Genomic DNA, 142,760 nt, shown 5'->3' with positions numbered 1-142,760 from the left:
AAGCTTCTACTCTTTTGGAGGTATGAAACTCCTATGCTGATGCCACAGCAATCTCCCTGGGCTGCTGCTGTCATTGCAGAAACACAACTCTACCTGTTTCTACTGTTAGAACATTGTCAGCGTCCTTCATATGTGCCAGTTTCCAAAAAAGGAAAGAAGTTTGTACTTCCAGCTCAGTCAGAAGCAGGGCTGAGCTCTGATATTCTGCTGCATCTGATGGAGGAAGACTCGACATGTCCATGTTTCAGTTGTATGGCTTGCATTAGGAATCAAACACCCTGCTAGACAATTATACATAAAATACACTGCCATTAACAGGGAAATCCTGAAAACACATCTGAGATTATCTGTAGCAGAAATCAATGTCTATATCACATTGCAGTAACTAACGCAATACAGGCCTTGAATCTCTGCTACAAGTAAGCTACCACAAAACAGCTGCGCGGTAGCCTGTTGTCACAAGTTAACCATGTGTTTAGTAAAAAGGCTTTTCTGTGTTACATGTTGCTTTGCATTCAGTATTTTTCATTTGAGCTGGACACAGTTAACCTATATCCAACTTTCATAGGCGCTGGCATCACTTCAAATCATGATAGCTTCTGAAGACTCAGACTGCCGTGGCTCATTCCTAGGATTTTTCTGTGAATTTACTGGGGGCTCCTTGAGTGTCACATAACTATGCACGAAATTATAAGTTTGTGACAGGATTCAAGTCAGTAGACACTTAGGCCTCTATTTTATAAAGGGCACCTAAGTCATACCTAAAGTTAGGCATGCTTTAGGCATCCAATGTAAGTAGTTAATGAGCCAATTAATGGTTTTAACAAGCGATAATTGGTACTTAGGTGTCCAAAGGACATAAATGCCACTTTGTAGATGCAGCCATAATTTCATGGACACCCATGTTTAAAACTTGCGCCTAACTCAGTAGGTGTGGGTGTGGAATGGGCGTGGTTTGGGCAATGACTCAATTTGAGCGTCCTTTGATTTATTTACATAACACTGAGCGACCTAAGGCCCATATTGTAGGCAAATGAAAACCAAGTGTACTTTGAGCTTAGTTTGGGTTTCAAATAGATCTGAACTTAGGCACTCTTTGGATGTTCTTGATGCGATCTGCTAAATAGCTCTCTGGGATTTATTTTTGCTTTAGCAGATCTCTAAGCTATCATATCACAGGGCAGTCAGATACACCTGCCTGGAAGCTGCTATAGCTCAATCGGTAAAAGCCCTGGGCTCCTTTTCCAGAGGTCATAAGTTTAAATTCTAACCAGCTCTCCCAGCACATATTTTAACTGTGACATTCTATCTTGCAGATGCATCTTGATGATCTCACAATGAGATCACCATTGTGCAGCTGCAAACCTCCGTTTGCAATGAAGTAGAAGCCATTCTAAGGTTTTTTTCTGTTTTTAAGCTTTTGCAAATGAAGTTATGTATGCAATCTATATATTTTTGTCATGTGCTTTATTTGCTGAATCCACCTGTTTTAAGAATGACCTCATTGGAACAATCTTTAATGAGAAAAAAGGGTAGCTTTTTAGCAAGAAACATAAAGCTGTTTTTTTCATGTGCTGTGCTTCAATTAATGGATTTTTCCCTCTAATTAGCAAATAGCATTACTGTTTACCCAGAAAAATTGAAGGTTTTGCATGCATTATCTTTGTATTGATATGCCCTGTTTCTGTGGTGGCTTATTAAATTATTTTGAGCTTAATCAAGCAAAAATAAAAACCCAGAGAGCTATTTAGCAGATCACATTAAGGACGTTTAAACTGTGCCTAAGTTCCGTCCATAGCACTCAGGACTATCCGAAGCCTAAACTATGCTCAAAAGTAGACTTCCTTACAATGCCTATAAGACCTAATTTTACAATTGATATGTAGCTTGCTAGCTCACTCAGTAGCACACTGGTTAAACCTACAGCCTTCTACCCTAATGTTACTGGTTCGAATCCCAGTCACTCTGTCTGACAGAAGAGAAATAAATAAAAGCATTAAACAAATCCAACTCCCAGTATTACAATTATAATGAAAAACAACATAAAATTGCCATTCTAATGACATAATAATAAAATATAACATTAAGGACATTGTTTGGATGTCTAAATCTCACCTAAAACCTGATTCTCTAAAGGATGCCTAACGCCTAAACAGTGCTGAACTCCGCTGAATGCGATTCTACAAAGAACGCCGTAACTTAGGCACCTAAATGGCGCCTAACTTTAGATGCATTTTCCAGAATCAGGGCCTTAAGGCTCTCATTTTATTTTCTAATATTTAGAATCTGTTAATTTCTGAATTTCCACCAACAAATTGCATATAGTTACTGCAATGTTATAGAAGCTCAGTACAACACCCAGCCTCATTAACTGAACTGCCAGTAATTTCACCATGCCTGTTCTGTGATAAATGCGTTCGTTCCTAAACTTGCACTACTCAGAACACCTCACCTGAGCTCCTCCTAAACAAGGTCAACATTATAATGGGACACAATAAGCAAAACTCTATGGGGGAAAATGAAGTAATGGGATGGAAAGATCACAGCAAGAGAACTACAGTAAGAAGGATTATGGTGTGCAATATTCCAGTTCACTTTGTACGTGATTTAGGACCAGGCATTATAGCTTTAAGCCTACTCACAAACCAAAAGCAAACAGAAGCTTATTTCCAGCACATTCTCACTGGGTCTGTGCAAAATTTTTACCTGGACAAAGAAATGTTTAAAAGTACAGCATGTAATAATTTTCTTTTTAAATAAACTGGGTATAAAGCACAGTTACAAATAAGAATGTCCCTATAAATGGTGGTGCTCAATAGTTCTGTAGTGCCTAGCAGAGTGGAAGAAGTAACCACCTACCTATGCCTTCCCCCAGCCTAGTATTCAGCACTTCAGTTCCAGCAGTGCAGTCAAGTTACTGAAAGTTTGGTGGCTTAGCGTCTGTGCTCCCGTTGTTTGGTTCCTGAGGAAGGGGCAATGGTCTCTAAAACCAAGCCTGATCAGAGAGTTTGATAAGAAGTTTTTCCCTCTCCCGATGTTTATCATCAGTGCCTTAAGAATGGGACAGTTTGATTCATTAAGCTCTGTTGATTTTTGTCAGCTTGTTCACTTTAACTCTTTAGGCTGGAGGTGAGGGGCAGGAATTCCACTGTTATTTTGTGAATTAGATTTATAGTAATTGCACTATACAAGTTCATGCACTTTAGGCATGCTTTAGGCGTCTTTTATATTTAGGCACCATGTAGGCTGCGATGTCGAGTTGGTGTCCTTTTTCATGTGTGGCTTGAGGGTAATATTTTGTATGTTAAGGCCTCGAGGTATGAAAGTAAGGTTTCTACTTGTTTGCAGGATTGGTTTTCGAGGTTGAGGTCTCCTAGGATTAAGTTGAAGGTTGTTGTTAGTGAGTTTAAGTATATAAAATCTTCAAATTTTGGTTTTGCTGTGTTCCAGTTTCCTGGAGTGATGTAGCAGAGCATGCATGTTAGAGTTCCTTTGAGTGATGTGCTTGAAAGTTGACAGGCTAGTAGATCCATGTATGGGGTGGTTGTTTTGTCCTGTATTTTTATGTTTATGGTGTTTCTAGCTATGATGGCAATTCCTCCTCTTTTATTTTCTCTGCAGACCATTGTTATTTTGTGACTCTTTGGGCAGACTTCCATTATTCTGGGGTCTGAATCAGAAGTAAGCCAGGTTTCTGTGAGGAAAAGGCAATCTAGGTTTTCTTCTACTATCCAGTTTTTTATGTGTTCTGTCTTGGGGCCTATGGCTCTGATGTTCACGTATGCACGTGTGAGAGTAGTGTAGTCTGTTGCGAGTTATTTTTGGGTAGATGAGTGATATTTGGTGGGGTTGTGTTTTGGTCTTGTAAGGGTTTGTCGGTCTTCTTGTTGTTTGTGAGGTGGGTTGGTAAATGTATGTCTGATAGTTTGAGTTTCTGTCTATTGTGAGTCGCTCGATTGGTTGGGTAATTTGCTATAGTTGGTATTGGGGAGATGTTTGCTGTTGCCTTCCAGTTGGTTAGGAACAGGGTAATCAGTAGGATAGCTTGTAGGTGCTTGCGTGGTGTAGTTTTCACAGTGGTGCTGAGTGTGGTGGATATTGTAGCTATCATAGTAGTGCTCAGTGTGGTGGATATTGTAGTTGTGGGGAGGAAGATCTTTTCTTCGCTTGTTGCGAGTTGTTGGTCTGTGTCTTTGGAGATGGGTAGTGTTGGGTTGTAGGTGAGCAAGGACTGGATTGGTGGCTTAGAGAGAGTATTGGTTTGGACACTTCTTGGTCACTTCACAAAGGTGCTCGCTAAGGTATATTTGACAGCGTGCCGAATGGCTGCGCGCCATTAGACTCTGAGCCTTTTATCTGGCTCAGCGACTAGCAGCAGTGGGGAGGGGTGGACTGCTCTCCCACACCCAAGTCCCGTAGCTCCTGGTCTGGCGAAGGAAGAGGTGAGGGCGGCAGGGCCGTAAGTTTAAACTTGACCCTCTGAGCCTTCCAACTTGCTCAGCGACTCACAGTGGTGGGGAGGGGCGGACTGTTCTCCCACACCCGAGTCCCGTAGCTCCTGGTCTGGTGAAGGAAGAGGTGAGGGCAGCAGGCCGTAAGTTTAAACTTGAGTCGCTGAGTCTTCCAACTGGCTCAGTGACTAGTACCAGTGGGGATGGGCGGAGTGCTCTCCCACGCCCGAGTCCCTGGTCCGTTGAAGGAACAGGTGAGGGCGGCAGGGCAATAAGTTTAAACTTGAGTCATTCTGGAGTCTGAATCGTAAGTTTAAACTTGAGTCATAACATACACGCACTAACAGAGAAGGCATCCAAAGTTTTATTAAAATTTGATTTAATCACTTATCTAATTTCTAAGTGAGTTTACAATATTAAAAAAAGAGAACATGAATATAATAAAAATGCAATTAACAATACCATTAATACTTACAAAAAGAAAACTACGGGCATTGAAAGGAAACTAGTATTGATATCTCGCTGAGAACCAGACAAGAAGAGACTCCACACCATTTTTTATTAAATTGTTAAATTAAGAAAATAGAATGCTAAACACCGAAGAGACATTATTGCCTTCATACCCATGCTGTGTACTTGGTTCTTCTTCATCCTCTTGTTGCATATGCTCAATGAGCTGTTGCTTCTCTACTGCTGGCTGCATCCGCATCATAACCAGACTTTCATAGTCACGTTCTGGGCAAATAGGTTAACATGCACACATTAACAGATAGGCCGCCCATAGGCTAACTTGCGCGCACTAACAGATAAGGCGCCCATAGGATAACATGTGCAAATTAACATATAAGGCACCCATAGGATAACATGCACGCACTAACAGATAAGGCGCTGAAGTAAATGCTGCTTTGTTTACCTCATTGGAATAACTACGAGATGGCATTGTATCTTCCAAAACAGACAATATTGTTTTATTGTTAGTATAAAGACTTACAAAATTACAACAGCAAAGGCATAGCAGAAAAATATATTGTCAGTTCAGAATATGCAATGGAGAGAACTAGCACTCATATGCTTAGCAGGGAGCTAGCAGTTCCCTGCAGCATAAGTAAGTGAATCTTTCTGGCTCTACCTGTGATGCTTGTGTTTTTATATAGAGAAATTCTTCCTTTGTTTCAAAAAGCACATTCTCGAACTCTGGTCATGTACTTCCCTATTGGTACAAAAATGTATACCTAACTATTCCTCCCCTCAGTCCACGCCTCTCTCACTTCCCCCCCAGGAGGGCGAGGGGGCCCTTGCAGAAGCAGAGAATTCTTCATGAACTTTTTTCCTCCAGCTCTGAGATCCTTATCACTTTGCAGATGCTAATTTGTGGTTTTACAATTCTGTGCATCTTCAGGATGGCGTCCTTGTATGCTGAAAGTTGGCAAGGGTGACCTTTCAACACCCCAGCTGTGCTTGGCTCCCATAACTAACTTCAGAGACAGGCAGCAAATGTTTTGGTACCAAGTTCTCTTATCTCTCTACACCCACATCGTCCTGCAGGGATCCTTGCTCATTATAAATGTTTTATGGCTTTCCAGGTTGCCTGGCATATGTGAAGTCATACAGCACTGATAACAGTTCAGCAGGACCTTGGAGAAGTATCCTCCCAGCAGGGAATGGAGACAGGAACTTTGTAGCACAAAGGCCAGCTGGGTTAGCATTTCAAAGGATACATGTGTTCATAGACAGCAAGGTACAGGCTGGGCCTGGCTATGGGAAAATTTATGTTTAAAATGTCTGAAGTGTCCAGCATATACAAGTGAGGCCAGTATGTCCAGCTTATCCATCTGTATGTCCAGGTTTTCCATTTCAGTGCCCATAGGCTAACATGTGCACACAAACAGATAAGGCATCCAAGGTTTCAAGATTTTATTAAAATTTGATTTAATTGCTTGTCTAATTTCTAAACAAGTTTACAATATTAAAAAAGCATGAACATAATAAAAATGCCATTAACAATACAATTAATACTTACAAAAAGAAAATTACAGGCATTGAAAGAAAACCAGTATTGATACCTGGCTGTATGGTAACCTTGTGAGAACCAGACAGAAAGAGACTCCACGCCATTTTTTATTAAATTGTTAAATTAAGAAAATAGAATGCTGAATATAGAAGACATTATTGCCTTCATGTCCTTGCTATGTATTAGATTCTACTTCATCCTCTTGTTGCATATGCTCAATCAGCTGTTGTCTCTCTGCTGCTTGCTGCATCCGCATCATAACCAGACTTTCATAGTCACGTTCTGGGCACATAGGTTAACATGCATTCACTAACAGATAAAGCGCCCATAGGCTAACATGCATGCACTTATAGATAAGGCCCCCATAGGTTAACATGCGCGCACTAACAGATAAGGCCCCCATAGGTTAACATGCACACACTAACAAATAAGACACCCATAGGATAACATGCGCACACTAACAGATAAGGCGTCCATAGGATAACATGCGCACACTAACAGATAAGGCATCCATAGGATAACATACGCGCACTACCAGATAAGGCCCCCATAGGCTAACATGCACACACTAACAAATAAGACACCCATAGGATAACATGCGCACACTAACAGATAAGGCGTCCATAGGATAACATGCACACACTAACAGATAAGAAATCCATAGGATAACATACGCGCACTAACAGATAAGGCCCCCATAGGCTAACATGCGCGCACTAACAGATAAGGCATCCATAGGATAACATGCGCGCACTAACAGATAAGGCACCCATAGGTTAACTTGCGCGCATTAACAGATAAGGCACCCATAGGATAACATGCGCGCACTAACAGATAAGGTGCCCATAGATTAACGTGCGCACTAAGATAAGGCGCCCATAGGATAACATGCGTGCACTAACAGATAAGGCGTCTATAGGTTAACATGCACACAGCAAGCACACAGTAACAGATAAGGCATTTATAGGTAAACATGCATGCACAAACAGATAAGACACCCAAAGATTAACATACGCGCACCAACAGATAAGGCGCCCATAGGATAACGTGCGCACTAACAGATAAGGCGTCCATAGGTTAACATGCACACAGCACGCACACAGTAACAGATAAGGCATCCATAGGTAAACATGCATGCACAAACAGATAAGACACCCAAAGGTTAACATGCACGCACTAACAGATAAGGCGCCCATAGATTAACATGCACGTACTAAGATAAGACGCCCATAGGATAACTTGCGTGCACTAACATAAGGCGCCCATAGAGTAACATGCGCACACTAAGATAAGGCGCCCATAGGATAACATGCACGCACTGATAAGGCTGATAGGTTAACATGCACACAGCATTCATGCAGTAATAGATAAGATGCCCATAGGATAACATGCACGCACTAACAGATAAGGCGCCCATAGGTTACCCTGCGCGCACTAACAGATAAGGCGCCTATAGGTTAACATATCTTTCGATCCGAATCATTTGGGGCATCCCGTATCCAAGCGCACCATGTCCAACTGGTTGGCCTCTTGTATTTCTGCTACGCTCAGGCAGGTCTCCTACTGCAGTGTCGGGTGACAGGGCATAAAGTCAGAGCGATGGCAGCGTCTGTTGCTTTCCTCAGGTCCACGCCTACAAGGCTGTCACATGGTCTTTGGTTCATACCTTCACATCACACTACTGTCTGGATACTTTCTCCAGGCAAGACGGCCAGTTTGGCCAGTCTGTGTTGCGTAATCTGTTCTCCTAACTTGCCAACTTTCCCTCCTCCCCTTTTCGGTTAGTTTGGAGGTCACCCACATGTGGAGAATATGCTGCCTGTTTGTCCTGGGATAAAGCACATTTACTTACCGTAACAGGTGTTATCCAAGGACAGCAGGCAGATATTCTCACAACCCACCCACCTCCCTGGGGTTGGCTTCTTTGCTTGCTATTTGAACTGAGGCTACGAGGAGGAGACGCGCCCCCTAGCTTGAGTGGGAAGGCACCCGTGCATGCGTGGTACTCTCACAAGCTTGAAGAGCTTCAAGCAAGTTTGCTTGCAAGAGTATCTGATCGGGGCTCCGTAGATGACATCACCCACATGTGGAGAATATGCTGCCTGCTTGTCCTGGGATAATATGTGCTACTGAGCTGACAACCAGCTGCTGCTCTGCCCACTGCAACTGAGGAGTGATTTCCATGGTTGCTGCTATACTATGATTCCGCTCTACTTGTTGAAGTAAGTTAAGATAGACATGGACAACGCCACACTTGCTGCTGTGAAAGGTCAACAATTCTAGCCTTATTGCTTAGGCCTCCAGTCTGTTGCAGAACCAGGAAAACTGATGCATCCCTTCAGCTATCTAGCCTTGACAATGGGCTCCCTCACTGAGGAGCCTGGCACTCATCATAAGCACTACTCAAGCAGGAGGTTGAGCAGCATACCCCTGAGTGGATGCTCATGGGTTGCCAAAATTCTAGTGACCTGTGGGCTTCCAGCTGTAGCCTTCTCTCATACTCCTAAAAGCATGGGGGACCATCAGGAAAGGAGAGAGAACTGTAGAAGGTTGATGTGGGCCCATGTCCAGGGCACAAGCTCCAGGGCCTCTACTCTGGACCCTAATAACTACAGATAATCCCAGATGCTCAGAACACCTGCACTAGAAACTCCTGCAGATGAGAAAAAAAACTCCATTCTCCGGAGACAAGCATGGGAAATGCAGTTTGACTTGCTGGTGAAGTCCCTGGACTGAACCTGCATGACGGAACGCTCCCCTTGATAAATAGGGTTGCTTGGGTTTTTTTTTTACTACTGGGCATGTGTGGACTACCTTGCCTCTGGGACTCCACCCTCCAACTGTCAGTTTCCTAACAGGTCACAGCTCTTCCCTTCTCTTTGCCTCTTCAAAAAAAAAAAAAAAAGAAACCCAAGGATTATTTTAAAACTGACAAAACATAATGAGAGAATGATGTCAGCAACTGCGACCAACGTTAAAAAAGGGAACAAACGGCTCCAGGGGCTAACAAGACACCTCCCTTACCAGTTTGTCTGAAGCTAGCACATGGCCAAAAAAAAATAGGCCCAAGACTCCTGCTTCTGCAAGGTAACTGAAAGGGAGGCCTCCTACGGGTACTGTGAATGCCTCGCAGTCTCCAATCTTGACACATCTGAAAGGAGGTAAGGTTTTATCTTCTCCTTAAAAAAAGAAAAAGGCAGCTTACAGAAGTCTCTGTATCCTTTCTGATAGCTCTATTCCTCAAAAACAGCTTTCTATACCCATTTTTCTGTCCACAGAGCCCCACAGGCACAAGGCTTTTTAGATATACTCTATTTACTCTGTTTCTCATTTTTACAGGATGCTTGAGGGATATGGCTACTCTGTTCCTTCAGCCTTCTCCTGCTCTGGCTGTCTCAGAGGATATTCTACAATGTCATAACACTATGAACCAGCAACCACTGCCTGTCCATTTGTGCCCAGAGTTTTCATCAAAGGTTGCAGATATGGCACATCACTCTGCTTTCCACCTCAATAACTGATTCACCAGAGTTCGCTGTCCCTCCTATTCAAGGCAAACCTCACTGCCACTCCTCTCCTAAAACTTTTTTTCAAAGGTGTCTAGTCTGTTAAGTCTTATTCAGGCTGTCACACCACCTAATAAGCAAGATTTTCATGCAATTTTTCAGTCCCTCACACTTCATCTAAGGGTCTTAATGCACTGTCAGCCTCCCCAGTGCTACAGGATGTGCAGCTGGCTCACTGGATAAGCCCACATTCAGTCTCCCAAAACTCCCTGAAGGTTAGAACTCAAATACAGAGTTCAGAAAGTGCCAAGACATGAGAGCAACAGCTACCACATTTTTCTATGGTTTCAGAGTCTGCCATTCACAAAACAAAAACCTCTTAATCTTAATACAACTCACATCCCATCAAATGCAAATCCTATATTCCAGCATTCCATCCTACAACCCTATGCTGCAAAGGATACGACTTCTCACATTTCTGCAATGGCCATTGAGCCAAGTCGCACAGCCAAGTCGCACTATCTGGGAGGTAGTTAGTTTGGTGGAAAACTAGAGTTTTCAGTGTCACAGCTTACAAAGGGTTTTACAGCCATGCGTAAGCTCTCCATACATCCTATGGATCAATCTCGGCCTTATCGCAGATCTAGTAATTCTTCAGCTTATCGCAACTGTACTATCCTCGGAGGTACTTTACTCTTTATATAAGGACTGCTTCTATAAGAACCCAGCCTTCTTCTTTCCTCACAAACAATGTCCAAGGGAGCATAAACTGCTGTCAGCTACCCCAGCTTCCTCCATTGAAACAAATCCTATTTTTTGACCCTCTACCAGTAGGGGGTTGGTTAACCAGTTTCTTCCCAGCATGACATCACCACAACAGACTTACATTTTCAAAATAATTCTCAGGAATACACCCCCAATTTCCTTCCAAGCCATCCTCAATCTTATCTTCCACCTACATCCAACATTCCGCATCCTCCTATGTCTCAATTAACAAGGAGATTTCTCGGTTACTTCAAAACACTGCCATAAACCGCATAGAATTTAAAGGTGATGCAGTCTAGAAATGGATTGTTAACGTTGCAGATTTCTGAGTTCAATTCCTCGACAAACATTACCAGAACAATGTACTACTTTTGACCTCTCATCGGCACCACGTGTATTCACAAAGTGATTGGAGGTGGTAGTAGCCGAACTCAGAAGCTATCATAGCATGGTATTTTCCTTACCTGGATGGATGGCTCCTGGTTACTCACACTAGGGAGCAATTACTTCTTACCATTCAGAGCCACACTGCACTATCTACGTGCACTAGCTTTCATAAGTGATTTTGACAACTTGAACCTCAAATTGATGCATTGCCTCATATATATTGGGGCTCAACTAGACATGGTCTCTGCCAGACCCCCTCGACTGGAATAGTGTCATCAGGCAATCTCACCCTGCTGAATCTAATGGGACAAGCTTCCACTCTCCCAGCAAACGAAGTATTACACCTCTTGGGTCACATGGCTATATCCCTTGTTCTAGTTCCACATGCCAGGCTCCACATGCGACCCCTGTAGGCACTTCAAACTCAACTGGACTCAAAGCATTCAGCCATTCATAAATTTGATTCCGCTGCCACCCAAGGTAAAAGTTTCTTTTTCTTGGGGGGGATTCACTCTCTGTGCCGCAAACAAACAAAGAGGTCTTTTTCAGTCTCCACCTCCTCTTCTCACTATTACCACAGATGCTTCAACCAAGGGTTGAGGAACACACCTCATTCATTTTCAGACTCGTCACTGGTCAGACAGAGAACTCAATCTTCTAGAACTTTGAGCAATTTACTATGCACTTCGAGCATTCAGTTCTGGGATTCACACCACCAGACTGTTGATTCAAACCGACAACCAGATAGCAATGTTCTATCTGCACAAACAGGCTCACGGTTCTTACCCCTGTACAGAGAAGCCTACCGTCTATGGACCTTTGCACTCTCTTTGACATGTGAGCGGTATACATTCCATGGAAGTAGAACATCATTGCAGATTCTCTAAGCCAGAAACTCGATCTGCAGGAGTGGATTGTAAACCCAGAGCTGGTACAACACATTTTTTCAACAATGTGGCACTCCCACAATAGTTCTCTTCATTTCTGCAGTCAATACTCAGTGTATCCAGAATACTTCCTATGATCTACCTCTCATGCAATCATCAGAGGCGCTTTCTCAGTTCCATGGAATCTCAATCTATTCTACATTTTCCCACCGATTCTGTTAATCTCCAAGCTTCTTTATAAAGCCATCAACAAGAACACCCAAATAGTTCTTATTACACCCCGCTGGCCTACATTAATTCAGTATCCGATACTCTTGGACTTTCTTGAGGTCCCTCCCCCCTTTTTTTTTTCCTGTTAAGGGTTCATCAGTCTCTTTTGTCCCAACAAAACAGTCGCTTGTTACATCCTACTCTTCGCAGTCTCATCCTCACTGCATAGAGATTGAAAGGACAGTCCCTGCTAAGATCCCAATCTTTGCACCAGTAAAGCAGGTTCTCTGAGCAGCAGGGAGACCATCTACAAGAAAATCTTCTCAAAGTGGAAGCATTTTTTCCATATGGGCACACTCCAGGTCAGCTCCATTGCCCAATTGATCATTTTATCCTACTTGCTTCACTTATCAGCATTGAGATTCAACACCAATTCTGTACAACTCCTTTTCTCAGCCATTTCTGCATACCATTCCTTGCTGGATGAGAAACCAAGCTCACATCTTGTTGAACCTTTGGAGTCTGCTACATTACCCTTTCTTACTTGGAAAACAGCTTTTCTAATAGCTCTTACATCAGCCAAAGACTTAGTGATTTACAATCGTTAGTCCGTTATTCTCCATACTTTAAGCTGCCATGCACTCCTCCAAAGCTTTTTCCAATAGTAGCAGCAGACTTCCATATCATTCAGTCTATAGTATTGCTATTATTTTTCCTCCTCCACATCCTTCCTCAGAGGAATAAAGTCTTCACTCACTGGATGGTAGGAGGGCACTTTTGTTTTGCCTAGACAACACTGCTCCTATCCGTATTACAAACCAACTTTTTGTCCCCCTCAATTCACTTACTCAGGGATATGAAGTCTCTATAAGAACTATGTCTTCATTGGTTGTTCCCTGCCATCTCTCTTGTTTTTTGCTATGCTAGAGCTCGTTTATCTCCTCCAGGGTAGATTAGAGCACATCAAGTATGTGCTACAGCTTCATCAATTGCACATTTAAGATCTGTCTCAATTCAGCATATCGGCAGAGCAGCAATTTGGTCTTCTGTTCATACTCTCACTAAACATTATTGTTGGGATCTTACTTCAGCGCCAGTTATGCAGTTGGACACTCAGTCCTCTGAAATTTGTTTATAAGTTTATTTCCTCCACCCATCTCAGTACTAGGCTTGGGACTCACCAGCAAGTGGGACTGTATTTCCCCTGCTTGTCTCCGGAGAAAGCAGTTGCTTACCTGTAACAGGTGTTCTCCATACACATCAGGGGAATGCAGTCACACTTGCCTGCCCGCCATCCCCTCTTATCTGATAGTTCTATAAGCTAGTGACATAACTGACAGTTGGAGGGCAGAGTCCCAGAGGCATGGTAGTCCGCACATGCCCAGTAGTAAACCCCCCCAAAAAACCAAAAAACTACTGTATCTAGGGGAGAGTTCCACCATGCAGGCTCAGTCCAGAGACTTCACCAGCAAGTGTAGCTGTCTACGGAGAACACCCGTTATAGATGAGCAAGTTTGCTTACCCTGTCCATTGTCAAGAACACTTTGCCTCTTGTGGTATCTAATCTCATCCTCAGGGATTTCAGGACCGGAAAGGAACAAGCCTGCTTTTGACATAATTGATAATTGAGTCCAGCCTCTCCAGCATCTAATCGCTCCACTCATATTTATACATTCCTTAGTTCTCTCAAAACTTGATTATTGCAAATCTAATCAAAACCTATCTCTTTGATAAATTTCTCTGATTCCCTCCCAACCTTGTTATCCCTGCCTTGTTCTCTGATACACCTCCGGATATTCCTGACTACTCCCGACTTGCTAAGTTAAACTGAATGTCTTGTATGTTACATTGCTGTCTCGTATGTAACATCGCTATCTTGTAAGTAACATCGCTGACAATGTACAGTCTCTTCCTCTGTTAATCGCTCTGAACTGTCATGGTACTGCGGTATAAAAAAATAAAGTTATTATTAGTCTTCCAAATTATCAACTTTGTTGGCTACAATTAATTCAAATACTACAGTATGGTTACTTTACCATTGTTCTAAATTTGATCATGTCACTCCTCTTTTAAATGCTGAACACATTCTTCCTGTTTCTTATCAGATTCCATTCAAATATAACATTCTCACTTTCCAAATTCTTTCCAATGGCCTTCCATCTTTTCCATTTGTCTACTTAGACCAATATTCTACCAAGAGAACTCTTTGGTCTTCATCTCAGTATTTATTGACTGTTCCTTCCAGTTTAGGCAGTTATTTTTGGATGTGCATAGAAACTCTTCTTTCTGTCATAGCTCCTAGACTCTCCCTCTATATCTTTGTACTAAGTTATTTTTTTTAACATCCAAAGCTCAATTAAAAGCTTATTTTTCACAGGCTTACAATATATAGCTTTTTTTTCTTGTTTACGATCAAGATTATTTTAAATGATTCTTTACTCAATTCTCCTTATGTTTTCATCCTGACCCTTAACTTTTCCTTATCATTTTTGACCAATATGTTTCAGTTTTGTTAGTAATAATATTAATTTATTGTTTTGTGTGTTTGTTATCCTCTATCCTTTGTTTTGATTGTAAAGCGCCTAGATTTTAACCATGGTTTTATAGTGGTGGTATATCAAATAAATAGATCTTGAACTTGTAGGAGTGGACCTGTACCCACTCTTATGTGAAAGTTAAATTTAATTTTTATTTGATACCAGCTTAGAGACATGCCATTCTAGGCTATATCACAATAACCCCCTTCACCCTCCCCCCCCCAAAAAAAAAAAAAAAAAAGAGAGGAACAGCAGGTCACGGAGAAGAGAGAAGTACAAATGCTTGATAGAAGAGAAAGAAGGCAAGAGGCATAAAATTGTAGTTCCTATAGGCTCAACACACAACCACCACTTTTGAAAACATTCTGGGGGCCACTGACAACTTGAAAGGCAGTGCCCTGAACTGGAAATGGTCATCCAGCACTCAAAAGCTGAGGCAACATTGATGGGCAAGCTGAATTGGGATGTGGAGATAAGCTTCCACCAAGTCCAGAGTTTCCATGCATAACCTTAGCATTTACAGTGCTGCATTAATGGTTATTGGACAGAAAACAGAGGGTAGGATCAGTGGCATAGGAAGAGGCGGTGGCACCCATGCCATGCACCCTCCCTCTTCCCCGCTGCTTAAGCACTCCCTGCAAACCTCTTGAAATGTTCACCGGTGCAACATCTTCCACCTGCTACTTGTGCCGGCCTCAGCTCCCTTCCGACATCAAATCTAGACCAAAAGCTTACCTTTTCAAGGTTGCTTTTAACTCCTATTCACTTGTTCAGTACCCATGTCTTTTTTAAATCATTCCCACCATAAGTAATTCTCAGAACCCTTATTTGCCCCGTTTGTCTCTCTTAATTAGATTGTAAGCTCTGTCGAGCAGGAACGTTCTCTGTGTATGTCTAGTAGCAATATATATGATTAAATAGTAGTAGGATAGTAGATTCCCATCCACCAATTCCTCCAATGGTGCCTCCAGCATCTTGAAGAATTTTACCTGGGAAAAGAGGAATGGCAGTTCTTCCTACCTCAAAAGGCAAATAACTAGCTGTTATCCCAAGACCTAAAAGTTGACCACACCCTTCTTCGATAGGCCCCCGGGACTTTCCAGAGGACATCCTCCCCCTTTGAGATTGCTCTCCCCTGTTTCAGCTTGGCATATAGGGGAAGGGAAAGGAGTATAGGGACTTGTATACTGCCTTTTTGTGGCTTTGGCATTTCAAAGCTTACATTAAAAGCGTTGGGCACTGGAGGATTAAGTGACTTGCCCAGGGTAACAAGAAGCAGCACTGGGATTTGATTTCACAACCTCTGGGTGCAGAGGAAACAGCTCAACCAGTGAGCCACAGCCCTTCTGTGGTCTTTTAAAATTGCCATGTTACTCAGCAGAGGGGAAAAAAATCTTCCAACACTACTGTCAGCCCAATAACCCCTCCTGGGCTTTGGTATCTTCTGGTGTTACATCTGCTACAGCCATGAGCTAACTCCACTACTTCTCCATTGCAGGGAGAGCAAAAGGAGCTGCTGGCCAAACTGAGGCACTGTGTGCTGCAGATGCTCACCCTGGTCAGACATATCTAGGTTGCAGGACCGAGTGTAGCTGCCAGCAAACTGTCTCTCCCACCCAGGCAAGTCCAAGACATGCCCCAACCTGTTCTTTGCCCCTTGGAGCTCCTGCAGATTTGGTCCCAGCAAAGTTTGTGTCCCCAAACAAAAGAGGGGAAAAAAAGAAGGGGCTTGGGAACAGGTAGGGAAAAAGGGAGAGAGCTCACAGACAATACCAGAAGGGACTCTCTAAAAGGCCTCTTCCCCATCCATTAGCTGGGATCCTGTGGAACCTTCACTGCCAGATCCAAGCCAACCAGGGAAAGGCTGTAGCCCAGCCCCAGCTAAGCAGCTGTGATTCCATACCTCAAATCTGGCAAAAGTCTTTGGGGAAACCTTGGGATACTGGCCCATTCAGGAACATGGGCCTTGACCCAAGCCTCAGAGAACCAGAACCTGTTGCATCAATCCAGACTGCAGTTCTAAATTTAAACATTCCCAGCCTCCACCTGCTAGAGAACACAACCCATTAATCTGGACTAATCTAGCAGGAGGGAAAAGAAGGTGGGAGTTACTTACTTGCAATAAGTTCTGTCTTCAAAGAACACCTATCAGTAACCCATCCTCATCCTCATGTTAAACTCATTAGTTTAATGATAAAACCAGATCATGTTGCATGTTCTCTGAAATAAAATCAGTCTTTTCAGAGTTCAGAAAATGCATTCCCTAATTCCACAGTTGGTGACATCACACATCATGTCCCTATTGGGATGTTACAGAGAACACCTAGTACAGGTAAGCAGTTTATTATCTGGGTGTATGCATAGGCCAGGGTTGTCAAAGTCCCTCCTCAAGGGCTGCAATCCAGTCAGGTTTTCAGGATTTCCCCAATGAATATGCATGAGATCTATTAGCATACAATAAAAGCAGTGCATGCAAATAGATCTCATGCATATTCATTAGGGAAATCCTGAAAACCTGACTGGATTGCAGCCCTCGAGGAGGGACTTTGACACCCCTGGCTTAGGCAGATCCATCATGTCACATGATCTTTCTTGGCCACTCATGGTGCTTTAATTCATAAATCCAGTCCTCCATTCTCCTGCATGGCTGTAAACTGGCAGCTATTGGGAAATGAGTGCAAAGAAGATATTCCAGAATGCCATGTCAGAGCATATGTCTTTATTTTTATATAGCTTTTTTATTTTTTTTTTATTTTTACATTTAAATATTATCTTAAATACAGCATTATCACAATTTTAGAGAACCTAAAAGGCAAAAAAAAAAAAATGAAACAATTTTTTTTTTTTTTTTAAATGGACAAGACGAGCTTTGGATGTCACACTGAAAATAGCAGTTGTGCACAGTATTCTTTGAAAGAACTGTGAGACTAAAATAAAATAAAACGTATTCATTACTACTGCTAAGGAGTTGGAGGTACAGGGAAAGCAGGGGCTACAAAAAAAATGAGACCCAGGAACTGGGATAGTTGCTGTTTTTTTGTTATATTTTCTTTTTCTCTCCCACCCCTCAAAAACAGGCAAGTTTGAATTAGTTTCTTTTCTGTACAGCAGGTTACTAGAACCAGCAAAGATTACTGTCTGTCTTACTACATCACTGACCCAGAAAAACAAAATATATTTAGCACATATATTTCACTCCAGGTATGTATAGTGTGGCACCAGCATTAGTGTCACAATGAAAAGTAGAAACGGAACCCTGTCTACGGCGTACTTTCCTCTACAATGTTTCAGAACAGCTCAGGCAATGGCTGGAAAAGGGCGACCGGGCCTCAAAGCAGCAGACTAAGCACCAGGATGATTTCAGGGATAAATATCAGGAATTTTTCAGGGACAAAGGATTTTTTCTCAGATAAAGGGATCTCAGCATTAAACAGTGAGCCATGTGCCTGACAGCGCTACAGAAATAATAAATAGTAGTAGTAATAATAGGACTTTCAGCCTTCAAATGCATTCCTTCCGGACTCTGCAATGCTACTAAAATGATTTTAACAGGCACTTCAACCTAGCCAAGTTGCATTTAAAAAATAAAATTTCTCTTCACAGAGCAATATTTATCCTCAGAAGCAGCAGACTAACTTCACTTCTGAAAGATATTTTCTCTTTAATACCAGAAGCCTGAATGCTGTACAACCAGTTATCAGTTGAGCCAGTCAAAGAGCTGCCAGGGAGCACATGGCTCTTGGTGGTACTATACTGCCCTCCAGTGGCAAATGAATATCCTCTGGGTGTACACTAGAGAATGACACAGGGACATATTGCCCGCAGGAACTCAATTTCCCTCTCCCATCCCCACGAGTTTTGTTGCTGTCCATGTCCCATTCCTGTAAGCCTCAAACACTTTTGATTTTAAAGTGTTTGAAGCTTGTGCAGAGGAGGACAGAGCTTGCAGGAATGGGACAGGGACAGGGACAGGAAAAGAACTCGCTGGGACAGGACGGGAAAATGAATTCCCACGGGGACAGGGAAAAATTTGTCCGTGTGTCATTCTCTAGTCTACACTAAGCCCTGAACCAGAGAGAAAATACCTTTTATAGTGCTGAGCTCAAACTATCGCAGAAATGGATTTGTCAGTTAAATTGAGGCGTCTCTTCCCTAATCCCCCAAACATGAATTGTGTATATATTTACCCTATCCATCCACACAGAGTCCGAGCACAGGACAACCCCATGTACTATAACACCTTGAGTTTCATTTAACCTTCATCTAGGGCACTGATATTCTGTTTCTCATCAGTTCTAGACTTCCGATTGGGGAGAGGGTAGCATTTTCATTATCTCCATGACATGCACTTGGCTGCTATAATCTATCCATCATGCAGAATGAGGGACACTTTCAAATCAATTCCCAACACTATTATCATACTTTCAGAGAGCTCTTTAAACCTCTAAATTCACATAATTCACTCACTTCACCTTCAATCCCTCAGTAGTGACTCTTTTCACACAGGTACACAGGCTGTGACTTGCTCGCTATCACACCTGACATGGGCCATGTTTCAATAAATTTCAGCAGGAGGTAGTCCCAAACTTAATGCAATACTGCAAATATAAAACCATCACTATCCAAATTCTAGTGGTTATAACTCTACCACTAACAATATAAAAAATAAAAATGAAATACCTACTTCAAACTACACCTAAGCATGAGTACTCTATCCTTACCCCATGTCTCAAATATGGTGCTCGACACTAAAATGCCACCCTTTGTACAAACACTGATGGCACACAACCAGTCAGCTGTGTACAGTACTTTCATTTTAAACACACGACAACAGCTCATCCAATTCGAGATATAATCCATCAGGGATTTTTTTTATCATTTAAAAGTAGCCAGCTTTTAAATGATAAATAACATTGGATTTTCACTTTAAACTCTGTGGTCCCTGATGGATTAAATCTCGAATTGGATGGGCTGTCATTGTGTTAAAATGAAAGTACTATACACAGCTGACTGGATGTGTCATCAGTGTTGTACAAAGGGTGGCATTTTAGTGTCGGGCAAGAGAAAAGAACAGGGGAAACAAAACCACAAACACAAATACACAAAATAAGGAGTGGAATTGTCCTAATGAGACTGGTGAACACAAGCTGTTATAAAAAAAATGTCTTTTTATTCATTCATCCAATAGTTCAAATGGCTTTATTCATCCAATAATTCGACATGTACATGTTTCGGCCAAACCGGCCTGCTTCAGGAGTCTGTCTTGAAAGTAGGTAAGGTACGTGCGACGGGGTCAAGCGCTGGTAAACGCAGGGCTCTAACAGCTCTAACTTTCATCCTGGAGGAGGAGGCGGGAGCATCACGCGCACTGTTAGAGCCTTCGCATGTACCGTGCCAACTTTCAAGACGGACTCCTGAAGCAGGACGGTTTGGCCGAAACATGTACATGCCAAGTCATTGGATGAATAAAGACGTTTGAACTACTGGATGAATAAAATAACATTTTTATAACAGCTTGTGTTCACCAGTCTCATTAGGACAATTCCACTCCTTATTTTGTGTATTTTAGTTTTGGGCGCCATATTTGAGACATGGGGTAAGGATAGAGTACTCATGCTTAGGTGCAGTTTAAAGTAGGTATTTCTTTTTTTTAAAATATTGTTAGTGGTAGAGTTATAACCATTAGATTTTGGATAGTGATGGTTTTATATTTGCAGTATCGGATTAAGTTTGGGACTGCCCCCTGCTGAAATTTATTGAAACATAGCCCAAGTCGGGGGGGTGTCCGTGACTTCAAGTTGAAGACAACTCACAATTTGAATGAAATATAAAGTCCTAGCATTAAGTTTAAAGATTGCTAAATGTTGAAGAGTGAATTTAAGTACTCGATAATGATAGCGAGCGAGTCACAGGCTGTGTACCTGTGTGAAAAGAGTCGCTACTGAGGGATTGAAGATGTGAGTGAATTATGCGAATTTAGAGGTTTGAAGAGCTCTGAAACTATGAAAATGGGAATTGATTTAATTTACCCCCACCAAATATAGTGCTTCCAACCTAACAATTTGAGATGGACTACCCTGTTTTAGGACATCCAGATTTTTCTCACAAATTGAAAATTAAAAGCCTGAACTGTGGTCAGCAAGAACCACTGATGCTAATTTTCCCTTCTGTACTACTGTATAGCATTCTTCGCGAAAATTTTGAAACATCATTTCTAGGAATATAGGCTTTACCCAGCAGTTTCTGCCAGCTATATCCTCTGGGGCTTGTAGAGCTCTGCTGAGGATCAGGCGCGAAGCCTGTAACAGGTTGTTTTTTTTTGGTTGAGACACATATTTGAGAAGATTCTAGGAAAGTGGGACTTCAGAGACCCCAGCAAACTAATTAGTCAGCAGGACTGAAAATTTGACATGAGCTCCCCCTCTTTTTGCAAGAGGAATTTAGCATTCCCAGATTCTGTAAATGTCTAAAGTTGTGGCTATTTGAGCAGATACGTGGGATAACGTCTTCAGTTTTCATTTGATGGGACAGATTGGAAATGGGGAGGGACCAGGTTCTTAAGTTTTATATGTCTATTTAGTATTGTAAAGTAGGACAACACAAAGCAGAGATGGCAAAGAATGGAGGTGCAATAAGTCAAATAAGCAGCATCTTTATTAACCAACACCACAGGTTTGTCTATCTTGAAGACAAACAGCAGCACTCCCACACCAGAAAAAGCCAATCAAATTCCAATATAACTCCCTTGAGGAAACAAATATTTGTCTATTTTGAAACAAGGTGCAGACAGATGCTATTCCTGAGAATGTCTATCAGCACCTTAATAGTAGCCAAATATTTGTTTCTTCAAAGGAGTTGTACTGGAATTTGATTAGAAAACTTACCAATAATGCTTTTTCTGGTCTGGGAGCTCTATAACAGGCATTGTATCAAACCCATGTCAGTAATAAAGATCTTGCTTTTTTGGCTTGTCCTTGTGAATTTCTTTGGATGTCCTTTTTGCTTTTCCTGCAGTATTGTAAAGCTGCCAATTTGATGTCTAGCAGTTTATCAAATTAATACATCAAATCAAATGGGCTAAAATGCAGGACCCTCCAGCAAAATACTGATTGGAGATTTGATTAGTTGTTAGGAATTAGAACACAGGCAAAAAGAAAAACGGCCACCTCCACCCCTCCCTCTCACCCTTTGCAGGTGGTTTATCTAGTGCAGGGGTAGGGAACTCCGGTCCTCGAGAGCCGTATTCCAGTCGGGTTTTCAGGATTTCCCCAATGAATATGCATGAGATCTATTTGCATGCACTGCTTTCAATGCATATTCATTGGGGAAATCCTGAAAACCCGACTGGAATACGGCTCTCGAGGACCAGAGTTCCCTACCTCTGATCTAGTGGCTTGTAATGACACCAAATTGTGGTGGCCCCTTTCAAAGTACTTTCACAACAATGTGACCTTTTGCCTTATAGTTGCTTAGTTTTCACAACCAACTTGTGTGGTCAGAAACTGTGAAATGAGGTCCATTTGAGTCAGATGTCAGAAAGGCAGGCAGCCAGTTTAAATCCAACTGAAGCTCCATGTGATCTTTGGCAAGTCACTTAACCCACCATTATCTCAGGTACAAACCTAGACTGTAAGCCCTCAGGGGACCAAGAAACACCTACTGTATCTGAACATAACTCAACTTGAGCTACAACTGAAGAAGCACAAGCTAAATCCAAACTCCCTTCCCTACTTAATTGACATTAGGTCTAGAGAGAGGACATCTCATGTTTCAGATTCCATTTTCTCTGTGAAAACCAAATGGCCTGAAATTATTACATTTAGAAAATCATAGTACAGTAAATCCACTAACTAGTTAAAAAGAATAAATAAAAGTCATCACTGTGTAAAATTGGATCCACAAGGCCTTGCAGGTCACATTGTACTGGACACTGCAATTCTCAGGTGTTTAAGGCAATAATCGTTAAGTAATATCCACTCCCCTGCAGGCTTTTAGTGATATATTTATGGTGTACTAGATCAGTGTTTTTCAACCGCTGTTCCGCGGCACAATAGTGTGCCGCGAGATGTTGCCTGGTGTGCCGTACGGTCAGGGCCGCCATCAGGGCAGTACCACCAATCTAGGGAGAGGGGCGGTCCGCCCCACGTGGACAGGAGAGAGCTGGACGGGGGACCCGCGGAGTTCAATACATCTCGAGCCGCGAGGCTCGTCTTCTGTTCCTGCCTGCCCTGCAGCTAACATATAGCCGATCGCAAGCGTTCCCTGATGTCAGCGCTGACGTCGGAAAATACTTCCGTTCGGCTATTTGTGCGCGGCAGGGCAGGCAGGAAGCAAAAGACAAGCCTCGCGGCTTGAGCTTCGTTTTGCTGAGAAAGTTGCAAAGATGGGCTGGGAGGCAAACACGGAACACAAAAGGGGGGAGGGAGTGCATTTTGGACACAAGGCATGAACTTGGGAGAGAGGAAGGGAGGGAAAGAGATGCTGAGGTGGGGGAGGGAATGCGTTTTTGGACACAGAAGAAATGGACTTGGGAAAGAGGAAGGGAGGGAAAGAGATGCTGAGGTGGGGGAGGGAATGCGTTTTTGGACACAGAAGAAATGGACTTGGGAGAGAGGAAGGGAAGAAGGGAGGGAAAGAGATGCTGAGGTGGGGGAGGGAATGAGTGTTTGGACACAGAAGGCATGGACTTTGGAGAGAGGAAGGGAGGGAAAGAGATGGTTGTGTACACGGGGAATAGAAGAAAGGAGAATTTTTGGTCATAGGGAGGGAGTGAGGTACAGATAGTGGCATACCAGGGTGGGGGGGGCGGTCTGCCCCACCCCGGGTTTACGTCCCAAGGGGGTGCACAGCTGGCCACCCTCCAGTGTTGTCCCTAGGCCGACAAACTGCGGCTCTTTAGCCACTTGAGTGCCACCGCCGCCATCGGGAACAGGCTGGCGCCAAGTTCTCCCTGCTTTTCCCTGTGGGGCCGGCCAACTCTCGCCACTCGCGTCAATTCTGACGTCGGAGAGGACGTTCTGGGCCAGCCAATCGCTGCCTGGCTGGCCTAGAACGTCCTCTCCGACGTTAGAATTGAGGACGGGTGGCGAGAGTTGGTCGGCCCTGCGGGGAAGAGAAGCAGGGAGAACTCGGTGCCGGCCTGTTCCCGATGGCGGCAGTGGCAGCCTATTCCCCAGTGGCGGTGGCAGCATTATAAAATACTTTCTTTGTGTTTATTTGATTCCTATATATTTATATATAGTCAATATAGGCACAGTTAAATTTTTTAACTTTTTCTAATGGTGGTGTGCCTCGTGATTTTTTTCATGAAACAAGTGTGCCTTTGCCCAAAAAAGGTTGAAAAACACTGTACTAGATGACAAAAAACAGAAATGTCAGTATGCCATTTACAACACTTTGCTGCACTCTGCTGACACAGGGAAAGTCACACAAAGCTGTAATCTACGAGAATCAGTGTACCAAGCAGCATTTCTAAATAAGAAATACAACACAAGGCCTGGCAAAAAACACATTGCAAAATAATAAGTATCCTGGGAACTGGAAGCAAAGCCAATGGTGCGGGTCATATAGGGCCAACCCTCTCCAGCAGCACCACTGTTACCAAAGCTCTGTCCTCTGGCTCCTGGGAGGTGTCTCTCCCCTCATCCCCTCCCCAAAATCACAAGCCTAATTAGGGTGGCCTTCCTCATGGGTGACTGACTCTTCCTCCATTCTTTTTTGATGCTACAGCTGCATTAATACAGTACCACCAAACAGGATAAAAGCATGCTTTAGAATTATTTTAGGAAAAGAGCAAGCCATCCCTAGGGTGGAAACCTTGGTTTCTACACGTAAGATGTAATTATTCACTTTTCCAAAAACATGCTCAGGGCAAGTTAACAATTCAAGTACCATTGGTAGGTCGCTGCTCACGAGATAATTTTACAGCAATACCCAAAATAACTTGCCCCAAGTCACAAGAAGCAACAGTGGATAAAAGCAAGATGTCAACACCGGCTTCCTCGCTCCTCACTTCATTGCTCTTTTAGGCCAGTCCTCCCTCTAGAATTAAATCTAGTTTTCATAAGGGATTTGTACAGCAGCTTACAGAAGGTCTATCATTCTCTCTGCAGTGTACTGTGTGAGAATTTTGCCTATAGAAATGAAAAACGTCTCCACACAATATCTCAAAATTTGCTAAATTTTGTCAAAACATTGCTGTCTTGCACTCTTAGGCTTCACCCCCTGTCTAGTCCAAATTTCATGGCTTTTTCGCTCTCCCCCCCCCTTACTCAGTCCCAGGATCAAACCTAGACTTGTCTCTCACCTGTCCAAGGTCTGTCCTCACTGCTGTCCTCCATCATAGCAACAGTTTGTTCTCCGGGCTCTGCGGCCATGGCTTTCTCATCTAGCCACACAAGCTGACCTTGCTCCCTCTCTCTTTGGTCAGTCGCAGCAATCAACTGCTGCCCCCCTCTTCCAACCTCGGGGGCCAAATTGTGCTACTCTTTGAGCTGCCTGTCACTGAATTTCTGTGCAATAAATTTAGAACTTTGCACAAATGGGGAAATCTATGCTAATTCTGCATTATGTGAAGTTAGATGTTTGCTTAAAAGGAGAAAAATTCACGTGCTGTTTGTGTTAAAAGAAAATGGTTTTAAGAGAAAGTAATTAATTCATTTGACACAAAGACCCTGAGGTCTAGGATGTTCAATGTACTTCCTTTTGCAGTATTATAGATCCCAGTTATCCTCAAGATTCCTTTCACTTCTCTGCAGGGATCCTTTGTGCTTATTCCAGTCTTACCATTTTTGCCATTACAATGCACCCTTAAGGCTGTTCTATGGGTTTCTTACCATTTTAGTGGAAAAAATTATTATTTAATGTTGCTTATAAGTCTAACCCATTGGAACTTCACAACTTTGAATTATTTGAATGTTTCTATCTTATACCCACTTTTCCTGCCCTGAGTATACATATTTAGGCCCTTAAATCTCATTGTACTTTTGCAACGTGGATAACTGCTGCTTTGGTAGGCTATTACACCACCTTGAGTAATGAGGTCCCTCGACCCAGGCTAGAGCACATAGCAATCCCTTCCCTAATCCTGCACATTTTTGTACTGAAATGTAGCTGCCAAGCATTGGCTCATGCCTCGAAAGTTCTTAGGTCCTGCTTAATTTTGTCTGTTCCGTCACAAGTGCTTGTTCTGTTGAAGAGGTTACCGTCGTCTGCAGAGACTAATCTTCCCTCTGGGAAAGCTTACCTGAAGCTACTGAGCAGAACTACCCCCAGCACAGATTCAATCACCAGAATGCCACCTATACCCTCTCTTTGCTAAACTAAAACTAAACTAAACCTTAAGTTTATATACCGCATCATCTCCACGAATGTGGAGCTCGGCACGGTTTACAAGAACTTAAAATATAGGAAGAGAAGGGAAAAAAAAGGTTTACATGAACTTATATATAGAAGAGAAGAGTAAGGGGGGATAGAGTTACATTTTAGTGAAAAGCCAGGTTTTCAGTTGCTTGCGGAATAATTGGAGGGAGCCCAGGTTCCGCAGCGGGGTAGTAAGGTCGTTCCAAAGACTTGTAATTCTGAAGAGAAGGGATTTTCCCAGTTTGCCTGCATAGCGAATACCGTGTAGAGAGGGGAAGGATAGTTTGGGCGGGTCTGGTAGAGTCAGGACTCGAGGAGTTATAAGATAGTGGGATTAAGGGAGGAAGGATGCCGTGAATGATCTTAAAAGCCAGGCAGGAGCATTTGAAATGGATTCTGGAAATCACAGCTCAGAGTTTGGCACCAAGTTTAAAACAAAAAGCCATAGAATATGGAGATAAAGATATACGTGATGATCTGGAGCAGACATGGAACTTTTTTTTTTTTTTTTTAGCATTGACTGAAATTTTATTTGGCTTTTGTGTTGTGCTGCTTGATCTGTGCACTGAGCAAAGCTAGGTTGTCTATTGCACCTCACAGCATGTTCTGTTCATCTCAAAACAATAACCAATGTCCAGCTCCATAAACCTCCAGATAAATCACTGCTCTACCCAAAAACGCTTCAGTACATGTCAACTTTGAATTTAAATACTCGAGGAAAAGAAAATGTATCTTATGGCCTTAATATCCCATTATCTCTATTCTCCAGGACAACATAACGTTTCATTTTCTAGTTTAGCTGGAAAGTGCCTCCATTAAGGTCATGTCAACTGTCTCACAATCTCTATAGAAGAAAACAAATCATGAGCTGAAATCGTGTTTGACACCACAAAAGACACTGCACCAATCCATCTCCTGAATGCTGCCATTTTTGTCCTCATGCTTTAGTTTGTTGGGAGCTTTGGGATAATGGGTTTTATTAGGATGTGCACACCTGTAAGCTCTTCTAATGTCCAGGGCTGGAGCGAAGTGAAGGCATGAGCAGCCAGAGGCTACCTTTCACTGATAAACCACTGTACACCAACAAGACATATCGCAAACTAGCAAAGGCTTAACAATAGCAGAGTTTGAATTATCAATCTATAAAACTCCTGGGAAGCTGGTAACACTAGAACTTGCTTTGCATTGTTCAGAACCCACTGTGCTTCCAAGTCTACGCTCTAGTATCTAACAATCAAAGTATGAGCGTGTCTAATCGATTGAGGAGTTCTCCCAGCAACACCATGGCTTTCTTCCAACTAGTTTCATACATAGAACAGGACTGGAATAGGAAGCCCACCTTACCCATCCACTGCCATTTGAGGTAATGGGAGAAGGGAGAAGTCTCCATGGATCTAAAGAACATTGACTGAGAAAGATTAGAGTAAGCAGGGTATTAATTATTAAGGGAAGGGCGAATCCACTAGAAAAGGAGGTGCTACTCACATGGTCATTTGTAAAAGGAAGCAGCAGAGACCAAAGGCCCGTTGGCTGGATATCATCAAGAATGACATGGGAATGAACATCGAGCAACTGAAAAAAGCCGTGGAAAACAGGGAAGCATGGTGAGGACTGGCCTACAGAGTATCCAAGGGTTGGACACGACTGAATGGATAGTAGTAGTATAAGGGACATGGGAGGAGGAATGATAGGAAGGAGGCGGGGTGATGTTACTACCAAGGTTGGAGGGGACACAGGGTGAGGAACAACAGGAGAGACAGAGTGATGGTTAATACTGGCAGTGTTGAGGATACTGGATAGGGAATGTTGGGAGGAGGCAGGGTGATGTTCATTACCAACAGTGGAGGGGACAGAGGGTGAAGAGTGATAAAAGAGGGAAGGGAAATGTTATTAGTGGAGGTTGAGAAGTGACAGGAGGGGACAGGATGATGTTATTAGTGGGGGTGTAAAGGACATGGAGTGAGGAGTGATAGGAGGCAGCAGGGTATTTGTTTCTATTGTCATATGCCTCACTTAGGCCCTCTTTTACTAAGAAGCAGTAGAAGTTTCTACCGTGGCCCAGGGCGCTAAATGCTCCGACGCTCATAGGAATTCTGTGAGTGTTGGAGCAAAGTCGGAGCATTTAGTGCTCCAGGCCGTGTTAGAAACCTGTGCCACAGTTTAGTGAATATATCCTTCCTCGGGCATGCTCTTTAGCCGTCTGTAGTGAAAGCACACTTTGCAAGTAGAATTGTGATTCCTGTGCTTGGTATGAATCAGAAATTCCGATTAATCTCACATATTTAGATTCTTAAGTGTAAGAACAAGCTTTCAGAAACTTTATACTCCAGTATTTTCACAGAATAAAATACTAAATTGTTATAAAAAGGAAACTGCTATTAATTTCATTTCCACTGTTAGAAGAATCGCTGTCAAAAGTGTTTTTGCTTTAACAGTAGTTAAGAATGTCAAAAGAGAAAACACAGACTGAACCAATATCCTATCCCTATTAATGCTGAAATATGTGCTTTAAACACAGGCATCAATGGGAGGGGTGGGTGGAATGGGGGGATGTTGTACTTTGTTATGTCATGTTCATTATTTGATGTTTGGTTTATTGAAAATTAATAAAATGTTTCAACACTAAACACAGGCATCAAAATGAACCACACCGTCCACACTTTTGGCTTTTTGCTCCAGTGTCCAGCAAGTCTCTGCTATGTGCTAGCCACAGTTCTCAGTCTCCAGGTATTTGAGTCCACCTCCTCTGTGTATCCATCTGTTTGATCATCCACTAAATTGCCCAGAGAGCTCTGGGAGGATTGGGAAACCTTTCTGAAGTATGTGAGAGAAAGCTACAATTAAAAATACTTACAGTACTTGTGGGATTTTAAAGAGAGAAAACTGCAGTATCTGATTTTCCACTAAATGCACTGAAGTACTTTTCCTCGATGAGAGGTATCTTTCTTTTTGTACCCAAGTAAAAAGTCTCCCAGTCACTCTAGGTTGCCATTAATATGTGCCCCCACCCCACTTCCCAGAGCAGTGACAGAAGCCTGAAGTGTTCCTCCAAGACTATGTTACAGGACAGGTTCAAACAGTCTCATGCTACATTTTGGATATGGCTCAGGGCGACAGTTCACAGTATATCAAAGTAAACACTCTGCCAATCTTACGTATATATTTATAAGACCTATACATGAAAGAGGAAAATGCAGATGTGGGATGCCGCCGCTCAGAGCTGAAATGGGGTGTGTACCATACTTCCCTTGTGTGAATGAAAATGATTTTTGGGCCTGAAGCCAGAGTTACCAATTAGTACCTTCTCATCACGGAGAGGTATGGTACTTTTACCTCTAACGCACCTCTGTGTATCACAGTTCCCAATTTTCTCTTTGAGAAATAAAATAAGTACTCCCTGGGGGGTAAAAATCAAGACTGGCTCAGTCAGTTTTCTGACAACGTCAACTTTCTTTGCAACCCTAGTGGGATCCATGGTTGCAGCAATTTCATCCTTAAAGCAACTGCAGCCACTCTAAGAGTAAAAAGTAATTAATCTGGAGAACAAGACGTTCCTATACTGTGGGTTTAAAAGGGCCTTGTGGATTATGAGTATAGATATACCCAATCAAGCCACTCGAATCCCACCAGGCTAACACGAGGGGCATTCAATAATTTATCTACCTGAGTATGAACAAAAGTAGCAAACATGTTGAAACAAGTCTGTGCATGTTGTGACATGTCTCAAGGTTACTCATGCACAGTTGGGTTCAGTGTGAGTTTGACATTCCAAGAGACAGGATGTCAGGAGAGTAAGAAAATTTGGAGCACTGTTCAGAGATAAAAATTCTCACAAAAGAAGGGAAAAAGCCAAGGAGATCCATGAATGCTTGACTGCAGTTTATGGTGAATCTGCCCCGTCAACCTATAAAGTAAAATTTTGGTGCAAGCAGTTTAAGTGGGGTAGAGAGTTCATTGAAGATGACTCTCACACTGGACGGCCTGTGGAAACAACTTCCACAGAAATGTGCAAGAAAGTTGAGGATTTAATTTTGTCAGACAGACGAATTAAGGCTTTCCTGAATAGCTGAAGAAATTGGCATCTCAGTAGGTACAGTTTGGAAAATAATTCATGAAATGTTGGACATGTCCAAGGTTAGTGCAAGATGGGTTCCAAGAATGCCAACGCCATGTCAGAAGGCCACAAACTTCAGTGCTGTCAATAGAACTTGGAGATGCTCCATGAAGACCAAGTGAATTTTTCTCATTATTTGGTGACTAGAGATCAGACTTGGGTCTATCATAGAGATCCTAAGTCCAAAATGGAATCAATGCAGTAAGAAAGCCCAAGTCATCCCCTACCCCAAAAAAGTTCAAGACAGAAAAATCTGCAGGCAAAGTCATGGCAACTGTCTTCTGTGATGATGAAGGACTTTTGCTTCTGGAGTTCATGCCACACAAGACAACCATAACCAGGGAGATTTACTCCAACACAATGATCATTTTGTGGGAGTCAATCAAGGCGAAAAGACAAGGAAAACTCGCAGCAGGCGTGCCGCTTCTTCACGACAATGCGCCAGTGCACATATCACAACAATCACAGGCTGCCTTCCGAGAATGTGGGTTTCGGCAGCTGAACCATCCACCCTACAGTCCTAACCTGACTCCCTTGGATTATTTCTTGTTCTGAGTTTTGAAGAAATCTCTCCGTGGACAGTGGTTTTCAAGTGATGAAAGACATCAAGGAAGCTGTGATGTCTTCGATTGAAGGTCAGACGGAAGAATTCTTTTCAAAGGAGTTAAAGGCGCTACAAGAAAAGTAGATGAAGTGTATGGAGCTATCAGGGGACTATATTGGAAAATAAAACAAAATTTTTTTGAAACTCTTTTCAGTCCTACTGAAGTAGATAAATTATTGAACGCCCCTTGTAGAAAACACATTGCATGCCGGCCCCTCAAAACTAATTCTATCCACAGAGCTCACAAATGTATTTACGATGCAAGTTTACAGAGTTCTGAGGGAAAGAAGAAGGACCAAGGTCACAGATTATCTGCTCCTAGATGGTTAAAAGAGACCTGATGCATGCAATCACTCTTTGGGGCTAGCCAGGACAAGAGTAGAGCAAGACTTCATGCTATGACAGCTCAATAACGGGAGTTTGCTGGAAAAGGCCAAAGGCTGTGCCAGGAACACTGAAAAGTAGAAGTTAATGCAATACAAAAATATGTCCGGGCTTGGCTGCAAGTTGCTCTTTTCCACAAAGAGCAGCTTCATTCTCCCCTGTTTAATGATCACTCTGGAAGAGCTCAGTCATGCCAAGAGTCACCAGAATGAGCTGCAACTCTTAACAAGGATGGGAAAAAAACCACCTGTAGTCTGTATGCTGGTAACACTGAACTAAAACAAGGATCATTACATTCTAGAAAGGCTCTGTCCAAGGTCCCCCCACCTCACCCAGCACCTGCCATAACTGAGCAACATTTCTTAATGCATTTTATCTATCAAGAATTTATACCCCCAGAACATCTCAAGAGCTCACCAGGTGAGGTTTGTAACAAAGTCAATATTAGATCTGCATTTTGGAACAAAAAAAAACCACGTTATTATTCTAGAAAGAGCAGCTGCTGTGTGTTTTTGAAATCTCACTGGACAATTAACATAAAAATAAATTAAAAGAACCCCCCCTCCCAAGAACCAGGGTCAGGAGGATTTGGGAATAATGTGCAAAATGGCAGTAGCCATCAACGTCACACGGCAAGGACACTTCCTTCAGAAGTATGCTCACCCTGAGGTGTACAACTTTCAGCGACTAAGCAGCCATTCTCCCGGGGCTGCTCCAAACCGTTTTGTTCCTCCTCCTGCCCTCCTTGAAGGTTCGTGGGTAGCCAGGATGCACAAATCACATTATCATCTGTGCTGCCAGTCACCCTACAGCTGTCCAAGCTGGGGAATTCCAGCCCTGAAGAGTCTTTACCAGTCTCTGCGCCACTGTCCACAGCGAGGTCTTTTGGAGGATCATGAGGTACTAAGGGAGTGACTGGCACAGGGTAAGCACCTAAATCTTTTTCTTTTGGATAACTAGAGGTCATTTCCTCTTCCAGAATGGCCTGACTTTTCACACCCAAGACTGAGTTCTGGTCTATCTGGTAATAAACTACAGGAGATCTATTCAAGTAAGCTTGGTCGCCCACGGATGAGCTTGGTTGGTCGGAATTGTCCGTGAAGCACAAAACAGAGGAACCAGGGGGCAGCTCAGTCTGAATGAGGACAGGTGTGGTCAAGCCCCCACAGACTCCTTCAGGCCCCGCTAGCGGCTCCTCCAGGATGCAGACTCCCAGGCTCTCAACACTGGAGTCCAGGCTAAGGCTGGAGCCACTGGTGGAGTCACCCTCCTCCTCCTTCAATCGCTCTAGCTCCTCTGCACTCTGCAGGTGCATGACGGCTGCCTCGTTCTCCAGGTGGTAGTTCTCGGCAATGAACTGCTGGAAATCTTGCGTCTCAGAGGAGTTGCTACTACCAGAGCTGTGAGGGGGCTCATCCCCCAAAGGTGGAGGCCGGGACTGTTGTCGCTTGTTCTCTAGTTCCAACTTCATGATAGTGTGGAGGTAATGAGTCCGCACCCGGATGGGGTTGAATTCAATTCGGCCTGCCATGTTGCCACAGCCATCTCTGGAGCACCCACATGGGAATGACATCCTATCTACCTAGAACAGAAAAGGAAAACCATGTCACTCACACCTGATCTCCAGAGCCACTGGATTTTGTTTGTTTGTTTTAACTTCCTTCTCCTCTCAAAGATTTGGGGCTTCATAATCACCTCTGAAGGAAAAGGAAGACTCAAACTGTCAAAGGATTCTGGGATACAAACTCTTTTAAAAGATGAGTAACTGAAGATGTTGGAGAGGCCAAAAATAAAAAGGAACAGAAGAAAATTTCCAAAGGATTCATAGAGGTGGAATAACAGGAACTAGACCAGAAGTGTCCAACTTGCGGCCCTGTGAAGTATTTTGTGTGGCTCTGGTTGAGGGCAATGCAGTGTTTTCCTCTGCTGCCCCCGGTAGTGCTGCCCGATTCATGATTCGAATCAATCCACCGATTCACTTCAGGTGAATCGATTCCAATCGATTCAAAACAAACAAACAAACAAAAAAATCAGCCTCCCAATTCACTTACTGACCCTCCCCCCTCGCCCCCTAAAGCAGGAGCGGCAGCGCTGCCTCTTTCTGGCCGGCCGCTGCTTTAGAGGGCGAGGGGGGAAGGTTAGTCGGGAAGTGCTGGTTTCCGGCTTCTCTCCTAGCCTCCCACGCATCCAGTGCCGGATTAAAGGGTGGGCCCGATGCGCTTCTACGATGAGTGCAAGCGGCAGTGGTGTTTCTGTGTTGCTGCTTGCCTGATTGCGACCCGCCTGCCGGCTCAATTTAATTCCGCTCGTTTCTGCTGCTCCAAAAGAGCCAGGCGCGTGCAGCGATTGCACGCCGCTGGCCCATAAGCATTCTCTCCGTCAGAATTGATGTCGGGGGAAGGCTTATGGACCGGCAGGTGCAATCGTTGCATGTGCCTGGCCCTTTTGGAGTTGCGGCAGCAGCAGTGGTGTGTGTGCTAAATGGATTCAGCTAGCAGCGGCTGCGGGCAGCGGGTGAGTGGCGAGAGGTGGAATCGGTGGCAAGTCGGCTTGGGGGAAGGCAGGCAGGCTTCGGGGGGAGAAAGGAAGGCCATGACTGGACCCACAGCAGCACAGCATTTCTTCTGCTGCCATCAGACTGCTGCATGATTTAAAAAAAAAAAAAAAGAGAGAGAGATCAAGTGTAGGCAGCCTCAGAGGAGAGCTGAGGGGAAGGAGGCAAGGAGTGAAAAAGTACTGAATGAAGGATGGGAATGAGAAAGGAGACAGGGAGAGAAATATAGGGTTGGAAAGAGGATAAAGAGTATTTGGAGAGAGGGATGGAGTGAGCAGAGAAAAAGGTCGGGTGGGAGAAAAGGAAAGAAAGAGAACAGTGAAGAGGAGAGGTAGAGAAGCAAGAAGGGGAAAAGAAGTAAATAAGAAAATGGGTACATGCGAGCAGGGTATGGTGGGATAGCCTGGGCAAGGGGGGTGCAGGCCTACAAGGGGGGCAGACCTTCAGGGATGGGGGGGCAGGCAGGTCTTCAGGGGAGGCCCTGGTGTAGAATTACACGAAGGGAGGGAGGGGGGTTCAAAGAGACATGCATATGGCCAGACTTGGGGGGGAATAAATAATGGGTCTAAAAACAGGAGAGGGAGAGAGATGGTGGACAATGGGATTTAGGGAGGGAAGGAACAGAAAGGGAGAGAAGTTGGACACAAGGGATGATGTGGAGGGGGGATAGAGATACTGGATAGGAGGGTAGTTGGGAAAAGAAAGGGAGAGATAGTGGACCCTGGGGTAGTGCGGAAGGAGGGAGAGATGCTGGATGAAAGAGTAGTTGAGAAAAGGTGGATCTGTGGATGGAGACGAAAAAAAGGAAAGATGCAAGACCTCCGGGGAAGGGAAGGAAAACAGAAGGGGAGGACAGAGATAGCAGATGGATGGTTAGCATGGAGAAAGAAGAAAGAAGGAGACCCTGGCAAGCAAGTTATCAGAAGACAACCAGAGCCTGGGACCGACAAGATTTGAATAATGACCAGACAACAAAAGGTAGAAAAACTAATTTTATTTTCTGTTTTGTGATTACAATGTCATATTTGAAACGTATATCCTGCCAGAGCTGGTGATAGACCGCAAACGTGATTTAACAAAGAGAGAAAAAGTCTTTTTTGTTTGTTTATTTTGTTTACACCACAGCGCCAGTGTGGTTAGAAGGCAAAGGGGGTGAAGAGGCTATAAAATAAACCCACCAGGATGTTTGGAAAAAAACACCCAATTGGGCAGGAAAATCGAATCGTAAAATCGATTCAATGGGCTGAATCGAATCAAATCTAATTTTTTTCCCTGAATCGGGCAGCACTAGCCCCTGGGGTGTTTACCGTCTTGCTGGCTCCCTCCTCTGTCTTGTTGCAGGGTTTGTGCATTTGTGCAGCCCCAGGAATTTTTTTTTCGGCCAATGCGGCCCAGGAAAGCCAAAAGGTTGGACACCCCTAAACTAGACCATCACACGCAGTGACAGTATCTATCTGTCATTATGATAATAAAAAGCAATTTGAGAATCTGATTTCATGCAAATTTTCTCTTATAAACAAACTATGGAAAAGACCATTAGTATAATATAAAACCACCATCCAGTTAGAAAGCTTGAGACCAAAAATGAAAAGTATAGCGAGTGTAAATGGCAGAAAAGGTATTCTGGTTCAATGTCTTGCTTTTTAAAGCGACGGAGTACCTGGCACTTAATCCCAGCCTGGCTGCAAGGGCAAGCTTCGGGGTCGCAGTAGAGTCGGCAGTCGCAGCCACACTCCTCCCGTGACAGGCGGATGGCACGCAGCTCCTGCTTCTCCTCTGCATCAATGCGGTGGACACCAGAGGCCCGGAGCAAAGCTCGCCGCCGCTTGGTGGGAAGTGGCTGCAAGAAGAAATAATCGTCCACCTCCACGCTCTCCACGTCGATGTCCTCATCCGAGACATCCTCCAGAGTAAGGCCCTCGGCTTCCTCAGATTCCACAGTCCCATTCTTGGTCAGCTGTGGGGAAAAAAAATGGAAGATGATGGGAATGGAATTGTGCTGTCCAGACATGCCAGGATTACTCAGCGCAAACCAACACTCTTGTTGGCATCTCTTATATACACACATCTACATACTGTACATGTATTTATAGTCAGTTGCATCTATAATGAACACATTACATCCAGCAAGGGACAGTGTGCCCTGTCCACAGAATGCATCTCAGCATAACAAGCTTTCTGGTTCTAAGTCCCAGTAGGCAAAGCTGCACTGAAGTCCTTCTTGCACTGCTAGGCAGACAACCCCCCCCCCCCACCTTCCCCCTTCAACCATCTGTGTCCCAGGGCTTTCCATTCCCTTGCACACCAGTAAATGAGAGCCGAGATAGATGCTTTCATGAAGCTGTCTCTCTGGTACAACCTTTTCTGGAACCAGGAAGCCGTTTTGGAAGTGATATTATGTTTGGGGGCGGAGAGGCAGGGGGGGCTGGTATATTTCATCATGCAAAGCATGGTAAGCTGCAGGTAGATTTCAGGTAGGCCTCCTGGGATATACATGTAACATGATGCAATGAAAGGTGCCTTCTGTATAGCAAGGTTTAATGAACTCTCCAGAGCAAGGAGTGTCTGTAGCCTCACTTGGTAATTATACAGAATCCAAATAAGGGGAAAATAAGGTCCACTTAATTATCAATATACACCACCCAATGGATCCAAACCCAATTGTTTGACTACTTAGATTGGTAATATCAAATTAAGACAAGGAGAAAAAAAGTCCTCACTGAGTGGAATAGACTGTTGAATTGAAAAATCTTTAGGCAGTTCTGTAATTCACCAGCTCAATCCAATCATAGGTCAAAAACCTAGAAGTCAGTTGGTGAAATGGGTGCGCTCCATTGGGATTTTTTCAAAGATAAGTTTTGTTGTTTTGTTTTCATTCAATGTTGTTAACATATTTTGGAGGTTTTTAACCTATGATTAGATTGAGCTGGTGAATTGCAGAACTGCATAAAGATTTTTCAATTCAGCAGTCTGTTCCACAATGAGGTCTTTTTTTCCTCCTTGTCATAATTTGATATTACCAATTTAAGTGGTCAAACAATTGAGTTTGATTCCATTGGGTGGTGTAGCCTCACTTGGCCATTAGCTCTAAACCAGTCACTACAGGAACTGAAGTGTGGTGCATCTCCCCACTGTTATTCTCCTTGGCCTTTTTTCCAGCTTTTCTATTCTGCAGACTTCGTAAAACTGAAACTTAAGATTTTAAGTTGAAAAGGATTCTATATCTTCAAGGGACACATTTCTTAGCTAGACATGAACACCTGCTTAGGCATACAGATTTTTCCCTTATATATTTAGCATCTTAATAAAGGGGACAATTTCTAAAAAACATGCCAGTAGTGGTTCAAGGAGTTACACGTGATCAGGAGGAGAATGTTTTGATATATCTCCTCAAGGTGCAGATCCATCAGCATGTTTATATCCTTTTAAACATCTATGGGTATTACTGGTAGATTCTATAGCTGGATATGTTCACTATATAAGAAACCTCGCAGCCAGATTTTGAATAAATTGTCTAACTTTAAGATTAAACTATTCAGTTATGCACATTACATTAGTGATTTTTATTCCGCCATTACCTTGCGGTTCAAGGTGGATTACAGAAGAGGATTTCTGGACATGTCCAGAGGTGTTACAGAGTAGAGCGGGTTGCTTCAGAGGATTGAAATGTTTCATTCGGTGTTAGTTAGTCTTCATAGATTTCTTGAATAGCAAGGTTTTTTATTTCTTTTCTGAAGGTTTTGTAGTCTGGGGTCGCGATTAGTAGATTAGAGAGTTGGTGGTCTAGTTTTGCTGCTTGTGTGGCTAGAAGGCCATCATACAGTTTTTTTCTGTTTGATGTCTCTGATTGGAGGGTATGTGAATGGTGTCTGGGTTCTCCTGGGTCTGGTTGTGGTAGTTTGGATTAGGCGGTTGTTCAAGTAGGCTGGGCTGTCACCATTTATGGATTTAAATAGTAGACAGTAGAATTTAAATAATATTCTTGCTTGAATAGGTAGCCAGTGTGAGTCAAGGTATGCCTCGGTGATGTGGTCGTGTTTTCTTAGTGAATAGATTAGTCTCAGGGCTGTGTTTTGTACTGTTTGTAGTTGTTTTATCATTGTTGCGGGGCAGGGGAGATAGAGGATGTTGCAGTAGTCAAGGAGACCTAGGACTAGGGACTGGACCTTGAGCTGGAATTGTTTTCTGTCGAAGAATTTTCGAACTTGCCTTAGGTTTCTCATGACCAGGAATGATTTCTGTATTGTTTTGTTGATTTGTGGTTGCATGGTGCAGCATCTGTCTATCGTCATTCCCAGAAGTTTTAGAGTGGGTTGAATGGGGTATGTGATTGAGTTTATTACTAGGTTTGTTATGGTTGGAGTTTTATTTTTTTCAAGAAGTATGAATTGTTTGGGTTCAGTTTTAGTTTGTGGTCTTTCATCCATGTTGCCACTGTTTCTAGAGTTCTGTGTAGTGTGTCTGTCATGATGGGTGTTGGTTGATCAAAAGGAAGGAGAATGGTGATGTCGTCTGCATAGCTATTATGATTTGGTTCCTATCTTTACTTCTTTTTCCCAGATTAATCGAATGGTTTCTGACATTTTGAAGGCCATAAAATTATGGATGGCAGAATTTAATTTAAAACTCAATATGGAGAAGAATAAATTCTTCTTTGCTTCACCGAATTTGAAGGAAGATGTTACATCAATTATCTTAAATGCTAAAACCTATATTGTTCACTCTTCCATCAAGATACTTAGTGTAATTCTGGACTGGAATCTAACAATGAAAAATCAAAAAACTACTAATCACAAAAGTAGTAAATATAAACCCTCAAATCATATGTGAAGAGGGAAAGCAACACTTATCTCAAATGGTATAACCCATGAACCCAGCGCTGGTTGAGAATGTACAACGCTGATTCATAGGTTATACTATTTGAGATAAGTGTTGCTTTCCTTCTTCATATATGATTTGAGAGTTTATATTTACAACTTTTGTGATCAGTGGTTTTTTATATTTTCTCATTATTATATAATATATTTCAATGATACAGCTCATGAAGTACACACCTGCAGATTTAGTTCTGTAGTTCTTTACACAAAATAGGTGAGGCAGGTAAGATGGGACAGGCATAGGTGATTAAAATTTGGAGTCAGGATGTGGACCTGAAATAATATGGAAATTATAAGAGGTCCTATGATCTGATCACTCACGATTATGATACACCTGTCTCTTATTGCAAGTAAATCTACTGTTTAGAAAAAGATAGTAGCTTATTTTGTCCTATATGGGAACAGCTAATATTGAAGATAGACACACTCAAGTTAGCCTGTGGTAGGCCTTTTTATATATTCTTCAAGTCTTTTGGAAACATCCATATTAGACCCAATTTTCTCTATGACATATGTCATTCTGGGTAGGATGATTATACAATAAGGAAGTCCTCTTCTTCTTGGTTAACCTTCTGCACAAAAGCAGTGACTAGGAAAATGGAAGCTTTAAAAACAGCAGCTAATATATCTCTTCACTGGCAGGAACACAGCACCCAAAGCATATCAATTTAATACATTTTTTGTTTGGGAGGGGGGAAGTAGGATTGGTGATGATGCTGGTGTGTAATTCATGCACCAGAAAGGCTAAGCCAGTCCTAGCTTTAAACCCTCCCCCCCCCACCACCCAAAAAATGCATCTCTGTTCTTAAAAAGTTCCCATTTCTCTAAGGACTCTACAAATCTGCATAACTGGGATGTCACAAGGACAGGGAGCGTGTCATGTAATTGGCTAATCGATGCCCAGAAGAGGAAAGAGCGAAGCACACCGGGGACATTGACCTGAGACCGAAGCGAAAATTGAAGAAGGGAAAGTCAGCAATCCTAGTGGGAGACTCGATCCTAAGGCATGTGGACAGCCACATAGCAGGAGGGAGAGAGGATCGACTGGTGACCTGCCTCTCAGGAGCAAGAACCAAGGACATCGTGGACAAAATTGGGAAGATCCTGGAAGGAGCGGAGACGGAAGAGACCGCAGTGATGATCCACATCGGGACTAATGATGTCAGCAGGAGAGACTACAGAAGGAGCATGCTGATAGAACAGTTCAAGATCCTGGGAATGAAGCTGAAGATGAGGACCCAGAAGATAGCGTTCTCAGAGATCCTACTGGTACCGAGGGCAGATGTGAAAAGGCAGGAGGAACTACAATCAATAAATGCATGGATGAGGAAATGGTGTGAGGAAGAAGGATTCCACTTCGTGAGGAACTGGACAACGTTCTGGGGCAAGAGCAAGCTCTACAGGAGAGATGGACTGCACCTGAGCGCGGAGGGAACAAGACTTCTATCAAACAATGTCAAGAGAGGAATAGAACAGGCTTTAAACTAAGAGGAAGGGGAAAGCCGACAGTCGACCTAGCGTCGATGATTCGGAAGAAGGTATCACGTGATGATACTAAAGGAATGCAAGGCTCGGAAGAAACAACGGACAAATTACAGGAGTCGACTAACCCAGAAGAAGAGGTTAGAAGGAGTGTACCAAAAGAGACGACATTAAAGACCAAAACACAGGGAAAGGAAATGAAGACACTTAAATGCCAGGATCTAAACTGCATATATACTAATGCAAGGAGCCTAGGAAACAAAATGGGGGAATTGGAAGCTGTGGCCAATGCAAAAGACTTAGACATCATTGGAATCTCTGAAACATGGTGGAATGAGGAAAGCAAATGGGATACAACACTGCCGGGATTTAAGCTCTATCGCCAGGACAGGTCAGGACAGAAAGGAGGTGGAATAGCCCTATACATAAAAGAAACCATACAATCGACAAGAATAGACACAGCGGAGACGACCAACAAGCTGGAATCGCTATGGGTTAAAATACCAGGTAGAAAGGGACATGAAATAAAAATGGGCCTATACTATCGTCCACCCGGGCAAACCGGAGATATCGATAAAGAAATGGAAGCCGAGATGAAACAAGAATGCAAAAACGGTTGCACAGTTATTATGGGAGACTTCAACTACCCCGGGATAGACTGGAGTCTTGGAAACTCAAAATGCGCTAGGGAAACAGAATTCCTGGAGGCTACACAAGATTGCTTCATGGAGCAGCTTGTTAGAGAACCGACGAGAGGAAATGCCACTTTGGATCTAATCCTAAATGGGTTAATGGGACCTGCAAAGGAAGTGGAAGTAGTGGGACCGTTGGGAAACAGTGACCATAACATGATCAAGTTCAAGGTTGAAGCAGGAATACCAAAAGGAAAGAGAACCATGGCAACAACTTTCAACTTCAGAAAAGGAAACTATGAAGCAATGAGGAAAATGGTAAGGAAGAAACTTAGGAACACTTCCAAGAAATGGAGGATGGTAGAACATGCCTGGTCTTTTTTCAAGGACACGGTGAGCGAGGCGCAAAATCTGTACATCCCCAGATTCAGAAAGGGGAGCAAAAAGAGTCGAATAAAGGACCCGTTATGGATGACTAAAATAGTGAAGGAAGCGATAAGTAATAAGAAAAATTCATTCAGGAGATGGAAAAAGGACAAAACTGAAGGGAACTGGATAGAGCACAGGAAGTATCAAAAACAATGTCACCGTGTGGTTCGAAAAGCCAAAAGAGAGTATGAAGAGAGGTTAGCCAGGGAGGCTCGAAATTTCAAACCGTTCTTCAGATATGTTAAAGGGAAACAGCCAGCTAGGGAGGAGGTGGGACCGCTGAATGATGGAGTCAGGAAGGGAGTAGTGAAGGAGGAGAAAGAAGTCGCGGAAAGACTGAACATGTTCTTTTCGTCTGTATTTACGAACGAAGACACAACCAACATACCGGAACCTGAGCAATTCTTCATTGGAAATCAAGCAGAAAAATTAACATTCATGGAAGTGAGCCTTGAAGATGTGCGCAGGCAGATAGATAAACTAAAAATTGACAAATCTCCAGGTCCGGACGGAATCCATCCAAGGGTTCTGAAGGAACTAAAGGAGGAGATAGCAGAACTACTGCAGCAAATATGCAACCTATCCCTGGAAACAGGCGTGATCCCGGAGGATTGGAAGACGGCCAACATCACGCCCATCTTTAAAAAGGGATCAAGAGGTGACCCGGGAAACTACAGACCGGTGAGTCTGACCTCGGTTTTGGGAAAAATGGCGGAAGCACTGATAAAAGAAAACATCGATGATCACTTGGAAAGAAACAAACTTTTGATAACCAGCCAACTTGGTTTCTGCAGGGGGAGATCGTGCCTAACCAACTTACTACACTTCTTCGAAGGAATTAACAAACAGATGGACAGAGGTGACCCCATAGACATCATATACCTTGATTTCCAAAAAGCCTTTGACAAGGTGCCTCATGAACGATTACTCCGGAAACTGAAGAACCATGGGGTGGACGGAGACGTACATAGATGGATCAGAAACTGGTTGGCAGGTAGGAAAAAAGGGTAGGGTTGAAGGGCCATTACTCTGACTGGAGGAGGGTCACGAGTGGTGTTCCGCAGGGCTCGGTGCTCGGGCCGCTGTTATTTAATATATTCATAAATGATCTAGAAACAGGGACGAAGTGTGAGGTAATAAAATTTGCAGATGACACCAAACTATTTAGGGGAGTTCGGACTAAAGAGGACTGTGAGGAATTGCAAAGAGACTTGAACAAACTAGGGGAATGGGCGACAAAATGGCAAATGAAGTTCAACGTTGAGAAATGTAAAGTATTGCATGTGGGAAGCAGAAACCCGAGGTACAACTATACGATGGGAGGGATGTTATTGAATGAGAGTACCCAAGAGAGGGACTTGGGGATAATGGTGGACAGGTCAATGAAGCCGACGGCACAATGCGCAGCAGCTGCTAAGAGAGCGAATAGATTGCTAGGTATAATCAAGAAGGGTATTACAACCAGGACAAAAGAAGTTATCCTGCCGCTGTATCGGGCGATGGTGCGCCCACACCTGGAATACTGTGTCCAGTTTTGGTCGCCATACCTTAAGAAGGATATGGCGTGGGGGTCACGTGATGTCGAGCTGCTGAGCAGACGTCGGTGGGGTAAGCTCCCGATCCCGTTCCCACCATCAGCTGTTTTTCGACCCCGGAGCGCCGCGATTTCGCCCCTGCATTTCGGCGATTACATCGCTGCCGCGTTTGTGAGGTGTTTGGAGGAGTTCGGGGCTTTATGACCAGCAGGCTGCCCCGCCGGGAGAGAGACCGCGGCCGCGTGGGTGAAGCCAAGATGGCCGACCGTGAGTCTCCACCGCCGCTCCCGGCGCCGACCGCGTGGGTGTCCGAGATTGTGGCAGAGGTGAAGCTGCTGCTGGAGGGATCCCTGACCTCAAAACTACAGCCTATCGTGGATAAATTGGACTCTGTGGACACTCGGCTGGAAACGTTGCAGGGAGAGTTTTCCTCCTACCAGCAGCGTCTCACCACTCTGGAAGATCAAGTGCAGCACTGTGAAGGGGATCACCAGCAAATGCGGGCTCAGCTTGTCGCCATGGAAGCTAAACTTGAGGACCTTGAGAACCGGTCTCGCAGGGGGAACCTGAGATTGATTGGCCTGTCTGAATCTGTGAAGGATGGTGAGCTCCATTCCTTTCTGGAAACCTGGCTGCAGCGTTCTTTAGCACTATCCACAGCGCATGGTCCCCTGAGAATTGAACGCGCGCATCGCTTGGGCCCGCTGGGTGAGCCTGGCTCGAGAGCTCGCACGGTCATACTCAAGTTATTGAACTCAGCCCATAAACAAGAAATTCTGCGAGCTATTCGTACTTCGGGACCCCTGATGTATGACAACTCCAGGGTGCTGTGTTTCCAAGATTATTCTCCTGCTTTGCAAGCCAGACGGAAGGAATTCACCCCCATTTGCTCCCAGCTGTACCAGATGAAAGTTCCTTTTGCTCTGCTGTATCCTGCCCGCTTGCGGATCAGACATGCTGGTCAGACCCGCTTCTTTACTGTGGCGGCTGAAGCTCTACGATTCCTACATTCCATGCAGGCACCAGACCCGGCTCCTTGACTGCTTTGGAGTTCGTTCTTTGTTGTAGGTTGCAATAGTTTGATGCACAGAGCTCTGGGGACTGCCTCAGCTTGTTATCTCCTGGAGGCCTTCGCACCTGCTGGCCTGCTCAGGCGGGGGCCTGATCGTTGCAGTGCCTGCTTTTTGCTGGCCTGACAGCCTTGTTCTGGAGCCTGGGGCGATGGACTGTTCTGGACTTTTGTGGGACATTTCTTTTTCTTCTTTCGGGGACTGTATGGATGGTGGGGGGGGAGAGCTTGTTGGTGTTGAAGGGGATGCTAAGTTCTGTATTGGAGGGGGAGGGGTACGTCCTTCTTGCAGTTGTTGACCGGTTGGGGGAGTGGTGTGTATGAAGAGGATACGGGTGGGAAGGTTTGCATGCGGGGTGGGTGGTTTGGGTGGCACATATGGAGGCTCGCTAGGCCACTATATACTGTTTACGAGCATTCTATTGTTCTGCCCTGTAGTGGTTTATTTTGCTGCCCAACCTGTTATTGGACATCTCACGTGTTCTTGGATCGGTTTCTGTATGGGTTGGGTAGGACTCAGGGGGCTTTCATTTTGGATGTGTGGCGGTGGGATTGTTGTGAGGGGCTGGGGGGTGGTTCTTCTTGGTGTGGTTTATTGGGAGGGGGAGTTGGGAGCTGTTCCACAGGACCCTAGGACCACTAGTGGGTCACATGAGGGATGGGGAAGGGGCGGCGGGGGGAGGGGTGGGGGGGTGGATATGCTGGGGGTTTCTTCTGTTCTCTTTCTATTCTTTCCTCTTTCTCTTTCTTCTTCTTTTCTTTTTCTCCTTCCGTATTCCTGGTGCCCTGTGGCTGGCTTTTATCCTTTGGTGGATGCTCGGGTCTAGATTGAGGTTCTGGGAGCTGGTCGCGGGCTGGGACGGCCTTGCTCTCGGTTTTCTTTCTGGATTTTTGCCTGATTTTTGTCTATATCCATTTTCTTATGAAGCCTCTTAGATGTATTTCTTGGAATATAAATGGTGTCACTTCGCCTATTAAACGACATAAGATCTTGAGAGCCCTGAACCGTCAGAGAGCTGATCTGGTCTTTCTGCAGGAGACGCATCTGTCAGCAGCGGAGCATGCTAAACTACAGACCTGGTGGGTGGGTCAGCATTTGGGGGCACCTGCGAGCAATCGTAAGGCCGGGGTTTTGATTTTGATTCGGAAGGGGCTACCCTTTGTTATTCAACAGCAATGGACGGATCCTGGTGGTAGGTACATCATAGCCAAGGTACTATTTAATCATAGGCCCCTGATTCTTTGTAATGTGTATGCTCCTAACACTTATGACTCTCGATTTTTCTCCTCACTTATTCGCCTACTGGGCCAACAGTCGGATGTGCCATTGCTCGTGGGGGGAGATTTTAATTGTGTTCATGATCCCTTGCTGGATAAATCACTTCCTGCTCCCCAGGATCGGATGCAGCCTACTAAAGGTATTTCTTTACTTTGTTCCTCCTTGGACGTTATTGATGTTTGGCGGACGCTTCACCCAGGTGAGCGTGACTACACTCATTTATCTAGAGCCCATGCGTCCTTATCCCGGATTGATTACTGGCTGACCTCTAGCGCTTTGTTTTCTCAGATTGAATCGGCCTCGATTGGTTCCTTTGACGTTTCCGATCATGCCATGCTATTGTTACTCTTGCACTTGGATGTCTCCCCACCGGGTTCTTTCCGTTGGCGATTTCCGCTCCGTTTGTATCAGGACTCGAGATTTCAGGAATTCTTGCTTCAGAAATGGTCTGACTATCAACTACATAATATGGACCATCGGGCTGATTCTACGCTTTTCTGGGAGGCTGCGAAAGCGGTCCTCCGTGGTGAGATTATGGCCTATTCCAGCCATCAACGTCGTGCTCGGGATAGGGAGCTTTTGCAGTTGGAACGTAGGATTGGTAACCTCCGTCGGCTTTATAGTCTATCTCACGCTTCCTCTTTGCGTTCCCAGCTCTTAGCTTCCCAGTGTAAGCTTCAGGAATTGTTGCATGCTAGAACAGTCAAGTCACTTGCTTATTATAGATATCAATTCTTTCGCCATGGGAATCAACGAGGGGCGCTTCTGGCAAAGGTGCTCCGTCGTTCGGCGGGACGTACACATATCTTGCAACTTCGAGCGGCAGGGGGGGGTTTGGTCCGGACGGACGCCGAGATTAATGCAGTGTTTTTTGACTATTATAGGAAGCTTTATTCACAGCAATCTGATTTAATGGACGGCACGGCATATTTGGATGGCCTCTCCCTTCCATGCCTGTCTGATAGGGCGGTAGCTAAACTTAATGCCCCTGTAACGGCAGAGGAGGTGGCAGGCGTCATACAGAAGGGGTCCTTGTTAAAGGCCCCCGGACCGGATGGTTTCCGGATGGAATTTTATAAACTCTTACTTCCTACGGTGGCTCCAGTCTTAGCTGATACCTTCACAGCAGCTATTCAACGGGGTGCCCTTCCGGAGTCTCTCACTTCGGCTCAAATAGTTGTGCTATTGAAACCCCATAAGGATGCAGCCCTCTCTTCTTCTTATCGCCCCATCTCGCTGCTGAATGTGGAGGCCAAGTTGTTCGCCAAGGTTTTGGCTAATCGATTGGCTTGTGTTCTTCCTGAGTTGATCGCTTCCCCTCAGGTGGGCTTTGTGCAGGGGCGTACGAGTGTGAAAAACATTAGATCTATATTGGCGTCTTTGGAATTCGTGGAGAGAACCCAACTTTCTTCTCTATTGGTCAGCTTCGATGCTGAGAAGGCCTTCGACCGGGTCTCTTGGAATTTTTTATTCGAGGTTTTAACTCGGTATGGCATTACGGGCTTTTTCCAGGATGCGATTCGGGTGCTTTATCACTCTCCTACAGCTTTTGTGTGGGCCAATGGTCTTTGTTCTCCTTCCTTCCCCATATGTCGTGGCACGCGTCAGGGCTGTCCCCTTTCACCATTGCTTTTTGCTCTGTCGTTAGACCCTTTGATCCGTGATATTCAGCTTAATGGAGCTATTCCGGGTATTCGAATTGGTTCTTCCGAATTTAAGATCTCGGCATTTGCGGACGATCTCCTGGTCCATATCTCGGAACCCGTGGTGTCTCTGTCCAATCTGATGGCCACTTTTCAAGAATATGGAGACTATTCGGGTTTTAAGCTTAACCTTGATAAATCTCTGGCGTTGGCCACATCCTCGGTCTTGCGGGATTCTTGGCCTGGATCCTTTCCCCTTCAATGGGCTTCTTCTTCGTTTCGTTATTTAGGGATTCTGCTGACGCCTCGTACTTCCGAGTTATATCGTGTTAACATTGATTCTTTATTCAGTTCTTCGGTTGAGTGTTTTGCTCGTTGGTCTCCTCTTCCTCTGTCCTTGTCGGGTAGGATCAATTTGTTTAATATGGTTCTTTTTCCAAAATGGCTTTATACTTTGCAGTTGCTCCCTTTATGGCTCTTGAAACGGGATGTTACCAAGTTACATTCTATGCTTTCTAGATTTTGTTGGGGGGGACGGCGACCAAGGGTGGCGCTGCGTTATCTGCTCGGCGCGTGGGGAGGAGGGGGACTGGGGCTACCACATTTTCGGTTATATAATGCTGCCTGTTTGATGCGTTTTTTGGGGGAGTGGCTTTCGGATCGTCGGGATTTTACTCCAAAATGTTATGAGAAAGAATTTTTTGCACCTTGGCATATTTTGTCTTTGGTGCACGCGCCCCGTTCTGCCTTGCCGGGGGCTCTTCGGGGGAGTTTGTTGTTGCACTCGCTGCGTGTCATATGGTCTTATGTGTTGGACTCCTGGAAGGGTACTCCCTCGACTACTAGATACTTACCTATTCAGGGGAATCTGCAATTCAGCCCGGGCATGGAGACTGCTAGTTTTCGTAAATTGGCATCCCGGGACTTCACGTTACTTACCCATGTTCTTCAGGCAGATGGTTCTTTAATGTCCTGGGATGCTTTGGTCCGGTCGGGTGTTTTCTCTGTGGGAGACTTCCTTGCGTTTCGGCAACTTCAACATTATGTTCGATCCCTCCCCCGAGCCGCTTTGGTTTTTCCTATTGAGAACAAATTTGCGGCGCTGCTGGATCCCTATTTGGAGGATGGGTTTACAGTTTCGGGTCTGTATAAGGATCTCCATCGATTATTGGGTCCGGCTGATCGAGCTGTCCTACACGCCCGTTGGTGCCAGGATCTGGGGATAGCACGAGACGCTTTGGATCTCCCTTCCTTGATTGCAAGACTCCCGGGAGTTTCCGTTAATGCAGATCTACGGGAGTGTCAGTTTAGGGTTCTTCATCGGGGCTATTTTACGAAAAGTCAGTTATATTATTCGGGTTACACGGACTCTCCTTTATGCCCTAAGTGCCTCCAGCAACCCCATTCGTTTATCCATGCCTTCTGGTCTTGTGTGAAAATCAAACGTTTTTGGCGGCAGGTTGTAACATATGTGGAGAGCGTCTTTGGTACTACATTACCTTTTTCTGCCGCTGGTCTCTTGCTGGATAAGTATGAGGCCTTCCGCTTGTCTGATTCGGGTCAGCGGCAGTTTATGAGACGGGTGGGGGTCTTGGGGAAGAAAGTAATTCTATCTGTCTGGATTGGGGAACTTTCTCCATCCTTTTGGGAATGGAGGAACCGTTTGCATGCTCTGCTGCTGCTGGAGTGTAAAGATGCGTCTTATAGCTTACGACGGAGGCGACTCTTTCTTCGGATCTGGGATTCTTACCTTTTTTCACTCTCACCACGGGCTAGAAGTGACATTCTAAATTCCTTGTGACTTTTTCGGAGACCTGGGCTTGTGTTCCATCCTTGAGGGGCGCCAGGTATGCTTCTTTCTCTTTCTTTCTTCTTCTTCTTTGCTCTCTTCCTTCTTTCTTTCTGTGTTGGTGTTCCTTATTGTCTTGGGCAGTGGGCTATCTGAGTCCAAGCCTACTGCACTCACTTTTTCTCGTTTCAGACTAGGGGGTTTGGGGGGGGGGGTGGTGTGGGTGGGATTGTTGGATCTCCTATTTTGTTTCTGCTGTTTTCCATTGTTACTGTGGTTCTGACCTATTGGTCTGTTCTGTGTTATTTGATAATAATAAAAATTGATTCAACATAAGAAGGATATGGCGTTACTCGAGAGAGTTCAGAGAAGAGCGACATGTCTGATAAAAGGGATGGAAAACCTTTCATACGCTGAGAGATTGGAGAAACTGGGTCTCTTTTCCCTGGAGAAGAGGAGACTTAGAGGGGATATGATAGAGACTTATAAGATCATGAGGGGTATAGAGAGAGTAGAGAGGGACAGATTCTTCAAACTTTCAAAAAATAAAAGAACAAGAGGGCATTCGAAAAAGTTGAAAGGGGACAGATTCAATACAAATGCCAGGAAGTTCTTCTTTACCTAATGTGTGGTGGACACTTGGAATGCGCTTCCAGAGGACGTTATAGGGCAGAATACAGTACTGGGATTTAAGAGAGGATTGGACATTTTCCTGCTGGAAAAGGGAATAGAAGGGTATAAATAGAGGATTACTACTCAGGTCCTGGACCTGTTGGGCCGCCGCGTGAGCGGACTGCTGGGCAAGATGGACCTCAGGTCTGACCCAGCAGAGGCATTGCTTATGTTCTTATGTTCAAAGGGAAAGGGGTGATATGTTATTCAGTTATTGTTGAGGGGGTGGGATGTGGTAAAGCCAGGACTGGCTCACCTGTGCCTTACAATATGGTGCTTCTTTGCCACCTCAAGCCACCCACACAAGAAAGTATTTAATAATGTTTTGTTTTCAAAATCTATAGCAAGGAAATCATTTTCCATATTCAGGACACAACTGGTCCTCACTTTCTCCTTTATACCATACCTTCATTTTCCGAGCATGGAGCTTTTCTTCCTTCAGGTGCTCCCTCAGGATGTCCCGGTGGTTCCCTTCCTGTTCCTTGGCAAATTCACAGAGTGTATACCTGCGCACAGCATTATGCCGCTGAGCCATGCCCAGGGAGCTGCCACCTTGGCTGGGCACGCTAGTGAAGCCCTGCCGGCGGGTGAAATAATAGACCGTCACCTGGTCAAAGCGCACGCTCTTCCTCCGGATCTGCTTCTGTCGCTTTAGGATGGATGTGGCTGCAGATGGGAGACAGAGTCCAACCATATCACAATTAATGCAACACATGCTGCACCTATAGGGAGCAATTCTGTAACACTGGTACAGGTGTTCTTAATGACTACTACTGTAAACCAGAATTAATGTGCCTACACTAGGCACAATAACTTAAGCCAGAGCCTAAAGGTGACATATACAAGTTTAAATTACAGTAGTTTGTATATAAAAGTCAGCTCTGCCCATGCTCCACCCATGCCCATGCACTACTACTATTAATCATTTCTATAGCGCTACCAGACACACAAAGAATAAGAAAACAGTCCCTACTCAAAAGAGCTTACAATCTAAACAGCCAAGACAAACAGGATGTCATGGATACAGTTAAGGGGAACGGTTAATCTGCTGGCTGGGTTGGAAGGCAGAAAAGGGTTAAGGATTGAAAGCTATATCAAAAAGGTGGGTTTTCAATCTGCTTTTAAACAAGGGAAGGGCCTTGATGGACAAACTTAAGTAATTTATTCCAGGCATAGGGGGCAGCTAGATGAAAGGAACGAAGACTGGAATTGGCAGTGGAGGAGAAGGATAATGCTAAGAGTGACTTATCTGAAGAACGGAGGTATATAAGGAGAGAAAAGCAAGGAGAGATATTGAGGGACAGCAGAATGAACACACTTGTAGGTCAGCAATAAGATCTGAGATTATAGAACAGCACTAAGGGTGCCACTGCTATCAACACACATCCTTTATAATAAAACCCTAAGCGCGCATGCGCACTTACGATGCCATGATCTCTGCCGCCGTGATGTGTGCTCCCATGCCGCACATGCGCACTGCCTGCCTTCTGCCCCAATCGCCTATGTCGTCTGACTTCCTGCGCTGCCGCTTCCGGGATGCCTCTTCTCACCCCCGGACCAGCAAACGCAGCAGCCGCGGGGCATTTGCTAGGCCAGCCCACTTCGATAATGCAAGGTGGGTCGGCCTAGCAAAATTCCCGAGGCTGCCCAGGCTAGCGGATGCTGGACAGGGGGAGCAGGTAATGGGTGCTGCTGGACAGGGGGGGAGGTAAAAGGAAGGGAGAAGGCCTGCTGCTGGACAGGGGGGAGGTAAAACGAAGGGAGAAGGGGTGCTGCTGGACAGGGGGAGCAATGAAGGGGTGCTGCTGGACAGGTATTGATGGACAGGGGGAGCAGGGAAGAGGTGCTGCTAGACAGGGGGGTAGGTAAAACGAAGGGAGAAGGGCTTATGCTGGATAGGGGGAGCAGGGAAGGAGTGGTGGTGGACAGCCGAGGAAAGAGAGAGACAGAAAGAAAGACAGACAGACAGCGGCCAAGGAGAGAGAGAGAAGACAGACACACACATCTATTCTAGCACCTGTTAATGTAACGGGCTTAAAGACTAGTTATATTATATTATGAGTAAACTTACGCATGAGGACAGCAGGATTCTATAAATTTAAGCATACAAGTGGCACTTAATTTTTGGTTCTCAAATCCAGTCCTCGAGGGCCACAACCCAGCCTGTTTTTCAGGATTTTCACACTGAACATGTTTGAGATCTATTTGCATTCACCGCTTGCACTACATGCAAATAGATCTCATATATATTCAGTGTAGAAATCCTGAAAAACAGGCTGGGTTGTGGATCTCGAGGACTGGATTTGAGGACCAAAAACTAAGTGCCACTTGTATGCTTAAATTTACAGAATCCTGCCGTCCTCATGCTTGAGGGCCTGAATGTAAAACCTCCATTGACAGGCGGTATAATTAAGAAATTTGGAAACTTGGACCCATGTAAAAAAATTTGAGAGAGAACTTTCAGAGCTGCAGGAGAGATGGGGATCTTATAGGGCAATATGAGAATATTTGTTTCTACAAGATTCATGTTACCAAGCCAGACAACAGACTCAGATACAACACAGAAAATCCATAGCAACAAAAGTCTTCCAAGAAATCTATTTTGGATGCACACATCTAGCTCGCTGAAGAACACTAAGGAATCCAATGCTACTAGAAAGCAAAGGGATAGGACGACAGGTCAAGGACAGCTTTCCAAAAGACTAAAAAATAACAAAGCATATGTAAAAAGTGTTGTGAAGGCCATTCTGGAAGATAACATGCAGCAGACTAGAAATTGTTACAGGCCAAATGGGCTTCTTGGCTTTTTGGTTCATTTTATTAAATTTTGCAAAATAGGAGGAGGAAGTGACGTCACCGATGCGAACGGGAGCTTGATCTGAGAGCTCCGTTCGGGCCCGGCGATAAACTATCAAATTCGCTGAGTAAACAGCGCAAAAATTTCATTTCGGGCAGCGGCGTGGAAGGAGCAGGACGCACAGACCCCATGGCAACACGCAAAAAGTTACCGCTGGAGAAAACCAGCCAGCGCACACTAGAACAGGCGCTGAGCCAGACGGCACGTGGGGGAGCGGGCCTAGACACCAGCAGCGGCGAGGCGGCGCACTTGAGTGGGGCTCTAGCAGCGGTGGCTGATATGCTGACTGAGCCGGTCCCGGAATGCTCCTCCGTGGAACCGCTCACAAAAGGTGACATGCAACGCTGGATCTCAGAAGTTAAAGCTGAGATTTCAGCAGTGGCGGTGCAGGTTCGAGAGGCGGTGCAGGAGTTACGCACGGACCTGGTAGAAGTGGGTACACGTGTGGAAGTTATGGAAATGCACATGGATACTTGTGAGGAAACTGTGACCGGAGTGCAGCGCTCCTTGGAAAGTGCTGCTGCGGACCATCAGCTTCTTTTGGACAAGGTGGAAGACCTGGAGAACCGCACCTGGCATAATAACCTGCGGGTCAGGGTCTCCCTGACCTACCGGAATATAAAGATGTGCGGGCTACCACTACTGCCTTGCTTCGTTGGTTGTTACAGAATGACACCCTGGAGCCGGGTCTTGAGCGTGCACATCGGGCGTTGGGGCCACGCACCTCTGATCAACCTAAAGATATCGTGTTGTGCCTTCAGAGCTTTGTGCTTAAAGAACAGATCTTCCGTCGAGCCCGAGAGTTGGGTACCGTGACCTGGGAAGGTCACCGGCTGGAGTTTTATCAGGACCTGGCGGCAGGCACACTCCAGAAGCGCTGGGCATTTCGTGAAGTGACTAAGGCTCTGCAGCGTAGCAACCTGCGCTATCGTTGGACTTATCCATTTGGAGTGGTCATCACTATTAATAGAATACATACTAGAGTCGCCACGGTCCGTGAAGCTCGGACCCTGCTGCAGCAAGCAGGAATTGAAGTTCCTGAAGAACCTGCTCCCTCCATGGGCACGGAGTCCAATCGAGGGGGACTTTCTACCGCCTCCAGATGGCAGCGAGTGGGTCGTGGCTCCCGGAGCGGGAGGGGAGGCCGTGGAGGGGGACCTTCACTTCAAGCTGCTGCTTCATCTTCGAGTGGCCTCCCTTGATGGCGGCCTGCCACCTTTTGTCTTGCTGTGCATTTTTTTTTTTTTTCTTCTACTATCGTGGGGGATACACTTCTTGGCGAGGTGCTTTCCACCCCTGGTGACTGTGCTCCTGAGTGTTTGTTATGGTTTGGAGCTTGAGAGGGACTCTTGTGGACTGGGCAAGATGGGGGGGAGGGGTGGCATGGAGCTGTGAGGGGACCTGATGGAGCAGTGGGAGGGTGGGGGGGAGAGGATTTTGAGGTGCTGTTCTGCTGTGGGGTGCAGGTGGGCTGGTGTGCTTGAGTCTGAGATAGTAGTGATTGTTATTTTGATAGTTCATATTTGGTTGTGGGATTTTGTGACATGGGCTTCGGGGATTGTTATCTTCCTTGCATGTTGGTGAGAGATCTGTGAACTCTCACATGGAAACGAGGGGGGAGGAGGGGATGGGGGGGACGGGGGATACAGGGAGGCCAATGTTTGGGTAGGATCTGCATCTAGTTGGTGGCTTTTCAAATATGGGTGGGTTTAGGTTGGTCTCTTACAATGTCCGAGGTCTTAATTCTCCCAATAAGAGAAGGGCTTTCTATAGGGAATTGATCCGTTTGAAAGCGGATGTCTGTTTTGTACAGGAAACCCATTTGCTCTCAACCCATGAATATCTGTGTCGGGATTCCCGCTTTCCCCAGTCCTTTTGGGCCTCTAAGGTAGGCACGTCTAAGAGAGGTGGGGTGGGGATCCTACTCCGTAAGGGGCTTCGGAGCGAAGTACAATGGGTGGTCAGGGATCCTCAGGGAAGGTATATTATGCTGGAAATTCTTATTGAGGGGTGTTTATATACCATGGTTAATGTCTATGCCCCCAATGAGGGCCAAGGGGCTTTCTTTCGGGATATGGTGCCTCGAATTCTTAAGTTCAAGGGGGGTGCCTTGGTGTTGGGTGGGGATTTTAATCTTACTGTTACTCCACGTTTGGATAATTCGGGGAGGGCGGATCATTATGGGAGGAGGGAGCGTAAGATGCTGAGGGAGGCGCTGATCGCTTTGAATGTGGTGGATGGGTGGCGCTGGCTACATCCTTTTGATAGGGACTACACGTATTTTTCGGGGCTGCACTCCACTTACTCAAGAATTGATGTTATATTTGTGGAAAGGGGATTGCTCAGTCGGGTGGAGTCGGCGGGGATAGAATCGATTACGTGGTCGGATCATGCCCCTGTCTGGACCAGGTTCTGCGGGGAGGGGGGTAGTTCGGGCCGAAAATTCTGGCGTTTTAATGACAGCCTCCTTGATGACCCGGAGGTTGTAGTACAGATTGAGGGGTGGTTACGGGAATATTTGGAGATGAACTTGGATTGCGGGGCCTCGCAGGAAGCGATTTGGGAGGGTCTGAAGGCTACCCTACGGGGTAGGTTGATTGCTTTGGCCTCTGCTCGGCAGCGTACACGTAGGGCGGCTGCGGCGGCCTTGATTAATACTATTGGGAGTTTGGAGAGTCTCCATAAGTGCCGACTTTGGGATGTGGCACTGTGTGGCCGTTTGTTCCAGGCACGGCGAGATCTTCAGGCGTTGGATTTGGAGCGCTACAGCGAGATCTTCAGGCGTTGGATTTGGAGCGCTTGCGCTTCAATCTGCAGCTATTGCAACAGAGATACTTCGAGTTCTCTAACAAGGCTAGCCGACTGGTAGCACATCGCTTGAAAGTGAGGCAGACACGCAATCAAATTTTGTCTGTTCGGGCGGCTTCCGGAGAGTTATTGCGTAAAGATGATGATATTCGAGCTCGTTTTGTAGAGTTTTATTCCCACCTATATTCTCCGGAAGGGGCTGGGTCCGCGCATGACATCGATAGCTATTTAACTTCGGCGGAGCTACCTAGGATCGCGCTAGCGGATGTGGCCCGGTTGGATCGTCCCCTTACGTTGATAGAGGCTCGGGGAGCTTTGCGCTCAATGAAACTAGGCAAATCGCCAGGGATGGATGGCTTTACAGTTCGCTATTATAAGCGATTTCAGGATTTGTTGTTACCTCCCCTGATTAACTTTCTAAATTCTATGGAGGGTGACTGTGTGCTTCCGTTTTTCATGCGCTTGGCTGGGGTAACAGTTCTAGCTAAGGAGGGGAAGGATCCCCTTCACTGTGCATCCTATAGACCGATTTCATTGTTGGGGGTGGATACGAAGATCTTTACGCGGATTTTAGCGGATAGACTGATGAGCTGGATTCCTCGATTGATACATCCGGATCAATCGGGCTTTGTGGTGGGGAGGCAGGTGGGGGATAATACTAGTCGGATTTGTAACCTATTCGAGAGGGCTAGGGGTGGGGGGCGGGAAGCAGTATTCTTGTCGGTAGATGCCGAAAAGGCTTTTGACAGGGTTTCCTGGCCTTTTTTGTTTCGGGTTTTAGATTTTGTTGGTTTGGGACCTCGTATGCAAGAATGGATTCACATCCTATACACTAGTCCTGTTGGATGTATTAAAGTGAATGGGGGTTATTCTGATATTTTCTCGTTGGGCAGGGGGACGAGGCAGGGATGCCCTCTTTCCCCGCTACTCTTTGCATTGACAGTAGAACCTTTAGCACAGAGGGTGTGGTTGAATCGGGAAATCAGGGGGATAACGGTTCCGGGTAGCAACTATAAGTTGTCCCTGTTCGCGGATGATCTTCTCTTCACGGTGGAGGATCCGGAGACCTCCCTGTCTACTATCTTGCGGGAGTTAGAGGAGTTTGGTAGGGTGTCGGGGTTCCGGGTTAATGTCGGGAAATCTGAGCTGCTTAATGTTAATTTACCCCCGGACAGAGTGAATTCACTTCAGGCACAGTTTCCGTTTCGTTGGGTACAACAGTCTATGCATTATCTTGGGGTCTATTTTGGCCCACCGGGAACGGAGATCTATGATCTTAATTTTCCCCCACTTTTTCGTCGTATCCAGCGAGATTTGGCAAGTTGGAAGGATCAATTTTTTTCCTGGTTAGGGAGGGAGGAAATAGTGAAGATGATGATTTTGCCTCGTCTTTTGTTCGTATTCCAGGTGTTGCCTCTCTGGGTGAACAGGCGTACGTTAGAGGGGGTGCAGCGGCACATTTTTTATTTTATTTGGGCTGGTCGGAGGCCTCGCGTGAGTAGGTCGGTAATGTGCTTGGGTCGGAGTGATGGGGGTTTGGCTGTCCCCAATGTGGTGAAGTATTATCAGGCTTCTCAGTTGCGAGCCCTGTTGGAGTGGCAAGCACAAGACCCGAAGCCGTGGGTGGAGCTTGAACAATGCGTATCTGCTGGGGTGCCCCTGTTACATCGGCCCTGGGTACCTGAGAGGATTCGGCCCGAGCGCGTCTTATCCTCAGTAGACACAGCCCTGAGGGTCTGGAATATAATCCGGAGTAGTTTGTTGCTGGGTAGGCGCCATTCTTGGTATACGCCACTGCGCCATAATGTGGCCTTTGAGCCTGGTTGGGGAGAGGGTGCGTTTGCTAGATGGGAGTCTCGTGGATTGGTATGTGTGGGTCAACTGTGGGATCCGATATTGGGCAGTATTAGGTCCTTTGCTGAGCTTCAGGACCGTTATGGTCTTCTGGCTCGGGATTTTTTTTCCTACTTGCAGGCTGTTCACTATTTGCGGGCCTCAGGGGCCCTACGAGACTTGCAGGCGGGTAAGACCCCCTTTGAGTTGTTGCTGGGCCCGACTCTCAGGAAGGGTGCTTTATCTGCTATATATCGGTGCCTTAATGGTCGGGGGGGCTCGGCCCTTGCCTTACATGTTAGCTTGGGAAGGGGATTGGGAGTCTGCTATTTTTTTGGATATTTGAGGGGATATTTGGAGGGAAGTGGCGTCGGCGGGCATTGCAGCTTTGTTGGTTGAAAATGGGTATAAAGTTCTATTCCGGTGGTATTATACTCCTCAGGTTCTGGCGCGTTGGCGCGGGGGGACGAGTGCTCTTTGTTGGAGGGGATGTGGGAAGGTGGGCATTTACCTGCATATGTGGTGGTATTGTGGGAGGGTGAGAGGTTTTTGGACTGAGGTGTTCTCTCGAGTTTCCCGGATTCTCGCCTTACAGGTTCCGGAAGACTGGAGACATGCCCTGGTATTTTGGCATCAATTGGATCTCGATTGGGGAGACTCTTTATTTTGTATGTTGGCTTTTACTTCTGCCAGGCTGGCCCTAGCATCTTTGTGGAATCAGGGGCGATCCCCCACTTGGCTGATGGTGGAACAGCGCTTAACTAACTGGCAGCTTCTTTATCAGTTGACGGCTTTACGACATGGCAAATACCATGGCTATGCTCATATTTGGCGTCGGTTCAGGACTTCTATAGAGCTTAGTGGGAGAGGGGAGTGGGGGGTTGGATTGGGTGTTTAATTGGGAGCCTGGGACTGGAGAGACCGTATTATGGTTATTTTTCTAGGTGGGGTGTGGTGATCCTGTACCCATTAGGGTGGTGTGGGCATTGTGATATCCCTGTGGGGGGGTAGGGGGGGATTTTGCTGTGGTATTGCTGGATTTGTGGTGGGTTTCTGCTATGTTGGGGTTATGATTACTGTGTATTTGCTGACAGCAATGTTGATCTTTGCCTTTGCGCTTGGCTGTGGCTATGTGTACTTGCTGCCTTCAGTTTATTTTTCAATAAAAGCTTTCATTTAAAAAAAAAAAAAAATTTTTTTGCAAAATAAATTACAATTTTAGTAACACTCACTATTATAACGCATGCTCATATTTGAAAAGATATCTTTTACTGGTGGTTTATAAAATAAAATTGAAAAAACAAAAGAAAACAAAAAGATACCATCTGTATTATGGATGTAAATTTGCTCAGTCATAACCTAGTTCTTCCTCTTCCCTGTCAACCTTTTCCTCCTCCTATTGGTGGGTGGAGAAAGAGATGAGATATTGGGCTACAAGTGGAGGGAGGGGAGATACTAGGCATGGTAGAACCACATGGGAGACACCGTGGAGGCTGTGTCAAGATGAGCGTAGTACTGGGAAGGAGGGAGACAGGAGAGCTGGGAGTGAGAAGAAGAAATGAAACATTTGATAGGTAAGTGAAATATAGGTGAAAGACTAAAGAGCAAGAGTGAAATTTGAGTTGGCAGACAGAAGAGAGTAAGAGAAAAATGTCAGTCAGATTTAGTGAGGGAATGGAAGAAGATTACAAAATACAATTTAATAAACTCGATATGCTTGCCCTATCAAAAAGGTCTAGGCATTATATATTTAAAACAGGAAAAGAACTCATTACTTATAGAAAAGCACACCCATCCAAACTTATGCTTGCAGAACTCGCCACCCTTAGCCTAATTTAACAGAAACATTGACCTCCCAGGTGTCTCATACTAAATCAGGGAAGGTCAGAGCCTGTCGTTTAATTTAAAGCCTGAAAAATCCCCATATTCTGTAAAGTTTTTCAGAAGAGCTGGAAAAGATGCCTTGGACTCTGACAGGTACACCAGAAAGTCATCTGCAAAGGCCACTATTTTGAAATGATGAGTTCCGATAACTATTCCCTGTATGCATATCTGGGTTAGTCTGGATATCTCTCTGTTTTGTCTTCTACATCTTAATCACTGGATGAACAACCGCCTGATTCCATGCAGACAGAACAAGCCCCTCCCCTCAGGCTTATACACATCAACTTATATAGTAGTGGCAAAGTTCCATGCCTAGGTAACAGCCAAGCAAAAGGCACTGGATCCAGGAGCTACCTTTCCCATTCAGTCTTTTCAGAAACCACAAAAAACTTACCAATGAAGGGCACTGAAATGCATTCCATTGCATGATTTTGGCTTCACTTAAGATCCTGGAACCTCCTATTTGATACAGATTGGGCTCCTCCTCTACATATGCACTTTGGGAGTGCAAACCATCAATCTCATCAATAAACAGGATGCCAACAAATTTGTCAATGCAGAAAGGGAACTCCAAAAAACTGCCATAAACTTCAAAATAGAAACCCACAAAGAGGCAGGAAAGTCAAAGGTTCAGAGAGTGGTCGCTCGAGACAGATGCCTGAAAAACACAACGCAAATACGTGCGTAAATCATGAATAATGGAAGTTAAGGTGCCCTCAGTGTGAAGGAACAGCGAAAAGAGACAATGCTCCAGCACTTCTGAAGATCAGGAGGCGCCCGATGATGGTGTGGGGGTGGTGGTTCATGACCTCCTCCTGATCTTCAGAAGCGCTGGAACATTGTCTCTTTTCGCTGTTCCTTCACACTGAGGGCACCTATACTTCCATTATTCATGATTTACGCACGTATTTGCGTTGTGTTTTTCAGGCACCTGTCTCGAGCGACCACTCTCTGAACCTTTAACAAATTTGTCAAAGCATAGGATATGTACATCTATCTCTATTACTGTCCATTAGCCTCCTAACTAATGAAAACAGCTTCCTATTGGAATTTGAAGCATGCTGCGTCAAGGAGGCATAATAAGCTTTCTTAGCCAACTTTACCTATGAGAAGTAATAATGCTGTGATTCCTTCAATACCCAAGCTTTCAAATGAAAGATCTGCCTCATGCGCATTTATGCCACATAGGTATTTAAATGTCTCTATCATGTCTCCTCTCTCCTACCTTTCCTCCAAAGTATACATATTGAGATCTTCAAGTCTGTCTCCACACATCTTATGATGAAGACCACCAATAATTTTAGTAGCCTTCCCCTAGACCGATTCCATCCTGTTTATATCTTTTTGAAGGTGCAGTCTCCAGAATTGTACACAATACCCTAAATGAGGTCTCATCAGAGTCTTATATAGGGGCACCAATGCCTCCTTTTTCCTACTGGTCATACCTCTCCCTATGCGCCTAGGATCCTTTTAGCTTTCACATCGCTTTTTCAATCTGTTTGGCCACCTTTAGATCATCACGTACTCACACAACCACGTCCTGCTCCTCCTTCATACACAAAAGTTCTTCACCCCCTAAACTGTACCATTCCCTTGGGTTTCTTCAGCCCAAATGCATGACCTTGCATTTCTTAGCATTAAATATTAGCTGCCAAATTTTGGACCATTCTTCAAGCTTTGCTAGGTTCTTCTCTGTGCTATTTACACCATCAGGAGTGTCTACAAAGATGCAAATATTACCTGATAACCCTTCAGCAATATCACTTACAAAAACGTTAAAAAGAATAGGCCCAAGAACAGAACATTGAGGCACACCACTGGTAACATCACTTTCCTCAGAGATATCTCCATTGACCATTATCCTTTGTCACCTTCCACTCAACCAGTTCCTGACCCAGTCTGTCACTTTGATGGCCCATCCCAATAGCACTCGGTTTATTTATTAGACGCCTGTGTGGAACACTGTCAAAGGCTTTGTTAAAATCTAAATATACTACACCTAGCGCACTCTCTATCCAATTCTCTGGTCACCCAGTCAAAGAAATTGATCAGATTTGTCTGACAAGACCTGTTTCGAGTGAATCCATGTTGCCTCAGGTTCTGTAATCCATACGGTACCAGAAAAGTCACTATTCTCTGTATTAAAAGCGTTTCCAATAACATACTTACCACAGAAGTCAGACTAACCAGCCTATAAGTTCCCTACTTCTTCCTTACTTCCACTTTCTGTGGACAGGGATCACATCTGCCCTTCTCCAGTCCTCTGGTACGACTCTTGACATTGAAAAGATCAGCCAGCAGAGCTGCCAGAACTTCCCTAAGTTCCTTCAGTAACCTCGAATGTACACCATCCAGCCCCATTGCTTTGTCCACCTTTAGTGTAGCTAGCTCTTTACGAACACAATCCTCTGAAAATCGATCAGGGTCTATTTCACCTCCATCCCTACTTGCATTTGTCTTCTGCAGTTCCGCTCCCAGCGCTTCAGCTATAAACACAGAACAAAAATATTTGTTAAGCAATTAAGCCTTATCTTGCATCAGCTTCTACATATTTCTCCCTTTCACCTTTGAATCTTACAATGCCATTCATGCACTTCTTCCTATCACTAATATACCTAAAAAATATCTTGCCCCCCCCATTTTACCATGTCGGCTAATTTTTCTTCCATTTGCATATTTGCTTTCCTGACTACTCAAGCAGCCTTTTATTAATTCCAGATATTTTTGCCTATCTTCCTCTTTCTGCAATCTTTTGTGGTTTATGAAAGCTAACCTTTTTCCTTGTCTTATCAGCTACTATGTTTGAGATCCAAAGTGGCCTTCTTTTTCTCTTACTTTGACTTACTTTCCTTACAAAATGGTTGGCTGCCCTTACAACAGCTCCTTTCATTTTTGCTCACTGCTTTCCTACTTCTTCCAGATTTCCCATCCAGACAACAATTCCTTGACATAATCCCCCATCAAAACAAAGTTAAAGCAAAAAACCTTTACTTTCGAATGAGCCCTCTCTACACCTGTCTTAATATTAAACCACACCATGTGGTGATCACTGGATGCCAGATAATCACCCACTGTAACATCAAAAACACTCCCTATTTGTAAATACTAAGTCCCATATGGCCCCATCCCATGTGGGTTCCATTACCAATCACTGGAATAGTTCTCCATGTAGAGAATCCAGATCTCCCAAATTATAGAAGACCCCACGATAGGGATACCTCAATATCTGGCATGTTAAAATAACCCATTAGTAATACTTCCCCCCTTTTACAGCTATATTCTGAATGTCTACTGTTAAATCTATGTCCACTTCTTCAGTCTGTGAAGGAGGCCTATATAGTACACCAATGTAAATACATTTTCCATTCCATCTTTCCAGATTGACCCACAGTGCCTTTTCCTTACCCTGCAGATCCTGCAATTGTGTGGCTTTAATATGATCTTTAACATATAACACTATTCCCCCTTCTTTTCTTCCCTGAACAGATTATGGCCCGGTACAACTATATCCCAGTCATGGTTCTCCATGAACCAGGTCTCTGATCGCCACTAAATCCAATTCAGCCTCTTCCATCACAACCTCTAGATTCAGAACCTTGTTTTGCATACTTTGAGCATTAATATAAAGTATACTGCTGTCCCCCTTTTCCCATTTGTGTAGAGATATTTAGTGATTTACTTACTTGAGAGCTTATTCTCATCTGAGGGCTTTGATCACCTTGCCCCAACAATTCTAGTTTAAAGCCCTCTTCAGTAGGTTTGTCAGTCTGCTGCAGAAGACACATCTTCCCTTTCTTTGATAGATGCACACCATCCCTGATCAGCAGCCCTTGGAAAATCATCCCATGGTCCAGGAAGCCGAAATGCTCTCAATGACACCATCCACACATTCATCTCCAGGATGCAAGCTTCTCTACCTAAGCCTTTACTCTCAACAGGGAGGATTAACAAAAATATCACTTGGGTATCTGACTGCTTCACCTTCTCTCCCAGAGTCAGAAAGTCACTTTTGATACATTCAGAGGGGTACCTAGCAGTATCATTAGTGCCAACATAGATGAGCAGCACTTGATAAAAGTTGTTAGGCTTGATGAGTCTCGGCAAGCTCTCCGTAAGATATTGAATTTTGGAACCAGGCAGACAGCATACCTCCCAGCACATCATGTCTGATATGCAGATGGGCACCTCTATACCCCTCAGAAGGAAATCACCAACCACCATTACCTTATGCCTCCTAGTGGTCATGGATCCAGCAACTTTGGGAATTCCAAGCTTTGGTCCTTCCTCTACCTGGGTTGCTCCCATCTCTTCTACTTCTACTTCCAAGGCTGCATACCAGTTCTTCAGTTCAAGAGCAGGTGGAGCTACAGTATCAATTCCAAGGAATCCTGTAATCTGAGTCCTGCTGTCCTCCCTGAGCATGGCCTATTCCAGTGGTTCCCAACCCTGTCCTGGAGGAACACCAGGCTAATTGGGTTTTCAGGCTAGCCCTAATGAATATGCATGAAGCAAATTTGCATGCCTATCACTTCCATCATATGCAAATCTCTCTCATGCATATTCATTAGGGCTAGCCTGAAAACCTGATTGGCCTGGTGTTCCTCCAGGACAGGGTTGGGAATCACTGGCCTATTCTTCCTCACTACTGGAAATCGTTGATGCCATCTGTAGCACTTCATCGATGTACCTCTCATTCTCATGGATGCGTCTCAGTCTTGTCACCTCCTCTCTTAGATCCTTTACTTCCTTCATGAGGGATTCAAGCTGAAGACAGCTTGCACATGGAACCACTCCCTCTGCTTGGGTAACATTTTCTGTCTGCACAGAGACAGAAGCTGTAACCTGAACAGCAGCTTTGGCTACACAATGTTTCCCAGCCACACTGTGGTTGCAGAAGTACTCACACCTGATGAAAAAGAAAAAGAAAAATCAGAAAAAAATCCTATCTAAGCAATGCCCTGTTTCTAATTGCTTGAAGAGCATATAAATCAAATCAAAATATCAGCCTTGAGGTGGGTGGTATTCTTAGCCATATTTATGTTTAAAATCCAGGGTGCCATTCTTCTGTCTGTCATTTATGACATCTGTATATTGTGATGATGGAACAATGTTGTCATTAATGCTGAGGACTTCAGAAAGGTCAGAATTCAAACAAATTGATGCTCTGATATCCGAAGCATCGGACTTGAACTCCAGCATGTAGATTTTAAGTTTTTCAACAATGTCTGTTGTGAATCCAGAGAGCACAGTTGTTTCAGATGCAAGTTTAGAAGAAATTTCTGTTACCTGTAATCCTGTTATCCTTTAAGAATGAATTTTAGAACAGTCTTTCGTTTCAATCAATTCTTCTGTGAAGCGACTGATACTTGTTGATTTTGTTTTTTTTTCTTGAGGCTGCAAGTATCGTTCAGAAATAGTCTGGTGCATTGTGAAAAATGCTTGGAAAAGCCCCTGCCTTAAAGGGTTTCTCAAAAATTACCACTTTTTGTTTCCACTACACAGTGTTACTGTTGGTTTGCTCTTCTTCAAAGTCACGTGGACAAAAGTGGAACAAACATTATTTATGAATTCTGTGTAGGAAACTAGTCTTTCCAAGGATTAGCCTTAATTCATTTATCGTACAAATCTATTTTTGAACAAAAACATGTGAACATAAAAGTGATCTTGGTATTAGTTTGCTGTGTGTCATTAAGTACTATTACTACTATCACTTCTGTAGCGCTGAAAGGTGTGTGCAGCGCTGTACATTTTGACATTTAATAGACAACCCTGGCTCATAAGAGTTTACAGTCTAACTTGTACAGACATAACATACAGGGTTGGGGATGCAGAACCCAAGGTGAGAGGAGTAGGAGTTGAAAGCAGTCTCATAAGAGGTGGGCTTTTAACTTGGACTTGAACACTGCCAGAGGCAGAGTCCACCCTAGGGATTTGGGTGGTTTGTTCTAGGCAAGACAGAAGGGGCAGAGTCTGAAGTTGGCAGTGGAGGAGAAGGGCACTGTGTATGTTTACTTGTAGACCGTTCTGAGCTACTGGGAGAACGGGATATAAATCTAAATAAATAAATAAATAAAAAATAAAAAAGATATGAGGAACCTACTGGCTGAGTGGAGCTCATGATAGGGGGAGATAAGTGAAGAGAGATAATGAGGGGCTGCTGAGTGAATGCATTTGTAGGTCAGTAAGCGGAGTCTGAATTGTATTCAGAAACGGATGGGGAGCCTATTAAGCGACTTTAAGAGCGGGGTTACGAGTATAGGAGTATAGCGGCTCTCACGGAATATGAGTTATGCAGCTGAGTTTTGAACGGATTGAAGGGGGAAAAAATGGCTGAGTGAAAGACCTAAGAGTAGCGAGTTGTAGCAATCTAAATGTGAGGTGAAGAGGGCATGGATAAGGGTTTTGGTAGTGAGTTCAGAGAGGAGGGGGTTGGATTTTGATAATAATATAGAGGAAGCAGCAGCAGGTTTTAGCGGTATGTTGTATCTGGGTGGAGAAGGTGAGAGAGGAGTCAAAGATGACCCCAAGATTGTGAGCAGATAAGACGGGGAGGATGAGAGTGTTGTCCACAGAGACAGAGAAAGGGAGAAATGGGCTTAGATAGGAAGATGAGCATCTCCTTTTTAGCCATATTCAGTTTTAGATGGTGGTGAGACATCCAGGCAGCAATGTTGGGCAGGCAAGCTGAGACTCGGGTCTGGGTTTCGGTAGAGATATCTGGTGTGGACAGGTAGATCTGGGAGCCATCAGCATAGAGGTGATACTTGAAACCATGGAAGGAAATCAGTGCTCCAAATGAGCAGGTGTAGATGAGAAAAGGAGTGCCTTGAGGTATGAAGAATTTGAGTTACGAAGAACTGGGATTGTTTACCCTCCAGAAGAGAAGGCTGCGAGGGGATATGATAGAGAATTTTAAAATACTAAAAGGTTTCGACAAAATGGAGCAAGAATCTTCGTTATTCACATTGTCAACAGTGACTCGAACAAGAGGTCATGGACTAAAACTTAGGGGAGGCAGACTCAGGACTAATATCCGGAAGTTCTGCTTCACACAGCGAGTGGTGGACGCCTGGAATGCTCTCCCGGAGGAGGTTGTGACAGAAACCACCATTCTGGGATTCAAGGGCAAGTTGGATGCATATCTTCATGCAAATCACATTGAGGGACACGGGTGAACAAGGTGTCCAGTAGAGAACACCTATCTTGGCCTCCGCGTGTGCGGGTCGCCGGACTAGATGGACCTAGGGTCTGATCCGGTGAAGGCATTTCTTATGTTCTTATGTTATGATAGCAGGATGGCTGTGGGGGAGGAATCACTTTTGCATACACTAAAGGTGCGATGGGAGAGATAGGAAGAAAACCAAGAGAAAGCAGAATCCTGGATTCCAAGCAAGGACAGTGTATCAAGGAGTAGGTGGTGATCAACAGTATCAAAGGTGGCAGACAAATTGAGAAGGATGAGGATAGAGTAGAGGCCTTTGGATCTGGATAGTAACAGGTCACTGGAAACTTTAGTAAGGGCAGTTACCATGGAATATAGTGTGAAAGCCTGACTAAAGTGGATCAAGAATAGCTTGGGATGAGAGGAAGTCTAGGTAACTGTGGTGAACAGTACATTCAAGTAACTTGGATAAGAAGGGGAGGAGGGAGAGGGGATAATAGTTGGAGGGTCACATGGAGTCTAGTGAGTTTTTTGAGGAGGAGTGTAACTATGGCATATTTGAAGGCATCAAGGACAATTGCAGTGGAGAGCGATAGGTTGAGTATGTGATAGATAGGAGGGATGACAGTGGGAGAGATAGCGCTGAGTAGGTGAGTGAGAATCGGATCGGAGGAGAAGGTAGTAGGTTTGAAGAATGAGAGAAGATGTGCATTTTCCTCCTCAATGATTTCAGAGGAAAGGGTGACAGGTGTTGAGGGGAGGTTAGCAGAAAGGAAAGATGGAGAGAGAGGAGGGGGAGGCAGCCTGGTTGAGAGATCAAAGTGAATCGTCTGCATTTTATTGTAGAAGAACTCTGCTATAGTCTGGGGAGAAATTGAAGGAAGAATAGGAAGTGAGGGTGCCTTGAGTAGAGTTTAGTGTAGTAAAAAGAGAGCGAGGGCTGGAACTAAGAGAAGTGGTTAAATTGGTACAGTACTCATGTTTGGCAAGAGAGAGAGCAGACTGGAATGATGTCAGCATGAAATTGAAACATATGAAGTCAATGTGTGTGTGGAATTTAAGCCAGAGACATTCAGGAGAACAGGCACAGGAGCATAGGTAGCAGATGTGGGGGGGGGGGGAAATCAGCCAGGGTTGGAGTTTGGCACGCCTAACAAGGTGTGAAATTGGAGGAGCGAGGGTTATCTAGAGCAGAGGGGAGAATGGTGTTATAGGAGGGGACAATTGCGTTGACAACCTTGTGTGATATAGTTGAGGAGAGGGCGCCAGGATCAATACCCTGAAAGTTCCTGAATGTATTTGTGGTGATTGGCTGGGTCTGGGGAGGGGGTAATGAATTGTGAACGTTAGCAGATGATGGTTAGAGAGGGGAAGGGTGAAATTGCAGAATTTGGTGGTCAAGCAGTTGGAGGAAAGGATTAGGTCCAGCTAATGGCCATTTTGGTGTGTAGGTGTGGTTGAGCACAGCTGAAGGTTGAATGAGAATGTTAGGGCAAAAAACCGGGAAGCGTAAGAGTTGGAGGAGTCGTCAACATAGATGTTGAAGTCACCAAGATGAGGGAAGGAGATGAGGGCTTGAGAAAGGAGAGCCAGGAGTCAGTCGGAGAGGAAAGGAAGAGTGGGATGTATTGGGGGATCAGTAGATGACTTCTACTTAGAGAGGTAGGGGAGCAAATAAGACAGATGGAATGGACTTCAAAGAAGGGAGAGCATTGAGATTGAGGTAGGAGAAGGGGTTGAATTCTGCAGGAGGGTGAGGGTAGCAGCCCAATGCCTCCTCATTGACCAACTGAGCAAGCATATGGGACAAAAGGTAGCCTCTATGACACAGGGTAGCAACTGAAGTAGAGTCATCAGGGCAGATCCAGGTCTCAGTTCGTGTGAGCAGGTGGAGAGATTGAGAGATGACGAGGTCGTGGATATAAGCAAGCTTGTGGGCATCTCTCCTGCTGGGGGCGGGGGGTTGTCACAGTTAGATTTTTTTTTTTTACTTTTAGCGCTGCAGGCAGAAGAGAGTGGACATCTCTCTTGATGCAGTGGGGGGAGGTCGCGGCAGGATTTTAGGTAAGGGGTGTTCTAGCAGTGTCTGACACTGACCAGCATCCCTGGACAATTCGCTTTTTTTGTAGCAAAAAGCTGACACCACTTTTAGAAAATGGCTCAGCAATTTTAAAAAATCTACCAGAGGGCTCATTTCAACGTTGAAGAGTGCATTTGCATGTCAGTGTCGGAGACTGCTAGAATCCTCGCTAAAGAGGAAGATAATCCCTTATGATAATCCGTCGCTAAACTGCGTACAAGCTAAACTGCCGGAAAATAGTTTAGCGAAGGCATTAAAGCTTTGAGAATCTAACTCTCAGTTAATCAGATAAACACACTATGGACAATACGTCAAGCCAGTTCATTAGTGCTTTATTTTTGGCCTAACTTGTTATTACACAATTCCTCCATGAGGTGATAGAAATTCAAACCACTGTGCCTGTTAAAAGAACTCTCTTATTTTCTGCTAATTTGGGCTCCCAACTTAATTGGCATCTGTATCATGTTTTCATTGACAGCTACCTGGGGTTTGTTGGCCTCTTTTTTTGACAATCACCTTCCTCCCAGTCATCAAAGTGAGACTTGGGCATTTTCTGGACCCATTACGTAAGCGCCCAGGTTTGGCTTTAGCTTACTCTGCTTGACTTCTAGGTGTTCTTTTTATCTAAATTCCTATACATACACACATTACAAATATATATGCACAAACAAGTTGTGCTGTGTTTTTGTAATTTTAGGGCTCCTTTTATCAAGGTGTGGTAAGGGTTTTATGCGCAGAATACCGCGCGTTAAACCGCCTGCCGCGCTAGTTGCTAATGCCTCCACTGACGAGGCGTTAGTTTTTTGGCTTGCCGCAGAGGTTAGCGCGTGATGAAATGTCCGATGCGCTAACCCCCGTAGCACACCTTTACAAAGGAGCCCTTAGATAATATTGTATTATGCATTACATATTGATTATGGTAAACTGATTTGAGCAATTTGTTTTAAGTCAGTGAAGTGGTATATAAGACATATTGTACCTATTCCCCTAATTCTATTTTTTTTTTAAAAAAGCACTAAAATTTGTGCATGCAATTTTGATCACATATCCAAACTGTGCAAGCTATTTAATTGAACAAGTTAATTAGTGCCAATCATTTGCATTTTAACATGAAATTATTGGTGCTAATTAGAAATAATTACAAGTTACGCACCTAAATTTTCCCTTCGAGTCAAAAAAGGGGGTGCAGAAATGATAGATTGGGTGCGTGACTTTAAGTTCCACACAATTATAGAACAAGAGCATGCACGCCTATATTTAGGTGCAGGCATTTGTACCACGTTTTAATTGGTGCAAAATGGCCGTGTCAAAATTTAGTTGTGGTTCCTGGGCTTAAGCACTTTTCTATAAACTACTCCTAATTTTAAAGGTCAGTTTATAGACTAATGCTTTTTCGGTGCAATATATAAAATTCAGTCCAGCACTTGTTGCAGGTTTCCGGGTCTTGCTGCGTCTTGTCAGGTAGAAACCAATGTTTCAGCCATCATGCTGTGGCTTTCTTCAGGGTATGCTCTGAAGTCTGCAGTGTGACAAAGACGCAGCAAGACCTGGAAATCTCAACAAGCACAATGCCAGCAGCAGAAACCCTGAGAGAACATCTTAAAACCTACCAAAGACTTTTCCATTCTATGGACTTACACAACAAAATTCAAATTTCTGACCAAACTGACTTTCCCGCCAAAATTCAAATTGGTGGACTGCCCTTTTCCCAATCAGATCAGTGAACCCACTATTTCCAAAGTCACACTACAGACTTCAGAGCATACCCTGAAGAAAGCCATAGCATGATGGCTGAAACGTCAGTTTCTAACTGACAAAGACGCAGCGAGATATGGAAACCTGCAACAAGCATAATGCCGGCTGCAGAAACCCTGAGAGAACATGTATACTGCAGTTTTATGTGATGCTGGAATAAAAGATGTACATTTATCATGGCCATATCCCTCTTAATTTGTTTCTCGCTGTCTCTTTCCATTATGTTACGCTAAGTTTCAGAACTCTTTATAGTCCTTAATGAGCAAAATTCATGCGACATCCATAGACTCCACTCCCAAACCCACCACCACCACCACTCTAAAAATACCCCAGGCACAGTGGATACCTTACTATATGCATAAACCACGTCTGCATAGAACATGTGGTCAGGGAGGGGGACACTTGCTACTTACGTATAAGGGTTGTAGTGGTCGGAGGGTTAACGCTGTCGCAGCTGTCAGCACTGTCACTGTTGAATATTTCATCATCAGAGTCTTTGGGGGTAGAGATGGGTGATCCTACATCCACCTCATCAAACTTTCTTTTGAGGCTTCCACTCGTCACTGCATCCATTTGTCTCAAGCTAGCCTGGAAAGCCAAGGAGAGCAAAAGCATGTAGAACAGAACAGGCAGTAATAATAATAACAACAATAATTTTATTTTGATATACCGCCTAACCAAAAAAATGGTTCTAGGCGGTTTACAACAAATAAGCACAAGTCATACAGTGGAGAGTAATTTTAAAAGGAAAAACCAATTCAAAACAAAATAAAATAAATAAGAATTGGTCCTACAGTAGAAAATACGATTTAAAAGAAAAATGCAATTTAAAAGAATGGTTCTAAGAAGATTACAACAAATAAGAACCGACCATACAATAAAAATACAATTTAAAAGAAGATACATTGCATGACGGAAGCATAGAATTATTAAATGAAACAACCAGTTAGGATGCAAATTTTTCAAACAGTTGGGTCTTCAATAGTTTTTTAAAATCAAGATAAGAAGAGGATCCTAGCAAAGAGAGAGTTCTCTCCAGAAATCTTTTGTAACAACATAATTTAGCAGAAGGAAATGTAAACAGACAAACTCTGTACAGCACACCTTTGCAAGTTAACTCAACCTAACCTGAATGAAGCCAACTTGGTACAATCGTTAAGAGGATTAGGAGCTTGCTTACACCTTTTCAGTAATAGTTCAAGGAAAAGTACATCGAGATACAGCAGATAGTACAAATTTCCAAGAACTGAGACATCAGGAAATCGAACACAGCATAGGGTGCAATACAAAGTATTGTCAATAGTGCATCAGGCAGTGTACCATGTTGCTCGTGTTGTATTGAAGGGATGGTTTGAAATGCGTCTCCCTGTGCATGCTTCAGGCTCCAAGTGTCTACTAATCCAGAACAACTGAACTACACGCACCTCACGGTACCCTATTACCTTAGTCTTTTGTTCTCTGTTGTTAATTGTTGTGTGTCTTGTCTGCTGTTATGTATGTTACCATGTAACCTGTTCTGGGCTCCTTGGAGAGGACGGGATATAAGTCAAAATAATTTTTAAAAAATCTATCGCCCACGAAGAACTTTGAGATCTGAAACAAACATGCAGTTAAATTCTAACAAGAGTAATTCAATTGTACAGTACTCTACCGATATTTGCGGGGGTTCCGTTCTAGGAACTCCTGCGAATCTTGAAAATTCACGAATACGGTTTTCAGCAGGGGAGACAGGAGAGGGCAGCCGGAGCACCAGCGAGTGACGGAAATCACTCGCGGTATTCTCCTACTGCCTCTTCCTGCGCTAAAGTCGGGCCTCACCAATCAGGAGCTGGTTGTCAATTCTGAATCTGAGAATCTCGGAGAGAGCGAGACCAGAAGGCTTTGAGCATGCGCAAATGCTCAAAGCCCAGTCCAGCCCGGCACAGGGAAGAGGGAGGATCTCCCTCACACCGCCCAGCCCAGCCCAGCCCAATGAGGGAGGATCTTCGGGCACTGGCACGTCCTATGCATTGGTGCTGGTGCCGGTGCCCAATCGGGTAAGCGACCGATGTCCTTGCGGTGCTGGGGGGGATGTAGGATCGCGGGGAAGGGGGGGGTGACGTGAGCGGGGGGGAGGATGCCATTTCGCAGGCCAGAAGAGGGAGTAAGTGGGAGTGGCGGGAGGAGGTTATAGCAGCATGCGCGGTATACGCGTGTGCGTGCTATATAAAAAGAGTCAGTACTTAACCACATAAGCAGCACTGCATGAAAACAGGTTGACTTTTATGTGGCCCAATTTGACCTCTAAAGTTAGATGATTAGGTGCTGACTATGGGCACTTAACCAGATAAGTGCCATCTCCGCCCCCAGAATACCCACAAAATAGCCAGCTTTCAGTTTAGCCATTAGTACTAACCGGTTGAGTGCAGCTGAATATCGGTGGATAGCCTTATAAAACTAATTTAACTGGCAAGAGCGTAAATCACTTTTGGGTTTGAACCTCTTTATTTTTTATGTTTCCCCTTCCACGAAATCAGCAGATCATCATCTATCTAGGAATGTTATTTATTATTTGATACAATGTGATAAAAAACCTTCAGATGTGCTTACATATTCCATACAACTGTGATTTTATGCCAATAAATATATCTTTCTCAACCTCCAATGCCACTGTTGGCAACCTAACACATCAAACTGGCTTCTACTATAAGTCTCACTTCAATGACATATTGAATTGCTGACTACATTCATGCCTAAGCTTTTGGGAAAAATCTCTAGCAACGGACCACAGTCTCAACACAAATTCATAGGCCTGAAAATTTCATTTTGGAATTTGCCCAATATTCCTCTATTTATTTATTCAATTTTCTATATCATTCTCCCAAGGAAGCTTAGAATGGTTTACATGGATTTATTCAGGTTCTCTGTCTGTCCCGGCAGGCTCACAATCTATCTAATATATCTGGAGCAATAGGAGACCAAGTGACTTGCCCAGGGTCACAAAAAGCAGTGTGGGTTTGAACCCACAACCTCTGGGTGCTGAGGCTGTAGCTCTAACCTTTGTGCCACACTCTCAAAAATAGTATGAAAGATAGCATGGCAAACATTGTGTGACACAGATGGCAAAACATAGCTAACAAAGCATGGTAAAACATATGACAAAACATTGTATAGTGAGACATAGCATGGCGAGTATAGTATGTCAAAGCATAGAATGGCAAACAGCATTACAAAGCATGGTTAACATACTATAAAATTTTTGAAAGGGCAACTATGATAAAATGAGGAAAATGGTTAAAAAGAAACTAAAAGGATCAGTTGCAAAGGTAAACCGGGTGTGGATGTTATTTATAAATTCCATCATGGAAGCCCAGACCAGATGTATTCCACCTTGGGGGTTAGCGCCCAAGAAAAGGATCTGGCTGTCCACGTAGACAATACAATGAAACTTTCTGCCCAATGTGTGGCAGTGGCCAAAAAAGCAAACAGGATGCTACGAATTATTAAAAAAGGGATGATTAACAAGACTAAGAATGTTATAATGCCCCTCTATCACTCCATAGTGTGACCTCATCTGGAGTATTGCGTTCAGTTTTGGTCTCCTTATCTCAAGAAAGATATAGTGGTGATAGAAAAAGTTCAAAGAAGAGCAACCAAAATAATAAAGGGGATGGAGTGCCTCTCATATGAAGAAAGACTAAAAAGGTTAGGGCTCTTCAGCTTGGAAAAGAGACGGCTGAGGTGAGAAATGATTGAAGTCTACAAAATTCTGAGTGGAGTAGAACTGGTACAAGTGGATCGATTTTTCACTCCGTCAAAAATTACAAAGATTAGGGGACACTGGAAATTTCAGGGAAATACTTTTAAAACCAATAGGAGGAAATCTTTTTCACTCAGAGAATAGTTAAGCTCTGGAACGCATTGCCAGAAGTTGTGGAAAGAGCGGATAGCGTAGCTGATTTTAAGAAAGATTTGGACAATTTCCTGCAAGAAAGGTCCATAGTCTGCTATTGAGAAAGACATGGGGGAAGCCTCTGCTTGCCTTGGATCGGTAGCATGGAATATTGTTACTCCTTGGGTTTTGGCCAGGTAATAGTGACCTGGATTGGCCACCGTGAGAACAGGCTACTGGGCTTGATGGACCATTGGTCTGACCTAGTAAGGCTATTCTTATGTTCTTAAAACAATTTGGCAAAAATGGTAAGGCAAACGAGCATGATGTAACATAGCACGGAAGACATGGAGCGGCAAACATTGTATGCAGGCATAGTGTGGGAAAACACAGTATGGTAAATATGTCTTATAATATAGCAGGACAAAGATAGTAAACAGTATGACAAAGTGTGGAAGAACATTTTATGAGAAAACATGGCATGGCTAGTCATTGGATGAAAAAGTATAAGACTTACATTAGTCACCAAGAAAAATGAGTTTAAATAAAATTAAACTCTAAAAACACATCACGTTCCTCAGTATGCCACACGTAATTAACGAATGGTAGCTGTCCTCATAGGAACCATATTGTGTGTGATTTTATCTTTTAATTTACTTTTTTGCTTTTTATTTTTATCAATAAGTTATAAAGTTATAAAAAGTGCTTGTGCCTAATAATTTTAGCAACAGTAATTTATACTAGCAACAGTAGCATATGGTAGCGATTACTTAGCTTTTATTTAAAGACTGGGTCTGGTTCATTCCCCACCATGGTAATCGCTACCATATGCTACTGTTGCTAGTATAAATTACTGTTGCTAAAATTATTAGGCACAAGCACTTTTTATAACTTTATAACTTATTGATAAAAATAAAAAGCAAAAAAGCAAAAAAGTAAATTAAAAGATAAAATCACACACAATATGGTTCCTATGAGGACAGCTACCATTCGTTAATTACGTGTGGCATACTGAGGAACGTGATGTGTTTTTAGAGTTTAATTTTATTTAAACTCATTTTTCTTGGTGACTAATGTAAGTCTTATACTTTTTCAAACTAATTTCTGTGCACTTTTCGGATTTGAATTTCTAGTCATTGGATGAAGCACTTAGCTCTTGAGACTTGGGACACTTTGTCAAAAGGTTCAGGGAGTTTGAATTAGCGCACTCTCGTAGAAGGTCAAGGGAAAAGGCGAGTTTTTATTGGAACTCTGCAACCATATATGGGAAAAGGCACTTTCTGCCTCACCAACATATATCCCTTGCCCCGGTGAACTAACTTTCTTGAGGCAGAAAACTGCCATGCACCCAGCCCAGTTTTCTCTCTTGCCAGCTGCTTGATCTTTCTTTCCTAAAATTGATCAGGCTAGCCAAATACCAGATGGCTTGCAACCGCAAGGGATCAGTGGACTGCTTCCCTCAAGGCCATATCGGAGATCTGTAAAATATGGAAAATTTTCAAATCAAGGTGCCAAGAAGAGAGGTTGCCCCCCTTCCTCCTGAGCATTTTTACAGGCTGGGCACAAAAGGAGTCTTTCCCTTAATTCCCTCAGGGTGCAGACTGTTGCTCTGGCATTCTGCAGAGAGACACTGCCCTAGAGTAGCATGCTTTCTGAGAGAAGCGAGATCCCTTAAGCTCCTTGTGCAGCAGTACATGCCATCATTAGATCTAAATGTAGTGCTTAATGTTCTAAGAAGTGTTCCTTCAATCCTCTAAAACAGTGGTTCCCAACCCTGTCCTGGAGGACCACCAACCAGTCAGGTTTTCAGGATAGTCCTAATGAATATGCATGGAGCAAATTTGCATGCCTTTCACTTCCATTATATGCAAATCTCTCTCATGCATATTCATTAGGGTTATCCCCAAAACCTGAATGGCTGGTGGTCCTCCAGGACCGAGTTGGGAAACATTGCTCTAAAACATGCCCACCTTAAGGCGTTATTCTCAGAAGGCTGCATTTTTGATGGATTTTTGTTTAGCCATTTTTGAATTATAGAAACTCTTACAGGAACTCTATCTTAAAATGTCCAAACAGAAGGCTTCCTTGAGGAAAATACCATCATTCCTTTCTAAAATGATGGCTCAGTGTAATTTGACACAGCCTTTGCCTTTAATTTGCCTTAACCGCACAAGCCTCAAACACTTATGATTTTAAAGTGTTTGAGGTATGTGCAGATAAGGACAGAGCTTGCAGGAATGGGGCAGGGACAGGAATAGGACTTGCGAGGTCGGGACAGAAAAATTAGTTCCCGTAGGGATAGGGAAAATTTTTTCCCCATGTCATTCTCTACTGTCATCGAGTGGCACTTCCAGTGAGGGGGAGGAAAATAAAAATAAAAAATTTAGGACACTTCTTATGTTCTAAACAAAAGGACTTATAGGCTGAGTTACCTAGCTCTTTTTTACGGATACAGCCACAGGGAATACAGGCAGTGGAGGAGCAAGGCCAAGGAAATGAGGTGTGGTACATATATTTAATCTTTCTTCTCAATGGCTGTCAGCTAAAGAGGAAGATTTATTGCTCAAGGGGCTTTCTTTTGTCCCTAAGGAGTATTATGATGGATTTGATTCGAGAGCTCATTTGCACAGATTTTTCCAAAGTTCGCGTCTTAAAATCTTTAAGGACAAGCCTGCTGATAATCCATTGGAGGTTGAGGGACTGGCCCCCCTGACAAGTCTGTGGCCGCGTTTGAGAGGATTGTTCTTCGGGAACTGGAAAAAAATTGATCATCATAAGGACAAAGTGTATTCTAATTTATCCAGACGTCAGTTCCAGTTGATTTCTTCTTTTCAAGCTGACGCCAGTATAGTAATCCATAGGGCGGACAAGGGGGGTGGGATAGTGATTCAGGACCAGAGTGCTTACAGAGCAGAAGCTTTATGTCAATGATTGAACGAAGAGTATTATACGGAACTGCCACATGATCCCACAAGTGAATACTATACTATGATTGAGGACATTGTGTCCCAAGCAAAATATGATGGGATCATTTATAAAAAAGAATATCAATACCTTACAACGTCTCAGCATTGTGTTCCGTATATATATTTTATCCCAAAAATCCATAAGTCCGTGACCCACCCTCCCGGTCATCCTATTGTAGCAGGAATGGGCTTTATTTTGGAGCCCTTGTCCAATTATGTGGATCAATCTATGAAGAGATTTGTGGCTCAGGCTAAATCATATGTAGAGGATATCTCTATATTTGTCTATTTTTCTATAGTTGTTACTTATTGCATATTTTAAAATCATTTGCCTTGACCTCTTTGAAAAAACCCCCAAATATAAATGATAATTAACATTTTCTCAGCATACAGTATGCTGTGTTTTTTTAAATTTTGTGGTTACCTTTATGTATTAATAAGATTATATTGTTGGGTGGAAGAAATTGCATTACAATTAGTACTGTTATTATGGGGGTGGGGGTCAGGGGCAGAGCTTGGGCAGGACTGGGGCGGAGCTTGTACGGGGGTACTCGGTTGGTATTTGTTAGGCTTAGGGGGTACTTGGCTTGAAAAAGTTGAGAAACACTGGTCTACAATGACACCCAGATCTTTTTCTTGGGCACTGACTCCCAAGGTGGACCAAAGCATCTGGTAACTATGATTTGGGTTATTCTTCTCAATGTGCATCACTTTGCATTTGTCCACATTAAATTTCATCTGCCATTTGGACACTCAATCTTCCAATTTTCTAAGATATTCCTGCAATTTTTCACAATCCAAATGTATTTTAACAACTTTGAACAGTTTTGTATCATCGGCCTCCTAACAGGTATCCAGCCAGGTCTAGTGAACTAGCACTAGTAAGGCCCTCAACAGTGCACCAAGTTCCTTATAATTGGTTTAAGGAGTAAAATGGGCCTATATAATTCACAAACTCATATTTCATCTTTCCCTTTGTTAAGAATTCCTGCAATTGGTAAGACAGCGGTAATAATTACTTCCCACCACCACCGTGTTAATTCGTTAAGTAATCTAGTCAGGGGATCAGTTAGGACAGCTAGAACTCTTATCTAACACTGGCGACACATATCAGAAGTTAACCCCTGAACTGCTACTTTACCATCCTGTGTTATCTTAGAAATTCAGTGCCTGCTGCATCTTCTGGGAGACTTCAACTGCTGCATCCTCTATGGTGACGTTTACTGGTTGAATGGGATTTATTAATCACTTTTATGAAAAGATTCACCCAAGGCAGTGTACAACAGGTACAGCCTGACAAACAACTTACACTGTGCTAATAGCATAACAATAAAAATTTATTTTAAGATTTCTTTCCCACCTAGGTGGGTTACAACTACACAGTTCATTTACAGGAAAGAGAACTACACCTGCATACATTATACCATTTCTTCATTTATACTGAGCTCAAACAAAACATCTTTCCCAAATAGATAAGTCTTGAGCAACTGTCCAAATTGCTTAACATTTCTGCATACACGTACTTGACCTGGCAATAAATTCCACAATCTGGCTCCTCCTATTGAGAAAAATGCTTCACTAGTTGACATATAATGTACCGAATCCACCAACTGCATTCCATTTCTGATCTTAATGATCTTTTTGGCATATGTTTTTTTGTAGATTGTATACAAAGTCTGGTGAAGTATCAGGTCCTTATATAGGACCCTACATCTAATTGGTAACCAATATAGTTGCTTCAAGCTTGGTGTTATATGCACTGAATGATTTCCACCTACTAAAACTCAGGCTGCTGCGTTTTGAACTAACGCTTTGATTTTACATTTTGCCATTGCTAAATATAGGGCATTACAGTAATCCACTTTACAGAGTACAAGAGTCTGTAAAATTGGATGAAAATCCAAATGCAAAACCAATGTAATTTAAAAAATGACAACTCTACCACTTTTACTATTTGTGCATAGTCAACTTGGAATCTAACATATCGTAACTCCTAACACATCTCTCTATAGCTACTACAAAATCTGCTATATTCACCTCTACAGGCCAAACCTGTTCATTTTCCCTATAAACATGACTTGTATATCGTCCACGATCAAAATTAACTTATTCTTACTCATCCGTTCACTAACTATGGTCCCCTTTTATCAACCACTCTCAGGTTGCAGGGTCCCTTGGCCAAGTAATATTTCCTTATTATTGTTAAATTTATTCTATCTGGGAATAGGGGGGAAAAAAGTCTGAGATATTGGAGCTTTTTACAGTCAATCTGCATTATCGAATTGTTCAGCATAGATTGCTTTTCTGCTCCTGATTGCAGTCATTGGCAAAAACACACAAACAAACCTTTATATACAAATCTTTTTTTCTTTTTCTTATTTTATATTTTAAATCATATAAAAATTTAGACTCTTCCCTTTTTTATTGCCAATTAGGCTTACTACAACTCAATATTACTAGCAGTTCATTAACCATTCAATTTCAAGTTTGTTTCACTAAATCAGGGTTGCCCACACTTTTTTTGGCTTGAGAGCTACTTTTAAAATAACCAAGTCAAAATGATCTACCAACAATAAAATTTAAAAAAACCATAAAGCACACTGTACGCAGAGAAAATGTTAATTATAATTATATTTGGATGGGGTTCATAGAGGTCAAGGTAGATAACTTTAAAATATGCAATGTCACCTCAGTAACAACTCTACAAAAATAGACAAATATACCCCCTCCCCTTTTACTAAACTGCGATAGAAGTTTTTGGCGCAGGGGGCTGCGCTGAATGCCCCATGCTGCTCCCAATGCTCATAGGCTCCCTGCTCTAAAAACTGCTATTGCGGTTTAGTAAAAGAGGGGCCATAGTGCAAAATATAAGCAGAAATACATTCCCAAAATGGACACATTTTGATAACTAAATTGAAAATAAAATCATTTTTCCTACCTTTGTTGTCTGGTGATTTCATAAGTCTCTTGTTGCACTTCCTTCTGACTGTGCATCCAATATTTCTTCCCTTCTTTCTGTCTTCTGTATGCTTCCTCTCTTCCAGACCTCATTCCATTCTCTAACCAACATCTCTCTCTGTCCCTCCACGAATCCAACTTTTTCTTCCTCTCTCCTTGTCTGCCCCCTGCCACCTGCCACACTCCATTCTCTCCCCCAATTTTTTCATCCTCTCTCCCTGCCCCTTTCTTTCTTTCTCTCTCTCCCTTCTTTGGCTGTCTTTCTTTCTCTCTCCCTGCCCCCCCCAAGCCACAACCGCCAATTTCTCCCTGCTTCCCTGACACCGTAAAAGCCATTGCACAAGCACCGGGCCCACAAACCTTCAACTCCCTCCCCCTTCCCCCCCCTGTTGAGAGGAAGTTCCGGGCCAGCCAGTGATTGGCTGGCCCGGAACTTCCTCTCAACGTCCCGAGGGGGGGGGGTTGAAGGCTTATGGGCCCAGCAATCGATTCACGTTGCCCTTGTGATCTACTGGTTGATCGCGATTGACCTTTTGGGCACCCCTGCTCTAAATTGTAACAACAATTATAACTCATCTTGCAACTTTGTATCCTGGAAAACATACTCAAGCTGGCACAGTTCTTCACTGGTCTATTGTTTCTCTTTCAAACTCACTGAAGAGATTTCTGTGCCAGTAGGGCAAGGCTCAAGAATTTCCGTGCCGCTAAAGGTAAAGCCGCCGTGGCCAGTGTTTCGCAGATGTCAATTCATTCTTCTACTGCGTCAGGTCAAAATTCATTAGGCACCCCTTCTTTTCCATTCATTAAATATTTCTGCCGTTATATCTAGACACCGACAAAATGGCAGCAGAGTCTTTTTTAGGCGTGCTTACGCTGATGTCATACTATCCCAAATTTCCCACTGGACTAGCTCTGAGAGTGGGTGTTATTGTATAGGTTAATATTGATAGCTCTTTGGACCACTTGGTCAGACAATATTTTGCCCCTTTTATCAAGCCATGTTAGGGGTTTTTATTATCACTGGCCGCTGCGCTGACGCTCATAGGAATTCTATGAGCGTAGTTTTACTGCAGCGGCCGGTGATAAAAAATCCCTAACGCAGCTTGAAAAAAGGGGGCCTATATTCATGAATTCATTCTTTTTACAAAACTGTACCACATCAGCCTAAAGGCGACATTCTATAGTCAATCTCTTAAAATTTTCACCTATAGACACCATGTAGAGTAGACATTACAAAGAAGGCCCCTGAGGAATACCTTATTCTACTTTCACCTTTACTTAGAACTACATTTTATGATCCATTAAATAAGATGAAAACCACTCAAGGACTTTCCCTATTCACACCCAATCTCTATCTTTAACTACAGATTAAAATCAATAGGATCAAATACCCCTGAAACAACCAAAAATGCTAAACAAAGTTTGATTTTTATCCATACCTTTTCTCATCTGATCAATAGTTGATATCAACAGTGTCTCCACACTATGTGCTGTTCAATCCATACTGAAATGGATCCAGTCTTTTCACACTTTCCACATGTTCAAAAAGTCGATCCAATATCACTTTTTCAAATCACTTTTCCAAGGAAAGGTAAAACTGACACTGGATGATAATTACTCAATACATCTGGATCCAATTTTTCTCCTTTCAACAATGGCTTCACTGTAGCAAATTTAACCTGACTCAGAAATACGCCTGAACTTAATGATTTACTGACCATGACTGTCAAATCTGAAACAATTTGATCCTTCAATTTTAATATTCCTGATGAACATGGATGAGCTAGTGAACGCTTTGGAGAAAGCTTCTTCACAATTGTACATACAGGTACTTCACTTTTCTCCAGAGCTCTAAACTCATCCCAACTTCTTAGTTCACTGTCACTCATAATACTAACATGCCGCTACTGCACAGAACCTCCAATTTGATTCTCTCTCTGCTCCATTTTCTCACTTAAATACCTAGTAAAAACCAAATCACATTAGGTCCTTGCTGCAAATCTTTCTGCTCATATGCTTTCATGAGAGAACAAGTCTCCCCTGACCCAGAAAAAGGGGTGAGGGGAAGAGACAACCCAACCGAAACAATCCACCAGATTTTTAGAAAAGTGAATGGGAAGCCCTCAGTCTCTCAGTCTGCAGTGGGAACAAGCTCCTATGGCATCAACTGTCACAGTCATACACCCAAAAGGGTATCTGTGAAACATTCCCGGGCTAAACCATGTGCGAATGTAATATAAATAACTAGTGCACAAACCAGTGTGCTAAAAGTGAACAAATGATAAGTAATCACATCAATCAATAAATAAATAAGTTAGGATGTCTCTGTCTGCCCCTCATCCGAGGGTACAGTAGCATCCAAAATCAGCCAAGCTGGCAGTCATGAGCTGAACAAAAAATTGAGGTATTTAGCTTCTCCGTAGAAACCTGGAGTAAATGAATAGCCAGCATGAAATGAACCCATCCAACGGGGCTCCGTTTCGAGGGAAAACCCCCTTCCTCAGGAACCAGCTATGCTATCGCTGTACACTCTCAGGTAACCAGCCAAAAACTCAGGCGAAGTAGAAAATGGCGCTAGGGGCTTGTTCCCACTGCAGGGCTTTCCATTCACCTTTCTAAAAATCTGGTAGATTGTTTCGGTTTGGCTGTCTCTTCCCCTCACCCCTTATTCAGGGTCAGGGGAGACTTGTTCTCTCGGTATATTTCTAGTACTCCTCTAGTTGGGTTCTTTTGTTACTAAACATATCCTTTCACGAACATTTTTTTTACCGTGCCAAACAATTCTTTTGGTCTATTCAGAATTGTCCTTGGTTATCTCTCTCATTTTGATCATGTTGCCCCAGTGGCACAGCGAGGGTGAGAGGTGCCCCCCGCTCCCCCCTGCAGTGCACTGCCCCTTCAACCATACCTCTCATTGTTCACCGCCGTCAGTAACAATTTCAGCTTGCTCCTTGCAACTCTGGTGGCTCTCCCTCTGACATCACTTCCTATTTGTGGCACCCCGGAAGTGACATCAGCTGACGCGGTCATGAGGAACACATTGAAGTTGTTGCTCACAGCGGTGAACAACTAAAGTTACGGGGGAAGGGAAAGAGGCAGAGGGAGTGGAGAGGAGTGCTGGCACCACCAACAACATGGCGTCCAGGGCAGACCATCCCCTCACCCCCCCCTTTAATACGCCACTGTGTTACCCCACTCCTTTTAGCACTGCATGAACATCCCAAGCTTTGGGAGGTGACACCCCTTCTGATTCTGTTTTACGACTTTATTCTCAGCGAGGCAGTTGTGTTGTGGGTCTGACAGGTCACCAGGACTGACCGCCTCATTCTTCTTATTGGTCAAATCTGTAACAGGTCATTTTCTGTTGTGGACCTTTTCTAAGGGATCAGTTTACAAGTGAGCCCAGGACACAGATTAAATACTCAAGTTTCTTTACCCATTTGTGGAAAGTAATTTCGGACATAAATTGATTCGTTCCTGTACTGTCGCATTTTTTTTTTTTTTAATTGCTTGTCTGTTTTATAATTGTACCTCACCTAGAACTTTGGGCAGAGTGAGTTATAAATATTTTAAATAAATAAAAACAAATAGGCATCGTGGAAGAACATTCATATAAAAGACATGATGTTCAGTGTGTTCAATAAACACCTAAAATAAGCAGCTGAGGGAACGAGTGCAGGAAACAGACGAGATGGGTAGGACAAAGTCATCAAAATAAATAAAGGGGTGGCTAAACTGAAGGAAAATTATATGTATATATGAATAAGGTATGAGGAACTGGTCTGTTACAGGGCGTGCAATAAGGTAGTCCCAATGCAGAGTGAGAAGAGACAGGCTTTCATCCACTTCCTCAAGCGAAGGTAGTCTTGAACTAGGCATAGTCCTGGCATCCTGTACGTATGCAAGTACCGATAGAAATCGGCAAATCGGTCCCTCTCACAGTCCCCATAAATCAGTGGTCTCAAACTCGCAGCCCGCAAGGTACTATTTTGAGGCCCTCGGTATGCTTATCATAATCACAAAAGTAAAATAAAACAGTTCTTGATCATATGTCTCTTTAGCTATAAATGGCAATATTATTATTAAGACTTAGGGGGTCCTTTTATCAAGCTGCGGTAGGGGTTTAACGCGCGTTAAACCGCCTGCCGCGCTAGCCGCTAACGCCTGCATTGAGCAGGCATTAGTTTTTTTAGCTGACCACGGGGGTTAGCGCGTGATGAAATGTCTGACGCGCTAACCCCGCTAGCGCGGCTTGATAAAAGGACCCCTTAGCCAAAAGGAAAGATTTATAAACTATAAAGAGTTTTACCTCATGAAAAATTGTCATTTCTTTAATAAGACATTAACTATTTTTTCTGAGGCCCTCCAAGTACCTACAAATCCAAAATGTGGCCCTGCAAAGGGTCTGAGTTTGAGACCACTGCCATAAATCATATCACCCACTCCTTCGGTTCCTAAACTTTAGGGTAAGCACTTTCACTGATTTATTTCCATCATCAAAAATCTCTCTGCTGTGCCCTGAAAGCACAGTTACTTACCGTAACAGGTGTTATTCAGGGACAGCAGGCAGATATTCTCTACATGTGGGTGACGACATCCACGGAGCCCCGTAGCGGACAGCTTTTCAAGCAAACTTGATTGAAGATCTTAAAATTTGCTAGTGCTGCACCGTGCATGTATGTGCCTTCCCGCTCAGCTAGGGGGCGTGTCTCCTCAACGTGGTCCTCAGTTCAGATAGCTAGCAAAGAAGCCAACCCGGGGAGGTGGGAGGGTTGCGAGAATATCTGCCTGCTGTCCCTGGATAACACCTGTTACGGTAAGTAACTGTGATTTATCCCAGGACAAACAGGCAGCATATTCTCTACATGTGGGTGACCTCCAAGCTAATCAGAATGAGACGGTGGGAGAGTTGGCAAATTAGGAGAACAGATTACGCAAAACCGACTGGCCGAACTGGCTGTCGCGTCTAGAAAAACCATCCAGACAGTAGTGAGAGGTTAATGTATGAACCGAGGACCAAGTGGCGGCCTTGCAGATCTCCTCAATAGGCGTGGACCCGAGGAAAGCGATGGAAGCCATCATCACTCGGACTTTATGCCCCGTGAACCGACCCTGCAGCGGGAGACCAGCCTGAGCGTAGCAAAAGGAAATACAAGCAGCCAACCAGTTGGACAAGGTGCGCTTGGAAACAGGATGCCCCAACCGATTAGGATCAAAAGATATGAAGAGTTGAGGAGCCTTCCGATGAGACTGGGTGCGTTGTAGGTAAAAAGCCAACGCCCGCTTAGTCAAGAGTGTGAAGATCAGTAAGAAACTCGATCAAATTCAACATTGGCTAAACACTAATAAACTGGCCCTTAATATAAAAAAAACAAATTTGATGATCTTTCCATGGAAGGAAAATCCCACACTTATCACCCCTATTACTATAAGAAATATTCCTTTACAGATAGTTAATAAAACGAAAATATTAGGAGTAATTGTTGATTCTAAATTAAATTTTCATGACCATATAAGTCATATTGTTAAAACTTCATTCTATAGATTACGACAAATTAGATCCATCTCAAAATTTCTGAATGCACAATCTTTAAACATTCTTATCCACTCATTAGTCATATCAAAAATAGATTATTGTAATTCTCTTTTTAGAGGTATTGCATTAAATGAAATCAAACGTTTACAAATTATACAGAATGTCTCTATAAAACTTATAACAAAATCTAAAAAATTTGATCATGTCACTCCCCTACTTGAAAAGGCACATTGGCTCCCTGTCATCCATAGAATAACTTATAAAATCTGTTTACTTACATTTAAAACACTACTATATAAGACACCTGCTTTTATTCATAAACTTTTAATACCTTACCATCCAATTAGAACATTAAGATCTATTGATCAAAATCTATTAACAGTACCTTCATTGAAATTGATTAATACTAGACGGCAATTTATATTTTCCGTAACAGCCCCTCAAACCTGGAATGCTCTTCCAATTTTTATACGGAACAATCAAGATTTGGTAAAATTTAAATCACTATTAAAAACATTTCTTTTTAATGACGCTTTTAATTCCTGATTTTTTATTTATTGTTTCTCCTAATGTGTTTTCCTATGTTTAATCTTTTATATAACGAATGTATTTCATAACCCTATTTTTACCCAATGTAGTATAATAAGTTTTAACCTTTGTAAGCATTGTGATTCCCAAAAGTTTGTTTTGTTTGTTTGTTTGTTCTCTTTTAACTAAATTTGATTTGTACATCGCTTTGAATTAGAGAAAGCGATTAATCAAGAATAAATAATAAACTTGAAACTTGAAGCGCCACCTCTCCAGGATGAGAATGGGGCTTAGGAAAAAACACCGGAAGAACAATGGACTAGTTGAGGTGGAAATCCGAAACCACCTTAGGCAAGGACTTAGGATGAGTACGAAGGACCACCTTGTCATGATGAAAAACAGTAAAAGGCGGGTCCGCAACCAGAGCCTGCAGCTCTCTGACTGCGAGCAGATGTGAGGGCGATCAGGAACACCACCTTCCAAGTGAGATACTTCAGATGAGCCTTATCAATGGGTTCAAATGGAGGTTTCATCAACTGAGCCAGAACCACATTAAGATCCCAAACCACCGGGGGGGGGGGGGGGGCTTGAGTGGAGGATGGACATTGAAGAGGCCCTTCATAAATCGGGAAACTACCGGATGGACCGATAGCGATTTCCCATCAACCGGCTGATGAAAGGCAGAAATCGCACTGAGGTAGACTCGAATAGATGTCGATTTGAGACCAGACCTAGACAAATGGAGCAGATAATCCAGCACGGAGGACAAGGAGGCAGACAGTGGCTTCATGCGATGCGTAGCACACCACGCAACAAATCTAGTCCATTTCTGGGAGTAGCATTGTCAAGTGGAACTCTTCCGAGAGGCCTCGAGAACAACCCTCACCGACTGGGAAAAACCGAAGGAGAGAGTCAGGTGGAAAGGAACCAAGCTGTTAAGTGTAGAGACTGCAGATTGGGATGCAGCAGCGAACCCCGACTCTGAGACAGCAGAGAAGAAAATACAGGCAGAAGCAGAGGCTCCTTGACACTGAGTCGGAGGAGAAGGGAGAACCACGGCTGCCTGGGCCACCGAAGAGCTATTAAAATCATGGTGGTTTGGGCCGACTTGAGCTGCACGAGAATCTTCAGAATCAAAGGAAAAGGAGGGAACGCGTAGAGGAACCGGCCCGTCCAATCCAGAAGGAAAGCATCCACCTCGAGACAATCTGGGGAGTAAATCCTAGAGCAGAAGCGAGGCAACTTGTAGTTGAGGGGGGAGGTGAACAGATCTATCTGCGGTGTCCCCCATCGAGCAAACACCTGACGCAGAATGGAGGAATGGAGCGACCACTCGTGTGGCTGGAAAAGGCGGCTCAACTTGTCCACCAGACAGTTTTGCTCGGCCTGGATGTAGACAGCTCGAAGGAAGACGTTGTGGCTTATCGCCCACTCCTAGAGCCAAAGAGCCTCCCGGCAAAAAGACAGGGAACCCGTACCCCCCTGCTTGTTCACATAATACATCGCCACCTGGTTGTCCGTTCGCACCAGGACCACGCGATCCTGAAGCAAATGGCGAAAGGCCACCAAAGCATTTTAAATGGCCCAAAGCTCCAGCAGGTTGATGTGGCAGCAACGGTCGACACTCGACCAAAGCCCCTGAGTCTGGAGGCCGTTGAGGTGAGCCCCCTAGGCATATGCGGAGGAGTCCATTGTTAGGACCTTCTGCAGCGGGGGTGCGAGAAAGAGAAAACCTCTGGAAAGATTGGAAGAGAGCATCCACCAGCGGAGCGAACTCTTCAAGGAGGGAGTCACCGTAATGTGTCGAGAGGCGGGATCCCATTCCTGTCTCCACTGGGACGCCAGGGTCCATTGAGGCACTCGGAGGTGAAGTTTGGTGAAAGGAGTCACATGAACAATGGAGGCCATGTGTCCCAATAGAATCATCATCTGCTTGGCAAAACCGTGGACTGAAGGGAGACCTGCTGGCACAAGCGAATGAGGGCGGCCTGCTGAGGCTGAGGCAGAAACATGCGGAGGCGCATCGTGTCCAGCACCACTCCTATGAACTGCAGAGACTAAAAAGGACACAACTGGGACTTGGGGAAGTTGACCTCGAAGCCCAGATGCTGAAGTAACGTAATAGTCCGTTGGGTCACTGAAATAACCTCCTGCCGTGATGGTGCTTTGATGAGCCAGTCGTCGAGGTACGGGAACACATGAAGACCCTGCGACCGCAGAGCCACCGCCACCGCCACCACCACGAGGCACTTCGTGAAGACTCGCAGGGAGAATGCGAGCCTGAACGGGAGGACTCGATACTGCAGGTGAAGATCTCCCACCTGAAAATGAAAAAACCTGGAGAGGTCGGATGAATCGGGATGTGAGTGTAGGCCTCCTTTAGATCCAGCGAGCACAACCAGTTCCCCTCGTCCAACAGGGGATACAACGTGGGAAGAGAGAGCATGCGGAACTTCTCCTTGACCAGGAACTTGTTCAATACTCTGAGGTCCAGGATAGGGCGAAGGTCCCCAGTCTTTTTGGGGACTAGAAAGTACCGGGAATAGAATCCAGTGCCCCGCTGACACAAGGGGACCTCCTCCACCGCCCAGCATAGGAGGGCATGAGCCTCCTGGAGAAGAAGGAGGAGCTACGTCCTGTTGGAAAGACACTCTCTTGGGGGCATATCCAGAGGTGCCGTCCGGAAATGAAGGGAATACCCCTACCTGATGATGGAGAGGACCCAATAGTCCGAAGTAATCAGTTCCCAGTGGTGACAAAAGGAACTGAGACAGCCCCCGATAGGTAGAGGAGAAGGTTCGAGGACGAAGGGGGGCGGTCTGCTCAAACTGGGATAGTCAAAAGGATGGCACAGGCTTAGCCGCCACAGGGGTCTGAGGCTTTTGAGCGGCCCTCTGCTGCTGCTGCCGCCTGGGTGGCAGCCTGGAAAAAGCCGGTGTGGAATTCTGGGGATAGCGCCAGGGGGCAACTTGTACGACTTAGGAGGAGCGGGTTTCGCCTTGGGTCTGACCAAGGAGGTGAAGGAGCGCTCATGTTTGTAAAGGCGTTTGGTGGCCACCTCGATGGAGTCGTCAAAGAGCTCGTTGCCCAAGCATGGGAGATTCGCCAGACGGTCTTGCAGATTAGGGTCCATGTCAACGATGCGAAGCCAAGCTAGACGGCGCATGGCTATCGCAAAAGCGGAGACCCTCGAGGAAAGTTCAAAGGCATCATAGGTCGCCTGAAACATATAAAGGCAAATCTGCGACAGCGTATCCAGAAGTCGGCGAAATTCAGCCCGGCGATGGACCGCCAAATCATCCTGAGAAGATGGCAGGGATTTGATGCAATGTTTGAGATAGGATGTAAAATTGAAATTATAATTCAGAGCCCTGTTCACCATCATCGAACTTTGGTACAGGCGCCTGCCAAACTTGTCCATAGTCCGGCCTTCCCGTCCCGGCGGGACAGCCGCGTAGACCCTGGAAGGATTAGACTTCTTCAAGGAAGACTCTACAACCAAGAACTGGTGGGAGAGCTGAGCCTTTTCAAATCCCTTACATGGGACCGTCCGGCATCGGGATTCCATCTTGGACGGAATGGCAGGGATCGCATATGGAGTCTCCAAATTCCGGAAGAAAGTCTGTTGCAAAACCGGATTCAAGAGGAGGCGAAGGGAATCCTTCGGTGGGTGAGGAAGCTCCATCTCCTCCAAATATTCCCGGGTGTACCTGGACTTGGACTGGAGGTACAGTTGCAGCGCTTTACCCATATCCATCATGAACCTAGTGAAGGAGGAAGGCTTGCCTGCAGAATGCCCTTCAAGAGGCAAAGCCGAGCGGGACTTCGAGGCAGCACAGAATGAGGGGGAAGCCTCCCTCGAGTACTGAGCTGGTAGGTCAGTGTCCACAAGCACGGACGTTGAAGAAGCCCCGCTGAGAGAATGAGGGGGAGTCGACGACTGCTTGCGTTTAAAATACCTGGAAGGCAAGGAACCGGGGGTCCGAGGGACAGAGACCCGGGGAGCCCACCCCGGCGAGCCCAGGGAAGAAGAGACCTTTCAATGCGGCAGCGAGGCGGGAGTCTTCGACCTCGAAGGGCCCTTGGCGCGATGCTCAGGCTGGTCAACAACAAGCGAGGACGAGGCTGGGGCAAGCTGAGCCAAAGCAGAGGAGATCTACGAGGTTAAGATAGCCTTAAGCATATCCTCGAACATTGGCACCGAGACCAAAGGATTTGGACGGACAGGTGCAGCAATGCGCTCCAACGAGGGCGACCTCAATGTAGAGTATTCCCTGAAAGTGGAGGCACGCTTTGGAGGAGGTCTTGCAGAGGCCGGCAGAACCAAACTCCCTGCCTGGGGGGCCAGAGACTCCGAGGATGGCTTCTTCGGTAGCTGAGATGAACCTGAAGGAGGAAGAGGAGGCTTACCCGAGGCCGAGGTCTTCGAGGCCGGAGCTGCCGAGGCCTTTGAGGTCGAGGGAGACTTACTCGGGCCCGAGGTCTTCAAGGCTGACGCCAAGACTGAGGTCGAGGTCCTATCCCCAGGCTGGTCCATGGCGAAGAGTTCTGCAATCTTGGTCTGCCGTCGACGAAGAGCCTGAGGTTGAAGAGTGGCACAACGCGGGCAAGAAGCTGTAGGGTGATCAACACCGAGACAAAGTATACACCAACGGTGTGGGTCAAGTTATCCAAAGCACCCAAACGCACTGCGTGCACTTTTTTAACCCGGTAACAGGCCGGGACATAAGGCAGGAAAAAAAGGCTGCGGCCACGCGAGGCCGGGCGGCCAAGGAAAAAACCGGGGTCCCCCGGTCGCGAACGAGGATATTACAAGTTTTTTTTTTCTGGACAAAAACAATAAAGACACGGGGCACAGCTACTTCCGATCGTAAAAAAAACAACAATAAAAGAAGCCGCAGTGCAAGAAAGGCACAAAAAAATTGACGAAGAGAAGAGAGACAGGGCTTTCTGGCTCTGCGGAAAACTAAGAACCTATCCTTGAAAACTGGAGAGGTACCAGAGGACTGGAAACTGGCGAATGTCACACCTATCTTCAAGAAGGGATCGAGGGGTGACCCCGGGAACTACAGGCCGGTGAGCCTGACTTCAATTATAGGGAAGATGGTGGAAGCTATGATCAAGGATGGTATTTGCGAGCACATCGAGAGAAATGGCCTACTGAGAACAAGCCAGCACGGATTCTGTAAGGGAAGGTCATGCTTAACGAACCTTCTGTACTTCTTTGAGGGAATAAGCAGTCGGGTGGACAATGGGGAACCCATAGACATCATTTACCTCGATTTTCAAAAGGCTTTCGACAAGGTGCCACATGAAAGGCTGCTTAGGAAGCTGTGGAACCACGGGGTAGGAGGGGATGTGCACAGATGGATCGAGCACTGGTTGTCGGGTAGACTGCAGAGGGTCGGAGTAAAGGGACAATATTCTGACTGGTGGGGAGTCACGAGCGGTGTGCCACAGGGATCGGTGCTGGGGCCGTAACTCTTCAACATATTTATCAATGACCTGGAAAAGGAGGCAAAGTGCGAGGTTATAAAATTTGCAGACGATACCAAACTGTGCGGCAGAGTTAGATCCAGGGAGGAGTGTGAGGACCTGCAAAGGGACCTGGACAAGCTGGAAGACTGGGCAAACAAATGGCAAATGCGCTTTAACGTGGAAAAATGCAAGGTCATGCATATAGGGAAAAAGAACCCGTTGTTCAACTACAAATTGGGGGGGGCATTGTTGGGAGACAGCAGTCTAGAGAGAGACTTGGGTGTGCTGGTGGATGCATCACTGAAGCCATCTGCACAGTGCGCAGCAGCCTCGAAAAAAGCCAACAGGATGCTGGGCATCATAAAGAGGGGCATAACAACCAGGACGCGGGAAGTCATCATGCCATTGTATCGAGCGATGGTGCGTCCGCATCTGGAATACTGCGTTCAATATTGGTCGCCGTACCTCAAGAAGGACATGGCAGTACTTGAGAGAGTCCAAAGGAGAGCAACGAAACTGGTAAGAGGGCTGGAACACTGCCCATACGCCAAGAGGTTGGATAGGCTGGGGCTCTTCTCTCTGGAAAAAAGGAGGCTCAGGGGAGATATGATAGAGACCTTCAGGATCATGAGGGGCATAGAGAGGGTGCATAGGGACAGATTCTTCAGGCTGAAGGGGACAACAGGTACGAGGGGGCATTCGGAGAAACTGAAGGGAGATAGGTTCAAAACAAATGCAAGGAAGTTTTTTTTCACACAAAGGGTCGTGGACATCTGGAATGCGCTACCGGAGGAAGTGATCAGGCAGAGTACGGTACAAGGATTCAAACAGGGATTGGACGGATTCCTGAGGGATAAAGGGATCGTGGGATACTGAGAGAGGTGCTGGGATGTAACACAGGTATAGAAAACTAACCAGGTAATAAGTATAGAAACCCAACTAGGTCGTGCATGTGCAAGACCGGAGGGTTAGGACTTCGATGGGAAGATAGGACTCAATGGGAAACCAAGGTGGCAAGGGGGCCCCTTCTGGTGATTCAGACAGTTCGTGACCTGTTTGGGCCGCCGCAGGAGCGGACTGCTGGGCAGGATGGACCTATGGTCTGACCCGGCGGAGGCACTGCTTATGTTCTTATGTTCTTAGGACCACGTTGAGGAGACGCGCCCTCTAGTGGGGCGGGAAGGCTAGTGTGACCATATGGCTCCAGAAAAAAGGGGACGGATTGAGACATTCGGGTTTTACTTCCATTGAAAGCAACCAAGATGTCTCAATCTGTTCTCCTTACTTCCATTGCTTTCAATGGAAGTAAAACCCGGATGTCTTAATCCGTCCCCTTTTTTCTGGAGCCATATGGTCACACTAGGGAAGGCACACGCATGCTGGTGCAGCACTAGCAAACTTTAAGATCTTCAATCAAGTTTGCTTGAAAAGCTGTCCGCGACAGGGCTCCGTGGATGACGTCACCCACATGTAGAGAATATGCTGCCTGCTTGTCCTGGGATAATAACCCATAGTAAAAAGAGATTATATACTTACCTAGTAAGCTCTTTTCCAGTAGAAAGGTGCTGGGGGCGGTGTCATGGAGAGTTGCTTGATGGCAGCAACTGGATGCTGGTGGGGGAGGGGTGTCGGGGGGGGCTGCTTGACTGCGGTGATGGGAAGGAGTGGGCATCCCTCCTGCCAGGGGTGGCGGGGTGAGGGGGGGCAAAATTTTCTGTCAGGCACTGACCTGCCGGAAAATTTAGCCTGCAAATGTAGGACAGCGAGGTTAGGGAATCACCCGGAGATAATAAGACAATCGCTCGGAATGCTCATTTAAATATTAATGATCTCATTGTAATACATTTGCATGGCAGAGTCGGAGTATGCCAGGAAGCTCAGAAAAGACCATGGTGAGCCCGTTTGAGAATTGGCCAGTAGAATACTTCCACACTAAACCGGCTGGAACTGGTTTAGCGACCATCGTTAAAGGCACAGTGGGTTTTGAGAATCTTCCCCCTAGTAATTTCAACTTAATCATGCACTAGGAACATTTAACCAAGACATATAATCATCTACAACAGCAAAACATCCACTATTTGCACAACAAACAGATAATAGGACATAAGCGCTGTCCTTAAGGATGTCAAATCTGCACCCCACACAAGGCAGATTCATATCTACTTGCATAACTCCATCAATTTGGCTCCAGACGTCTGCATTCCTTAGAGCCTGCTGATTGAGGATAGTAAAGCCGCAGCCAATGCTTCCCTCCAACCATGCATTGCCAACCCCCACTGCGGATCAATACGCCGAGATAGTGAATTGTTCACCTCCTCTGGTATGTTAGCCACTTTAATTTGTTGCAAGCTTTTCCAAGCACCACTTCAGAGTTTGTGCCCGTCAAGTCACTCCGTTAACAGTGAAGATTAATCCAAAACAAACCCCCATTTATATTTAATAGCATTCAAATGAAGAAATGTGGTGACTCCACTAAATGCTCTCCATTTCTAGAGTGTGATAAAAGACAAATCCTGAAAAATTTCCAATTTCAATTCCTTCCACTGGATACCATCAGTTGGTTTTTTTTTTGGTTTTTTTTTGCAAGACCCAGAATCTTTTCTTTCAGGGTGAAATCAAGAAGGCAAGCTATATCATCTCTGGGCTTGTTATCTTTCCTTCGGCCCAACACTCTATGAGCCCTATCCACGTTCATCAGCATGGTAGGGGTCAGCTGCAGATTCAGGCTACGACCGGATATTTCAAATAACACTTTGAATTTGTATGTTGGACAGCCGACAGAGGTTCTCTTAAATTCTCAACGCACTCCCACAACAGTGATATGTCTGTGCCCTGTGATTCATAGAATGAGATCAGGACTTCCACATGTTCCTCAGTTTATGGCACCCTGGCTTTCATATCTTCTTGTTGGGTCTGACTGTAGATCCCCTATTTCTTGTCTCAAACCCACAAAAGTCTCTTAGATCTTGACAAATCAGTTTAATTTTCAACTTGATTTCCATCATCCATTTATGTAATTCCAGCCAGCTAGCAGCGCCTCAACCTTGTTCTACTTCAGAACCTGTTTCTTCCTCTGCCTCAGAGTGTGGACCCAGCATTTTAATAGTGCTTTCTTCAGCAGACCTACTCATCAGAGCAGCTTTTTCATGCTGATTTGAAGTGGATTTGCCTGTTTCTGATTGCTTCCATAAGGTCATTAGAGTGCATAAACATAAGAACTTAAGAAACGCCATTCACCGGATCAGACCTTAGGTCCATCTAGTCCGGCGACCCGCACATGCAGAGGCCAAGCTAGGTGCTCCCTGATGGAGACCTTGATTACCCGTATCCCTCAATGTGATTTGCAAGAAGGTGTGCATCCAACTTGCGCTTGAATCCCAGAATGGTAGTCTCCGTCACAACCTCCTTCGGGAGAGCATTCCAAGCGCCCACCACTCACTGTGCGAAACAGAACTTCCTGACATTTGTCCTGGACCTGCCGCCCCTCAGTTTGAGTCCATGACCTCTTGTTCGTGTCACATTTGACAATGTGAATAACAATGTTTCTTGCTCTATTTTGTCGAATCCTTTTAGTATTTTAAAAGTCTCTATCATATCCCCTCGCAGTCTCATCTTTTTGAAGGGTGAACAGTACCAGTTTTCCGAGGCGTTCTTTGTAGCTCAAATTTTCCATTCCTTTTACTAGTTTTGTGGCTCGCCTCTGTACCCTCTCCTTCTTTAGGTATGGAGACCAGTGTTGGATACAATATTCCAAGTGTGGTCTGACCATTGCTCTGTAAAGCGGCAAAAGTGTAATCAGAATGGGAGGACTGGAGGGAATTGCTGCCAAGCATAAACAGTGTCCGATTGGAGCTTCAGCCCTGAGTTGCCTTCTCCAAGCTGATGTCACTTCCTCCCCAAACTCAAACACCTTTCTAAATATTTCTCCAAACACCCTCCAGGGCAAAACTACCACATGTAAAAATATGCACCAACTACCCCACCTCTAGGGTTCAACATTTCTATCAAACCTACAGAAAAACTTTGGACATCTGTATTGACTTATCAGCGTCACCTCTCCGAGCTTTAAATATTGAATGCATATCAATTTCCTGTCCTGCTCCCCAACTCAAACCCAAGTCCTTATTCTGAAAGTCTCTCAGCTTTCTTGTAGTGATTTCCCCCCAAACACAGTATGAAAACTTCCTCCAAGGCTCTCAGCTACCAGAATCTCTTCAATCAGTCCTCATTACAGCCACCTCAGCTGGAAATATGCAAATTGTGAATTCAGCCTGGCATTCTTTAGAGTATGTTATGCTCTCTGAATAGAGATGCCAGACACCTTTAAATCCCTTCTCTTCCCACTCAAACTTTATTTCTATAATACAGGCATGCGGCCTGAAAAACTACAAACCTGGCTACAACTGTTTTTACATGTTACTCTACAGTATGACAATTCTGGAGGTGCAGTAAGCAATATACCAACCTTCTACTGCTGGCTTGTACTTCCTCTAAGCGCTTCTAGGTAGGCGTTTCCTCCCCCTCCTACAGGTCTTTCAAAAATGCTAAAATGATGACCCAGTTATAACACTGCAGATTAGGCAGGACCAAACCACCTACACATTTTAAGCATCAATAGCTGGGAGAGTCACATCTAAGGCTTTCTGTTGCTCTATAAAACACTTTATATGCAGGTACAGAAGTTAGAAAACAAATCGAAACAAAAATAAAAACCTGGAAGACTACTCATCTTCTATAAGTTGAGCTGTCCCACACAATACAACACTTCAGACCCCCTCACTTGCCAATATCCTCTAACAGAATACGGATATAATTAGCCTTAAAAAGATCAAAGAATTGAAGAATAATCTGGATACCCAATACTGGAACCCTGTGGCCACAACCTTAAAATCACACAACTCTGGAAGAATCAGGGAAGCTAACCAACATCCTACCACATGATCGTAATGTGTCTTTAATAGTGTTTTGGCAACTGACCTACCCTGGTAGGACACAGCTAAATGCTGTCTGTATACAAACTAGTTTAATGGAAATACTTCCTACAGTAATTTTCTGTTCCAAGGGCTCAATTGTTAAGACTAAAAAGCAGGCAAGATAAGGGGCAGCCCTGCCTAGCACTAGTGCTGCCCGATTCGCCGATTCACATTGGTGAATCATTTCATTTTCTTAAAAAAAAAAAAAAAAACAAAATCAGGATTTCCAATTCACTGATCAACCCTCCTCCCTGCATACCTTCGGGCCTCCTAAAGCAGGAGATGCAGCGATCTGCCAGAGAACCTATAAATTTTTCAATAATATTACTGGGCCTTTGGGCCAAGTCTCACTCTAATGCCCCAGGTGAAGTTTGCAGTAAAACTTTAAAAAATAATAATTAGTAATTATTTTGAGCTAAATAATTTCAGACTAATTAGCTGAGGCCTTAATTTTGTCATGGCTTGATTACTGTAATGTCTCTTATGTGGGTTGCCTAAAAACTGTGATTAAACAACTCCAATTAGTACAGAACATGGCCGTTCATTTTATCTATTCGTCCCTTAAGTGCGATGCTATAACTGCCTTCTATCCAGAATTGAACTTGAAGCCAGAGTTCGATTTAAAATGTGCACTTTTTAAAATTCTATATGGAACCTTTATATATGACTGATTTGATATCTCTTCTTCATAAAGATATTCAACATGATATGCATAATCAGTTTTATGCTTTCTATTACAAATAAAGTGAAAAATAGGACACTTTTACATATCAAGCTGCCTATCTTGGAACGCCTTACCAACAGTTATAAAAACATTGAAAAATTAACTGTTCCTTGAAATACACACAACTTTTCTTTTTAGGAAGTATTTACATCAGAAAGAATGATAGCAGTGCATTATATTTTTATATGTATTGCTCTACTTGTGACCATATTATGCTATATTATTATATTGATTTTGTAGTTCCTGGTTATAAGAACATAAGAACATTAGAAGTTGCCTCTACTGGGTCAGACCAGAGGTCCATCTCGCCCAGCAGTCCGCTCCCGCAGCGGCCCATCAGGTCCTTTGTGGATGGACATAATAAATATTTGCTTTGCACGATCCTTCTGATTATTTATTTTGTGGAAAGACTGTTGTACCATCCCACTTCTCGTTTGTCTTCTGTTTTTATGCAATTGTTTTCTGCTGGACTCTTCTTGAGTTTGCTCCTTGCTATGTCGACATTCCCTGTAGTTAATAGCATTTTCTTCAAGATCTTGGCAAAGGCTTTTGCAAAAAAATACAAATTTAGGGGGGATCACGTGACGCTATGCTCAGGAGAAGACGGTGATTCGCGTCTCTCCTGCCGCCGGCCTGGAATCGCCCACTATTGGCTAATTTATTTACCCCGGAGCGATCGCTGATTCCCTGCTGGGGGCTTCTCCGTCGCAGCGCCGGTGATGGGGAGTGCGAGCGGGGCTGTATGGCGGCCAAATCGATCCGCCCGCAGAGAGATCGTGCCCGGCTCGCTGATGACAAGATGGCGGCGGCCGCCAGCCCTGCGGGGCCCTCCGCTTCGCCGTCGTGGGTGGCGGAGATTACCATGGAGGTCACGGCGGCTTTGGAAGCTGTTTTGGAGAAGAGGCTCCGGCCGCTGGATGAAAAGTTGGAGCAGCTGCAGGGGAAGCTGGACGGAGTTGGTCGGGATCTGGAGCAGTTTCAGAGCAGGGTCGGCGAGGTGGAGGACCGCGTGGGTGGAGTGGAGCAAGCTCAGCGCCAGCAGTTGCAGCGTCTGGAGGCCCTGGAGAGCAAGGTGGATGAGCTGGAAAATCGGGCCAGAAGAAACAACCTTCGTTTTGTGGGGCTCCCTGAGTCTTTGGTGGAGTCGGGCTTACAGTCTTTTATGGAGCGCTGGATCCCTGAGTCTTTGGGGCTTTCACCAGACCTGGGCCGCTTCCGGGTGGAGAGGGCCCACAGGATTGGAGCTCGGCAGGACGCTGAAACCAGACCCCGAGTGGTTATCATCAGAGTGCTCAACTTTGCTTATAAGACCGCGATCCTGCAGGCGCTGAGGGGGGGTCGTCAGCTGACCTATGAAAACCGTAAAGTTTTGTGCTTTCAGGACTATTCCCCCCTTGTGGCTCAGCGACGCCGGGGCTTCAGCTCCGTTTGTTCAGCCTTGTTCACTCGTCGGATCAGGTTTGCTTTACAGTACCCTGCTCGGCTCCGAGTCTCCCATGGTGGCTCAGTTCATTTCTTTGAGTCCCTAACGGCCGCTCGGGATTACCTCGCTCAGCTGGATGGCGGCGGTGGTCTTCCATCTTCCACTGCCCCTTGACCTGCTGTTTGGATGTTGGGGCTGCTCGTTTGCTGGTAGTGCCATTTGAACCTGGGGGGACATTTCTGGTATTGGCTCTCCCCTCTTCTTTGTCCTCACTTCTTTGGGGGGCGCCTGCCTCCCCCGCTTGGAGCCTTTGGGGGGAGCATGCAGAGCTTTGGGAGTGCCCTGCTTCCTCGGAGGACTTTTGGTGAACAAGCTGGGGTGAGAGATCTTTTGGGAGCAGCTACTTCTTTTGACCGGTTCCCCTGGATGCCTTTCTTCGCCATTGTTCCTGGCTGGGGACTCTCCTGGATTGTTGATTGGACTTTGTTCGGGGTGCTTGGGAGACAGGGGGGGGGGCTGAGCTCAGGGGCTTTGGTTGTGGGGGTTGTGGGGATTTGGAGTGTTGGGAGTGTTTGGTGAGTTGGAGTGCTGAGTGAATCCGGGGGGGGGGGGGTGGACTGGTCCCTGGAGTGGGGGGGGTTTGGGTGGGTAAGTCCTGTGGCGGCCTCTCCACTGACTCTGTGAGGGGGGACTGGGGTCTCCCTGGAGCGTGTGGGGTTTGAGTTGTTGCTGTTGGAGGGAATGGTTGGGGTTTTGTTCTTTGCTGAGGGGGTTGGGAGTTTCATGGGGGCTTTAGTGTGGGTGGTCCAGGTGGGCTGGCGTCTTACCGTGATGGGTCCTCCTTTGAGGATCGGTTTGGGGAATTATTGGGGGGTTGGGGTTTGGGTGAGGGAGGGGGGGGAGGTTGGGGTGGGGGGTTGGAGTGGGTTAGCTTGGGCTCGGAGCGGAGGGATTTCGGTTTTTCATCTGATCCAGAGTGGCTTGGGGGTGGTTGGTTTGGTGGGACACCACTGTGTTCCGGAGCCCGCTTGCTGGGACGGTGCTCTGGAGCTCCCATGGATTTTTTTTCTCTTCGTTTGATGTTTTTGTTTTCTGTTTTTCCATGGTTCGAGTGGTGACTTGGAATGTTGGGGGGGTCACGTCCCCGGTGAAGCGTTCTAAAATTCTTCAAGCTTTGCAGCGCCTCAAGGCGGATATTGTCTTGCTACAGGAGACGCACCTTACTGTGGCGGAGCATGCTAAACTCCAGCGGGGTTGGGTGGGCGTGTGCATGGCGGCTGCGGGTTCGAGTCGGAAATGCGGGGTGGCTATTTTGGTTCGTAAGGGGATTGCTGCTCGTTTGGACACTGTGGCGGCTGATTCTGAGGGCCGATATATCTTTTGTAAGACTCAGATCGCGGGGTCGGGGGTTCTTTTGGGTAGTGTCTACGCTCCGAACACATACAATAGGAGATTTTATATGCGTTTACAGGCGATTCTGTCACCCCATCAGGGTCTCCCGCTGTTGTTGGGGGGGTATTTTAACTCAGTTTGGGACCCTTCCCTGGATAGATCTACTGTGCTCCCTAATCGTCGGGCTCAGGATGGTAGGGGGCTCCCTTCCTTCTGTCAGTTCTTGGAGTTGGAGGATGTTTGGAGGATCTTACACCCGACTGAGAAAGACTTCACCCATATGTCGCGGGCGCATTCCACGCAGTCCCGTATTGACTACTTGCTTCTTTCGCGGGCTGTTTTTTCTCAGGTGGAGCGAGCGGAGATCGGTCCCTACGCGATTTCGGATCATGCTTGGGTGTGGCTGGAGTGGAAGCCCCCGGGGCAGTCCTCGCAGTCCCGCCAATGGAGGTATCCTCTTTGGCTTGGCCAGGACCCCCAGTTCTATGATTCGTTGGTGGCGCGTTGGAATGACTATTGCTTTCATAATGATCAGCACCGGGAGGACCCTGTTCTTTTTTGGGAAACCGCTAAGGCGGTTCTTCGTGGGCATATTATTAGTTATGTCACGCAAGCCAAGAAAAATCGAGATTGGGAAATATTTCGTTTGTCCCGGCATCTGGGGACTCTTCGTCGTGCATATGGCCGTCAGCCCACGGATGCTAACCGGCAAGCTTTGTTGGACGTGCAGGTCGCTTTGAATAAGAGGCTGCATCAGCGGGCTTCTAAGAGTCTGGCCTATTACAAATATCGTCTTTATGCTTATGGCAATAAATGCGGTCGTCTTTTAGCTCGGTTGATTTCTCACAGAGAAAGCAGACAGAAGATTGTAGCCCTTACCTCTTCAGACGCCAGGCCTCTTACGGCTGACGCGGATATTTGCCAGGCTTTTCGGGACTATTATGCTGAGCTATATGCAGAGCCTTCTGCGCAGGGTCTTCCGGGGGAGCTATATTTGGAATCATTGGATTTACCTGATTTGGACCCGGCCCATTTGGAGACACTGAATGCCCCGTTGTCGGAAGCAGAGGTGGATTCGGTTATTCGTCAATGCCCGACTTTGAAGGCGCCGGGCCCTGACTGCTTTCGGGCGGAATTTTATAAGTTGCTGCGGGTAGATATTGTTGCACTGCTTACGGCTATGTTCAATGTCATGGTGGATGCGGAGGCTATGCCGGCTTACCTTAACTCGGCTCAAATTATAGTTCTGCCTAAGCCGGGGCGAGACCCCGCCAGGGTGGAATCTTATAGACCTATTTCCCTGCTCAATTGTGAGGTGAAGATCTTGGCTAAGGTTCTGGCAAATCGATTGGCTGGTGTTCTTCCTGAGTTTCTGCATGAGGCTCAGGTTGGATTTGTGATGGGCCGTTCGGTCGAGAAGAATTTGAGATGCATTCTTGCCTCTTTGGAATTTTGTGCACGTCGCCAACAGCCCTTGCTTCTGGTCAGCTTTGACGCAGAAAAAGCCTTTGACCGGGTGCGTTGGGATTTTTTATTTGCCACCCTGGCCAAGTATGGGTTTGCGGGCCGTTTTGTTTCGGCGTTGAGGGCCTTATATGCTTCTCCATCAGCGGCCCTTATGGTGAACGGTTGCAGCTCTTCGTTGTTTGCTATCTCCCGCGGAACGAGACAGGGGTGTCCTTTGTCCCCGCTTTTGTTTATTCTCACTTTGGATCCCCTGTTGCGTGCGATCCATTTGACTCCTGAGGTGCAGGGGGTCCCTTTTGGTTCCCGTTGTTTTAAGGTGGCGGCTTTTGCGGATGATTTATTTGTTCATCTTATGGACCCGCAGAGCTCGTTGCCAGCGTTATTGGAAACGATTCAGGAGTATGGAGATTTTGTAGGGCTTCGCCTGAACTTGGGGAAGTCGGAGGCTTTGTCTACTTCGCCGGCCTTGCGGAATAACTGGGGGGTTTCGTTTCCGCTGCGTTGGGCGACGGATTCTTTTTGTTATCTTGGGATTCGGCTCCCGGTGTCTCTTGGTCGTCTTTATTCTCTTAATGTCGGGGCGCTTTTGGATCGCACGTTGCAGCAGTTAGATCGTTGGAGAGATCTCCCCCTTTCCTTGTTGGGGCGCGTGGCGGTGATTCGCATGGTCATTTTTCCCCAGTGGCTTTATGTGCTCCGGATCCTCCCGTTGCGCCTTCTTAAGAAAGACTTGTGGATCCTGCGATGCGTTTTGGCTCGGTTTTGTTGGCGTGGGAGGAAACCTCAGTTGCGTTATGATCTGCTGGTGGGGGGGTGGCAGCAGGGGGGTTTGGGCATCCCGCATTTTGGTTTGTATAATTTAGCTTGTCTTTTGCGGCACCTTAAAGATTGGTTGTTTGGGGATTCTCAGTATACTCCCACCTCGCTTGAGACTGTCCTGTATGCCCCGTATTCGCTTCTTGCTTTGCTCCATATGCCTGGGGGGGCCTTGCCGCGGGAGGTTCGGGGCACAGTACTTTTGGCTTCTATGCGTGGGAGGGTCTTGTTAGGCGCCTGGGGGGGGGACCCGCGAGTGTCTTCTTTGTTGCCCTTGATGGGCAATCCGGATTTTGTACCTGGCTCAGACAATTCGAGTTTTCGTCATTGGAAACTGTTGGGCTTTTTTCTGGTGGAACATCTGCTAACCGTTGATAGGGACCTGCGTACTTTAGAGGATCTGAGGGATCAGTTGGGGCGCTGCTGGGGGGATACTTTTGCTTATTGTCAAGTTAAACACTATATTCTCACGCTTCCCCGGATTGCCCTTCAGCACCCGTTGGGGGCTCGCATCAGGGATCTGTATGCCCAGGTTGAGCCTTATCAGACCTCGGTGTCCGCCTTATATCGGGCTTTGCTTCAGTTTGAGGCCCCTAGAAACTGTCTCAGGATTCGGGACGGCTGGGCCTCGGAACTCCATCTGGACCTAGCCTCTTGGGAGGTCTCCCGGAGTCTGGCGGGCTTGCCGCGTTTAGTCCGAGGAGCCGTGCTGCAGGAATGTTATGCTCGTATTTTGTATAGAGGATATATTACCCAAGCTCAACTATTTAAATTTGGTGGTGTTGAATCTCCCCTGTGTCTCAAATGTGGTCGGGATCCGAGCACGTTTGCGCATGCTTTGTGGACTTGTTGGTGTATTCAGGCTTTTTGGGCTGAGGTAGTCTCTTATTTGAGCTCCCTTTTGGGGACGTCGGTAGCGGGCACGGTTGAGCAGCTGGTGCTGGATTTACCGAGAGCTTTTCGATCTTTAACTCCGGCAGCTCATTGGCTGTGTCGTAAGGTGTGTCTCCTGGCCCGGCGTTGTATTATGCAGCAGTGGACCTCCCCGACTCCTCCGTCTTTTTGGCACTGGAGAGCTCTTCTTCATGAGTTGGTTCTTCAGGAGGCCCGGGAGGTAGGAGGTTCTTTTAAGTGTCGTCGGAGCTTCTTGTTAATCTGGGATCCTTATTTCAATTCTTTATCTCCTCGGGGACGTGGCCTTCTTCTGAACACCTTGACTTGAAGCGGCTTCCTCTTGGCTAGTTCTGGAGCTCAACATCTCTCTGCTCTGTGGTCTGGGGTAGGGGGACTGGTGTGGGGGGTTTGGAGAATTATTATTTTTTTTGTTTTGAGGGGGAGGGGGATGCTTAGCTTGGTTTGTTGTCCCAGGGTCATCAGAGTCCAGACCCTGGGGGAGAATTAGGTTTGTGCCTTTCTTTTTTTCTGCCTGGCGTTCCACTTCCTTTGGGGTGGGGGGTTGGGGGGGTGCTGGTGGGGGTGGGTTGGGGGAGGTGGGATTTTGGGGGGGGATGGGTGTTTTCTGGGCAGTTATATTTGACATGTTGGTGTATGGTTATCTTTGTTTATGCAACCACTGCTTCTTCTTTATGTGCTGACAGTTGTTGTTGCTGTGTTCATTTTTGCGAGTCTTTCATGTCAATAAAAAATTGTTACAACCTAAAAATACAAATTTAGATACGAATACCCCAGCTGCAGAAGTTTATAGGCCGTAGTAATAAAGTATATGGTGTTTCAGGGTGGGGGGGGTTGTGGACAGTGGGTGTACAGGATGAGGCAAAAAAAAAAAAAGTAACTTCTAAAGAATTGTTTTACCACTTTGAATTTTACACACTTAAGTCATCATTCATGCTATTAAATATTTTATTATCTTAAACTATGTAAGTTGATGCTATTGACATTTTAGCATCACTACAAATACTGTACCTAGCAAGTTTTGGGCTTTTAAAAATTGTTTGAGCTAGAACACTGTGAAATTCTGACACGTTAATTGTATCATTTGAATAATGTTATTTTACTGTCACTGTGAATGCTCAAAGTGTCCATCCCTAGCTTTAACTCTGGTCTTCAGTTGCTTTGGGATGTCAACAGCCTTAATGATTGGTCCCTGTACCTTGCTGTCCAAGATCACCTGTAGTGCTTGAATTCGGTGACTGTTAGCAGCTTGTAAAAGGCATCCAACATTGGCTCCCCAAACAAACATAGTAACATAGTAGATGAAGGCAGATAAAGACCCAAATGATCCATCCAATCTGCCCAACCTGATTCAATTTAAATTTTTTAATTTTTTTTCTTCTTAGCTATTTCTGGGCAAGAATCCAAAGCTTTACCGGTACTGTGCTTGGGTTCCAACTGCCGAAATCTCTGTTAAGACTTACCGTATTTTCACGTAGATAACGCGCACCCGTGTAAAACGCGCACATGGGTATAGCACGCGAAAAACACAATTTTATGTACAGAAATTTTTATATACCGTGCACACCCGAATACCGCGCATGCTGCCCGACTCTCCTTTCGCCCGCCCCGACTCTCCTCTCCCCCTTGAAGTCCTGTCCCCACCCTGAAAGCCTAATGCCCCCCCGACGTCCGATTCACCCCCTCCCCCGCAGGACCGCTCGCACCCCCACCCCGAAGGACCACTCGCACGCACCCGCACCCCCACCCCGAAGGACCGCTCACACGCACTCCCACCCGCACCCGCACTCCCACCCTGAAGGACCGCTCGCACCCCCATAGCCTCCCGACCCCCCCCATCATGTAGAAGCTCCTACCGGTGTCCTGCTGCTTCCTCTTGGCGGTCCCGACTCCCTGACACGATCGGGGCAAGAGGGAGCTCAAGCCCTCTTGCCCCCCCGACTCCCTGACACGATCGGGGCAAAAGGAAGCCCAAGCCCTCTTGCCCCGCCAACTCCCCAACTCCCCGACAATATCGGGCCAGGAGGGAGCCAAGTCCTCCTGGCCCTGGCGACCCCCCCCCCCGCTAGTTGTTCGGGCCAGGAGGGAGCCCAAACCCTCCTGGCCACGGCGACCCCCTACCCCCACCCCGCACTACATTACGGGCAGGAGGGATCCCAGGCCCTCCTGCCCTCGAAGCAAACCCCCCCTCCCCCCAACGACCGCCCACCCCAAGAACCTCCGACGGTCCCCCCAGCCAACCCACGACCCCCCTGGCCGATCCCCACGACACCCCCACCCCCCTTCCCCGTACCTTTGTATAGTTGGCCGGACAGACGGGAGCCAAACCCGCCTGTCCGGCAGGCAGCCAACAACGGAATGAGGCTGGATTGGCCCATCCGTCCCAAAGCTCTGCCTACTGGTGGGGCCTAAGGCAGCTGGGCCAATCAGAATAGGCCCGGGAGCCTTAGGTCCCTCCTGGGGGCGGGGCCTTGGGCATATGGTCGGGTTGGGCCCATGTGCCTCAGGCCCCGCCCCCAGGTGGGACCTAAGGCTCCCGGGCCTATTCTGATTGGCCCAGGCGCCTTAGGCCCCACCAGTAGGCGGAGCTTTGGGACGGATGGGCCAAACCGGCCTCATTCCGTCGTTGGCTGCCTGCCGGACAGGCGGGTTTGGCTCCCGTCTGTCCGGCCAACTACACAAAGGTATGGGGAAGGGGGGTGGGGGTGTTGTGGGGGTCGGCCAGGGGGGTCACGGGTCGGCTGGGGGGGCGGTCGGAGGTTCTTGGGGGGGCGGTCGTTGGGGGGAGGGGGGGTTTGCGTCGAGGGCAGGAGGGCCTGGGATCCCTCCTGCCCGTAATGTAGTGCGGGGTGGGGGTAGGGGGTCGCCGTGGCCAGGAGGGTTTGGGCTCCCTCCTGGCCCGAACAACTAGCGGGGGGGGGGGGTCGCCAGGGCCAGGAGGACTTGGGCTCCCTCCTGGCCCGATATTGTCGGGGAGTTGGGGAGTCGGCGGGGCAAGAGGGCTTGGGCTCCCTTTTGCCCTGATCGTGTCGGGGAGTCGGGGGGGAAGAGGGCTTGAGTTCCCTCTTGCCCCGATCGTGTCGGGGTTGCCGCGGTTGGCTGGGGCAAGAGAGCTTGAGCTCCCTCTTGCCCTGATCGTGTCGGGTGTCGGGACCGCCAAGAGGAAGCAGCAGGACACCGGTAGGAGCTTCTACATGATGGGGGGGGTCGGGAGGCTGTGGGGGTGCGAGCGGTCCTTCAGAGTGGGGGTGCGGGTGGGAGTGCGTGCGAGCGGTCCTTTGGGCTGGGGGTGCCGGTGCGTGCGAGCGGTCCTTCGGGGGGGGGGGGAACTATGTAAAAAAAATTTTGTACAACGCGCTCACGCGTATAACGTGCAAGGGTATGCGCGGTATGTAAAAACCATGTATAACGCACGCGTTATATGCGAGAAAATACGGTACTCCAGCCCATCTACACCCTACCAGCCATTGAAGCCCTCCCCTGCCCATCCTCCGCCAAACGGCCACACACAGATACAGACCGTGCAAGTCTGCCCAGTAACTGGCCTAGTTCAATATTTAATATTATTTTCTGATTCTAAATCTTCTGTGTTCATCCCACGCTTCTTTGAACTTAGTCACAGTTTTACTCTCCACCACCTCTCTCGGGAGCGAATTCCAGGCATCCACTACTCTCTCCATAAAGTAGAATTTCTTAACATTGCCCCTGAATCTACCACCCCTCAACTTCAAATTATGTCCTCTGGTTTTACCATTTTCCTTTCTCTGGAAAAGATTTTGTTCTACGTTGCATCATCATTAATGGTAAACTTAATGGTAACCTATTAAGTTGTTGGGGGTTGGGTTTTTTCCCCAATTAATGTTAGTTTTACAGTACAAATATTTTTGAACACCTAAAAAAGTCTAACTTTGCCGTGTTTAAAGAATCTCATTCCATTCAGCTCAGCTCATAAATGTAGATAACAAATAAAGCTGAAAAATGTCATGCTGAAATTCCAAGTGGTTACTGAGAAAACAGCTAAACACTCTATAAGGTTATTTTCTTTTTTTGCCTCACCCCTGTACATTAGGAGAGCTAATCTATATTTCCATTCAAATGTCACTTAAGTTTAGTCAAATTTGATTTATTCATTCATTCAGAGGTAGTAAAAGCAAGTCGACACTATTTGGAAGATATGATCTACGAGTGATAAACAAGTTGAGTAGTACTCCTAGGCTGCGTATGCTATCTCTGGCTGTTAGGGTATTGTTTCCCCAAGAGAGGGATGAATGGGGGGTGGGTACATTTTTCTTTGTAGAAGTAGTTCTGTTTTTGACACATTTAGTTGTAATTTGTTTATGGTCATCCAGTTCTTTATTTCAGTTAGGCAACACTGGAGTTTTCCAATTTGTGCATTTCTATTTGTTCCTAGGGGAGGTATAATTAGATACTGTTGGCGAATGAATGGATTAGAATCTGGTGGGTTTTTTTGTTTTGTTTTTTTTGCAATGTCAGACATGTTCGTTCCTAGCAGAACTCTCCATGATCTTTCCTCCAGGAAGGAGGAGAACCATTTCAGTGCAACCTCACACATTCCAATATTTGTCAGCAGGACAAGAGAAAAAAGTGATCGACAGTGTCAAAGGTAGCACTTAGATCCAGAACAACTAGTACTATGTCATCTCTCTCGTCTAGAAATTTCCAGCAGTCATCTACGATGTTTAGTAAGACTGTTTCCGAGCTATATTTCCTATACCCTGATTGGTTTGTAGAGAGGGTTCCATTTTTTCTATGAAGCCTTGTAGTTGCATAAGTATTACTTTTTCTAAGATTTTGAATATAAATGTGAGATTTGAGACTGGTCTAAAGCTACTTGGTTGGTCAAAGTCTAGGGTAGGTTTTTGGTTTTTTTTTTATAGAAGTGGCCGCACTACAGCTGATTTCCAGCTCTAAGGTATCACACCGGATTTTAGTGACTCATTTATTAAAGGTAGAATTGACAAGAGAAAAGCGTCTTTGACTTATAGAAGAGTGGAGGAGGGGCAGAGATCTAAGACAGAGGTTGTAGGGTGCAAAGAGTTTACTACTGTTCTCAAGTCGTCATAGGAAACTGGCTCGAAGGGCCTAGTGTTTACAACCTGAGAACACTGCCATGCTGTCGGTCTTCTATGGCGTTTGGTAGGGATTTGGCCTCTGTGTCAAAGGTTGCATGTATTTCGGATATTTTCTCATGGAAGAAGGTAGAGGGTCTCGCTAAGTTTGTTTATAGAGATTGATTGTTCCCTTGGGAGACAGAGAATAGGTTTTTTGTTAAGGTGAAGAGAGCCTTTAATCTACAGTCAAACCTCAGTTTGTGAGTAATGCGGTTTGTGAGTGTTTTGCAAGAAGAGCAAAACACTCCCACAAATCTTACTTTGCAAAATGAGTGCCATCCCGATATACGAGCTCTCAGCTCCCGAATTAAACCATCCGCCATCTAGTGTAAGCATGCGCACGCACTCTCACCTCCCGAATTAAGCTGGCCGCCGTCCTAATAATGTGCAAAGTCACGTGTAAGCGAGTCACGTTGTGCGTGCTTACATGGGACTTGCATGTTATTGGAACGGCGGACCGCTTAATTTGGGAGCTGAGAGCTCGTGCACGTGCTTACACTGGACGATGGATGACTTAATTCGGGAGCTGAGAGACGGCAGAGGCATTGCCCTGAAGTGGGAGGGCAGCCATACAGGGACCCCTAGGGAAGGAAGTAATCCTGCTGAAGGGGCTGCGGCACCCAGGCATCATCCAGACAGGTACCCACCCCTGGGCCACCATAGTTGTGGAACGAATCGTCTGAGTTTCTTTTATTCCCTATGGGGAAATTTGCTTTGCTATACGAGTGCTTTAGATTACGAGTATGCTTCTAGAATGAATTATGCTCATAATCCAGGGTAACACTATATTTGGAATCTTTGATAGGAGTTTGGAGTAATGAGCCTTCTTTGCCTCATGAGTTGCTAGTTCGTAGTCACAAAGGAGTTCTTTCCAGAGGGATTTGGACTCGGTGCTCTGCATTTTGCACCATGTTCTTTCTGCTTTCCCGAGGTCTCTTTTCTTTGCCCTCAAGTCTTTTGTGAACCAGGGAGAGGATGAGCACGGGTTAGATTTAGTCTCCTTGACTTTTTCTAAACTCTCATAGAGTGATATGACACCAGTGCACTAGGCTGAAGTTTATTCCTCTAGGGAGCTGACCGTTGGCTCTATGTCTTTCCTTAGTTTAGAGATACTGAGGGAGAAAGATTCAAAGTGGACTGACTTTGGGTCAAATGCAGTTTTAGTTGATTGTTTTCCTCAATCAGCTGCTAATTCAACCTTGATAGGAAGATCAAATGCGATTATGTGGTGGTCAGTCCAGGGAACCATGATGTTGGTAGATATTGCTGATTTGGAATCAATTTTGGGTCCTTCTGAGATAAATATCAGGTCTAGGATGTTTCCTGAGGAGCGAGTCTGAGAGCTGACTACTAGTTGGAGAAAGCCTAAGTCTTGACAATGTCTTTATGAAATCTAAGAGGGCGCCGGTAATCTCAGGGTAGTCTGCAAAGTTAAAGAGGAGAATGTGGCGCAGTGGTTAAAGCTATAGCCTCAGCACCCTAAGGTCATGGGTTCAAACCCTCACTGCTCCTTATGACCCTGGGCAAGTCACTTAATCTAATCTTCCATTTGTGAGTCGCACAAACCTATACAAGCTCAAGCTTAATCTACCCATTGCCCCAGGTACCAAGAGATGTAGTCTTTACAGATCTTTTGGAAATTTAGAGAGTCTATTTCTTCTCACTGCTATTAGCTTGGACATCAAGTAGATAAGATTCACTTTCACCTGCATCACCGGCAGTCCTGTTAAATCAGTAGATTTCCAAGGTGAAGCTAGTCCCAACCAACCTGCTGTCACCACATGATGCACTAATCTTTATCAGCTGATAGGTAAGGTGAAAAGGCCTACATTATGTAGGCAGCAAGCAGTATCCTTTAACTCTTGTTTTCAATATAGCTAAAAGATTCATAATTTGATCCCAAAAGATTCATGCTTGAGGGCACTCCCACCAAACGTGCATAAATGTTCCCTGCCCCCACCTCACCTATCCCCGCCAACAATGATGGTCAAAAAATACCTTTTAGCCGCACTGATGTACCCTTGACATAACATTTTGTATCCAGCAGATTCTATAGTTTTATGCCACATTTTTTCATCAAATTTTACGCCAATATTTTCCCATTTCACCTTATACTTTAATGGTGGCGCTATTATCTATTGAGTTCCTTCCAGGCCTTGATGTTCTGTTAACCTTAATTGTGTTAACATAAATCTTTATTTATATACCGCGAAAGCCTTTCAGTTCAAGGAGGTTTACAGGAAAAATGGCTGAGGAGAGTCAGCAAACTACATCAACGGAGAAAGGACTGAAAATTGTATAGATCACAGAAATGGAGTTTAAGCAGGATTTTATAAGGGGGGAGGTAAATAAATAGGAAAGGATGTTCATAGTCTTATAGCAGCAATGTGGAGTAAAGTGTCAATGGGTCAGGAGTCTTTTCATGGAGAATTTAAGGTGGGTCATCCTGTTTGGAGGAGCATTTTTAAGAGCTTTCTGAAGTGCATGTAAGAAGTTAATGCTCTGACCAGTTGGCTCCATTCAGGATCTTTGGAGGCTGCTTTGTAGGGTAGGAGTCTGTTGATGAATCTCTTTTGGGTGCATCCTTTGACTGAGGGGAAGGCAAAGAATATTGAGGTTGAGCGGATCACCAGGTCTTGCGAATATAAACTGATTGGTGACTGTTGAATGAGTTTTGGGGTCTCATGGGACCCATCTTTAAACAACAATACAATAGCATCTCTGTTTACTTTCTTGGTTCCACAAAGGTAACATCTTCCAAATAACCTTCCCTTTTTTACATCAAATGAAAACCACCACACAAACACACATTCTAGTGTTATATAGGGCTGTAGCTCTGGCTCTCATGGCATCCTCTGCATTATACTGTATACAAATGTTCCCTTCCTACTGCCTATATGTACACATCATGTATTGAAATTAACCCTTCTTGGCTATCATAAACCGAGATACTAATTTGTCTATATGTTAGGTCTCCTAATGGAGAACACAGCCTGGTGTTTATCAAATGCTCACTTGCAACAGGATAAAGCGATAGTAGGCTCACTACCATCTCTCATCTTTCCTGCATCAGCGACCCACGGTCCAACCTCATCATTATCATGATCCGTAAGTATTGCCACCTCCCTAGTTCTCTTAAGCAGAGGGAAGGGCTCCCTTTACCATGACAAACATGGCACCCAGCCAGGCCACTCTTGTACTACACCGACACATCAGCGTCTCCCTCAACTTGCTCTTTCTGAACCAGCAGCATGACCAGTACTGCAGTCGCAGCTGTCAGTGATCTCACTGCCTATCAGGGAGGCAGCTAATTATTTTCTGGGTGGGGAGTTGACTGGAAGCTACAAGGAATCAGTTTCTGATTCTGCTGCATGGTGGACACCACTTGCAGGTTACCTACTCATAACTCTGCTCCTATTAATTTTATAAGGAGGGAAGTACCAGGTAACATTTTAACCAGGTTATCAGGATCAGAGTACCATAAGAGTATCTGAGCCATTTGAGAAGGGGTTGCTACCAACTCATACTGTTTATTTTAGCATCTCATGGATTAAGTCTACATAATATCAATGTTGCAAATGTCCAAATTGTACCATATTATTGTTAACAGAAATGTGCTGCTGTCACCATCTCCCAGCTGTTCTCAATTTAGCACTCAGAAATCTAGACATCACCACCTCTACTTGGTTGACATAGCAGAAACTGAAATATAGGGATTAGTCCCTCACCTAGACAATTACCTTTATGGCAATCAAAGACATTACAGCTCTCTGCTTCTTACAGACACAGGCCTGAGTTAATACTGTTTCTCAATGATGTGCAATGACAGAACTACTGTAGATTCTGCAAATCATAATTTTCAGTTTCTTTACTTGATGGGTAAAAGAAAACTTGGCAGAGAATGTCAAAATGCAGCATCTTAATATGCAGTTTCTGGGCCACCTGTTGAACAGCAACACCCATCTCACAATCATCAAATTTCTGATTGCCAGCCCTAAGAAACACCCACTGATATTATTTCTTCCTGGTTCTCTCTTTTTCTCTCCCTACCCTTGCTAGTCTATTGGTTTTAAGATACCAGAAAGTGTTACCATGGCAACAAAATTGGCCTTGCTTCAGAGCCGAGCCTGCCCACAGTGTCCAGAGAGAGACAGAAATGCCAACTCCTTCAACCAGCACAATAAATATGCTTTGAGATTCTTCTCTCACCTTGGTATGACTAAGGATCATGACTTCACTGCCCTTGTGATTCCTTTCAAAGCTAGCCATGTACCCTTGATAGAGGAGGAAAGCACAAAACAGCTCTCCTCACCCAATACCACACTTTTCCTCATTTTGAAATCTGGATAGAAATGCCAACTTATTCCACACCCATGAATATATAATTACTATGAGCTATACTTACACAATGTTGGGCTCCACCATTAGAAGTCAGTACCCAGGTAAAAGATTTCAGAGTCACTGTGGGCAATATATTGAAATCCTAGCTCGGTATGCAGTAGCGATCAAATGAAGAAATACAATGTTAGAATTTCGTTGGAAAGGAATACAAGAGAGAATATCATTATGCCTCTGTACAGATCCTTAGTGCAACTGCATCTTGAATACTGTGCACTTCTGGTCACCTCATCTCAAAAGAGATATAATGGAACTAGAAAAAACACTGAAAAGTGTGATAAACAAAGGGGAGGAGTAGCTCCTTTATGAAGGAAGGCTAAACATGTGAACCTTTCTTAGCTTACAGAAGAGGTGACTGAGAAGGGATATAATGAAGACATAAAATCACAACTAGGGTAGAACAGATGAATATGACATGATTCTGGATGCCTTCAAAGAATACCAAACAAACCTGAGAAAGATTTATTTTTCACTTAATAATTAATCAAATCTGTGGAATTCATTACCAGAGGGTACAGCCAAGGTACAAGGGGTGCTGAAAAGTTTTCAACCCAACCAACTTCCTAAATTCTTTTTTTGTTGTTTTTTTTAAATTTGCATTTAAAACAAACATCAAGAAACAACTTCTTGTATTGAAAAAGACATTACAATTGTAATACACTAAAGAAGAAAATAATAAAGAAATACTTTTCTTAATCAATACTTTAGTCCGAAAACATGGATCCAAGAATCGAAAAATGGTAATGGAATCACATCCAATTTAACAAAGAAAAAACAATTTTCTGACTTTGGTTACAGGAGTAATTCTAACTACTTTAACTTGGTGTTATTACATCTCCTTTAAGACATTTCATAGTGAGAAACCCTGTTAACTGTGATGGTTCAAAGAATATGTATGTATTAGATCTATATTTAACAATACATTTGCAGGGATATCACAAAAAGAACCCCCCCCCAGTGCTGTTACCCCCTGGTTTGAGAAGCAAGAACTGTCGTCTATATTTTTGGGTTTCCTTTGTCACATCTGGGAACATCTGTATCTTTTGTCCAATAAATTCTTTGTCTGTTTTTAAAAAACAGTTTCAATAGCCAATTTTTATCAGGTGTTAACACCACCTAAGTACAAGGGTAGCAGGTTTTACTAAATCTTTAAGAGATGTTTCCAGGATTGTTGTTACATCCTGATTTTGTGCTAACGGAGAAGAATCTTCTTGTACTTTTGTCGGAAGATAAAATACTTGTGCAAAAGAAAGGAACATATATCTTCAGGGACATTTAATATTTCAATTAGATATTTTTTTTAACATCTCTTTTGCAGATATTGTTGAAGTTTTAGGAAAATTCAGTATCCTAAGGTTAATAGAATGAGAGTTATTTTCTAAATTTTCAACTTTCCTTCTTAAGTTAGTGTTATCCCTAATTAGGGTACCCTGCACCTGTTTTATTTCTAACAGTTCTTTTTCAATGTTTTCCACCTTAGTTTTCATTATAGAAGTATCTTGTTTAAAGCTTTTGAATTCTTCCTTTTGCTCCGCCAACTTCCTAAATTCTGAGTGTTATTTTGCCACTGTAGCCAAAAAGAGTGTTATTTTATTTTGCAAACTGCCAGTTTGCAGAATCATAATGCTATGTTTTGACATCATTTCAGATCATTGATTGAACCACGTCAATGAAAAGTATGCAATTTTCAAGCGTGGAACTCTGAGCTGTTATGAAGTCCCTATTCCTGCAAAAGAAAATGACAAAGGAAATCCATGAACATATGATACAAACATTGAATGACAAATGCCCATCATACTCCACAGTGAAGAAGTGGTGTGCAAACTTTCAGGGTGGAGACCAAAGATGCAGCAAGATCTGTGAGGCCTCAAACCGTATCAACTTCTCCTGCTTTTGAGAACTTCTCATCTGCGCAGAGTCACGATTCAGTTTGTTTTTAGTTTTTAATCCACAAGCTTTTATATCTGGATATTTAGGGACCCCTGAAGAAGACATCATTGTCGAAACACTGACCATGTTGGGTCCATAGTTCCCAATGTTTTGGGTCCTAGATATATTTTATGTGGATTATTAAATTGTATTTTTAATAAAGCCTGCATCTTGAACATCACCATCTCCACAGCATTTTTTGTTTCAGTGCATAGACCATTCACCCTACTCACCAGATCTTGCTCCATCTGACTATTTTCTGTTTCCAAACTTTAAAAAAAGAGTTTGAAAGGGCAAGTGTTTTGGAGGTGATTGCAGCAGCAAAGCAGTTATTTCAGTGACCAGACAATGTTTGGAAGGGTTACAGAAACTTCAGATACAACGTACCAAGTAAGTTGAACTTAGGGGTGAATATGTGGAATAACTTATAAGTTTCATGACTCCATGTCATTCCTTTCTTGGCTGGGTTGAGAAATTTTCAGCACCCCCCCCCCCCCCCCCACATATCTATCGCTGCTGGGTTTAAAATGGTTCTGGACACATTATAATCACTATCATTCAATCCAGTGATGTAAGAGAGACAAGTGACTTCAGCTTGAATCTGCAAATATGACTAAACTTAAGTTCAACAACATCTGAGTAGAAAGCATAAGAATATAGATCAGCTCTTCAAGTTTCAATTTTATTTAAATTTACTATCCCGCCTATTGGGAAAGACCTTCTAAGCGGCTTATAATTCTAATAATTCTAAAAATAGGGAAAGATATGAGGAGTCGTGAAGGTAGCATGCAGACTGACAATGAAGGAATAGGGGTAGAACTACAATTTATATAGAATCGTGGGAGGAGGTAGTAGAGAATGACCCGGGGACAAATTTGTCCCTATAGGAACTCAATTTCCCCGTCCTGCTCCTGTGAGTTTTGTCACTGTCCCATTCCTATAATCTCTACCTTAACTGCACAAGCCTTGAACACTTATGATTTTAAAGTGTTTGAGGCTTGTGTAGGAATGGGGCAGGGGCAGGAAAAGAACTTGCCGGGATGGAACGGGAAAATGAGATCCCACAGGGATGGGGAAAAATTTGTCCCCATGTCATTCTCTAGGGAGTAGTACAAAATGGAAACCATTAAATGTTCCAGATAATTTGCCTCGACACAGAGCAGAGAGGGATCTGGAGGGAGATAGTATTCAGAGCTATGCATATGCATCCTTGTATAAGAAAGTTTTTAGATAAAATTTGAAGTTCTCCAGGGAAGTTTCAGGCATAAAGTCACAGAAGTGAGTTCCAGATTACGGGGCCATGAACTGGTAGGTTGGGATGGCAAGCTGGCTCTGGTCAGCTGATCTAAGTGTTCTCAATGGAATATACTGCATAAGGAGGTGTGAGAGATAAGAGGGTTTATCCATTCATAGTACTTTGAATAACAGTACGAGAGTTTTGTAGGGGATCCAGTATGAGACTGGAAGCCAGGGTAATTGTTTTAGAAGCAGCATTTTGAATGATATGTAATTTGCGGAGATCTTTACTCATTATGTCGGAAAGAAGAGAGTTACAGTAATCTAGTTCTTGGATTATAAATGCATGAATTAAAATATTTAATGCTTAAGGAATGAATCGATCTAATTTGACAAAGCTTGAAAAAGGAGAACTAAACAATCTGTGAAATATGGGTATTAAATATGAGCTGGGAGTCTAGCGTCACACCTTGAATGCATGTTGAAGTCACGACTGGGACAGGAGTGTTATCAAGTAAGGGTGGATTAGCTATTCCTTTTTGGGTCCAAAAATAGTTTTATGTTTATCAGGGTTCAATTTTAGTTTATATTGGGCTAACCAATTTGTGATATGAATCAGGTCAGTATTCATGTTGGAAATTTTGTTGGTGGTGCAAATATCTAATGTGTGGAGAATTTGAATATGCACTTTCCGAGTGACCTGGATAGGCCACTGTGGAGACAGGATGCTGGGCTTGACAGACCTTTGGCCTGACCCAGTGTGGTATTATGTTCTTACGAAACCCCTAGACACGGCTCTTCTTATGCACACAGACAAACAGAAGAGTTCCTCGCCTTGGGATACAAGAAAAAAACAACAAAAAAGGCAAGCAGGATGTCTTTAAACTGGATTCCTTTTCCTGACTATTCCATTTTTTTTTCAGCAGGCTTACCAAGTACCGGCATCGTTTTATCGAAATGTCCCCTGAAGAAGGCGTTTTTAAACGCCGAAACTGGGATCCTTGTTGGGACCTACCGTTTCTAATAAAGACTCGTTTTGGTTGTTAAAACATCTTCCTTGCCTTATTTTTGTTTTCTTCTTATGCACATCCATTAAACACTTGCTGGTCGCCACTATAAAGTCTAGAAGAAAGTTCTTGTAGGCACGATACAAATATTATCATTAGTACTAGCAGTAAATTTGAGGCCATAACCAACATACACTGGTTTAGAAGTGTCTCCTGTTTGGAGATGCTATTTCTATCACACAGTACACTGAACTGGATGGACTTTAGGTCTGAACCAAGAAGCTAATTTTTATGTATTTTACTGTATTTTTTATGTATTTTCAAAATATGTTAATTTTTCACATACTATGACTGGTATTAACCTAACTCTTAAACCATGCTGGGTATGATCTCAACTTCTCAGCTTTACTGCTAGGACCTTGCAGTCTGGTGAACAGCTTGAATCTGAAGCTCAAGCAGTGCAATATGGTGTTCCTCAAACAGATTCTGGAGTATCTCTTAGTCTGATTTTCAGATCATCCATGAGTACGTATGAAACAGATCTGTATACAACAGAGGCAGTGTATGCAATCTCTCATATACCTCAATGTTGACCCTGAACCAGTTTCCATTGCTAAGGCAAGAGTGTTAGACAGAAACAGAGACAATGGGGAATGCAAAGGAGGGAAGAAAAAACTGAAATGCCAGCTAGTTCGTACCTTTCGCTGTCCCCCAAAATCTAGGTGCTCTAGGCAACTGCCTAGTTTATCTCACTGTTGGACCAATGCCAGCTTCCCTTGCTGAGGCAGGAGCGTCAAATAGAAACAGAGACACTGGGGAACGCAAAGGAGGGAAGAAAAACTGAAGTACTAGCTAGCTCGTACCTTTTTTGCTGTCCTCCAGAATCTAGGTGCTCTAGGCAATTGCCTAGTTTACCTAATGGGAAGTGCTATTTGTTGTTTCAAAGATTTACCTCGGTATATGTATGAGCTCGAGATCAATAGGACATCTCCATAGATACGGTGCCTTGTAAAAAAGTCTTCACACCCTTGTACAATTCTCACATTCTGCTATCTAAAAATACAAATCAAAATGCATTAAATAGGAGTTTATTTCACTGATCTACACAACACACTATATGCTTTCAATGTGAGAGAATAATTATAAAAATAATCTAAATTAATTAAGAAACCAAAAAGTATTGATTACATATGTTTTCACACCTTTTCTCAAAACACACCAGAAATAGTTCAGTTTCTAAAGCAATCTTAAGGTCTATAATAAGATAAATACAGCCCACCTGTGCCATTCACAGTAGCTGAGTTGATTTGGGGAAATGTCTGAATGAAGAATCAAATAATACTATAAACTCCTCAACGTTTGCCAAAAGGTGCTTAAAAAGATACAAAAGGAGAGGCAAAAATGTCAATAAGGACTCTATGAGTGTGTCTATCAGCCAATCACTACTAGCAAACCATACCACACTAATAATAAATGTCAATTTAGGAATAGGGACGCTCTCAGTGTGAGGTTATTAGCGACGGGAGAACAAACTCTTGCGCTTCCACTTACAAAGGCGAAGGTGAATCACCCCGCCTGCACACCATCATCGGGCGTCCCTAGTGTGCAAAATCAATAGTGCAGAATTAATGTAATAAATAAGTCACAAACTGTGAACTAGTGAGAGAGTGAACAAACTGAATGAAGAATCAGGCAGTTTTTGCTGTATGATGTGAATGTGAAGCAAAGGTCTAAATATGCTGAACACAGAACTATAAAAACTCCAAAATAAAAGTTTTCAAAAGTACAGATTGGGGGAAGGCTTTAAGAAAATTTCAATGCAATTGAATTTCTCTTAGGACACTCAAGTCCATCACCATGAACTGGAAACAGTTTCACATCAATCAAACACTGCTTCCATCAGGCTATCCTTTCAAAGTCAGTAGGCCTAGATTAAGGAAACTGCCAAGGTAAGTCCCTGTAAAACTGAAGGTGATGTTAAAACTTCAGAGGTATTTGGTTGAGACTAAGACAAATACCGATTGTTCAAATATTTTAATATTACTCCACAAACATGGCCTTTATGGGAAAGAACACAAAGCCACTGCTGAAGAGAGATACAATGTAGTGTTTGCAAAGAAATGGTTAGACAACACTGGTCACATATGGGAAGTTTCGTGGTCTGAGAAGACCAAAAGTTCCACTTTGCATTCGATGAGAATCGATTATGTGTCGCATCAAACATAAGTATATCATCTTGCCAACTCCATCTCTACAGCATTCCTTTGCTATCAACATATCGGCATTCTTTCCTATGCTACTTTCCTATCTACAAATTGGCGCTCTTTGCTTACTTTTTCTTAGACTGTAAACCATTTAGACCTGTCCAGTACAGAATTTACAGTATAGCAAATGTAAATTATGTTGTGGATATACAAAAATAGAGCCCAAACACTCGTATTCACTAATAATGCACACTATAAATGTTAGAGCAGTGGTCTCAAACTCAAACCCTTTGCAGGGCCACATTTTGGATTTGTAGGTACTTGGAGGGTCTCAGAAAAAAAAAGTTAATGTCTTATTTAAGAAATGACAATTTTGCATGAGGTTTATAGTTTATAAATCTTTCCTTTTGGCTAAGTCTTAATAATAATATTGTAATTTATAGCTAGAGACATATGATCAAGAAACTTTTATTTTACTTTTGTGATTATGATAAACATACCGAGGGCCTCAAAATAATACATGGCGGGCCGCATGTGGCCCCCGGGCCGCAAGTTTGAGACCACTGTGTTAGAGTGTCAGCACTTAATGTAGGGGAACTCCACAGCAAGCCAATATTCAAGATGTTAAAATTATGTTGTGGCGACAGGGACAAAGAGGTTTATGAAGATCAAAGGCACAATGATGGTGCAGAATCTAGGACAGTGTCTTTCAAACTGTGTGCCACGGCACAGTGGCGTTCCTTGAAGAGATTCCAGATGTGCCATGAGAGATTCCAGAATTTTACTTGATTTTAAAGAATTCCCTTCATAAGTATACACTAGAATAGATGACATGTATGTCACGTACGCAAGAGTCTGTCAATGTTATGAGCGTCTGTGTGCATAAGAATAGAACCGCCCAGACAAGCATCATTCTTTGACGTGATTGATCCCTGAAAACTAACGGCATGTAATTTTTTTTTTTACTTTTAATGCAGTAGTTATCCCAACTTGAGCAACAAAGCAACCAAGGCTTTGTTACCGTTTGGATCTTCTTATCTTTGAAAACTTGGATTTTCATCTCTGACAGAAATTAAATAAAAAAAAAAAAAAAAGAGAGAGAACTGCAGATGGTTGATGATGAAATGCGTGTTTGTTTGTCAACTATCGAGACGTGTTTTGAGTTAATTTGTACTAAAAAAATAAGCACATTCATCACATTGATTAGCAATTCTATTCTACGTACTTTAGTTTCACCATTGTTCCAATTACCCATACAAATCATTTCAATTATAATGTGCCACGTAAAAAGCATTTGCTCTGTTTAGTGTGCCAGAGCTAAAAAAAAAAGCTTGAGACATACTGGTCTACGCAGATCCAAGAGATAACCTAGGACTGGGGAGAAGATTCACTCAGAAAACACAGTAATGGAGTGACTCAGCAAGAAGAAAGTAAATAACCTTGAATGATCCAGTCAAAGCTCAGACCTGAATCTAACAGAAAATCTAAGGTAAACCTTAAATACTGCAGTCCACAGATGATCACCAGCCAACTGAAAGATCTTGAACTAGTCTACCAAGAGGAGGAAGAAGCAATACTGTACTATCCCTCTGTGCAAAGTGGTAAGAGACGTATGCAATTTATGGTTACTTATTCTTAATTATTTTTGAACATTTCTAAAATTGCCCTTTCACAATGAAAGTTTCAAGGTTTTATTAAAATTTTATTTAATCGCTTATCTAATTTCTAAGCGAATTTACAATATATAAAAAAAGAGCATGAACATAATAAAAATGCCATTAACAATACCATTAATACTTACAAAAAGAAAGCAATTACAAAGAAACATCAACTAATAATTGGCATATTAAAAAGGGATAAATGAAACAGACAAATGGGAGACAAAAGGAAATAGGGTTAGAGATACAATTTCGATCGGAACGAAAGACAAATAAGGAAATAAAACAAAAGGAAAGGGCTCGTTGCTGCTTAATTCCTTAAGGGAGTTAAAAAGGATAATGTAAAATTTAAATCAAATGTCAAAAGCTTCTTTAAATAAATGATTCTTGAGTAGGCTTTTGAAACATTCGAGATTAGCTACTTCAATGCATTTTGAATGTGAACACATATGCAAGGGTGTGAAGATTTTTACAAAACACAAATGGTTGGAAAGCAGGACTGGCTTAGTCTATCCCCGATGACCTAGAGCAGGGGTGTCCAACCTGCGGCTCAGTGAAGTATTTTGTGCGGCCTTGGTCGAGGGCGATGCAGTGTTTTCCTCTGCTGCCCCCGGGGGTTTACCATCTTGCCGGCTCCCTCCTCTGTCTTCCTGCAGCATTTGCGCGGCCCCAGAAACATTTTTTTCGGCCAATGCGGCCCAGGGAAGCCAAAAGGTTGGACACCCCTGACCTAGAGCTATCTGGTAACTGGCGGTCAGTGATTATGGAATTATGGCGATAATGGAATTTGGCTGGCTCACCACTCTGTGATGTGAAAGAATTAATGATCAGCGGCTTAGAGAATGACATGGGGACAAATTTTTCCCCGTACCCACAGGAACTCAATTTCCCCGTCCCATTCCTGTAAGCTCAGCCTTAGCCGCACAAACCTCAAACACTTATGATTTTAAAGCATTTGAGGCTTTTGCAGATGAGGATGGAGCTTGCAGGAATGGGACAGCGACAGGAAAAGAACTCACTGGGTGGGAAAATGAGTTCCCGCGGGGACGGGGAAAAATTTGTCCCTGTGTCATTCTCTACAGTGGCTCTCAATTAGTGTGCGTCACCAAAAATACTGATAAATGACAAGCCTGCCCTTTCCATTAACAGCCACCTGGGAATGATGGCTGAAGAATGCTGGTAGCCAGGTACTTGAAATCCCTGATCTTCCTGCCCTTGCTTCCTCCCAAGCCCTCACTGGAAACACATGTTCTCCTCCTCTAAATTCTGATTAGAGATTGACACAGGGATGGGTACCCATGGATAACCGTGGAGCGGGGACAGAGCCCGCAGGGACAGTGACAAACTATGTCCCCATGTCATTCTCTAAAAGCTTGAGACCAGCTTTAAACAGGCTGTTCCAATTAGATGGAAACAGCATCTATAAAATGTTAGTATCAATATGTAAAAACTTAACACATCTTAGACAACTGGCAACTAAATTCAGTAATTAAAAAAAACTGCAGAAGCTGCTTTTGGATTTAAATGAACTACTATTAAATGACATCATCTGTGTCTTGCCAGCCTTTGATGTGGCAACAAGAGCCTTGTCCGCTGATCAAACTCCTACCACCTGCAACATCATTCCATCATGTGCCCAGATGCTCAAGCATATTACTGTTACTGCAACAGATTCATCTATTGTTGCTGGCATAAAAGAGCATTGCCAACATTTAATAGACTTATTTTTCTGTTCTCTGAAAGACAATCCAATTATCTTTCTTATGTAAAAACATAAGAACAGCCTTACTGGGTCAGACCAATGGTCCATCAAGCCCAGTAGCCCGTTCTCATGGTGGCCAATCCAGGTCATTAGTACCTGGCTAAAACCCAAGCAGTAGCAATATTCCATGCAACCAATCCAGAGCAAGCAGTGGCTTCCCCCATGTTTTTCTCAATAACAGACTATGGACTTTTCCTCCAGGAACTTGCCCAAACCTTTCTTAAAACCAGCTACGCTATCCGCTCTTACCACATCCTCTGGCAATGCGTTCCAGAGCTTAACGATTCTCCGAGTGAAAAAAATTTTCCTCCAATTGGTTTTAAAAGTATTTCCCTGCAACTTCATCGAGTGTCCCCTAGTCTTTGTAATTTTTGACGGAGTGAAAAATCGATCCACTTGTACCCGATCTACTCCACTCAGGATTTTGTAGACTTCAATCATATCTCCCCTCAGGCAACCAAAATCTTTGGGAAGGTTGTACCCATAGGAGCCAACTTTTCAAAATGAAGGGGAGTGCTCAAATCAGTACAAATTATCAAGTCCAGATAAAGGAAATTAAAGCATGGAGGGTTGTGAACATAACTGGTCGGGTTGTCTTTAAATTACAAGCTCAGCAGGTGGTACATATATAGTCGTGAATTTAGTGTAGATGGGCTGGAAGTAGGATGGTAAACTCTAGTAATGAGTTGGGGTTGGGGAGAAAGCAAAACTGGTGGGTCTTGCAATGCTACCCCTATTTTTTTTACCCATAAATCCTACCTATATGATCACATTCACACCCTGCCTTCCATTCCATTTTGCCTTGGCCCTCTATACCAGTGTTCTTCAACCACCGGTCCATGGACCAGTGCCGGTCCACAGAAATTTCTTGCCGGTCCACAGGGCCAGCACGTGCATCAGGCCCAAAACACTGTTCTTCAACCGCCGGTCCACGGTGTGATCGATGTGGCGTTATCTTCGAGCCAGCTCCCTCTTCCTAACTGATTCAGTGCACAAAGCCATGGGCAGTAGCTCCTATGGGCATCCTGCACCTGAACCGGAAGCCTTCTCTCTGACGTTGCAAAGTCAGAGGGAAGGCTTCCAGATGAGGCACAGGACGTGCAAGGTGCAATTAGTACTATTATGGGGGCGGGGTCTTGGGTGGAGATTGGGTAGAGATGGGCGGGGTCTGGCCCATGACTTAGCCCAGTGTTCTTCAACCGCCGGTCCACTGACTGATGCCGGTCCACAGAATAATTATTTTATTTCTGCCGGTCCAACTCATATTCTGACTTGAGTGTCTTCTGCAAAAAAATAGAAATTGGCACCTCATTTGCTGGCAATAGCTTTGGCACAATGCCTCTCCTTTATTAGCGGTGACTCCAGCACAGCATCCGTCTTACGTTCTCATTCTACCAAACATCCCTTTCTTTCTCCTCTGCCCAGCCCCATTATTTCCTACCCCCTTCTTTCCCTGGCCCACATGATATGGATGGATATGGAGGTAGCATACCAGTATAACAGTACCTCCTCGGTCCTGGTGCCCTGAACAGCCACACAGGTCACTTACCGCAAAAGCTGGCCTATAGCGGAGCTGTGCTGAGAGACTGGCAAGCAAGGGTTAGTAGCTGAGCCAAGAGGAAAACCAACCCAAGAAACACATAGTTGGGGGGCAGTGAACCCTTTAACCCCTTCTAAACTCCACCCATCTCTCCTATAACCTCTTCCTGCTGCAGCCATGCTATTCATTTGGGACAATACGGCATAATGAGCCCACTTAGTCAAACACCACTGTCTCTCATAAGGGAATGACTCCTATAACAAAGGAATGACTTATTTTAGTGAAAAAGGGGAAATGGTGTTACTCTCTATTCCCCTTTCAATTTGAGACTCTTAGGTCATAGAAACATGATGGCAGATAAAGGCCAAATGGCCCATCTAGTCTGCCCATCCGCAGTAACCATTATCTCTTTCACTCTCCGAGAGATCCCACGTGCCTATCCCAGGCCCACTTGAATTCAGTCTCTGTCTCCGCCACCTCTTCCAGAAGACTATTCCATGCATCTACCACCCTTTCTATAAAGAAGTATTTCTTCAGATTACTCCAGAGCCTATCTTAACTTCATCCTAAACCCTCTCATTGCAGTTTCCTTTCAAATGAAAGGGATTCGACTGATGCACATTTACATTAGGTAGGTATTTAAACGTCTCTATCATATCTCCCCTCTCCCGCCTTTCCTCCAAAGTATACAGATTGAGATCTTTAAATCTGTCCCCATACGCCTTATGATGAAGACCACATACCATTTTAGTAGGTCTCTGTATTACAGAGCTGCCACAAGATATCTTTCAGACTATGGCATCAATACTGGCACAATACCCTCCTGTTGCCCCATGTCCTTCCAGAAAAACAACATTAATTCTGATGACAACAGAAAAGACAAAGATTTTCTTGGCAAGCCCAAAGGACAAAATCACCACAACATCTATACACCTAAATGGTCACGATCACCCAATATCAAAAACTATAAAAATATTAGACACCCACTTGACCTTGATCGAACACATGAACTTTGTGACAAAAAAGTGCTTCTTTGCACTTTGGAAATTAAAAACCATCAAAAAATATTTCGACCCTCTTTCTTTCAGAGTACTGGTACAGTCAATGATTCTATCCACCCTAGACTACTGCAACATCATTTATGTGGGTAGGGTATACCCAAAAATACTGTGAGAAAATTAAGAATAGTGTAAAACACGGCCGTCCGCTTAATATTCGGTCTAAAGAAAAGCGAACACATTAGTCCCCACTATAAACTGCTACACTGGTTGCTAGTGGAGGCACGAATATTATTCAAATTTTCTTGCTTTTGCTATAAACTGATGTGGGGAATGGCCCTCACCTATCTCCTACCTCACTTCGAACTAAACATCCCCACAAGGACAACCTGAAATCACAATCTCTTTGCCTATCCAAAGATCACTGATTGCAAATACAGATCCTTTATGGACAGAACCTTTAAGTTTCAAGCTAGGAAACAGCAAACCTGGTTGGACGGTTTTATCAACGGAGCCCGGTTGACTTGCAGCGCTTTTCGGAAAGAAATTAAAACAGCTCTGCTCGATAGATTTATCTCCTAGACAGATATCCCCCTCCCCTCCTTTTTATAAAACAAAAAACAAAAAAATCTATTATCCAACATGTTGATATTGCGTATTCTCACAAATTGTATTCTGTTTTTTTCACTGACTCTTCAGTGATATTTTTCGCCTATTATATTCTAAATTCGCTGGCTGTCCAGCCCTCTTCACTGTAACATGCTAATATTATGTTTCTCACTAATTGTACTCTGTAATCATTGTAATTCGCTGATTGTACAGCTCTCTTCACTGTAAACCGCTTAGAAGTCGCAAGATTGTGGCGGTATAGAAAAAAGTTATTATTATTATTATTCAATCCGTAAATAAAAGCTTGCAAGACAATGCATTGCCCAGTGACGCCACCTGATAGCTTGTAGCGTTCCTTTGGCCTGTGCACTACGTTGTATTGCAAGCTTTTATTTATGGATTGAGAGCATTCCTTTTTGGACACTGGTGCTTTCTTTTTTTAATTTTTTATTTGTGAGGCATAGCCACTGCACAGGAACCTGAGGATGCCTGGAATTGGAACCGTGGAAATGGTTCTTGGAATGTTTCTAGGAGGAAATACCTGAGTATCCCTGATGACACTTGTGGGAGGAACGAAGAGAACTACAATCCCCTCACAACATCCAGAGGACCTGGTTCACAGGGAGCAACGTAGGGCGGTGTGCGCAGCAGCTGAGTCTAGGACATCCAGATCTATATCCAACAAGAATCTGGCCCTTAAAAAGGTGGCCGCTCAAAGTGATCCTCAAGGTAGCATCCTCATCCAAAGATGAATCCAGACACTGCACCAACATAGAACATACTAAGAACTCGAACGAGATCATAAAGGGCACCTCCACACCAACCAGCACCAGCGGAGGGACAGGCATGCATCTTTACAGAGGACGCATTGCGCAGGCCGGAATGACAGGCACACACCACATAAAGGAAGTGGTCACCGCCACTCGGCTACCTGAGGATGCTGGAAAAGAATAGTTTGTAGCATAACATCCATCCTGTGATCCTGAAACTCCTGAAACTTCACTACCCCATCACTAGGAGGGGCTGTGCACTGGAAAATCTGTGCCATGGCGGAATCTACCGCAGACTGTTCAGACCTGCCAAAATCAGGATTCAGGAGATAAAGCGTAGACATAGCTTTAGCAGATCAGAAAAGAGCTTTCTGGGGATCACAGTGTTCTGAAATCAGACCAAGGAGCTGTGGACTGAATGGAAAAAGGCACAGAACAGACCAGGACCGAATCCAGAGAATGGGAAAGTGGAAAATCCAAATGGAGCTCTTTCAGAACATCAGCCATAAAGAGGCGGACAGAAGCCCGCTGAAAATGTGAAGGATCAGCACCTCCAAATCCAGACCCTCAGGGCGGCCAAGACCAGTCTCAGCAAAGGCATCAGCCAGATCCAAATTAAATACAGTGGTAGGCGACAGAAGCATCATAAAATCTGCATGGCAACTACTGCAATTGAGGTCTGGTAAGGCCAGATAAGAGAGCTCCTGAACAGGAAGCTTTGCCACAGATACCATAGACTGAAAAAGCCCCAACACACCCACTGGCTGAGTCAAATGAGTGGGGTCTGAGGATACACCATTCAGAGGAGTCGAATAAAATCCAGTGAAAAGGCCCACTCTGCAATCAGTGCAGGGCTCTGTTGAGGTATATGTGTCGCATCAAAAAGAGTCCCCAGACTTGGAGCACAGGCATACTGTGCCAGACTCCAGAACGGTCCCTGGGCAAGATTTTCTTCAGAAGGCACAGACCCAGGCTGGCTCCCCAGCCCAAGAGGACACGGAGGAGGTGAAGTTCGCAGCTCCTATCCCCTCCCCCAGCAAACTACGGCACGCAGTACAAAAATCACTGATCCGGCGCCCATCCAATGCAATCAATGTCCACATTCAATAGATTAAGAGCTGGAGAGTTCATCCCAATCGATTTTGAATCAGATTTTGAGGAAGAATTAGAAGTTAGACAAAAAGATCGATTTTAAAATCCAAGATGGCCGCTGTGACTAATTTGCACCAAAAACTGCAAAAATAAAAAGCAAAAATAAAAAATAGCAATTTGGGGTCTGGGGAGGTGGGGGACATGAACCCTACCCACAGAAACTGTGGAAAACAAAGTTTAAATGAATCCACAAGCCTTCCCCGAAGTTCCCATAGGAAATAATGGAGGTACTCACAGTTTCTGTAGAGCCTTTGCCTATCAGCGTTTTTAAAGTAGCTGAGTGGAGAAAAAGGACTTTCTGCCTCAGAAACATCTCCAAATGCACAGAATTGAAGATCTTCGGACTGCCAGCCAGCCAGACCGACCACAACCTCTGCCCCCACAGATCCTCTTCCACATGGCTGGGGCGGGAAAGGCAGCCTGCGCCTTGAAACCCAGGTGGGTTTCCGTCCAGAAGCACAGAGCCTATGCTTGAAACCTATGACAGTCACCGGCCAGCAGACTCTCACGGGAAGGGATCCCAGGTACTGTAAGAAGGTGGCACACAGCAGGCTGGCTCCTCAGATCCACCAGAGTTTCTCTGTGAAGCTGCTGTCCGGCTCCGCAGAACAGCTTCCTTTTCTCCAACAGGGGACCACCAGGGAGGGGTCTCAAGGCACTGAAGCCACCAAAAATCAAACTTTAAGTGAACTTTAAGCAAAAAAATAAGAAAAAGAAACAGAACTGCAAAAGACATCTGCAAGGACTGTTTGCAGAAGTTGTAACTGGGATTGTTTACTAACTCTCAGGCTAAGGGGGTAAAGCATGTGTTCAGAAAAGATGTGGTTTTCTACAACACCCGGACTGTGGGTTGGGATTGACACCTAGCGCATAGAATCTGTAAGAGATATAACAGAAGTGGCATTTACCTGAAAATTCAGTCCTTAAAAAAAATAACCCCCCCTTTTTACAAAACCATAGTTTGGTTTTTAGCACCTGCAGCTATGGCATGGCTGGCGCTAAAAATCATTCTACTGTTTTATAAAAAGGTGGATTTTTTTTATATCGTGCTTCCTGTAGCAAATTCAGTACTACAATAGCTGAAACCATACTTTTCATGGCACTGTAGAAATGCCACCTCAGGATACAATTTTATATTTAGATATAGAATTGGATTTATTGCATTTGATATACCGCTTGAACATAGGTATTAAGCAATTTACAATACTAAATATAGGCATTGAGCTACTCTCTGTCCCAAACGGGCTCACAATCTAATTAAGCATATAAGAGAAGACATCATAACATTATGGAGATATAATAAGGAGGAAAAGAAAGTATCCCATAAAAAGTAAAGAACATTGAAGGCAAAGAAAAAATCCCCTCGAGAACCAAGAAAATCAGTAGTATAGTTACATTATAAGGAAAGATAGAATAGTTAAACTAACAATCTAAATTTATAAATTTCAACAAGAAAAATTAAACTAAAGTAAACTCTAGACAGTTTATAGTTCTGTTTCATTCCGGCCCAACAGACAGAACAAATGCCTTAATTTATCATCCAAGAAAGGCTAGCACCAGATTCAATATTTAGCTGGAGATATTCATTAATGGACTTTGAATGGATCCATAGTGAAGATAAAAGAGAATAGGTTTCAATAGTTTCCGGAAAGAGGATTAAAATATTCCCTCGAAGAAGTCATTAAGTATGGAATTCCAAAGGCAGGGATGAGAAAGCTCTTTTCCTTGTTGCTTGAAGTTTTATTACTCTAGGACCTGGGATTTCAAATTGGTCATGGAAAGATGATCTTAGAGTTCTACTAGGTTGATATTTGATTTTTATTTTTTTTAAGTAATCAGGAAGTAAAAGATGTCAGGCTTTGAAAACTAGGCAAAGTAGCTTGAATTCAATCCGCTTAATTATAGGCAGCCAGTGCAGCTTATACAGAATCGGAGTAATATGGTTGCATATGGTCGCAGATGTGTGTACCTGCAGTGTTTTGAAGTGTAGGTTTGATAGATTGGCTATACTTGACCCTAGAAATAACGTGCTACAATAATCTAAACAACTAATAATGAAAGCATGAGTTTGTTTGTTAGATTTACAGAGAGCACAGGTTTTAGTTGCCGCAAAAGCCTTAGATGGTAGAAACGCATTTTTACTACATGGCTTATTTGCACAGCGAAGCTTAATTCAGAGTTATAACGCATTCCTAGAGTTTGTGCTTGAGTTGGATAGGTTTGCCAGCTAGTTCAGGAAGTTTACGTAGTGCAGAATGGCTGCGTGATAGCCACATGGTGGATGATTTTTCTGTGTCAACAATTAAGCTATTGTCTGCAAGCCAGATGTTAAAATCAATCAGTTTGCTATTAAGGTCAGAGAGAACTTCTTCTTGGTTGTTACTCACAAATATACATACATATCATGTACACATATACTCGTATACCTCGCAGATGTACAAGAAAGGACTGATATTTAAAGCAGACGTTCAAAATCAGACACTGAGGGCAAGTACAGATACATTTACAATTAGTTCACAAAAATGGAGACCAGTCCTTCTCTAGCCTTGGCCATTGAGCTTGACCACAGTCATTATCCAAGGGGCAGTGAACTATCAGTGGTTCTGCTTGGACTAAGACTAGCTCAACCAAACCTATGTCTGACTAGTTCCTTCCTCCAAAACAGCAGGAAAATCATTTTAAAATAATAGAATAGCATCAGATATGTATTCCAGTGCATATCATCCTTGTGCAAACAAACCAGACAAGAGTTTCAAGTTTATTAGGTGTTTATATACCGCCTATCAAGATTATCTAAGCGGTTTTTACAATCAGGTACTCAAGCATCTGGAATATAACAAACTCTCTCCTAACCTTAGTGTGATTACCATACCTTGGGTCAGTGGTACTTATGTCTATGCACTAAACTTTTGATACAAGCTGAAAAAGCAGTATTTGTTTAAGAAATATCAGATTATCGCTGTTTATATTCGGATCGGTTTATATTTGAGTATATACAGTATTCTGTAAAGTAACCATGAAATTAACTTCCATACTAGTGTTAAAGGTTAGTCAGGTTGGTGAGGTTTTAACTAGTACCTCCAACCACTGAATTGGATGACTATGACTAGCTAATTTCAAATACACTGTCACTCCCATCCACAAAGTTTTCACCTCCATTTTAAAATATTCTGACACCCATCTACCTAACCTCTGATTCCTCAACAACTCACCTCCTGCCTATCTACGAACATTCTTAGAGTGTGTGGAAGCTTGAGTAGATGGGTAGAGATGTTTTGGAAAGTGGATAGAGTTTGGGTATGGAAACAGTTGGTGGGGTTTAGCTGAATTGTTGGGTAGAGAGTGTGGGATGCTAGAATTGGGCTGCAGGGGACCTTGAATCAAGATCCTAGGACCCTTGGATATTCGATGTGGTTTGTAAGACCCCCAAGTCAGGAGTCCCTTCTGGGGTGTCTTGAGGATCTCAGCCCAATTTTTAAATGTCTAGTTGACTCCCATTGAAGAAGTCGAAATATTACCTCGTTTCCAGTGATTCCTGTATTTATTTTTGGTATGTATGCTAGCTTGTACTCCACCGAGAATTGTGGATAGTGCAGGCTAGAAACCTTTTATAAATAAGATTCCATACTAAGTGGGAAGTAGAAAACCACATCAAAATTTAGCGTACTTTATTACATCAGAAGTAATTCCATATGCAACTTCTTTAAATTAGGCCCCTTATTTTCTTACTCCTGCTACTCTCCTATCTATCTATATGCTCCATCTTTGCTTACACCTTATGTTGTTTTATCACATATTGTGTTGACAATGTAATGTAGCATACTATGCCTTGGTTTGCATTGAAATTTGAATATGTTTGCTGCTGTAATTTGTCAATTGCTTTTGCTTGCCTTATTCTTTCTGTACACCGCCTTGAGTGAATTCCTTCAAAAAGATGGTAAATAAATGCATTTCTCTGTCCATTGTGCTAAGAGAGTGAGCACAATGGGGGATATACTCTTAGAAATAATCAAATAAGTTTAGCAGGGATAATATGTACTGTATATCAGATTATCAATAGTAAATTTGGACAAAGTGAGCACATCCCTATCTGATGCTGAAGTTCAGCTAGATGATGCCTTTATGCTGCTGTTTTTTAAAAATATATATTTAACATTGCTACTGGATTGGTTAATTGTTTTCTACCTTAACTTTATTAAGATAATTTCAAACATTGCATAATAAATGCTGGGGGGGGGGGAGAAAAAGGAGAGAGATCATTAGCATATTTGGATATAAACCCTCGGTTTATATTCAAGTCAACCTTTTTCCTCCTTTTTTGGGGGGGAAAAACAGTTTTTGCCTTGTGGGATGAAATTGAAGAGCCAAAACAAGAGATTGCAGAAAAACTGGCTCAAGTAAGCTGACATCATTCTCTACTGGACCGATGCGGGTCCTTGAGCATCTGTGCATACTCAAGGCTTGCCAATCCCACTCTCTCCGGGAATCTCAGAGAGGGCAGGAGACAACAGGCCTTGAGCATGTTCAGATGCTCAAAGCCCCACACCAGCCCAGGACGGAGCCCAGGACGGCACCGGAGTGGTAAGGAGAATGCAGCAGTGGGGGTGGAGTGCAGCGGCATCGCTCATCAGGGAGGGGATGTGCAGGAGAGCAGCGTCGGTCATGGGGGGGGAGGGGGAGAATGAAGGAAAGCATTGTCTGACATTGAAAAGTAAAGACTAAAATGCCAGCTATATGGTGGACTCGAATATAAACTGAGACCCCCATTTTTGGGCCACTTTTTTGGCCCCCAAAATCTCGGTTTATATTCGAGTATATACGGTAATAACATTACTTCATATGTACAGTAGTGAAGTGCATTACACATTTCATTACTTCATTATAGCCAAAGTAAAAATTAATGCAGACAGTTTGGGCCTAGGCGCAGTGTTTGCAGCCACCTATCGACACCGAAGTTCAGGATCTGCACCTAACTTTCATTTTTTAATTGGCTTAAACGGCATGGAAATTGACCATGTCGGTTTTCAGTCAATCAAACCCCCCCCCCCACATTAAACAATTTAAGTGCTCCTTTTATCAAGCCGTGCCAGCGGGGTTAACGCATGTGATGTTTCATCATGCGCTAACCCCCACACTGGCCAAAAACTACCGCCTGCTCAAGAGGAGGCAGTAGCGGCTAGCGCAGCTGGCAGTTTAACACACGCTATTACACGCATTAATCCGCTAGTGCGGCTTGATAAAAGGAGCTCTAAGAGTTTGGCACCAAACTCTTAGGATGCCTAGTAAAGCCTAAGTGAAGGCGTCCTCCCACACCTAAGGACACCTATCTCAAATAGTAAGCGTGATTATGGGTGGAGAATAGGCGTGGTTGAGTTGGGTGTCGTTAGGCGTCCGACACAGGCACCGCCAAACTAGGTGAGTGAAAAGCTGACCTAATGCAGTGCCTGCATTGAGGATGCCTAGAGACACCTGTTTACTTAGGTGCCGCTATGCGTGATTCTATAAATGGCGCCTAGCACTTGATTGACAACCGCGCCTCGCAGCACCTATAATGTGGGCATTTATAGAATCCGGCCCTTTGTGTGTGAAGGAACAAAGGGTAGATATTCAGCACACACTTATTATACTGGCCCCAAAACCAGGAAGCAGTTCAACTTAATGGACTGTTTCGTATCGTCTTCCTGAGCCAGTCCATGCATGAGGCACACTAGAACACATCTTTCACACTTATCTATATTGTGTTTCATCAACTGTTTACTACAGAAGCAGCATCTGGCTAAATTTACCCTGCAATTTCAGATTATCTGCATTATGAGATAGATGAGAACAATATACAGTAGAATCTTGGTTTACAAGCCTAATTTGTTCCAGAAGCATGCTCGTAAACCAATGTACACGTATATCAAAGCGAGTTTCCCCATAGGAACTAAGGGAAACTCGCTTGATACGTTCCCCCCCCTGAGGCCAGCGGTGCTGCTCCACCTTAACCCCCCCCTCCCCCCGAAGCCACTGGCACTGCTCCACATCCCCCCTGCGATCCGGCATGCCCCCCCCCCCCGCCGCGATCTGGCATCCCCCACGCACCCACCCACCCAAACACACTGGCTTACCCCCCATCTGGGACCAAGAATCTCTGAGAGAGCAAGAACTAGAAGGCCTTGAGCATGCGCAGATGCTCAAGGCTCAGCAAAAGGAAGACAGCAGATCTTCGGGCACCGGCATATCCTGTGCGTTGGTGCTGGCGCCGGTGCCAGATGGGGGTAAGCCAATGTGTTTGGGTGGGTGGATGCGTGGGGGATGCCAGATTGCGGCAGGGGGGGGGAACTCGTAAATCGAGTCAAGCTCGGTTTCCGAGGTGCCGATTTTGCAAATGTTTTGCTCGTCTTGCAAAACACCTGCAAACTGGTGCACTCGTAAACCGAGGTTTGACTGTATAAAGTGTTGGGGGTGAACAGGAGGTAGGAATGAGTAAAAAGAAGATTGCAGGGGTTTCTGGTTTTATCTCTAAGTTGTTACACTCCTTTTTACTTTTATTTGTGCAAGTATCAATTACTGTAGGATGTTTATATGTGTTAAGCATCTGTTGTATGACAGTTACCCCAAAAAAAATTATAGTAAAAAAATAATTCCTTTTAAATTACATTACATTAGTGATTCTTATTCCGCCATTACCTTGCGGTTCAAGGCAGATTACATAGGAAGTTATCTGGACATTTCCAGAGGAATTATAGAGTAGAGCAGGTTGCTTCAGGGTATTGAGAAATCTGAAAACCTAATCTTGAGACACCAGGACTGCGTTTCTGGAGTGGGGATCAACTAGCCTGAGTTGCTCACTTTTCTACTTTATTTCTAAAATTTCTAGTCCGCTTATACCTAAGCAGTTAACAGGATGTGATCTCAATAAACAGGATGTAAAATTAGTATTTTTATCTAAACAATTGTAAGGCTATCTTTTTATCCAAAGAATTGTATCTTCCCATAGAATTATTATGGCTTCTTTCTGATGTAAATCACCTTGAACTAAATGTGTGCTTAAGATGAATTCTAAGAAACGTTATTTTTAGAAGCCACTCATCTCTCTCCTTTTCTGAACTCCACACCATTAGGGGGCATACCACCAACACTGTATCCCATTGGAAACTTCCGCTCCATGCTTCAAGTTCATTCTGTTTGGGATATTTGTTTGCAAATACTGTATTGCTTTGGGGGTTAGTTTTTTTGTTTCATATTTTTATTGATAACCAATATTTTCATGAAACTATGCCTTGCCCCTTCCCCCCACTTATGGCCCGAGTACAGTGTGAATTTTTTCCTCTTTTTTTACTGTTATTTCAAATGCTTCTCTCTTTCTCTTACAAGATTTGTTTCTTAACATTTCTGATCTGAGGAACAAGGGGTTACTTTCCAAAGCTAATCATAAATTACATTAAGTTAGTCCAATGAAAAAGGTATTACATTTTTTTTCCTTTACGTTTTTGTTTTATTTCTACATTTTACCTTGAAGAGTGGACTAACATGGCCACCACACCTTTTCTTAAAATTGTAATATTTTTATAAATAAAAAATTAAGCAAATATACTGATGCCTACTACACCACCTATCATCCATCATATCAAAGCAGTTTACAACATGAAAGTAAAAATTTTTTACAATAAATACAAAAAAATTTTTCATACAAGAACAAAACATAGAGCCCCCTTTTACAAAGCATCGGTGCTGCTGCAGTAAATGCACCGAAGCCCATTCAAGTCCTATGAACTCTGGTGCATTTACCGCAGTAACACTGCGACCAAAGCTTTGTAAAAGGTGTCCATATTAAGCAAAAGATTTCTTCTGCTGCTGAATTCCACTCACTCTCATCATTCTTGGTTTAACTCTAACCAAAGGCCTGGGCAAATAAGACCTCAAGGAAACAGCCCCGACTGCTCCAGCCACTACCACACAGGCTATGAGTTGGTGTGCTCTTGCAGACTAGAGACTGACACAGGAACTCAACTTCCCCGTCCCATTCCTGTAAATTCTGCCTTAACTGCACAAGCCTCGAACACTTATGGTTTTAAAGTGTTTGAGGCTTGTGCAGATGAAGACAAGAGCTTGCAGGAACGGGGCAGGGACAGGAAAAGAACTTGCGGGGACGGGAAAATGAGTTCCCACAGGGATGGGGGAAAAATCTGTCCCCAGGTCATTCTTCATTGCAGACCTCATTCTGTATACTAATAAAGTGGTCTCCTACTTTTTTCATGTAAAAGGCCACCAAAAAATTTCAAACTTGCACATTTAAGTCTATATTAGCTGAAAACAGAATTTTCAATGATGTATTTATCATGCACTCTGCTGTGCTTTACCAAAACTTTGGCGTAGTTTCCACAATTTTTATGGTTTCTCTAGCTTTGTCATACCACTGCAGTACATGTGTATATAAATATGAATTATGACCTTTGACCTGTACTACAGTCATATGTACTTATAGCACAGACATAGTAGGTCTTACATCTGTCCTACACTGTCCTTTGTCAATGCCTGACCTACGGCAACCCTTTATTCAAAAATTTAAAGTACTGTCTGAACAGGAAGATTGAAAACTAATTTGCAGGACTTGTGGTCTTCGAACTATTGGCTGAAATGTTCCTCAATAGAAGACTTTGGAGGCCGCACATTGGAGACTACTATCCTACTGGCTTTAGCAGGCTCTCTATCGAAGCAGAAATTCCACACCTCAGGTAAAAAGAGCAACTGGAAGCTGCTCCTGCTACCAGGAGATGGCTCAGGGCAGCCTAGCAAAGTCTGAAAAACTGCAACACAGGTAAGGGGCTGGAGGGGTAATGTAGACCTGTGGGAGTTTGGTTAAAGGGTAGCTACTTATATCTGTCCCCAGATCACCCTTACAGAATCAACTTATTTTGATTTGATTTTCTCATAGTGACAGGAACGATACCTGAAAGTCAGAGCTCTTAGATGTCAACAAACATCTTAAGAACATAAGAATAGCCATACTGAGTCGGAATGCAGAGAGAGGGGAGACATGATTGAGACGTTCAAATATCTCACGGGCCGTATTGAGGTAGAAGAAGATATCTTCTTTCTCAAAGGTCCAACGGCAACAAGAGGACATCCATGGAAAATCAGGGGCGGGAAATTGCACGGTGACACCAGGAAATACTTTTTCACCGAAAGAGTGGTTGATCGCTGGAATAATCTTCCACTTCAGGTGATCGAGGCAAGCAGCGTGCCTGATTTTAAGAAGAAATGGGATCGTCACGTGGGATCTCTTCACAGAGTTAAGTAGAGGAGGGTCATTAGGGTGGGCAGACTAGATGGGCCGTGGCCCTTATCTGCCGTCTATTTCTATGTTTCTATGTTTCAATGGTCCATCTAGCCCAGTATCCTATTTCCACAGTGGCCAATTCAGGTCACAAGTACCTGGCAAAACCCCAAATAGTACCAACATTCCATGCTACTTGATCCCCAGATCTGTGTCAATGGCATACTATGGATGTTTCCTCCAGGAACTTGCCCGAACCTTTTTTTAAACCAGATATTTTAATCACTGTTACCACATACTCTAGCAACGCGTTCAGAGCTTAACTATTCTCTGAGTGAAAAAAAAAATATTTCCTCCTACTGGTTTTAAAAGTATTTCCCTGTAATTTCACAGAGTATCTTCTAGTCTTTGTAATTTTGGGAAGATTAAAAAATGAATTCACTTGTACCCATTCTATACCACTCAGGATTTTATAGACATCAATCATATCTCCCCTCAGCTATCTCTTTTCTAAGCTGAAGAGCCCTAACCTCTTTACTCTTTCCTCATACGAGAGGAGTTCCATCCCCTTTTAAAAATTGTAATTTTCTTCCACACTTCCCTTTTGTTTTTGTTTTATTCCTCCTTCCCACCTTAGTATGTCTGTCCTTGTATTGTTTGCCTTTGTATTGTATTTGCCCATTACTTATTTTTTATTTTAATTGTACAACGCTTTGAAATATATTGTAAAGCGTTTTATCAAATTTTAAATAAACTATAAACTATCATCTTGGTCGCTCTTCTTTAAACCTTTTCTAATTCCACTATATCTTTTTTGAGATACAGCGACCAAAATTGAATGCAATACTCAAGGTGAAGTTGCACCACCATGGAGTGATACAGAGGCATTATAACATTCTTAGGAATTATTAGAAAATGGATGGTAATTAAGGTTTAACATCTTGTTTGCTTTTTTTGGCCACCGACACACACTGAGAGGAAGGTTTTGGCGTATTGTCTAGAACAGTGGTTCCCAACCCTGTCCTGGAGGAACACCAGGCCAATTGGGTTTTCAGGCTAGCCCTAATGAATATGCATGAAGCAAATTTGCATGCCTATCACTTCCATCATATGCAAATCTCTCTCATGCATATTCATTAGGGCTAGCCTGAAAACCCGATTGGCCTGGTGTTCCTCCAGGACAGGGTTGGGAATCACTGGTCTAGAATGACACCTAGATCTTTTTCTTAGGCGCTGACCCCTAAGGTGGATCCTAGCGTCTGGTACCTATTAATTCAAGATTCTTCTACTATTTAACCCAAGAATGCTACACGCTTCAACTAGCAATATCTCCCTTCAAATTAATTAGAGTTACATAAAACTTTTCTTTAATGGATAAAACTGGCACAATGGCTTTAAACAAACCTTTATCCAACAGATTTTTTTCAATTTCCAACAGATTTTTTTCAATTTCCTCACCAGTCAAAAGGTAAATTGCATAACTAGGATCTCTCTAATCCATCTACATCTAGTGCTAACAGTGGCCCATCAGAATCCCACAATACGTATACTGCCATTAATTGCAATCAACCCTAGCCACTTCATACTGTTTACCCCCACTTCTTTTTGTGTTTTTCCCAGACTATTCCTATGATCTGTGCCCAGGCCCACATTACTAAAGGTCCTGAAAGTTAGGACTGTAACACTATTTCTCATTAAAAAAATGTTTGGATTATCTTCCCAGTCCATGGTTTCTAATAAGTCTTAATTCTGGAACATTTCCTTCAATTAGGAAACATACTACAGTAACTCCTGTGCTTAAAAGCTCCTAAATTGGACCCTGAAGAGGTCAGCAATTAGACTTATTTCTAATTTAACTTTTCTCTCAAAACTTACTGAAAAAATGGTAGCTGCACAACTGTCTTATTATCTTGACCGAATTAATGCTCTCCATCTACGTCAGATGGGTTTTCGTCCATACCACTCTACTAAGCACTCACTCTTGGAACTAACTACATAAGATCAATATTGGATGGAAATCATGATGTTCTCTTTTTGTTGGACATGTCTGCAGTGTTTGACTTGATAGACCATACAATTTTACTAGAACATCCAAAAGAATTGCATGTTACTGATAAAGCTTTACAATGGTTCAGTTCCTATCTGACTAATCAGACTTATTCTGTTTCCTATTCTGGCACTCTTTCTAGTTCTCATCAGCTTACATCAGGTGCTCTCCAGGATTCTGTTCTTGGCCCTATACTTTTAAATATTTTCCTTCCTCTTTTAACATTACATATACTGCTTCAGTCCCCTAGTTTTACATTTTTCATTTATGCTGATGATATTCAGTTACTATATCCATTCAACTCCAACTGCTCCGATGACTATCCGTTGATTTCTCAAAAACTAGATGAAGTTGCAGACTGGTTAACCTTAAATAGATTAAAACTAAATTCACAAAAAACATCTACCATGATTTTTTTTCTTCAATCAAAAACACTTCTGCCATCCCTTGTTTTACCTTGAAAGGTACCCCTCTGTTGTATTCTTCATCCATGAAGATTCTTGGTGTAGCACTAGACACTGTGCTTTCATTTCATTCTCACATTTTTAATCTTGTTTCTTCCTCGTTCTTTGTCAGCTTCGTTCTGTTCCGTCGTTCATCAAAAACACTTCTGCCATCCCTTGTTTTACCTTGAAAGGTACCCCTCTGTTGTATTCTTCATCCATGAAGATTCTTGGTGTAGCACTAGACACTGTGCTTTCATTTCATTCTCACATTTTTAATCTTGTTTCTTCCTCGTTCTTTGTCAGCTTCGTTCTGTTCCGTCGTTCTTAAGTTGTAATTCACTTTGGATCCTCTTACACTCTATGATTATTTCTAGGTTGGATTATTGTAATTCTCTACTGATTGGGTTTCCCCAGTACCAACTTTACCGTCTTCAACTTGTACAAAACACCGCACTCCATCTTCTTTATTGTTGCTCTAAATATGACGATATTACTCCTCTGCTCAAATCTGAACATATGCTTCTGATTATTTATAGAATATCATTCAAATATAATGTTCTTACCTTCCAGATTCAGTCCTCTAGTCTCCCCGTCATTTTGGTTTAATTACTTGATCCCCTATTCACTAAAAAGGGATCTTCGTTCTTCTACACAACATCTTCTATCTATACCAGGGGTAGGCAATTCCAGTCCTTGAGAGCCGGAGCCAGGTCAGGTTTTCAGGATATCCACAATAAATATGCATGAGATAGATTTGCATCTCAAGGAGGCAGTGCATGCAAATCCATCTCATACATATTCATTGTAAATATCCTGAAAACCTGACCCAGCTCCGGCTCTCGAGGATCGGAATTGCCTACCCCTGGTCTATACCATCTTTCAGACAGATGTTTTTGGATTCCAATCAGGATTCTAGTTTTTCCATCATGGCACCTACACTATGGAACTCGTTACCATTATACTTGAAGTCTGAAAAATCTCTCAAGACCTTTACATCTCAACTAAAAGCCTACTATTTAAAAATGGCATTCAACATGACCTCTTAATTGGATTATTCTTACTTTGGTTAATGCCTATCTTTTTTTTTTTTTTAAATAACCTTTTCCATTTGTTGTTTTTCCTTATGCTCTTCCCTAAGCTTGTAAATCTTTCCTTCCTGTTAGCCTATTTGTGTTCAGTTTGTTGCCTTGTCTTGGTCTCTATACCCTGTACATTTTTTAATTTAATTTTAATTTTTGCCCTTGATTTTATTCTTATAAACCACTTTGACAACTTTTTTTGTTAAAAATTATCGTATATCAAAATAACCATAACTGAAAATTATTAAAAAGTCTGAATAAATAACAAATGCAGGAAGAAGTGCAGCAGTCGTAGGACGTGTACTGGAAGGTTCTTTGGCTTGTTCCTTTCCTGTATCATAAGTGCACACTCCTAGAGGACAATAAGAGACCTTAAAGCTAGCATCCAGAGGGATTTGGGGATTCAGCTCACATTCAAGCAGGATAGGTATTTTCCCATCCTCAAAGGGCTTGCAATCTAAACTGTACCTGAGGCAATTGGAGAGTTAAGTGGCTTGCCCAAAATTACAACCAGGCTGATGCAATTACTATTCCTAAAGGACAGAATATCTGTTTACCATACATAAGCACCTTCATCTAGGTAAAGCCTGAAAGATCTGTATGTCTGTTGCAGTTTTGGTCCTGGCCCATTTCAAGGCTACGATCCTCTCGGGCCTTGCCAGTCGATAATATGACTGCAGCGCCTTTCCCAAGCTGGATCTCAGGCTTTAAACCTCAGATGTGCTAGAAAGGCACCTTTTAAAAAGCGAGGTTAGAGGGGCTGAAAGGTTTAAAGCCCTCTTTAGTTTGCACCCGTTCGGCCCTTTTAAGGGGTGTCTGCTCCCTGCAGCTCCTTCCTGCTTCAGGCCGACTCGGGTCTCACAACTTGTGCGTCACTGCTGCTCAGCCTCTACCATTTCCCCGGTCTCCCTTCAGCCCAGGGGCCACAGACTAGCTGCCAGCCAACTTCGTTTCAGCGCCACAGTCCAGATCCCAGGGGAGGGAGTGCTGCTCGCGGCCCCCTTTAAAAAAAGAAAACTAAACTAACTAGGGCTTAAGCTCGATCTAAACTGGCGCCTGGGATTATTCAAAGTGAAAGGCCACCCGGGTGGATCCCTCAAAGCTGCTTTCTCCAAAATCAAAAAAGGGGGTCTGGGTAAAACGTGGATCCTGCGGACTTCAGACCCTCCCGCCCACAATTTCCGTCCTAACTTTCAGGAAACTGACAATTATCCCATTGATCTGAGAGGGTGGAGCCTTTGTACTTTCGGTCTTTAACTATGGATTAACAAGGATGGTTCAATATCTGTCCTAACTCAATACAAATATCGAAAGCTTGCAATCGGAGAAACCTTTCCACAGCCGCTTTGAATCTACCCCGCGATCCCTAGCATTTCCGCCCCTTCTTCTTGGTTTGCACCAATATGGAAGAAAAAGGGGAAAAAATGGAGGGGGGAGGTTTGCAAACGAAATTCACTGATCGTGCATCTAACAAAAAGGGAGAAATGCACCGAAAAGCTAAATATATCCTAATGCCAACACTGCAAAGGCCCCGCAATGAAAATAAATGCATTCGATCGATGCACTGAAATTAAACATGCCTAGCCAGGGCTGGCTTGAGTGTGGTGAAAAAGATCTGGTTTAAAGAGCTCAAGCTTAACTCACCAGCAGCACAATTCAAATACAACAAAAAAAAAAATGGAAAAAATAAAAGATAAGAAATATTTTAGTACCTGCTTGGTTAAACGACACCTCTCCCCCAAAGCGGCTTTTTCTTTTTCCTCCTCAGTTCTTCTCTCCAGTGATCAGAATAGGGATTTGGATGGGAATTTTTTGAAGGGCGAGTCCTGGCGGTGAGATGGGGGGGGGGGAAGCTCCAGCTGAGGACAGGTTTAAGCAGCAAAATCTTACTATTCGGGAATGAAGGAATCCTTCCAATAAATAAATATGTACAAGGAATAAATAATTCCAAGGATCCTATCCTTGGTTTGTTATTGCAACAATCCTATATTTGTTAAAATCGAAGCCGGGGCGACCAGATCTTTGCTGAAAGAAAAAGAAAACCAAAACACCTTTTTTTAGCTTTATTTTCTGTCTCTTCCTTCCGATTGACGATCCTGACATTTACATATATAAACAAATAGATCTTTTATTTTGTACCTTGTGAATCTGCCAATGAAGGAAGTAACGCTATTGCATTTTATTTCAGGAAATACTTTTTTTTTTTTAAATCGGAAGGGAGCAACAGAAGGAAGGATTAGGTCTCTTATCGCAATCGTTAGGTGTGATTGATTTTGAAAGAAAAAAATATTAACGGGGGTAAAATAAAAATTTTAAATCACCTTTTTCCCTACTAGTAATCTAACCACCCCGACTCCATACAATGTAACAATGGGCTTCGAACTTTACGCCGCAGCCATTTATATAATTCGTGACGTCATACTAAGCTCCATGGCAAACTGGGAGTTGTAGTTTGGGTTTAAGAGAGCTCTCTTCCTGGTAAATTTGGATAAGCTTTGATGTCTGAGAATATAATTTTATTTATACAAATTTATTGATAGTTTCTTTTTAGTTATGTAATATGCCTTGATATGAATGTTTTAAAACGGGGTGATTTTCTAGAATCATTCTAAATGTGTCTTGCTTTACCCTCTTAGCTTGGATGTTTATATATATTTGTATTTATACTGTATACCGCTCTTCTATTACAACATCAGTGCAGTGTACATCAGTTTAAAAAGGAAAAGAGCGCCAAATAATCATGATACAAGGATAAGAAGGAAAAGAAAGAGAAAGAGAAAAAAAAGTCTTTTAGTTGCTGTATTGAGAGATGCCTAATTGAGAATTAAAAACCAAATCATAAACGAGATTATATACATACTTAAATAAAAAAAACCAAGAGGGATCATTCCTAGTACATATTGCATACATATTCAAAAACGATGTGGTGT

The 142,760-nt window shown here is 44.0% G+C and overlaps 1 protein-coding gene across 8 annotated transcripts; it reads right to left on the bottom strand.

Annotated features, from left to right (window-relative positions):
* Positions 1-30,751: 30,751 nt before the first annotated feature.
* Positions 30,752-142,182, bottom strand: CSRNP2 (cysteine and serine rich nuclear protein 2). 8 transcript variants are annotated; one of them, XM_033938509.1, is made up of 7 exons: positions 142,152-142,182; positions 141,543-141,855; positions 117,256-117,356; positions 69,971-70,145; positions 49,585-49,844; positions 35,432-35,728; positions 30,752-32,799 (listed from the first exon to the last, which is right to left on the bottom strand). In XM_033938509.1, exons 4-7 carry the CDS (start codon positions 70,128-70,130, stop codon positions 31,843-31,845), a joined length of 1,674 nt encoding a protein of 557 aa, XP_033794400.1. In that variant the 5' UTR covers positions 70,131-70,145; positions 117,256-117,356; positions 141,543-141,855; positions 142,152-142,182; the 3' UTR covers positions 30,752-31,842. The 8 variants fall into 8 exon arrangements, with proteins under 8 accessions (XP_033794400.1, XP_033794399.1, XP_033794402.1 ...); XM_033938508.1 differs by having other exon boundaries at positions 141,970-142,178; XM_033938511.1 differs by lacking the exons at positions 141,543-141,855; positions 142,152-142,182 and adding exons at positions 117,583-117,675; positions 140,299-141,194.
* Positions 142,183-142,760: the final 578 nt, after the last annotated feature.

The sequence above is a fragment of the Geotrypetes seraphini genome, chromosome 3 (genome assembly GCF_902459505.1).
Source record: "Geotrypetes seraphini chromosome 3, aGeoSer1.1, whole genome shotgun sequence".
NCBI classification, from domain to species: Eukaryota; Metazoa; Chordata; class Amphibia; order Gymnophiona; family Dermophiidae; genus Geotrypetes; species Geotrypetes seraphini.
The sequence above is the reverse complement of the archived record's forward strand: the minus strand, read 5'-3'. Positions and strand labels throughout refer to the sequence as shown.

Excerpts from the sequence above, each read along its gene's own strand:
- CSRNP2 (XM_033938509.1), bottom strand. The coding sequence starts at position 70,130 with ATGGATGCAGTGACGAGTGGAAGCCTCAAAAGAAAGTTTGATGAGGTG. Across the intron at positions 49,845-69,970 it reads GACCACTACAACCCTTATAC|CCACATCCATCCTAAAGCGA; the intron begins GTAAGTAGCAAG and ends TCCCATCTGCAG. Across the intron at positions 35,729-49,584 it reads TCCATGCTCGGAAAATGAAG|CTGACCAAGAATGGGACTGT; the intron begins GTATGGTATAAA and ends TTTTCCCCACAG.